The sequence below is a fragment of the Lissotriton vulgaris genome, chromosome 1_1 (genome assembly GCF_964263255.1).
Source record: "Lissotriton vulgaris chromosome 1_1, aLisVul1.2, whole genome shotgun sequence".
NCBI lineage: Eukaryota > Metazoa > Chordata > Amphibia > Caudata > Salamandridae > Lissotriton > Lissotriton vulgaris.
Genome location: NC_141685.1, coordinates 1,734,660,491 through 1,734,804,669, shown reverse-complemented (window position 1 = coordinate 1,734,804,669; position 144,179 = coordinate 1,734,660,491).

Genomic DNA, 144,179 nt, shown 5'->3' with positions numbered 1-144,179 from the left:
GATGTTATATTTCTGGTAGGTGTTGTTAACACATTTTCCAAGTCAGTGGGAAGATCTATTATATCCTCTTCTCCTTCGCTTGTATTACCTGGAAGTTTTGAGTTCTTAGATGCTTTCCGACGTTTATTCTTTCCTGGCGCCATGTCTTTAAGCTCTCCCTCTCCGCTTACTTGCTTCCAAGGGAGTAGGGACTTTCCAGGCTGTTTTCCTTCGCTTTTCCTTTCCTTTTGCTTTCAAGGTGTACTACAGCCACCTCTGGAATTACCTCTTGCAAAAGACCCTCCGCTATAAATGTTTCCCTTTTTTTTTTTTGTTATCCACTTACCTCTGTCCTGTGAGCCCGCTTTCTGCCACTCTCTATGTCTCCACCACCTTTTCCTCCTTTCCTCCGACTTTTTTCAGGTACACGAGCTTCCAGTCCTGCTCGGCTCCCGTGTACTTTGCAGGTTATAGATCCAGGGGGCACTATCCTTCCCCTAACCTGCTAGTGGCGATACCCAGCAACTTCCAGCAATCTCCGACCACCAGATGGCGCCCAAGATGCCCAGAGACTACTGACTCTCCTGTGGCGTCTCTCTTACTCCTTGCCAAACGGGGGACAGTGAGGACGACACTTGGTCAGAAGCAGCCACACCGTGTGACGTCCTGTGCAGCACCACACTTCACCGCCGACTCCAACGAAACCAGCGCAGGACAGTGAGGCAAAACCCAGGCGGCATCCACGCAACGCTGCGCCGCCGACACCGCTGCAACTGCCCCGGAAACCGGAAACCGGGAATCAACGACGGTGACGATGAAGGTGGGAGATGGGAGGGAACAGAAAGGCGAGCCTCGGCACACAGGTCAGAGAGCTTATTCAAGAGTGAATGGAGTGGAGTGGAGAGAAGTGTGGTTGAGTGGAGCAGAGTCGAGTGCACAGACCAGACTGGAGGTGACTGAAGCTTGTAGACTGGAGTAGAGTGGAGCAAAAGGGAGTGGAGCAGAGTTCAAGAAGTGGACTGTGTGGAGTGAGTGGTGTACTATGGAGTGAGTGGTGTGGAGTGGAGACGAGTGCACTAAAGAAGAGCAGAGTAGAGTGTGTAGGGAGTGGAGCGCAGTGGAGAAGAGAGGAGGTGTGTGAAGTGGTGCAGAGTGTGTGAAGTCTGTGTAAGTGAGTGCTTGGAGTGGAGTAGAACATAATGAAGTGGAGTGGAAGATGAGGTTGAAATGGAGTTGACCGGAATGAAGTGTGTTATTACAGTGTGCGATAGTGTGAAAGAGAAAACTATAATTAAAATATATATATATATATATATATATATATATATATATATATATAGAGAGAGAGAGAGAGAGAGAGAGAGAGAGAGAGAGAGAGAGAGAGAGAGAGAGAGAGAGCAAGTGTAGTTATAGTTAGGTCAGAGTTTCCATTGGAAAATTATTTTTTGTTTACTTAATAACTTAGGCACAATCCACGAATCTGCAAGAAGTTTCTTTTAAACCACACAATCTGGGTTCTTCATGGCAATATGCATTTATATAGTTATATGTATATTTATATACATATTTATTTATTTATTGCGGCTTGCAGAAGCATTGTTGCCTATGGCTTGAAGCACTTACTTAAACCACAAATCCCATGCAAGGTGGCGGTTATAAAATAAATTGAGGCCTGCCAGAGTGTACTGTGTAAGAGGCTGCCCTTTTCCTTCTGCTAAAGGAAGGCAGAACAGATTGCTATCAAGTGCTGTACTCGGAGCAAGAATAATGCTTTCATGATGGCTCTGTGAAAACTCTCAGACTCTCTCAGGGGTGATAATAACATCTGATCCCTGACAAATGCTTAGATTGCAGGTTTGTTGCCGGCACTGTGTAAAATGTAAAGTGGGACAGAGCTCTGGGAGGAAGTGGAAGCAAAAAAACGCGGACTTTCGGTGTGGTATGAGCAAATGAAACAGAGACAGAAGTCGGAACGAAACTGGAGCTGAAGTGAAAAGCAAATTCTAGTAAACTCCATCTTCCCATTTTGTAATATATGTGCCGTTATGGGAAACAACTGCAAGAGTGCATAAAGTGCGCATAAAGCTGGGAAAGCGAACTGAACATAAAAAGGAGAACTGAAAACCACCGTTTGCTGCTTTGTGAGCAGTCCCTATTTTCAATGTGAGCTATTTCAAGCATACTGGAAACGTAGTGCGTGAAAAAGCCAGCACTGATAAGGCCAGTAAGGCTCACCTTTGCAAGAACTATTGGCTTTGCCAATATGTTATAGCCATGTTGTATACCAGCTTGGTTGCTGTTCAACATGGCTAAAAGTTAGCGCATAGAAGAGAGTTACATGGAGTGGAGTGGCATAGAGTGGAATAGGATGACGTAGAGTGGCGTGGAGCGGCATAGAGTGGAGGGGATTGTTATGGAATGGCATGGAGAGGAGTGTCGTAAAGTGGAGTGTCATAGAGTGGTGTGTGTAGAGTGGAGTAGAGTGGGGGTGGAGTGAAATGGAGCAAAGTGTCGTAGAGTGGAGTGTCGTAGAGTAGAGTGCCATAGAGCAGAGTGTAATAGAGTGTAGTTTCGTAGAGTGGCCTAGAGTGGAGCAAAGTGGAGTAGAGTGTCATAGAGTGAAATGGTGTAGAGTGAAGTAGAGTGTTGTGAAGTGTCGTAGAGTGTAGGAGAGTACTGTGCCATTTAGTGGAGTGTAGCAGAGTGGAGTGTCACAGAATTGAGTGGCACAGAGCAGTGTAGACGGTGTAGAGTAGAGTAGAGTGGCAGAGAGTGGAGTGGAGTGGAGTGAATCGCATAGAGTGGAGTTGAGTAGAATAGAGGGGTGAGGAGTAGAGTAGAGTAGCATAGAGTGGGGTAGAGTGTCATGGAGTGGAGTGCTGTAGAGTGTCATGGAGTGGAGTGCCGTAGAGCGGAGTGGCACAGAGTGGAATCGAGTGAGGGGTGAAGAGTGGCATAGAGTGGAATAGAGTGTCGTAGAGTGGAGTGTACATGTGGTGCTAGAGCACTGTCATTACAGACAAAATATTTTCATTTGAAATGACCATTACAATTGCACAGATGTCCAGTTTTACTGATACAACTATATAGCACACAAACACTAATGAGTGTAAATAGCATCACCTAGTATATTGATTTGTTTTGATTGTATTTAAATATGTATTTCTAGCACACTTCAGAATTATAAAAAATATGCTTCATTTATGCTTTCCTAATCCTGATATGTTCTAAATTATTCTGAAATATTTGCACAGTTCATTTACAGACATATAACATTTTATCGGGTGCTAGAAAAAAAAATTCCCATCCCACCCCTAGATTGACTGATAACTCCTCTTACTTTGAAATATGAGAAAGAAAAGTGACTATGCAACAGGCAAGCTGGACAGTAGACCATAAGCTGCTGCACCTATCCCGTTTTCCAATAAAAACAGTGATCAATCAGTTCATGTCAGCGTGCATTCACTATAGGCACCTGCTGCCAAGGTGCAACTTTTTGGTCAAAGAAACATACTAATACAAATAGGGATGCACCCCAGGAAATATTTTCACATGGAAAAAAGTTCCATTCAAATTCCAAGATTTTCCATTTCTTTACTTCATTTCCTTTGTTTAAAAACGGAACGTTAAATGTTACAGCGACGACAGCCAACACGTTTTGTTCACATATTTGGATTTCTTCAGGGCATTCCTGGCCTTCCCAGGCCACGGAGTTTGTGCAGGCTTAAGAAAGGAATTTTGACAGTGCTCCTTGGAGTTCAGTCTGGCTCACTCTGCTGGTCTCTAACCTACAATGCCCTAAAGAAGTCAATTTCTGTGGACGAAATGCACTGGCTGTCTTCACTGTAATAAGGTGAAGAATGAAAAATCTTGTAATCTGAATGAACTTGTTTTCACGTGAAAATATTTACTGGGGTACATCTCTATTTGTATTAGCAAAGAAAAGAAACCATTTCGCTCCCTCAGAAGACACGAGGCACAGGGTCATACTGATTTGCATATGGCCATATCTGAACTGGGGTGGCAGAGTGGGCTAAAGAAATGTGATGGATTAAACCCAGATCTGTTGACTGGGTGTGAGTGTTTGATTGGTTCAGATGCTCCATCCATCACCACCCCGTTTTGTACCCTTCAGAAGACAGAGCATGACATTTGACCTCTGTATTTGAATGCACAGCAAATGTGACGAGACAAACAATATTTAAAAGCCTTTTTTTTACAGGAAGTGAGCACTAGAGGAAGAATACAGTAAACAGGGTATTCTGTACCGAAGGGACAAAGACGTGCTGGACAGCATAAAGCAAGCAAGCAAACAGAAAGCAAGGAAATGTGAGGTACAAAACACAGAACCAATGGTAAGCAATGGACGGACTGCATTCTTAGGTCAGCTTTCAGAATGTCCCCAAGAAGTCTTTAGCAAAAAGACAGCTGTGCTGTGAGGTGGGCTTTGACCTAACCATGGGAAACAGCACAGCCTTGCACACACACACACATTTCTGTGTGAGTTGTCAACAAACACCCCTACAATCTACCACCTAGCTAAAAAATACCTGCCAACTACAATTGTCACCTGCCAACACATGAAAACACTGGTGCTTCATCTGTCAGTTTACAGCCCTGCAAACAATTTGCTTGAGAATGCAGGACAACAGGACACACTGCATTGCACTGCCCTCAGAGCGAGATAACCCAGTAGGAGTACCCTCTAAGGCAATATGGGTCCTTCTCACTCGCTGTTTGTATGGACCTCTCTCCTTTTGTCTTACTATATCACCACTTTGTGTTGGAACTTGTTTACCCTGGTCGCTCTGACCATTGTTTTACAAATGCACCCCAAAGCACTTTAGAAAATTACAAATCCGGTCACGAACTCTTGGAACACTCTTACACTGGGGATGCTATGTTGATTTGAGGGCTTGTTTGCCCATTAGGGAATTTGGGTGGGGAGTAGGGCAATTCAAGGCAAGTTGGGGAGCTGATGTGGGAGGGGGGATGGGTGGGCACATAGACAACACAGCAAATGCATTATAAGAATACAGGTAAGCAGTATTTTAAAGACGGACAGTTGAAAGGCAAGACCTGGAGAGGGCAACGCGATTGGCTCTTTGCAAGATAGTCAGTGGGTATGTCCACTAGCAATGGGCCGGAAGGCCTGAATCTATTAACATGGAATGTTTAGAGTCTGGGAAATCCACGAAAGCAGAGGCACCTCCAGCGCTACCTCGACAGGCACAACACACACATCGGCTTAATACAGGAGATACAGACGGCCCTGGTGACCACCCCTACATTTGCCTCGTGCTGGGTAGTGCTTAGACACCTTTCCTCCTACTACTCCTACTCAAGTGGGACTGCCATTATTGTGCAGAAACAAGTCTCATGTGTGGTCAGGGGGGCCATTAACCCGTTGACCGTGGCACGAATTCCGCCGCAGTGCGGGTGAAATTCCTTGCATCAGAATTTTAGGAGGATGAAATAAGAACTGCCATTATGCAGCTGGGGTCGGGTAAGGCTGCTGGACCAGACGGCTGCCAGCCGAATTATATAAAACATACATAGACATTCTTCCTCCTTTTCTTAAAAAAATCTACAAGTAGACGCTACAGATGGGAACACACCCGCCTACCATAAGAGAGTCCCTCAATATATCCCTTTTAAAATAAGGCAAGCCTACCGATAATACTGACTCCTAGATGCCCCTGCCATTATTAAATTGTGATGTATGAATATTGGCTAAGCTATTTGCAAATCGCCTAAGCCTGCTGATGGATGGGATTGTGCGACCAGATCAGGCAGGTTTTGTCCCAGGAAGGGCCACCTCATATAACCTAAGCACCTTGTCCTCTATCATCCAAGATATTGATCCGGAGCTCAGGGGGGTGGCAGTATTCCTTGATGCTACTAATGCTTTTCACTTCCTGGAATGGGACTATTTGCTGTCTGTCCTGCAGCGGATGGGCTTTCTATTAAGGTTCTGTGCATGGGTACAATTATTGTACCGCAAACCCAGGGCAAAACAACATATTAATGGTGCGGTCTCTCCCCTGTTTGATATCACTAGGGGCACAAGGCAGGGATGCCCTCTGTCCCAACTCCTGTTTGCCCTCGCGGTCCAGCCCCTGGCGGCTGTGCACCGAGGTACCCTACCAGGCATGGGCTGGTGTCCCTATACGTGGACAACATCACGCCTTACATCCCAGACCCCAGGAAAATCTCCATGGAGTTCTGCAGAAATTTATCAGGTTTGGAGGGTACTCAGGTATCACAATCAAATCTGGGAAAAATCCCAGAACTTCCCACTCACTCCTAACACTCCGCCTTTTTCTTCAGATTCCCCACTCTGGAATGAGACGGAATTAAAATATTTGGGAATTGTGATTTGTCGCAGCAGAGAGGAACTGATTAGAGAGAACTATGGCAGGGCTTTGGACAGCATAACCAAGTCCATTGCAAGGTTGATCACTATGCCCCTTTTATGGCAGGGCGCATATCACTCATATAAATGATACTACCAGGACTGCGTTACATATTTATTAATATCCGTACGCCCATGGGAGCCCTTTTTTCAAGGCCTTGAAGACACAGCTGATTCGCCTTGCCTGAAGGGGTAAACCGCCTAGAATAAAGTGAGCCACCTTCACCTTGCCCTTCGCCAAGGGTGGGTTCGGAGCTCCGGACCCTGAACTTTACTACTTGTGTGCACAGGCACATTATGCGCAGTATTGGTTCTATCCGCCACCGTTCATGTCACGCTTAGCATGAGTCCCTTGCTCACTTTGCCACTGGATTCAAGCAAGCCGGGCTGAAGACGGCTGGAATGCCAGAAACCGGTCCCCCGAAGCTTGTTTCCGGTCCAGGGAAGACATGGCTTGGCAGATCGGGCTGGACTGTTCCCATGAGGCACAGGGTCAGACTGATTTGCATATAGCCATGTCTGAACTGGGGTGGCAGAGTGGGCTAAAGAAAGGTGATGGATTAAACCCAGATCTTTCGACTGGGTGTGAGTGTTTGATTGGTTCAGATGCTCCGTCCATTACCACCCCCTTTTGTACCGCTTTTGGCCACCATAAGTGAGTCTGGGTATGCTCAGACGTGAGTCCCTTGCTCACTTTGCCACTGGATTCAAGCAAGCCGGGCTGAAGACGGCTGAAATGCCAGAAACCGGTCCTCGGAAGCTTGTTTCCGGTCCAGGGAAGGCATTGCTTGGCAGTTTGGGCTGGACTGTTCCCATGAGGCACAGGGTCAGACGGATTTGCATATAGCCATGTCTGAACTGGGGTGGCAGAGTGGGCTAAAGAACGGTGATGGATTAAACCCAGATCTTTTGACTGGATGTGAGCGTTTGATTGGTTCAGGTGCTCCGTCCATTACCACCCCCTTTTGTACCGCATCACCCTCAAACGGGCAGGGAACAGTAAGGAGTAGCGCATGTCGAGTTCACACCTTCGCTTCTTCATTGCAAGAAATGTGCTCCACTGCGTCTGTACTCCTAATGCATAGTCTGGGAAGAAAAGAACTGAGGCATTGTCTACTTTGACGGTTTCGAATTTGCGCACTTCTCTTAGTACTGCATCTCGATCTTTGAAATTGAACAGCCGGATCAGGAATGGCCTTGGTCCGGCTCCTGGTGGCGGGCGGCCCGAGGGTATTCCATTGTTCCACTCTTCTGCAAAGAAAGGAGACAGCGTTTCCTTCGTGATCAAGGATTTCAGCCACTGTTCATGTACGCAACTGCGTTTCGGCCTTCTGAGCCCTCTGGTAGACCAATGAGATGAATATTGTTGCATCTGGAGCGGCCCTCTGAATCATCCATTCTACGTTCCAAGTAGCACATCCGCTCGGTCAGCGCTCATACCTTCGTAGACCTTGTCTTAAGGGTCGGGAGGCTCTCCTTCAATGCTGCTTCCACTTCGGTTACACTCCCCGTCAATTTGCGTTGATCTGCATCCAGCAGCCTAAAGCCAGAGGTCACCTTATCAATGCGGCTCACCAGAGATGCACGGGTGGGCGACAGCGAGGTACCAATTTTCTCAACTACTTTGAGCACTGCATCTAATTTGGACTCTGGAGCAGGGGGCCCGGTGGGCTCCATTCCTTCCCGCTCCCGGACGGACTGCTGGGTTGTTTCCATTGGCCGCACCGCTGTCGCGCCTGCCCCGGCTCGCTGTCTGCCCATCACGCTATCTTTGCGCCTATGCGCCTCCTCACAACACTTTCCCCCCCCCCAGTGTGATGTCTTGGTGACACAGGTGTCTCTTGATCACCACCCAGGTTTTATCAGATTGGGCCCGTTAAAAAGAGAATGCAGTCCACCTTGACCCCCGCAGCCTTCATATCTTCTGAGGAGGAGCACAGAAGTTGGGTTTCCCAGAATGCCTCACAGTATCTGCCGTGTGATCTCAATGGATTTGCTTTTGTTGCCATATGTGTGGTGCCCTCTGGCCTCCCTGGCGGCACCAACAGCGCGACTGCTGACTCTGCTCAGCTGCACTTAGATTCTTTTGCAGTCTGCACTAGGGCTTTTTTCTTCCTCCCCCGGTCAGGGGTTCTCCACTACACTTCTTTCTGCGCCATGAGAGGTATTGTTTGCGAGTGGGCCTGGGCCTAGGTTCGGCACACTTGAAAATTTGCACTTGCCAACCTCATAGCTGTTCTCTCCTCCTGTGTCCTTGGTGCCCCCTGGTCCATCGCGGCTTGTGCCAATTGCATGGAGGGGCTAAAGCACCATCTTGGACTGCCACAGCACTCACTTCCTTGCATGGAACGCAAGGTCAGTGTTCCACACACTGCTGCTGCGGTCCCGCCCACTCCCAGCTCAAAAGCGAGTGCGCCGAGCGGACGCGCGCAGTAGACCGAACTCAGCCCAGCGAGAAAATACAGACTCTCAAGCACTGACCCTGCCAGGTTTTTAAAAACATAAACGATCTTTTATTGTAACTTTTAAAACTGTATTTGCCACACCGCACTTTACTTAAGAATTTGCACTTGCCAACCTCATAACTGCTCTCTCCTCCTGTGTCCTTGGTGTCCCCCTGGTCCGTTGCGGCTTGTGCCGATTGCACAGAGGGGCTAAAGAACCATCTTGGACCGCCAAAGCACTCACTTCCTTGCGTGGAACGCAAGGTCAGCATTTCACACACTGCTGCTGCGGTCCCGCCCACTCCCTGCTCAAAAGTGAGTGCGAACCGTCTGCGCCCGTCCATGCCTGACCGCCACCAGTCGCCAGGTACCCTGCCCGTTTTTACCTAGACTCCTCTGACCACAGATGGCCGTCTTTAAATATACGAGTCAGGAGCTCCACTCCCTAAACACAGCCCCCCACCACCCACAGGGTAATCCCCCACCCCTACCATCTGACGGTCACGGAAATCAGGAATTCTACCCACTTAGTCGGCAATATATAAATGCATCCAGCAGCATTAAGTGAACGAAAAATGAGCCCACCCCCGAAACACTTAAACACCTAACCTGTCTATACTGCAATGCTCGGTCCCTTCCTAAGCAGTCACTAGAAATCTGGTCATTGTTAGACACTGAAAAAACAGACCTATTTTTTGTCACAGAGACTTGGCTCTAAGACTCATCTCTACCAGACATCGCAGTAGCCCTCCCCCTGACTATAACATATCCAGATTGGACAAGACTGGAAAAAGAGGAGGGGGCACCACAATTGTCCATTGGACAAATATCAAACTACATGTCATTGACACCCACCTAGCGGACGGGGCGAAATTTGCATCTTCACCATAGAGATGTGGAACAAGGAGTCATGGAAAGGCACCCTCCTTTACAGGTCCCCCGGAAATAAAGCAAACTTTGTTAACAAGGTCATGGAGGGAATAGCTCCCCACGTCCTGGCATCCAGTAACTTTCTTTTATTAGGGGACTTTAATTATCATGCTGAACTAACACAAGATCCCCACACCAACGACCTTATTACCTGCATCAACACACTAGGACAAAAAATGCTAGCGACTGGCCCCACACACATCGCAGGCCACTTTCTAGATCTCCTATTCACGAATTCACCGAAAGTAGAGGTTGACCACCTACTCCCTGTCCTATGGTCAGACCACTATGTTATCAGGTTTAGCATTCTTGTAAACCCAACCCAACCCCAATCACAAAAAGAAGTGAAATTGAGAAGACCCTGGAAAAAGATCAGCCTGAATTCCTTTTCTACTCATTTTTCTCCCCCCCTCATCACAGAGCTTACCCACCCTAACAAGGCAGCAATCGACCTAGAACGCGCCATTACCTCTACTTTAGATACAATTGCCCCTAGGAAGGTAACTAGATGTCCTAATAAACTTTCCCCATGGTTCACCCCAAATTTAAAAATAACCAAACTCGCTGCTATGACAGCCGAATGCAAATGGCGACAACCTAAAAACTTAACAGACAGACAAAAATACTGTAGCAAAAAAAGTCTATCTAGGTAACAGGATAAACCAGGCAGCAAACTCACACAGAGAACTATATAAAATAGTCAAAGAATTTACAAATCCCCTAGCCTGTCTGCCCCCACTCACCGAGTCCCAAGAATGGGTCAACTCCCTCTCATCCTTTTTTAATGACAAAATTAACGACATCCATAAACTTTTCCCCAAGCAACCGACACGACCTTAACCAATTTACCGTCCAAGCAGACTGCCAATGAATCTTCTCACCCCACGTCACTGTTCTTAATGAATTCCGAACATTTGCAGAGGAAGAAGTAGCCCTCACAATGAACAGAATTAAATCAGGATCTCCAGTCGATCCAGCCTCCTCTCAAATTTTATCCAAAATTGTGTGGGCTCTGCTTCCCGACCTGATGAAAATCCATAACCCCTCACCGTCTCATTCTACTCTTCCTTCTCACTGGAAAGAGGACATAATTAGACCAATTTATTAAAAAACCACTGCTGACCCAAAATAGCTTCTCAATTATCGCCCTATCTCCCTTCTGCCACTGTTTGGAAAGGTCATGGAATCCTTAATAAATAAACAACTATGCAAACATCTAGAGAACAACAAGCTGCTGGATTCATCCCAATCAGGATTCAGAGTGTTTCATAGCACTGAAACAGCCTTACTCAAGATTGTGGACAGTATTAGGCTGACCCTAGATGCAAGACAATCCACCATTCTGATCTTGCTCGACCTGTAGGCTGTCTTTGACACCATCTAACATAGCATTCTCTTAGAACGCCTGGCTGAGATTGGTGTCGAAGGCTCAGCCTTACTCTGGATCAAAAGGTACCTGACTGGACAGTGTTTAAAGGTCCAAATAGGATCATTTTCCTCATCAAACCCGGAAAACGACAAGGGTGTTCCCCAGGGATCAATACAGAGCCCTACACTTTTTAATTTATATTTATCCCCACTGGCAAAGGTAATCAGAGCACACGGCTTCGAAACCGTGTCTTACGCAGACGACACACAGCTACTAATCACCCTAGTCCCAGACCCCAGTGACACCAAACTAAGATTCCAACAATGCATGATCTTAATAAAGGACTGGATAACCAACAACTATTTGATGCTCAATGCCGGCAAAACAGAGATACTGCTCTTTGGAAATGACCATAAATATTGGACAGACAAATGCTGGCCACCGGCCTTGGGTCCCTGCCCCTCTCCTAAGACCACAGCCCGGAACTTGGGGGTTACGATTGATAACAAGCTGTCCATGACTGACCATGTTAACAAGATAGTTCACACCAGTTTTGGACTGATGCGCAGCTTTAAGGAGATTTTTTAATGGATCCCCCTTCCGTCCCATATGCCCCTAGTTCAAGGCTTAATCATAAGTTGTTTGGATTATGGCAATGTGTTGCTTGCATCCATTAACGAAAGCCTCTTGGCAAAACTCCAGGTCCGGCAAAACACCGCAGGATGGGGCTTAACCTCCCACCGCACCCCCTCTGTGCCCAGCCTCAAAACATTACACTGGCTTCCCATAAAAAAACGCATCAACTTCAAATTATGCTGTCTAGTCCATAAGACCATCAACGGTCAAGGGCCAAAATACCTCGAAAAAAAACTTACGGACTATTGCCCGACCAGAACCCTCCGATCCACCAGCAAGCCTCTCCTAACTGTTCCCATAGTCCGCACAGTTAGAAACGGCGACAGATCCTTTTCTAAAATAGTCCCAGAAACCAGGAACACTCTGCCTCTACACATCAGAACGGAAAGCAACCACCGGAAATTCCGAACAAACTTTAAAACCTGGCTTTTCTAGCTCTGCCTGGCTATCTGTTTTCTCACCTGAGCACCTGCTAGCGCTATGAGACCTACGGGTGATTTATGCGCTCTACAAAATACAAATACAAATACATACAGGCCCCCAGCAGTTCACCCCAGGTGCCGCGACCACATCGGCCCCAGTCTGCTTCTTAAAGCTCTGCTTCAGCCTCTGCTGTCTGGCCCGGGCTGCCGCCAGTGTCAAGCAATGACGAGGGAGAAATGGGGGCAGGGAAGAGGGGGGAAGCTAGGAGGGCCCAGGCGTCCATACAGTCCAAAAACAGGCAGTCAGCCCCCCCTTCCCGACAGTTCTGTTATTGCCACCCGGTGTTGCCCCAGTCTTCCTCAGTCTTGCAGGGGGCTGCATCCTCGTGGGCTTGGTACTAGACTCCTCCTCGCCTCCGCCTGCTCTCAGCTCTGACGGGTTGGCCATGCATGGCAGTACTCAGGCCCCATCAGCTTCACATGAGGTAGGAGCATCTGCACTTATTGCCTGGGTCCTCCGCCTTCACCACAGGTTGGGGATCCTCCCCTATCCATATGTCTCTCGCCTTTTGGTGCACCGGCGAGAAAAGGGGGGCTCCAAGCGTATCTGCGTGCAGGGGACAGTTTTGACCGCGTTCCTCTCGCCCCCGCTTAACTCACTTGCTCCTTATGCCTCGCTGTCGTCCAGGAGTTAGCAGATCTGAAGTGGTTGACTCAGCCGCATGCCGGAGTCAGCAGCGGAAGCCCGGGTGCCTTAGCGAGATCTCCTGGCGTTCTAAGATAGCCGCCCGTAGTCACTCCTCTCACACTCCCTACACTGGCGGTCTGTGTAGGTCAGGGCGCACCATGCCTCGTGCACGACTGCTCATTGGATGCACCTGCTTTTCCGCTATGTTGTGCACTTTCCGGGGCAATGAGTCGCCGCCCCTAGAGGCTAGATTACAGTGGATAATTGGGCCGCAATTACGGAGCCTTCTCAGAGCACCCTTTCCATATTGGCCGGCAAGCCACGCCCCACTACCAGTAAACCACCCCTTCCTATTGATAGTAGTTTGCAGTCACTTGATGACAGAGAATTACATGTAGACACACCTAGGGGATATTTTTCTTCAAACGCCTATCTTAAATTGCTTTATGAATATATTGACACTATGGATGCAAGGGATTGCTGCATTTATATGCAATTACTTGTATCTGCTGCAGAGGGTATTAAACACCATCATATCTCTTTGACTTATGGTGTTACTTATAGTCTTTTAAAGAGCCTTTTTTATGGACAAAGTCATTCCCAGTATTTTTTTTCAAATTATACTTTAGTTTTTGCACAAGTGCCCATACTTCAGCATTTAAATGGTTGCCCCAATGCTCAGGAGATAGAGATAAATTAAAGGTTCTTTAAACCCACTATGACATTAGACACTGCTTATTCTCACCAAAACAGTTTGACTTGTATTTTGACAGATGTTGAGAAGAAATTTCTAGATTTAGTTGAAGACAGCAGGAGAGATATGGAAAATAAGTCAAAACTATAAGAATACTAAGAATTAACATAAGTCGGCTAGAGAAGTAATTGAGCATATAGAGTCAGGAAATCAAGCAGCTTTGACTTTGGATTGGAAACATAAAGGGAAGTTATGCATACTTACAGATGAATCTTCAGTTGACACTAAATTCATGGGAAAGAGTTAATGTGATCACACATTTGAGGAAAGAGGAAATTGGGAGCTATTTTTGGTAGGTAAAGATCCTTTTAATCCTGTAGTTTGCTATAGTTGTGGAAAACATGAATATTTCAATGTTGCCGAATGGATGGTAGGGCGTATGTTATTTAGTGTTGTTTTCCCAAAAATATATCATGTGGAGCATTTTAATAATCCTGTGTGGGAAGCAAATTCTAGACATAAACAAGGTGCTAGTGCTGGAGAAGTAGTGGGAGACATCTTTGGCGCAATGATTTCATCTGTAGGTGTGAAGGCATGAAGATTAGAAAGTTGTCTACCATAGTGGATAAGCTGTTCAACAGTACAGCAGGAGCTTTATTGGTTGTAGATACTGAAATGGTAGCTATGAGCGCCATGGTTTTGCAAAACAGACTTGTCTTAGACATTCTCCTTGCCAAAGATGTCAAAATCTGGATGTTAAAGGCCAGAAATGCTGAACCTACATCTCTGACAAGAGCAAAGACTTGAAGGCATATATCAAGAACATAACTAATTTGAAGAAAGATTTGAAGGCGTTAGAAGCAACAGGTGCTTCGGGAGCAATTGGAATTGGATTTGGTGCAGTAGGCAAATGGTTTGGAAACATAGAAAGTAGAATATTGGGTTCTGGTCTTGAGACCCGTTGTGAATATTGCTCTTTGTATAATATCTTTCGTTGTGATCTTTAAGGTGCATAGTAGTATACAAGAAAAAAGTGGAGTGAAAAGAAAGAGAGCGGTTGTAGAGTTGGCAATGTAGATACTATGATGAAATGAAACATCTGGAAGAGAGTAGACGAAAATACATGAAACTTATGAGGTTTTGATTGGTCCATCTGATAAGGCTCTTATCTTGCCTGTGATGGCTAAAATTGCCATCAAAGAGGGGTTAGGAGCAGAATAATTTAGGCTCCACCCGTACTCGTCACAGAAGCTATATAAATGTTGTATGTGACACTTTATTCTTTGCGTGTTCTAACTTTATTAATGTAAAGTGAATCACCAAAAACGTACTCCTCAGGTGTGATCACTGTAGATTTATTCACGTGTTTTCATGTTTAGGACGTATGTCGACAGGGGAGATGTTGATGTCTGTTCTTGAAGTAAAGTGTGCAATCACGGGGAGGCTCGTTCAGCTATTTGGCACCGAAGTTGTGGAATGATCTGCCACTGGCAGTTCGTCAGGTCCAGTCGGAGTGCGTGATTAGGAAAAAAATGAAACAGTGCTTCTTTAGTGCAGGATCTATGGAGGTTTAACAGCTGCATCTAGGCCTGTGGATACCTGTACCTAGCACTGGGACACCTCATCTTAGGTAGCAATGCGCTTCAGGAAATGTACTATTAATAATAACAGGAAGATTTGTAGTTCTCATTCCATTTACATTTAAATTTCAAGATGCCCTGCATTTATTGAAAGTACATTGAATATGTAATTATAAATTCATTTATTCACACTTTGCATTTATTTTGATATTATGCATGCATACATAGTTGTGTATTTGAAGTGAACACTGAAATGATTCACTAAAGTTTGCTTAACTAGGCCATTATTCCTAACATAAAATGTATTTTTCCTTGTTCTCCCTGTTCATTTCCTCTGCAAGCGGGTTTTTGTGATTTCAAAGCTAGAGAAAGGAGTATTGTGTATTAGAGATAATGAGGCCTGAGAAGAGAAATCTTGGCAAGAACAGGACAATTTAACAAGCAGACGAAGCCTCCTATTCATCGCGTATCAGGAACGAGAGTGCCTAAGGGTAACATGGTTGTTCGAGCTCTGTGGGATGGGAAAATCAACAGATGTTGCAGATGCATACTGTGCGAGATAGAATATTTGGGGTTTCGGGTGACGTGTTCAGAGATAAGGATACTCTTGGAACTTTCTGGTTTTAATTAGTGATCACACTGTTGGACTTTGCGCCTAATTTAGATCTTGTCGGACGTGTAAGTCCGCCACAGCGGTGAAGGATATCCCCCACCAAAATATAAATTCCGTTTAATACTATGAGTTTTATATTTTGGCAAATGGGATATCCTTCACATGTTGTGATGGAGTAGCCCATGCGCCAAGATCTAAATCAGGCCCTTTACGGCTGATTCTTCTGGACACCGACAGGTGCAGACCTCTGTGCTTCCTTTGGTCCTTACAAGTGTGGAGCTTCATGCCAAACACTGATTTCCCTTTCCACAAGCCTTTTACTGGAGACTTTACTATGCTGACATCTTTGTTCCTTTATTCCCGAATCCTTTAAGATCCATATTCTAAACCATCCTCATTATAGCTTAGAGCTTGGAATAGATGACCCTTAAATCTGTTCATGTTTAGAAAGGAAGATTGGAGTTTCTTTAAGAAGTGCCAATTCCAGTTTCTTAGTATCTGTGTTGCTGTGACGGTATTCTTTGTATGCCTTATGTTACTGAGACTGAACCTATTTCAGCATTACAGCTTGCCGGGTATGATTTTGTATCTTTATAATGTGATTGATATGCACCTAATTGGATTGGTTACTAATTTGGAATAAAACTAGTAAATGTTGCCTGCAGATTCCTGGTCCTCATTGTGTGGTCAAATGGGCTACATGAAAAGTTAAATTGTAAATTTGTTGTTAACTCCATTGCCACTCAGTCAACTAAAAAGATCAATCCTATGAAGACTGGCCTTTACTTCCTATGAGTGCCATCAGCCTTGTTCAACATTAGTTGCTTCCCAGATAGGGGTTGGCTATGCAAATTTCCCCAAATTCATACATACTTAGTTGTTCCTATATTCTACTGCAGACCCCAACCTGAGGCGTCCCCTCTTTCAGTTTTCTCAGGGTTGAAGAAAAAAGTTCCCTAAATTAATTAAATTAATCAGCTGTAATGCTTCCCACTTCTTGCTCGTCGTTTATCATGGATTAGACATAAATAGCTAATTCCTGAAGAACCCTCCATCATGTAAATGGCCCTCCATTCTACAATTTCACATGCAAAAGTTAATGCAATACTTGGCTATAGTTTTCCGAGTTTGTAATTTTACACGAGTCATTAATTTATGGGTTTCCTTAATCGCGTTATACATACTATTGATGTAAGCTGAAGTTGAAGGAAAAACTATTCAAAATGCTAACCACGTAATGTTATTACTCCCACTGAATAAACCTATCCTATTTTACTCAAATCATAAGAGCAGAAGTGCCATAGCACTCCCTTTGACCCGCTTGATGGCCTCAGAGGAAGTGAAATTGAATGCTCTTTAACCCAAATGACTTCATGAAAGGTGACATCTCAAAGACTCTGATCCTGATGAAATGTCAACTGGTGGTAAAAATAACCCTAAATTAACAAAATCGGATAGAATAAGGCACTACAATCTCAATGGAGAATGAGTTGGTCACAGTGGCATGCGGTGCCACTAGTTGCTAAGTCATACCAAAACTCACCATTGGTGCTTACTGACTTCCACGAGACCAGGGCACTGCTGTGAAAACTTAAGAGGATTGTCATGTGAAATTGAGAGTCATAGAAGTACTGGGGGCAAAACGGAGAACACAATGTTTGCAAATATAGGGGCATATTACCAAGCAATAGCGATAATTATCGCTATTGCTTGGTTAGAGACAAAAATGTATTGCCGACCTGCGTGATTTTTATCGCAGATAAACCTTGGTATTACCAAGTTTTATCTCAAATGCGATAAAAATCGGCCGCAATGCATGAATATCGCTGAAAAGTCAGCGATATTCATGCATTACCGAGATAATGCTCTTAGCCATGTTATCCACCTACCATTGGATAACAAGGCTAAGAACTGCTCAGGGGCAGGTGTTAGCTTTTGGAGATATTCGCGCTTAGCGCGAATATCTCCAAAAGTTGGTAATAGGAGATAGCGATGTTAGCGACTGTTTCCAGTCGCTAACATCTTGGCACGCCCACTTTGCATGTCATTAGTGATAAATATCACTGACATGCAAAGCGGGGCCCAAGATGGTCACTATCTCCTACTAGCTGTCGCTAACTGGTGTTAGCGACAGCTAGGTAATAGGGAGATAATTTTATCTCCGCTTTCTTGGCTTTTAAAGCCAAAAAAGCGGAGATAAACCCCCTTGATAATATGCCCCATAGTTCCTGGTGACTCATGAAGGAGGACCATACAAGTAACAGTTAATGACCTGCTACTTGAATATTAATAACCGTAAATGAATTCCCTGAAGGGTGAAACAAATCTAAACTCTTAGTATCTGTCTGATACGGAAAAACGTAATAAAGAAATGAGTCCTACTCTCCCGTGCAACTAAACTATATTTAGTGTTTAGACTCTATGATCATTTCACTTAGAGATAGAAATAATTTAAGCCTGCACACACTTGTATCCTTAAAACCTAATCATGGTGATACACACCCAAAAGTGGTGATTAGGACCTGATGGTCTCATCTGAACTTCGTCGAAAATGAATGCACTGAGAAATTGTTACACTAATTAGTTAGAACGGCTCTTGTTGCTGATCTACATGACCCCTGAGTGTCTGATAGTACAGATTAAGTTAACAGTGATCTCTTTCGAGAAGGAATGCGATTTTGTGTTCTTCATAAATATGGAAGGGTTGAATTGCAGATCTGGGACACATAAAAAAAATAAAATGTATAGTGGCAAGGGAGTTACACCATAGTCTGCAAAGTTTAGAGAGAGAAATAATGATTTCTTAACATGAAGATGCTTTACACCACACACAGCACCTTGGTTTGTTTTCTGCTTTTGGCCAGGCACCCAGTGTAGTTTGGCCACTGTTGGTCTGGTGACCTGTTACAGCGCAATCTGCAGATCAGTAGTTTTATTAACTCTTGTAACTGTCTCAACAGACAAGCTGGGATCGCTAGATAGATACTATTGGTGTACTACACTCTAGGGACCAAGAAAGAGAATCTTTTTTGCACTACCTGTGTATCTCACAGATTCGGGAAAAGACATTTAATTGACTTGAGAAAGGAAAACTATAGAAGTCAATTCACCGCATGACCGAAGTGACACAGGGCACACTCTAAACCCCCGGTGACATAGTATTGGCATTTAGTCGCACTCAGTCTCAGTCATTGGTAAAGATCTTGGAAAAATGTAAGAGATTGAAACTACATAAAGTAAACAGGACTCTCAGCTCCCACCTATGCTGCTGCCTACTTAACTCCTGAGACCAGCAATTACAAAGCAATACCATGGGTACCAGTTGCGCAACTAAAGCCAAATTTGGGGGGGTCAATTCTTCCAGCAATAGACAGAGTGAAGATGCAGGGGTTCTAAGACGGGGTGAAAAACAACAACGCCTCATTACCAAGCAAATGGTCTTTTAAAGACCTGTGAAGTACTCGGGTGCGATTGTGTGTGTGCCGGGGAAGCTGTCTCTGCCTGGGCAGACACACGACGGGGGAGGGGGCTGAAGCCACTTTGAGCCCAAAGGGCGTTGCGCGCCTGATGGGTACCAAAGGCAAGGGAGGGATGTCAGCGGCTACCACCGTGATGGCTAAGTGATGGACATGGGGAGAACACGGTGCTCCCTGCTCTGGGCGCGACGTGGCTGTGAATCCAGAGAGAGAGCAGGAACTAGAAGTTCTCCTTGGTGTTTCTCTCCCTGGGTTGCTTCAGGACAGACTGCCAAAAAAATGTGGAAATAGTTTGTAGATCGTGAGCTTCCCCGGTAGCTATTAGAAGACCACGACCTTGAGATGACCTTGAGATTAAATTGCTGCTCAGATGGTGAGTGACGTTATCCATGAAGATCCTTTTTTGATTGCATGTTTGAGGCAATTTAAGAATATTCCAGCGACTGCCGATGTTCCAAGGACAGTGTGTTGAGGCATTTCATTGAGATATAATATTTAGGACTCAGATACGTGTAACCCACCACAGGCATAAACGATTTTAGCTGGAGCTGTGAAATACAGAAAATGATGTTCGTGTTTCTTCCCTTTCATATTTGTTTGTTGACATTTATGTTGCCTTGTTGAAACAAGCCGGGCGGTCTGTCCTCGTTCCTTTTGTGCGTTTGATTTCATTGAAACCAATTAGCGATCTGGCATGTCAGAGCAAAGGGAGCTCAGACAGAAGTTTGCAGTCGGGGACTCGCAGAAATAATTGGCTGAAAACTGCCTCTTGCGGGCGCCTGTCGCTTCGTGTGACCATCTTTCTCCGGGGCATTGTCAGCTCTTTGTGCTTTGCTGGAATTAGTGCAGGGAGTTCGCCCGAGAGTACTTGTTTTATTAGATGCGATCATTAGCGGGAGGGCAGATCGAGCGACCTTTAATAATAACATCAAGAAATCCAGTAGGCAGCCATGCCACAGTACAAGAGGGCTTTTTACCTTCCAGTGGCATTCTGTGCGGAGATGGCTTCCATGCTGCGGCACGTTAGCAGCCAGCTGAGCGCACATCTGCACTCTGCATTTTGCCAAGTGTGGCTAAGGGTTCAGCCCACATAAGAAGCGAAGTCCCCATGCCTGACCAGGACCTGCGCTCTGTGAGAATGCCAGGCAGGTAGCACTCTCACAGAGAAGTGGAAAATCATGTGTATTCTCACGCCCATCTTCATTTATGGCATATCACAAAAAAAACATAGCTGATAGGGGCCCAAACACTTGGCATCGGGTTATTGAGATGTTCTCTGCAGCAAGTGTAAGGTGCGAGAGGCCTGCAGGCTCCAATGATGCAGGCCTTACAGCTTTGAAACAGTATCTTACGCTGGTGGTACTCAGCTGCTAGTCACGCTTGGACCAGATCCTACTGATACCAAACTTCGATTCAGGCCGTGTATGTCTGACATACACTGCTGGGGGCAAAATAATCATTTACAGCCCATGCCAGTAAAACCGAAATCATCCTTTTCGGTAAAGCACAAACCCTGTGGTCAAGTGATTGGTGGCCTCCCAATCTAGGCACATGTCCCTTGCAATCTTGGAGTACTGATTGACAATCAACTTTCCATGTCCGATCATGTCATTCATGTGGCCAGCATCAGCTGTTGACTAATGCACAGCCTCCGTAAGATCTTTATATGGTCCCATTGTCATCTCGTATGCCACTGGTTCAAGGATTAATCATCAGCCAGCTTTATTATGCAATGTTCTTATGGCTTCTATTAATGAAGAGCACCTAACCAAAGTTCAGGTCCTTCAAAACACGGCGGCCAGACTGGTATTAAATCTACAGCCCACTCCCCCTCGGCACCCAGTTTGAGAGCTCTCCCCTGGCTCCCTATCAGGAAAAGTATAACATTCAAGATTAACTGTGTAGTCCACAAAACACTCAGTGGGCACGGCCCTTGCTGTTTTGCTAATAAACTGAAAAGGTATTACCGCTCCAGAACTCTTCGATCTGCGAATAAACACCTTCTTATTCTTCCCACGATCCGTACTCCCAGGAATGGTGGGAGATCTGTCCCTTATCTCGCCCCTACCATGTGGAATGCACTCCCTCTGCATCGCCGTATGGAGTCCGACCACAGAAATCTCCGTAAGTCTCTCAAAACCTGGCTGTTCTGAGTCCTCCTGTTCCAAGTTAGTCCCCCTCTTCTCTCCCTTCCCTGTTTTCCTGTGTTAGGCTAGCGCTTTGAGACCTTTGGGTGAAATGTGCGCTCAATAAAAATCCATACATAATATAACATAACATTTGTGGTAGAAACAAAGCCCCATAAGGAGATGGCTTGTAAGCTTAATGATTCGTCTACTTTAAGGGTTCCCTTTCTTACTCATTTCTAGGGGTGGACTCTAACCTGGTTACCATGGCCTTTGATTTGAGGCATCTTGTCACTACAGAAAGTGAAAATAAACATGGCCTAGCACCTGCTTAGGACAATAAACTGTTGGTTACCCTTCATATGTCAGTATTTCTACAGAACAAGCAGCTGAGTTCTAGATGACTGCACTCCCAAGACTAGTCACAAGATTGGAGATCTATATTGCCCACCTCAAATGATCTGCTGCCTGTAGACCACAAAAATAAGTATTGAAGCTGTTTGGATGAGAGGCAACATACGAATAGAAAGTCAAATATACATATTCAATCAGACAACATTAGTCTTGAGCCGTTATTGGTCTTTTATTTCCAGATGTTATTGGTATGCAAAGGATGAGACCAGCCAACGTGTTTCGCCCAAACATGGGCTTCTTCAGGGTGTCGACCAGATACGCTGGCGGTAGGACGCGCTCCGGACACGGCTCCTTCACATCGTCGCTGACTCTGCGACTTAAGGTCCTCTTGCTTTCTTCAAGACTTATTCTCCATCACGAGAGTGTCTCACACTTTGATCAGAAACGGCTGATTCTCCGTTCTGGACACCTTTGATACAGTACTTATCTTTACCATCAGTACTTTGCCCTGAAGAAGCCCATGTTTGGGCGAAACGCGTTGGCTGGTCTCATCATTTGCATACCAATAACATATTGGAAATAAAAGACCAATAACGGCACAAGACTAATGTCGTCTGATTGAATATGTATAAGTGACTTTCTATTCGTATGTTGCTTTCATCCAAACAGCTTCAACCCTTCATATGTCCCCAACCTACAGGGTACCTACTGATCGTAGAGGTACAGGCAGCTTTCCCGCTTGCTGTTCTTCTTTCTGAGCCCTCCTTCCCTGCGTACATACTGAGGTCCAGACCGTTTTCTGTCCTTCTGAGGTGCGGGAGTAAGACTAGTCTTCAGTGGCTCAAGGGAGCCCAGCTAGCCTCTGTCCAGATGCCGGATGCCCCTGGAATCAGCCTAAGTTTTGGCCTGGAGGTCCAGGTGATCACCCCTATAGAAGCACACCCTGCATGGTGGAATTCATTCTTCAAGCTCTTACTCAAGTTTCTCTCAAACATAGTCAGTCACTCTTCAACCACTAATCCCTAATTTGAACAATGAATATGCATTACAACTTCCAAATACACTGACACAGTCTAGCTCGCAGTCTAGTGTGGTTATTTCACACCTAAGCAATGTCTTTGCAGCAGTCACTTTACTAAACAAGACATATCATTAACCTGGCACAATATACATATGCAATACCTTCTTCTCTTCACTCACCACATTCTTACCGTAAAGAGAAGCTGTATTCCATTATGGCGCAGGTCAAAGTAAAACTGTTAAACTCCACTGGAGCTGCTGTGAGGCGGAGGAATCCATACCCACAATCTCGATTAAGTTAAAAGATAAAGTACTTTTTCTTCTCCGCTTTCTTCCCTTCATTTACAGTTTTTTAATTACTTTTATTGCATTAGTATATTTGTTTTTGTTTAAACCTAATAAAGTTCTTTTAAACTTAAAAAAAAAGATAAAGTGGACAGAAATAAACTGTGGGACATTAAGGGACACGAAAGAGTGGAATCACCTTTAATGAGTGTGGTAAAAAGTATCCACCAATACACAAATATGAGAGTTTGTTACAGCCAGAAGGGTGAACAAACGTCCCCCATTCAAATCACGTGCGGGGTGAGACAAGGTTGTATTTTGGCACCTTTTTTATTTCCTTATTATATTAATGCCACTGACTCCTTTTTAACTAATTGCACTTCTGACGCCCAAAAAAATGGTTTGCATTTAGTTTCTGTCTTACTGTATGCGGAGGATGCTGTCCTTCTGGCTCGTACTGCAAATGGCCTGCAAACACTTTTAGATGGATTTTATAGTTTTATGCAGTGGCTGAATCTTAAGGAAAATAATGACAAATCTTACATCTTAACATATGGACCAAAGACTATCCACTCAAAGACGTTTTTTGATGTAAATACACCTATAATGAAAACAATTAATTTGATCTATTTGGGTATTTTATTTAGTGCCAACCTGAGATGGGACCGTTTAATTACCCACGCAATGCTCGATGGAGGCAGTATTTTTATTTAGATTTACAAAAAATGTGGGACATATACCTCCCAAAGAACTGACCATGTTATGTAAAAGTAAATGTTTGTCTGTGGGCACATATGGTGCTGAAGTGTGAAGGCACACGCCTATAAAGGTCCTTCAGGCAGCAGAAAATACATTTCTAAACAGGCTATTAGGACTCCCCAGATCTTCAGCGAGTTTCATTACTCCCAATGAAATGGGTCTAGATTTTTTAGAAGACAGGGTGGGCTTGGCCCCCATCAAACTTGGTCCTCCGCAGACTTACATTTTACTCAGGAAATAGTGGATGATTGCTTGAAACAGACTAACATGCTGGCTATCCCATGGATCAAGTACGTAAAAATTGTTCTTCAAGATCTAGGGTTATCCAGTCTCTTTGAGAATACCAGTGTGAAATCCCCACTCACAAAGATCTTGGTAAAGGATAGATTTTATGCCCACAGAGATAAGATGAGGCTTGAAAAAGTTTAGATATGCTTACTGTTTATTCATACACTGCATTTTTTTTGTTTTTTTAACACACTTTATTGGTGACCGCATTACAGCATGTACATTAGGAAAATATTTGTTTACATACAGTCGTTTTTGTTTTTCCGGTTATCCATCAAGCAGCATACATGAGTCACGTAACAGTTATCCATTTGTTGTCGTACATGGTAAAACAGACTGAGCAAGGTCAAATTCAATACACTGCATTGGTAACCTGTAAAGGCATGGAGCCCTATTTAGCTTGGATAAAGGCACCAGCTCACAAATTCATTTTAACTAATCTCTGAGTAAACATGATACATTTTTTAGTGGCCTTTACCCTTACTGACCTTGGTTTGATTCTTTACTCTGTTGCCCCTGCGACGGTATGTCCACACAGTCCACTAAGCACTTCATTTTATTTTGCACTTTATACTCTGGTTTTAGAACCCGTTTTCTACATCTAATTTTATCAGGAAATGATCTTAAAAAACATCAATATGGTTTACTGATTCTACAATGTTTTTAGTGCCCAACAATCTGTGATGCAGTGCTACATTTTATTACTCAGACAATAAGTCAAAGGAAACAATATGCAGCATGATTTTATCTATCACAAAACGGAAGGCCAATGATGATCTACATTTTTGTAATTTTTATTTGTGATACTGACTTGTGTCATGTCTTTGTATTTGTTTTTAATATGTGCGTTTATGGTCATGTTGCTGACCAAATAAAGATTATTTGAACTTGGAACCTTGATAAATTACCTTAAAATTCTAAACATACAAAAAAACTACAACAAATATGTGATGTGAAAATTGAAAAAAGTATTTTCCCCCATTGATACAGAAGTCTATCAAAGTCTTTTAATATCCATGAGGAAGACAATAAAGTGAAAACAAATGACAGACTCCTGGTATATGAGACTGACCCCCAAGGGAAGCCACATTGAAAGTGGAAGGTGAGAGTCGTTTGAAAAATTACTATGACATATTTATGTTGCTTCGTCTGTTAAAATAACGGTTATTTCAAAGCAGTGTCCCAGACAAGGGTACCTGTGGCGACATGAAAAAAAACGTAGAGTGGGAAAAAAAGATGCATATGGAATGGTTGTGGCTTTAGCAGATCGTGGTAAGGCTGTGTTGGTCTTTTTACCAGAGAGCTGACAACATACTGGCCAAGTGTCAACAAGTAGAGCCCTGTTCAACTCTACCTCGACTAGGTGGATGTGTTTTCTCAAAATTGGGCTTTCTGGTACCTTAAATTGCCTCTCAAGGGAGCCACTCAAAATCAGATATATCATGCTGTAACAACCTTTCATCTAAAGTTCAAGATGCCAGGAGCAGAGTAACCATCAAGGTTCAAAAGTGCGGCCTCCTCATTATCATGGAGGGTTTGAGGAGCTATTGGTCAGTCTTATACACAGTGTACTCAGAAATCAGCTGGTCTTGCAGGGAGAGACAACATAGCTACAAAACAGTACAATGCAGATTTCCTTAACTTGAATCGTAAAAGAAAGTCCTGATGTTATTAATCACACATAGAAACACTAATATCAGCCTTCAACCCTTGTTAGTGAAATAAAAGATTACTCTTTACAGAAGTATTCGTGGTCGAATTGCAAAGCTCATTGGAGTAGATGAACCAATCACAATCAAAGCTGTTTATTTGGGTTCCACTATGTAGCCACTTCATGTTTCTTTGTGTATTAGAAAACAATCAACAAGAAGAAACTTAGAAGGGCCAGCATGGTTCCAGCTCTAAATTTGCAAAATGATTCCTTCCTAGGTAGAAATAGCAGAGACTGCTGGAGCTAAAAATCGAAAATAATATAAACGTAAAGTAATATTTGCCTGAGTAGGGCGGGAAATAGATCTTTTTTGTATGACACGCTAGAGGGATTAAGGACACCTCAGTGTCTATATTAATGTCTAGTGAAGAAATGTGTATTTAATGACAAGACCATAAGCTCGAATTATATGTGTTTAAATCATATTAACAAGTGCCAAAGAGCATAAGCCATGAGTTTACCATATAATGTTTTGAAAATGGAAACTCTTCAAACATCAGCCCTTATAAGAAAGTATTCTAGTCACAGACTAGCCCAAAAGGCTCTGGAAGCCATGGTGCCTCTAACTGGAATAGGCTTCAAATGATTGAGTGTCAATACCAGCAGAAGTCAACGGAAGCATGCTTGTAAATACCGCAAGTAGTTGTAAACAGTTTATAGTCTCTTGTAAATTTTGAAGAATATATATAATCTCCAGTTTTCCTGAAACTCAAACTAATTAAGCAGTACATTTTTCTCAATATGGCAGATTGGCACAAGCTCTGGTAAGTAGATTTGGGGGCAACATGTGACAAACCTAAATGTGCTTTCATTCGGAATGACTTGAGGGTTTTCCATAGGAAGCTACGTTCCAGAACTTGTCAGGTCAGGATGCATGCAATGAAGCACAATGACTATGGTCCATTTGGAAAAAAACAGCAATATAAAAGCATCATTCCATCTAAGAAACAACAGTAATGTAAAAACCAATGGTTCATAATTTCGGATATAATAGGAGACTAAAAATGTTGGTTATTCTGTTAAATAGTTGTCAAACCGGTGGTTCAAAACACCAGTAATTGCTCGAATGGGGATATCATTAAATCGAAATGAGTTCTGTATGTTGAATCCTTCTATCATTTCCAACAGGAAGGCTCCTTCATACGGATAGACCCCTGCAAACTTCCTTTGTCCAGATGTGATCCCCAATATAATTTCACGGATAAAAATATTTAAGGTGCTTAGCCTGTATGGCCTGAACTCCAACGATCACAAGAGGTAAACTGACTGGTGGATCTCCATTCTCAGAGCTCAGTTCCGTGCAATGCCTGACTCCCATTTTGTTCATGTTAACTGGAGGGATTGTGTAATTTCCCTTTATATAGAACAAATGACAGGAGCCTGTCCACCAGATATCGACTGTTATCCATGCTATGTTCCTGCTCAAAAATATGTTAAAAAATCTTATGATTAATTTACTGGAGTAGCTTGAAAGCAGGGGGTCATTTCCAAACTTCAATTTATTTTCCGTGGCAGGATCTCCACTGTGCACAATGCAGGACTCTTAGCGGGACTTGCCATTCATGGGACCGATGGACTGCTGGATTCCGCATTCGTGAACATCTCGACTGCATCTGATATCATCAACAGGATTTTTCTTTGGAAACAATGCTAGACTGTGGAGCCCCTAATTGGTTAGCATATATTATCAGTGAAATGTATAGAGACACATTGGCTGTGTTGAGGTTCGGCTCTGGTCCTGATGTGTATTCAAAACCTAAGAGATGGCGTGCAGGTGTTTGACAGGGCTATGTGCTCAATTCGATTCTTTGACTAGCGAAGAGGGATGTTTAAGGTTTCATCCAAAACTCGGGCTGAGCACATCGGCCCACTGTTGTAGGTTAAAGACATCGTTTTAATGGACAGGACACCCAAGAGTTTTTAGGGTGGTCTTAACCATCTAGAATCCGACTCAGTGAAAATAACCTCAAGCGCAACTTGGATAAGATCAAAATACTTTGTTTTGGCCATGGTACCACTAGGTATCAGGACCTTCAGAATCCGTAAGCACCTCCCAATTTTACTTTCATTAGTGAATTGAATTGGAATTTAATGTTCTCCGAAAAGAGGAGATCATTTGTTATATTAGTTAATAGTTTAGCAAAATTTAATCCGGCATTGAGGGTCTATTGTTGTCTATCTTTTAAGATAGCCTATTTAGAGACGGTACTGCCTCTGTTGACCTCCAGAACTGAAATTTGGTTCCCAGACTATAAATAAAACTTGGTAGCAATTGCAGCTCCTACCTGGGGGAAGGTATTTGTCTTGAAGAGTTTAACTCTCCTTGAAGGGCATAAGATTAAAAGTATCTTTAGCAGTGCCTTGGCTAGGTATTCAAACTAGCAATGGCATGTGTTTTGACCAGCCTCTGACTCTTTGTTAATTTTTAAAATGATGATTGAACACAACTCAACCATTTACACATAAGGCAAAAAAATTACAAGAGATTAATTATATTGTGGGGTCATTGGGCTTGAAGGAGGAATTCAAAAAGTAAAAAGTATATTGGCCACATGTCATAGCTGCAGTATACACACGCCTAAGTAGATATATGAGCTATGCAGACATTGCCCTGCTGTGGAATCGATGCCTAGTTAGTTGTTATGCCCTCGCAATTGATCATTCATCTTAATGTAATGGTTGGCCTGCTCCACAAAGCAAGGCCTATTTACCTATTTCTGTGGGTATTCTGCAGTTTCTAGAGATCACCGGCCCCTGGATGGTTATTGATAGAGACCTCAAAATCTGTAGGATGTGTTAAACTAGTGTGCAATCACTCCATCAGATTATGGTGGATTTCCCCTCTCTGTCAGCTCATGAAGAGATACATTTCTTCTTTATAGAAGCAGAAAGAATGATCCAGAAAGGAGTGTAACGGATGTTTAAATAACAATTCTACATTATTCGTGATGTGTTCTCATGCACAGCGTCCATTAGATTTGCTCAAAGTCATATGTGCAAGCAGGCTCAGAGCCACCAGGAGACTCACTATTGATAAGGGTCTGGAATGAAATTCACTGCATGTGGCACCCGCGCAAAATAATGATATTGTATACTTAGACCCCTCTAACCTTGTGGCTTAGCAGCTAGAAAAGAAGAAGTCAGTACCAATGGGATCTTTACATAGACCTAAATAACTGTGTTCATCCACTTTCTTGATCTTTGTATTTCTACTCTATCGACTTTGGGCAACTGGAATATTTTGTTTGACATACAGGTTATATTAAAGATTAGCAAAATTGGAAAACATAATATTAGCTGCTAAACATGCCGTAAAAGTTATAATGAGACAAGCCTGTCACTTAGACCCTCAGTAAGAATGGCCCTGCAAATGGGCCAATATTTCCCCTCCCGCAGAGCTACAGATACTGGGGAAATCCATCCTGTTACAAGTTGGACCCAGAAAGCCCACTAAGTAATGAGGAATTACATGGGGAATTGGAAATTCTAGGACCGATTCCTCCCTGATTCATTACAGGAAATAAGTGGCTACTTAAAAGGAAGGTAAAATTGGCCATCTGATTGGGGGAATTTGCCTTTTGTAAGTCAGTTTTAACTAATGTGGCCTTTATTGTTTCCCTCTGTGCGACTAACACCAGTCTTGATAAGATTTGTTGATGGCACACAAATGCTCATATATCTTTTACTGTGTAGCTAAGTTGCCCGCCTCAGACTTCCCTATACAACTTCCCTCTTGTGAAATGTCTTCTTGTCAGGGAGAAGTAGCACTGCTGCTACAGTATTGCTATCCTCCCTCTTGTTTGCTGTCTGCACAGTTAAGGAATGAGCTGCGCTTGGCAGGTTTGCATCCTGGAATCGTTTAAAAGTATTTAACCCTTACTCAAGGTAACAAGCTCTGGCAAAGCCAGTAGGCCTGGCACTGGCAAGTTGGTGCAGTGATTAGTTTTATTTTATAATTTATTACAAACGTGCACAAAATAGAAAACATGTCATATCATAAATGTGTCTTATGTTTGCAATAAAGATTTTTAATTAAAGAAAACGAAATGCAGCTTTTTACAAGTAGTTTAAAAAAAATACTAAGCCTTTCATTGCCTCTTGCATATTATGGGAAGAAGACAAAAATAAATCACAACCTAACCAAGGATTCAAATTCCATGCAGGAAGCTGTGGGGGGCGTAAGCAAAATGTGAATGACAATTTAACAGACAAATGCATGGAATCCACTGACCAGAAGATGTATGCGTAGCTAGATACATAGAGAGGCAGGTAGGCAGAAAGATAGATTTATTTTTTAATACAACAGTCTGGCGAGACTACAAATGCTGGTTTAAAGGCCAGTACCAACAAGCATTTACAATGCTATAGGTGTTGCAATTGCAAGTTTTTTACCTCTGGCATTATAAAAAAGAAAGAGCGCCGTGTCCCTGAAGCAGGCGCTGCGCTCAGAATTAAAGTAAAAAATATATATATACCGAGCGCGGTGTCTCTGAAGCGGGTGCCGCGCTCAAATTCAAACTTTTAAAAATAAAATGTTAACTGAGTGCGTGGTCCCTAAAGCGGGCGCCGCACTCAGCATGCACATACAACAACAAAAAAGCAGCCGCCATTGTTAATAACGAAATAGTGCTCATCCACTAAATAAAGCATGCTGTGAAACGAGCGAAGTAAAAGGTCCAGTCCTTATGAGTGGTAACAAATGGAGACATGGTGGTACCAAGGCAGGACTAATAAGCCTCATAAGGAATCTGAAGCCAGCGTTTACCAAGGACAATGACACAAGCTTGGTGAGACTACAAATGCTGTCTCAAAGGCCAGTACCAACAAGCCTTTACAATGCTATAGATGTTGCAATTGCGATTTTTAACCTCTGGCATTGTAAAAAAGAAAGAGCGCGGTGTCCCTGAAGCGGGCACTGCGCTCAGAATTAAAGTAAAAAAAATATATATATATACCGAGCACGGTGTCCCTGAAGCGGGCGCCGCGCTCAAATTCTAACTTTTAAAAATAAAATGTTAACTGAGTGCGGTGTCCCTAAAGCGGGCGCCGCACTCAGCATGCACATACAACAAAAAAAAGCAGCCGCAATTGTCAATAAATGAAATAGTGCTCACCCACTAAATAAAGCATGCCGTGAAACGAGTGAAGTGAAAGGCCCAGTCCTTATGAGCGCTAACAAATGGAGACATGGTGGTACCAAGGCGGGTCTAACAAGCCTCATAATGAATCTGAAGCCAGCGTTTACCAAGGACAATGACACAAGCCAATTACAAATATGGGAGGAGAGTGGGTGCGGCTTCCACAGCATACTCTATTACAGCATGCCTCGCAGACCAAGTAGCACATGCGCATTGCCACTAGGCTCGACCTAAAAAGTAAATTTTAATAATAGCGAGCAAAGGAATACTGTAACCTTTTGGGACTGTCCCAGAGCTGAAAGTGTCTCTTGGCGGGCATTTTGAGAAAAAAAATTATAATTATCTTTTTTTTAAAGTATTTTTATTGTACATATCCAGAAAGTACCATTCACAAAAAACAGCAAATACCTATCAACAACCAGCTCATAAAACAGTTTATACAGTACAAAAGGGCAGCTATTAAATAAATTGATCATAAAAACGTTAATACAGTATAAAGCACATTCAAAAAGCGGGAGGACATTTTTTAACCTAGAAATCTAGCTAAAAAAACTAAATCAACCTTTTTTTTTCTTCTTTCCCTTTTCCCTCCTTGGGCAGTTACTACAGTACATTAGTATAAAGATCAACTAGGTAAATCACAAATCAGTTAATCCGAAACTATACTCAAGCTTAAAACCCCCAATTAATTCTCTCTTATACTACCCTTGCTTCTCTGCTCCATTCGGCGATGTGTGCCCATATCTTCTTCCGCCAGATTCTGGCCTGCCTGCCCCTACAGGCATAGATAGCCATCTCTTGATTATAAACTCCGAGAAGCCTAGCAAGCCACATATGAAATGTCGGTGGTCGTGCATTTTTTCATCTAGCGGCTAGCATTATCCTGAATATCGCTGTCCCCCAAAAAAATACAATATTCCTGTTCGGTGTTAAGACCCAGGGAGCTATCGTACCCCAGAATCAGCAGAGTAGGGGTCAATTCTAATCTGTGACCAAATAGTTCTTCCCAGGAACCTAGCAGCCCTTCTTTTAATAGTGCCAGTTTGTCACAATCATACAGCATGTGAATCAGTGTGGCTGGTCCTAACCTACATCTAGGGCATTTATCATCTGTCCTTTTCCCCAATATATACAATTTAGACGGTGTAAAACATAGATTAAATATTGTTTTGTACAGTTGAGCTTTTAAAGTTGTAGATAAAAATATTTTGGCAGTTGGGGATAGGCTCATATAGATATCCACATCTGGGTTTTCCAGTTTCGCTGCCCAGGTTGTTTCAGTTTTCTCTAGATCGGCTGGTACATTTTCAAGTATCAGGCTATAAATGTTCCTGATTCTGCTAGATTTCCTAGATATAGCTTCCATCAATGGTATCTTGTCTTATTTAATCGTAGATCTACCTAAGGTAAGAATGCTCCTAATCTGAACAAATTTCAAATATTGACTATCCGGTATACCAAAAACCTGCTGAAGCCTAGCAAATTGAAAATTTAAAGTCTTGCTCCCCCCGCAGAAGTCCCCAATCGTTCCTACCTCGTACCTTTGCAATTTCTTCCCCATAGCATCATTAACGTGGGATGGAAATAGCAATGAACTCCACAGTAATTGTAATTGTAATTGTAACCATATTTATAGAGCGCGATTGCTGCCCGTGGGCGTCCAAGCGCTAAGCTGACCAGAATAGTGGCGGAGGGGGTGCTAAGGTGCAGAGGATTTGTCAAACAGCCAGGTTTTTAGGTGTTTGCGGAATGAGAGGAGATCTGAGTTAGACCGGAGTGAAAGGGGAAGGTCATTCCAGAGCTTAGCGGCATTCAATGAGAACAGTCTTCCCCCAGCTCTGGCTCGCTTTACCCTGGGAATGACGGCAAGGAAAGCTTCTTTTGATCGCAGGTTCCTGTTGGGGTGATAGGGGATGACAAGATTTCTATTAATCGCTGGGCTTGTGTTCCAGAAGGTGCGATGCGCCAGACATAATGCTTTGAAGGCTACTCTCTGCCTCACTGGTAGCCAGTGGAGGCTTCTCAGAGCAGGTTTAGCAGATTGAGTGCGCGGGATTTCCAGCAGGGAACGTGCTGCACAATTTTGGACAACCTGTAGTTTTCGGAGTGTGAACTCAGGCGCCCCCAAATATAGGGCATTGTTCGAGTCAAGCCGGGACTGGATTAACCCTTGGACCGCAACCTTTTTAGCTTCTAATGGCAGCAGCGGAAGGACCTTCCTCAGGGTTCTCAGTAGGCCAAAGCAGGTAGCAGATAGTTTTGTGGCCTGGGTGGAGAAGGAGAGTTTATTGTCCAGCCACACTCCCAAGCTCTTCACACTTTCCTTGGGGGTTGGGGGGGGACCCAGTGCATTGGGCCATAGGGAGGTGAATGGGACTGGAGAGGGTGGGCCTAGGAGCATGAGCTCCGTCTTATCTCCATTTAATTTGAGAGAGGAGTTGGTCATCCAACCCCTTATGTCCTCTAGGCAGTGTAGCAGATCGGCTGAGGAGTGTTTGCTGTTCTCGGTGGCCAGTGAGACCACCAGCTGGGTGTCGTCGGCGTATGACACGATTTTAATGCCATGCGGTTCGACGACACTTGCCAGCGGCCTCATGTAGACGTTAAACAGCACAGGGCTCAGGGAGGAGCCCTGTGGTACTCCGCAGCTCAGGGGTTTGCTGGTGGATGCTGTTACACCGTCGAAGATCTGAAACGACCTCCCAGACAGAAAGGATTCGAACCACCTTAGAGCGTCACCCGAAACTCCGATGTTATGGAGACGGTCCAGCAGGGTGGGATGGCTGACCGTATCGAAGGCGGCACTTAGATCAAGGAGGATCACTGCCACTGATCCTCCCTGGTCTAGGATCCTTCTGGTGTCTTCGGTGACTGCTAATAAGGCGGTTTCTGTCCCATGTTGTGGTCTAAAGCCTGTCTGGGATGTGTGTAGCAGCGAGTGGTCCTCCAGGAACTGCACCAGTTGTGCATTTATGTGCTTCTCTAGCACCTTGCTCGTCCAGGGAAGGAGCGAGATGGGACGGTAATTTGACAGGTCGTTTGGGTTTAGGCTAGGTTTCTTTAGCAACGCCCGTACCATGGCCTGCTTCCAGGCTGTAGGGACAGAGCATGCAGAAATGGACGTGTTCAGGAGATCCAAGATTACCGGTAGAATGGTTTTACTAGCCTGCATCAGGATGTCTGGAGGGGCAGGGTCACGAGGAGATCCGGATTTGACTGAACGGGCCACTTTGTTTAGAGTGTCGAGGTCAAGAGGGAGAAAGTGCTCGAGTGATGGCTGGTCTGGACGGGGAAGTGGTCTGAGGGAGGGTGGTTTGATCACTTCTGGGGGGGTGGCTATAGGTGGGAAGGTGGAATAGATTTTTGAAACTTTGTCATGGAAGAAATCTGCCAGCTCGTTACATTGCTCCTGGGATTTGATGGGGGGGGGAGCCGTAGTGACACTAGTGCATTGTTTTATGATTTGGAAGATTACCTTGGGTTGAGATTTCGCTCCCATTATTTTCTCAGAAAAGTAGGTGGCCTGGGCTGCTCTAATCCCTTCTTTATATACCTTGATGGCTTCTTTATAGGAGGTCTTTTTTTCTGGGAGGAAATCTAGGCGCCAGGCTCTCTCGCGTTGTCTGCAGGTGCGTTTGAGCTGTTTTAGCGCGTCAGAAAACCAGGGGGCAGATTTATGTGGTCTTTTCGAGGAGGATTTACGCAGCGGTAAAATTGAGTCTAATGAGCGAGTAATCCAGTCTCTATAGGTGTCATTTCCCATATTGGGATCTGGGCAGACAGTGGGGCGGGTGGAGTCCAGTTTGTGCAGCCAGGATTCCAAGGGGAGTTTTGACCAGTTCCTCCTGATGGTAACTTGGGGGGGTGCTTGGGGGGTTTTATGAGTGGCCCAGGAGAAGGGGACCAGAAAATGATCTGACCACGGAAGGGGAATGGGTTGGTCGACTGTTAGGTCCAGGCAGTTACTAAATATGGGATCTAGCAAGTTGCCTTTTCCATGGGTCGGGGCAGCCACCAGCTGGGGGAGTTGGAGGGCTTCCAAGTCTTCCAGTAGTTCCTGTGCGAGGCATATATCTACAAATCTTCGGGATTGCCATACATTTAGAGACCTGTTTCCATATTTTCCATGAGCTGCAGATTACTTTGAAACGTACCTTATTGTAATAACTCGGCTCCAATTGTCTCATTAGCAGCCCCGGAGCTTCATTCCCAATAGAGAGTTCATAAATTGTAGGTATTCTCAGGCCTTGCTCTAATTCATTATTACTATCCACTACAAACAGGGAGACCATCTGATGGAGAAGAGCCACCCCGTAATATAGGGTAATATTGAGAATTGCACGAGCGCCCCTATCTTGTGGTAAAGCCAGGTATTTTAGAGCCCTCCTGACCTTCCCGTATTGCCATATAAAGTTAGAAGAAGTTGACTCCAACGCCCTCAATATACTATCTTCCACAGCAAGTGGTATTGCACAAAACAAATACAAAATTGTCGGTAGCATGGTCATTTAAAAAAAAATCCCTCTCCCTAAAATAGACAAATGTAACCCATTAACTCTCCTTAAGTCCGTTGTTATTGATTTGATCAGTGGTTCAAAGTTGCATTCAACTTTTTCGTCCACCTTAGCGCTTACTCGGACCCCAAGATAAACCTGCTGAATCTGCTCGCCTAGGGTCATTAAAATCTATATTGTCTGTGCATATAACAATCGTTTTCTCTTCGTTCAGTGCATATCCAGAGAGGAGCCCATAACTCTCCGCAATCTTAACTATTCCCTCGATTGTCTCAGCTGGATGCGTGGTTAACACCGCAACATCATCAGCGCACGCCAATACTTTGGTCTCATACCCCATAGTTATTATTGGTTTAATCTTCCAGTCTGAAGGAGCTTAACCACTAGAGGATTAATATATAAAGCAAATAAAATTGGGGAGCAAGGGCATCCCTGCCTGGTCCCCTTTGATATAATGATATTACTAGATTCCTTCCCTATGAGTTGGTTGAAAGTACATTGCCCTGATTGCCTTTATAAACTGGAATCCAAAACCGTTCAGCTCCAATATCCCACATAAAAACTCCCAGGACACCCGGTCAAAAGTCTTTTCAGCATCGAGGAGAATATAAATAGATCACTAGTAACAACAACAGTGTTTCGGAGGTGTTTCGAAACTGATTCAATTTAATTTAATATACTAAAAAAGAGAGATAGATAGTACCAACAGAAAAGGTTCATTATATTGAAACCGGAGTTAGGAGTTAAAAAACCCACTCCAAAATGGCCGCCAGTCATATGCAGTGGATAGCAGGTTACGTGAAGGTGGAACACAAACTACAACTAATTTGAACCAATTAGACATGATTAACTTGAGTATAAATAGAACGCCCAGAGAAGGGGGGTAGACAGATCGAGAAACGAGGAGCGGAGCGAGGCGGTCGAAAATCTAGATGGAAGAAAGGGATATCGGTTAGAAGAATACGGGGGAACCCAAACCTTAGACAAAAGGAAATCCACCTTAACTGGGACAAAATCAGATATGCCATTAGTTCTTGGGGGCTGACAGAGCACTAGTACTTGTTTTCTCTTGTTTTTTTTTTAAAGAAAACCCCACTTATGTAATGATGTAACAAAGAGGTACTGCACATATAAGAGTGAGGCAGCTATATAGGAAAGTGGGGAGATTATTTGAGTTAAAAATTGATAAAACAAAATATACAAACCTGCAAATATAATTTGAAAAACTGATTAGCTCCTTTTTTCCTAAAAAAAAGGTTTCTTTTTTGCCTACAGAATTTAAAAGCGACCAGTACTATCGGGTCAAAGAATAGGGCAGAACCAAACCCATAAGATATCAGTCTGTCTTTGCGCTCCATAATATCTACCTGGATAATATGTATCAAGTATTAAAATACGAGGTAAGCGTGAGTGGAATAGATTATGAAGGAAGAGAATAACATATGGTAACAACCATTTGTGTAATCTCCCCATACTGTATTTATATTTTCACTCTAGATATATGGGGACGCTAAATTTTATGATGGTATGAACAACCACTCCTGCTAACAGAAGAAACTATACTGGCACCACTGTCTTAAAATAAAAAAGGTAATAAGAGAAATCAAAAAAAGACAGGGATGTAGCCAACATTAGGAGAAATGAAATGACACACATTATTTGCTTTTATTATATTAGACAAGCAAAACGAATTTTGGGAATATCACCCCTCCCACAAGATCAACGTGGAAGTCTATGCTTTATTTATAAGACATCATTAGTTGTTTTAAGGTTAGTACATAGGAATACAATAAATGATGAAGTATGTATGTGGAGGGTATGAGTGTGAGTAGATATAAGTATTCGCTGTGTCTTCAGACTAAAATGTAATGCATAGAAAAGAGTTTGTATTTTGAACTGATCAAGATATTACACATGTAAATGCAGAGAAGAAAATAATTATTGCCAACAGACTATAAAATTGTGCCCTTGAGATGTGTATGTTTTAAAAAAAATGAAAAAACCTAGAATGATTTTTAATGAAAGTCTCCGTAGGAAACAGTAAAGGCACAAACTGACTATGGGTAGTAAAAGCAGCCAACTTCAATGGATGTTTCTCTAGTATGGTGTAAAGTCCTTTGATGTAGAAAACAACCCTGCAATGATCTTCTCTGATATAAAGAGACAATGTTTTGAGGTCTGATAGTATGAAGAAAGTAATTTAGCTAAATGTTTTTTAATTTTTAAATATTTTTTGCATATACAGACATTATCAATTCAATTGAAGGAAGTAACCCCTTAAGAATCAGTGTCCTGAAGAAGGTGGCACCACATCCAATGGTTTAAACCACTGAAACGCGTCGACGCCCATGCCAAAAAGAATCCAAAAAAAGCCTGGGAACCAGTAGATACATGGGAATTCCTGTATCGAGTGTCCCATATAAAACATATAGGGCTATTGGATCAAATTAAAGTTTATCAAAAGCATTACATTGATTTAGTGAGAAGGGGTAACTACAGTGGTCTATGATTTTATGTCACGTTTTCTTGTTGAAATGTATATGTAGTATACATTTTTCTTGTTGATATGAAATGAAGTGTTTTAAAATAAAATCTTTTAACTCAAATTTTTTTTATGTGTACTTTCTCTGGAATATTTCCGAAATTTTAATGTCATGATAAAGAACGTTTTATACTAATAAAAAAAACATTGTAAGCGCTACATTTTAGTGTGAATATATTGGAAATAGAAGTTGACCAAACAAGAGTCCGGGAAGTAAGAATGAGAGAGTGATGTGAGAACTTATATAGCTTGTTTCCAGGGATTTCCCCTTAGGCTTAATTCGAGGAGAATCATAGCCATCTGGCCCCCGTCCCAGTTATGATGTCAAAAAGAGAAATAACCCTGCGAATATGGTCTGTTGTTCCTTTACCAGGGATAAAACCGTGTTGCCAGGGGGAATCCAGATGTTCTATAACCCTCCTTAGCCGATTTGCCAGAATCTTAGAATACATTTTTGTGTCTAAGTTAATCAAGGCAATTGGCCGATAAGAAGATGGATTATCTACTGGCTTCCATTTTTGGGAAAGATTATGATGTCCGTCTCTTTCCAGGACTCAGGGGGGGCTTCCATTATACAGTACACCAGGGTTGGATTAGGATTGAAAATCGGCCCGAGCACGCAAACAACAAATCGGCCCACATTTGCATAATCACTCCTCAAATCACTGCTATGGCGTAATCATATTAAAAAAACTTTAGGAGGGGGGTAAAAAAAAAAATGCACACGTTAGTTTACAGTGGCGAAACAAGTTATGCCACTTCTACTCAGGCCCCCTGCCCCTACTCAGTATGTGCACACATTAATGGGCCGGCCAGAGAGAGAAACGGAGTGACACCTCTAGCCCGTTGCTAAACGGAGGTAATGAGTGCCCATCTGCCTCTAAAGAGGCCACTCAGACACCTACTGGGCCGCTGGCTGTATTCGAACAATGGAGACAGCGCCCAAATGGCCACCCCAGACTGCTAAAAAAAGAGACCCACAGCAGCACTCGGACACTGGCCCCTCGGGCATTGCCCGAATGCCCGTGTTACCAATCCGAGGCTGCAGTACACCCCAAACAGGTCAAGTAGAAGAGGTGTTATAACTATTCCTAGGATCTTATAAACCCCCAATGGTATATTGTCGGGACCACCAGCTTTCCCTGGTGCCATTCCTAGCAAGTTCGCTGCTAGAGTCACCAACCGTGCTATATCATGTGCGACTTCTGCTCCACCTTTGTTAATATCATCTTGATACAGAATTTGATAATAGTTCTGAAACCCTTTGATGATATCTTCTAGATCGGTATATACTTGTCCGTTTATTTTAATAGAGGGTATTACATTCAAAGATATCTTTTACCTAGTACGAGCCAGCCTCCTACCAACTTGCTCTCCGTTTTCATAAGTGGTATTCCGATGGGATTGATATTCCTCTGCGGATCTCTGTGTTAACCAGCTATTTAGTTCCGCTTTTTAGGCGGTTATTCAGTACTGAGTTTGACGCCCCTCATGTCCCTGTGTTATTATCGAAATATGCTCCTCCTCTGCCCTGGCCAAGTCCCACATTATTTGTTGATTCTTGATCTCCCGCTGCGCCCTGGCAACAAAACTAATAGTTTTACCTCAAAGGGCGGCCTTAAAAGAATCTCACACAATCCCCCTGCTAGCACTATATCTATTTATATAAAAAAAATGTGTGCCCACTTTTTAATAAATACGATATATTCTCTAGTAATTTCCTATCAAACGTCCATTTACTCTGTGGTCTCTTAAAGCTCGCTATTTCAATTTCTCAAATCAAAGGGTTATGATCGGATATTTTCTTAAGAAGTTCCTTGATACCAGCGTGTTCTAATAGATCCTTTGTACTATAAAAATAATTAATCCTGACATATTTTCTGTGCGGACAGGAGTAATACGTGTATCCGATGTTATTTGGATTTTTATAGCCTAGATATACGCCATGCCGTGACTTTTTTTAAGGGAGTTTAACGCCCTGTAAACCCTAGGCTTTCAACCAGAATATCCCCCTTGTCTCCACTGCCCGGATCCAATATCCAGAGAGATAATAAAATCTCCACATACAATTAAAGGGCTCGGCCATGTAGCAAGTTCTACTTCCAAATATTTGAATATCTGAGGATCGTCTTGGTTTGATCCATAGATAGAGCACATCGTACCTCCCACTGCAAGTTCTACTATAGCCCACCTGTCCAAAGCATCCAGGGCCTTGCGTTTGGCCAAACCTAAAGATGTCTTTGCTAGTATAGCCACCCCTCGACAAGTCTGAGTTGTACATGCCAAAGTATTATACCCACCAACCCTCAGTAATTTGCTTTTCCCCCAGGGAATTTGGGTTCACCTTATAAATACTATGCCCATGGTATTCAGCCTCATGAATTCAGCGAGTCTTGCCCTCTTTGCCCTATCATTCAATCTCGCTACATTCCATGAGCAAATTGTTATTCTACCCATCTTGGTTTAATTTCAGATTCCCAGAGTCCTCCTCTTAGTAATATTTCACTCCTTTCTTTCTTCTCATGATCTGCTTCCTAGTCTTCTCCTATGGCTGTACTTTTGTTTTCTTATCATTTCTGGTTATGCTTTTTTTACCCCAAATTTTCATCCACCACACTTCCTTTACCCCATCTTCTCCTGTACTGAAGAGTGTGCTGCAAAGATCGAGAGCCCTGATACTCGGACCTTCCTATACTGTTTAACAACATGCTGCTTCTAAAATACCAAAATCCCCAGTTCCCCCCAGAACGGAGGATAAGTGAACCCGCTCTCCCATTTGCCCCGCTTTCTCACCCTACACCTGTTTCATAAACACACATTTTATTCATTTTACTTATATACATTTACTTATATGCATTTTCCCCCTCTTCCCCACTTTTTTCCCTTATGCATGATCACGTTCTCTTTATTAAATTGAATACCGGTCTGCATCTAGCCAGACAAACCATCCAGATATTCTTTAGCTTTAACTTCTGACAAAATTTTTATTTGCCCCGTCCCCAAATCACATTTAGATGGGCTGGATTATTTAAGAAGGCTTGCGCATTTTTGTCCTGAAATGGCTTAATAAGCTGTCGCAACCTCAACCACCGGTGACGGTGGAGTGGCAAAATCAGGTCGAACAAAATCAGAACTCTTATTCCTGGTTCTCTTTGCTTCTGGCTTAGCTTTCTCAAAAACAGCTTGGTCCAGTAGGAAATTGCCAAAATACACCAAAATGGCACATGGAAGAGCCCCTACCCTTGCTGGCTGTTTCTGTAAAAAGGGAGCCCAATTCCAATCCGTAAGTTCCGGGAGCGTATCTCGTAACAGGTCCACAACTTACGAACGAACATCAGCCCTCTCCATCCCCTCGGGGACCCCAAGCACCCGCAGGTTGTTTCTCCCTTGGTGGTTCTGAAACTCCTCCAGCTTCCACTTGACGTCAACTGGCTGTGCCTCATGCAAATTTAATAAAGTTTGGTTTGTTGCAAGGTCTGATTCAGTAGAGACTATCCTAGACTTGAGGTTGGTCAGCCGTTCCCCAAATACCCTGCAGGTCTTGGTCAATTTTCGTACCACCCCTTGCACCTTTCGCATCGCTGCATGGGCCTTACGTCCATCTTGGCGTTTTACTTTATGGTGAATTGATATGGCCTGAAAGATAGCTTCTAGCATTGGAGGAGTAGGCCCAGATGGATCAGAAACAGGTTGGCCGTTAGGCATAGGATTGGTGAGTTGATTTATAGGGGTATAATCCCAAGTAAGATCCTTGCCTCCCTGTCTCCTTTTTTCCCCCCTCAAAACTGTTTTAGTCTTATTACCATCATCCTCCTCCAGATCACTATTACTCAAACCTGTAATATTTGCTGACGAGTCCTCCGACCATTCGCCACCATCTGATACAGAAAACAAAAAGTCACTAGGCTCCTTATCTAGATCTCTGTCCATATTGCCACTATTAGCCTTAGAAGCGCCTTGAGGCTGGTTTACATATGCAGCGCTTGATGGTTGCTCTTGGGGGGTATGGTTGAGGTATCCTGTAGGTAAACCTGCTCACCCCATCCATATCAGCCTCGCCTGATTTGCCTGTATTAGGAACCTTTCCCGCCATCAGCATATTATTCTCCTCACCCCCAGTAACAGTCACAGGGAGAGGGGGATGTCCCCAGACCTACCTTTAGTATCAACCGGGCCCCAGTCTTGACCATCAGTCTCCAATGCAAGGATAATCTCTTCCTCACTCTGCTCCTCTCGCTCCTCCCGCGGCACATCCTCAGCATTTACTGCCGTCTCCGGGCAGGCCTTGCCCTGAATCATCTCCTCGTGACCCGGAGCTGGTTTCCCGGTCGGCTCCCTCAGCAGATCAACCACTGTAGGGCTGGCCAGGCGTTCTTTCAGAGCAGCCTGCCTCTCCCTCTTTTTTCCGGGTTTGGGTCGGCAGTTGTCCCCCGACACCCCTGTCTCGGCGTCTGCGCGGGTGACCCCCCTCTCCTGACACCATGGTCTCCACGCTTGAGTCGCTAGCCTCCGATAGTCCCCTCAAAGGCAGCTGGGCCATTCTCGCTTTAGCAACCCCATCTTGGGACCCATCTCAGCAGACCCAGTTTCAGCTCCAGACGCCGCTGCCAGGTAAGATCCCTTGGGGTGATTTGTAGCAACCTTTGATATTATTTTACTGAAATGCCGTAGCGCCGCCAGCTCAATCACGGTTCCCAGTAAATGTAAATAACTCCTGCAGGTCCTTGGAGAGTGATGTAACTCCGCGCTACAGATTGCTGGGTTCATCACTCCGTGCTTCTCAGTGCAGCATTTTGAGCTTCCGACTCTATGCTGATCTGTGTGCACCTACGGTCTCAAGCGACCGCCATCTTACTCTAAGAGAAAGAAAATTCTAATATACACTGAGAAGATAACTAAAAGGTGACTTTAATACAATTAAACAAACACATTTTCGAAAGTATTTAGGATATGCTTCTCCACTTGTATTTGGCAGACGTAGCCATTCTTAGCTGTATCAATTTTAATACTCAAATAGCCAATGAGGGCGTGACCACATGTCATCAAGCAGCTTTGAAAATTGCCATTTTCACAATCCCATGTGCAGGATCAGAGTGTACCTAGGGAATTCATTTTCATCTGCCAAGGAGCATGTTTATAGTCGTTGCTCAGCTTTTAAAAATGTGCAACAGTTATAGACGAAACCATTAGACAGTTAGTTTAAGCAGAGCCAAGGCTGTAGTTATAGCCCTGAATGAAAATGAAACGTCCTTTTTTAGGTCTCGGCTGGCGTAGGCTGCGCATGTGCAGTCTCGCTTGTGAGATCTTATGTCTTAGAGTAGGGAGGCTTGAACCCGCCCCTCTTCTCCATTGGCTGGCTGCCTAAACGGCGGCCAGCCATTGTAGAAGAGCTCTCTCTGATGTTGTTTTTTCACTGTAAGCCCCATCCTTTTCGGTTTGAGGGGCGTGTTTTTTTCGTTTCTTTCTCTCAGAGGGGAGAAAGAAAAACACACCCCCAGTCTGAAAAGGACAGGGTTTACAGTGAAAACACAACGTCATGCCGAATGCTTGTTTCCCCAGAGTCACTTAAAAGTGTGCCGACGCCCGTACTCGCACCTGCCTCCAAGCTCCAAAGTTTGCATACTCTCTGTCATGAGTGTCGGGACTACAGATTGTCAAAACTACAAAGATGGCCGACATACGTACGTATGACCCAGGGGCAATCACGCAAGTCAAAAAGCCAGGCCCCTGTAGTATGAGCGCTTCGAATCCCCGTTTCCTGGTTCCTGCCTCCTTGTTGGAGAACTCTGTTGCCGCACCTATTATTCGCAACCTCCACGCACCTGGTTGGCCTATTCTCAGTTCGAGTCTCCGCGTCTGAGCCCCGCCCGTAGCTGGTTCGAGTCTCCACATCGGAAACCTCGTCCGTGCCCAGTTCGAGTCTCCGCGTCGGAAGCGACGGCTTCTACCGCTCTCCAGGGCTCCGCGTTCTGCCTCTCTTCCGGGTTCTCGTGTCGGAAGCTGCAAACGTCCCAGGTGCGTGCAGAGCTTTATCGAAGAGAGTCGCATTTCAGGGGATCACGTCGAGAGCTGCCATACGTCCCTCTCCTCCTCATTAGCGGTATTGCAGCAGTAAGTCTCTATCCTCCTCACAGGGTGTCCCTGTGCCTCTCCATTCGCCAAACCTCTACCTGCTCGCACATTTACGTATTTTTTACCAGTCTTCTGTGAGGTGTCAGTTTCACCTCCCTTCCCGGTACTCCTGTGCTCACTGTAAAAAAGAAGTGAAATATGTCGTTCTACTTGAACTTGTAACAGCGCTTTACTTTATTTGTGCTTACTCCTACCGGGGTGTCGGTGATAGCACGTTGTGCTATTATCTATGTTTATTATTATGGTGTTACTCTCCTGATGTAAAGGAGTCTGGAGTTTTTGGTATCAGTTTTGTCCTCTCATGCACATTTCAAGTATCATAAATCTATAGAGCCACAGATGAAGAAAAGTTATTTTTACATCTTCTTTTCAACGTTCTTAATAGGTGAGCGAGTGACAGGGAACCAATGCACCAATTAAGCAATCTTTAAGTAGTCTCCATCCAATTAACATTTATTCCTTCATTTTCAGCTTACAAGAGGCTATTTTAAACTACACAGACCCCTTAGCGGAAGAAGGGAGTTTTAAGCTACAGGTGGTTCTCATGTAGAGAATTGAGTGTTACGAAGTAGTAAGGTGGGTTGTTTTCTAATATATGTTTCCTTTGTTCCTACAGGTTTGAGTTATTCCTTGAGGATTGTCTTCACACTGCCTTTATTGAAGCTCTCTGCTGGCTGATACCACGAAGAATCCCTTACTTCTTACCTTGTTTTGTTTCCCTTCTTCCCCTAGTTACCTCTGTTGACTGTATTTAGTCTGGCATCATATGTGATAGGGGGAAGAAGTGGATTATTCTACAGTTCCTCGACGCTCCTGCGGAAACTCAGGTGAGATCTTGATACTCTCCTCCTCCTTGAGTAGTTATATTCTGTCCTCTCGATTGCTTTGGAGTGAGTATTTTCTAACGGTGGAGGGTAGAGCGCCAAGAGGGTGGACTTTAAAAAGGGTCGCGAAAGGAATTCTTTTGGCTAGTCAAAACGAGCTTTATGCTTATACATGTACGCATCATTATTAGAATTTAACCCCCCAGGGTACTGCCCACACTCTCTGTGTCACTATGGTGCTTTTCTGCACCATAACAGAGTTTAACCAGTTGTGTACTGCAGACGCTCAGCAAATTCTCTACCTTTGCATCGCATTTTCTTTTCAAATCTTCATATTTTGGTATTGTATCCGGAAACGTGAATTGAAAGCACCTTACGAGAGTACAAAGATAGTTATGATACAAGGTTCCATAAAGTTTGGCTTCAGTCTTGATATCTCCCGTATAATTTTTTGGGCATGCTGGTGTCACTCAGTCACAGAGAGGGAGATGTGTGGTGTATATGTGAACTGCACACTCCCCATGTAAACACATTGCCGGGTCTGCCCCAGCCCCTGCTCTCTTACCTGCAACAACAGAAAGTGCCTAAAAGGGGTCACAGGGAAACTGTTTGTGCTTTCGAGTGGAGTCAGGGATTGATGCTTTCCACGTTTTGAGATGTTACAAAGCTTGTGACGTAATATTTACATTTGAAAAGAAATGTTCATGGTGATTCAGACCAAACTCCAAGGTTTACCAATATCTGAAATTGCAATGTTCGGCACCCAGTTGCCCTATAAGACTGCAGGGAAAGGGCATTCATTCTGTCAGGCATAACAGTCAATCATTATTTTCACTTTAGGGCCGCATGACCAACAATTCAAAGGATGTACAGTATAGTTTTAAGATATAGCAACTGTAATCTCAGATATGGGCCCACTCTGGAGGAATGTTGAGAGATCTTACAGGATTCGCACAATAGGACAGCTTTGAGTGGTCCAAGGGAATGAGAGCACCTGAAGCCAGCAGGGAGTTCTTGGGGAATAAAACCTTAAGCAGCATGTGAGGCCTGCGTGAGCATACTTTGGGGGATTCAGGTCACCAGCAGCTTGTGAAGAGGTTTGAGAAGATCAGTGTGCCCTGGAGGCCTCTGGGGAGATCATAGTGGATTAGTTCATGGGGTAGGTATGCCAAGAGCTCAGTGGTCAAGGTCACTGGAAGCCTGTAGCAAGGTCCAGGAGAATAAGAGCCTCTGGAAGTCAGAAAGAGGGACATGGACAGGCCTCAGCCCCAGGATACCTATGCAGAGGTCTAAAGGGATCAGAGACACAGGATGCAATGAAGCAGTCTAGGAGGGGTCAGAACCATCCAAAGCCTACAGAGGATAAGAACCTCTGGAGGACTGTGAATATCGCCAAGAAGATCAGAGCAACCAGAAGGCCAGTGGACGGGTCTCTCGTGATGAGGGACACCAGAAAGCCTGTGGACGGGTCTCTCATGATGAGGGCCACCAGAAGGCCTGAGGTGAGTATCCAAGGAGCAGAGCCATGAGAGAGATGTACAGAGGTCTAAAGGGATCAGAATCACTTAAAGCCTACAGAGAGGCCCAACAGGATAAGAACCTCTGGACTGGAGGGCTGTGAATATGCCTTAGGACATCACTGCGACTGTGGAGAGGGGTAGAAGATCAGAAGGACTAGGAGGCCTGTGTGTGTGTGGCTGCGTGTGTGTGCGTATGTGTGGCTGCGTGTGTGTATGTGGCTCTGTGTGTGTGGCTCTGTGTGTGTGTGGCTCTGTGTGTGTGTGTGTGTGGCTCTGTGTGTGTGTGTGTGTGGCTCTGTGTGTGTGGCTTTGTCTGTGGCTCTGTGTGTGTGTGGCTGTGTGTGTGTGTGGCTTTGTGTGTGTGTGTGTGTGGCTCTGTGTGTGTGTGGCTCTGTGTGTGTGTGTGTGTGTGGCTTGGTGTGTGTGTGTGTGTGGCTCTGTGTGTGTGTGGCTCTGTGTGTGTGTGGCTCTGTGTGTGTGTGGCTCCGTGTGTGTGTGTGGCTCTATGTGTGTGTGGCTTTGTCTGTGGCTCTGTGTGTGTGTGGCTGTATGTGTGTGTGGCTTTGTGTGTGTGTGTGTGTGTGTGTGTGGCTCTGTGTGTGTGTGGCTCTGTGTGTGTGTGTGTGTGTGTGTGTGGCTCGGTGTGTGTGTGGCTCTGTGTGTGTGTGGCTCTGTGTGTGTGTGGCTCTGTGTGTGTGTGGCTCCGTGTGTGTGTGTGGCTCTATGTGTGTGTTGGGCTCGGTGTGTGTGTTGGGCTCGGTTTGTGTTGGGCTCTGTGTGGGTAGCTTTTTTTGTAGGTGGGTCTGTGTGGGGGTGGCTCTGTGTGTGTGTGTAGGTGGGTCTGTGTAAGGGTGGCTCTGTGTGTGTGTGTAGGTGGCTCTGTGTGGGTGGCTCTGTGTGGGTGGCTCTGTATGTGTGTGTGGGTGGCTTTGTGTGGGGGAACATCCTTTACGACGCGGATGTTACCCCTCGCTACCATTCCGACGCGTCTCTTACAACGCAAGTCGTAACCACGACTTGCGCTGGAGGGCGCTCAAGTACAAGGAATAGTTAATTTACTATTCCAACACCTTCCCTACTATCCACGGGAACTGGTGTTGGAATAGTAAATTAAACTATTCTTAAGTCCGCACCCTACAGCGCAAGTCGTGGTAACGACTTGCGTTGTAAAACACGCGTTGTAACAGTACGCGTGGTAATAGCCCGTGTCGTACCGTCATACATCCCTTTGTGTGTGTGGCTCTGTGTGTGGGTGCAAATGCAATAGGTCTCGCATTTGCGAGAGATTAAGCTATTGGCATTGTAAATGACAATGCCATTTATTTATATGTTTTAAAAACAAAAACATAAATAAAAATAATGTCATGAGCAATGCCAATAGCTCTAACTTTAACAATGCTGAGACCATTGCATTGTAAATGCTTGTTTTACCTTTGGCCCGGCTGTTGCCAGTGACTGCAACCTTTGGATGGTTAAGTTTAGTAGACATTTCGCCTACCTCAGTTAATGACATTTTGGTCTGTTGAGGCAAATAACTACAGATGTGCAGGGTCGGTAATTCTGCCACTCGGCAATTTCTCTAATAGGCTGCATGGTAAGGGGCGGCTTCCAGAGCAGGATGGATTGCCAGGACTCAACCATTCACCAGCCACCCATCTCACAGGCTCACTTAACCACCATTCACAAAAATACAAAGCACGCCCACACACATAATTCTTGCACAGCCCATTCCTAAAATACTGTACAGCTCCTGATAACCCAACAAGCAATACAAAAAAAACGAAACTGAATATGCTTGTAAGTATGAATACATCTTCTTTGCTCTTGCTCACGAGTCATGACCTATGACTCTTCCCAGCAACAGCTCAACCCCTTTAACATTACAGTTTGGTTAATTTCCCTAACTTGCCCATCTAGCAGCACCTCCTCGATAGAATTATCACCCTTCCCTCCCCTGGAAAGCGGCATCCAGAAGTAACTACTTCTCAAAATCTTTGCTTCTCCCACACCCTCAACAACATCATACTGCTGCTTATTCAATGCTAACCTCCAACATAGACTCTTCTAGTTCATACACCTCTGCAGAGACACCGCTGGTGTTGCATTTTCCCTTCACGGAGCACAGACCCAGTGATGGTATGCAGTAATAACATTTGCTGTGTCAAGGATGATTGACCAGACTGCATTGGTGCTTTCATGTATACATTCCTTTTATCACTCATTTTATTTAAATTATATTTCCCCACAGCCACATGTAATTTATATTTAACTAGCTTACCCGTCGCGTGTTGCTTCGATCTCAGAAGAAAGGAAATTTAAGGAAACTTGCTATGATAACATTCAATTTACAGTGTCATTTTTATTGAAACTTATTCATTTTAATATGGAAAACATTTTAAAGTGTTGTTTTAATTCTGTTTATTTATTCGAGTGCTTGGTGAGTACACGAATAAATCAGAAGGTTTACCGACGCGCGAGCTGGCCACATACAGTTGTCCATGTGAGAAGCACGGATTCTCCAAACCTAGTCCACACACTTGCAGCGATTGTCCTTGTGCTTTGTTGATGGTCATTGCAAAAGCGAGTCGCACCGGAAACTGTAAACGTTCAGTATTGGAAAGATTTGAGGGCCCTGGGGGGCCGGGGGGGTAGATATTTAACACATTTTTCTTTTCTGATTTTTCCAGAAACATTCGCAGGAGGGTACTCAACAACTTCCCAAAATTTCATGCCGATCGGAGGAATGGTGTAGTAATGCATAAAGGACAAACAGACAGACATACATTCGTTTTTTATATATATAGAAGATGATCTCACACTAAACACTCAGTATCATGAAAACACCTGCTATATTCGAGCCACTAAAAATTATTAACTCAAAGTTTTATTCTAATCAGAATATGAATCAATAATGTTTTTAATAAAAACATTTACCACTGCTCATTCAAAACAACCAATAGGATTAATTTAACCTATCACTAAAATGTACTGCTAAGCTAGCATAAAATCAGATCCTTGCCCTACATTGCATTAGAATATTGAATAATGCATACCAATTACACTTTTAGATTTCCACCAAGCAAAAATTATTAGTTGATTATCTCCCAGGGAATCACTTGTCCTTTAGAGCAATATCGCCTAACCAAGATTCAGCTACCAGGCCAGGGAGGAAGAGACTTCCGCCAGAATGGTAATTAAGTATTTGGCCATGAATACTTTCCCTCTCTCTGATTGGATACTTTAAGGTTCTTGGTACAACCTTCTCGAACTTGTTGGGACTGCTGCTACCTTATGTGAGTACAGAATATGGGGCCATAAGTAGGTAGGCGTTTTGCGATCAAAATCCCCGAAATTCGCAGAATCCTGGGTGTTTGCGATCGCAAAAGCGTGTGATGTGATGTAGGTAAGTAATGTGCCATGCAAAATAGTTAATCGCAAAATTTGCGATTACCAATTTAGAGTGTAAAGGATTCTGCGAATAAAATTGTGAATTCGCAAGCTGCGTCCCAATAATTGCGAAAATCGCAAACACGCCATGTAAAAATGCGAATTCGCAATTTGCTATGTAGGTAAAAATCGCAAATTGCGATTTTACGAAATTCTCTTTTTTGCACTTCTCTAATACCACCAACTCAGACCAGGTGGTAATCAGGTGCAACTTATTTAAACTGGGCCATAATGCAACAGTGGCTTCTCACAATGGCTGGGCTTTATGTAATAGCCAGGAGGCTGTGTATCCGAGAGGCTGAAGAGAGAAGGAGACGCCAGGAGAGGATCTACAGGACACGCATCACCCTCTTCCAACTCACTGAGGAGGACATCCATGTGCACTACAGGCTGCATCCAGAAAGTATCCTGGAGCTGATAGAGGAGCTGACACCCATGCTTTAGCACCCCACATACCATTCCCACACACATACAGGTGTTGTGCTCACTGCACCTCCTAGCGTCTGGGAGTTTTCAGGGGGTAATAGCCGCAGTAGGAGAGGTGTCCCAGAGTGCACTTTCGCTCCTTTTCCACGCTTCCTCAATGCTATGATGCAGAGGATGCAGCACCACATCAAATTCCCAGAGACACAGCAGGAACTGCACCAAACAAAACAAGATTTTTACCAGATTGCTCAATTCCCCATCGTGATTGGCTGTGTAGATGGAACACATGTCGCACTGTCCCCCATCACACAATGAGTATGTTTTTAGAAACAGAAAATCCTACCATTCTTTAAACATCCAGGTAGTCTGCAATGCTAAACATGTAATCACAGATATAGTAGCGAGATTCCCAGGAAGCACTCATGATTCCTTCATTTTTCGACACTGGTTTACATCGCAGACTCACAAATGGCGAGTTTGGAGAGGGATACCTGGTAGGTAATTGTATGGCACACACAGACAGTAGTATGAAATGTCTAAACTTGAAGTATCTCACTAAACATCAACATACTTTATCCCTGCAGGAGACTGTGCATATGATGTGCGGGACTACATCCTCACACCCTACCTCAATCCATCCACAGCTGCTGAGCGGAGGTACAACTCTGCTCACAGAGCCACAAGAGCCACCATTGAAAGGACCCTTGGAATCCTCAAAAGCCGTTTCCAGTGCCTAAAACGAATTTCGTTGAGTGCACTGCATCCCCAAATGCGATGCAGTGCTCGCAACAAAATTCTTTTTATTTATTTAAATGTTTCCTTACCTGTAAAACTCCGTAATCCATACATTACTACACCCGCCACTGCCCCTCCACCTCCCCACAACACCGCCTTGCAGATACTCCCACTGCCGGCCGCGGCTGGGAGCGACACAGGAAAGGACAGAAGACCAGCCCAGGACCGCGACAAAGCCCAAGAGAATGAGCGGCCAGGAAAGGACCCAAGCAGGGACCAAAAGAGGACCCTAAGCAAACAAGGACCCCACAGCACAAAGCCCAACACAACCAAGCAGAGAGGCACACCAGCGACTCAAACGCAGAAGCAAACGGGAGGCCAAACACAGGAACTGCAAAGGCAAACCCAACAGAAGCAGAGCCCAGGCCCCAAGAGCACACCGGAACAACCCAGGCTCCAAAAACCACATGAGAGGAGCCTGGAGAAGCCAAAGGCATACCACCCGAAGAACAAGGGGCCACCCAAGGCAGAGGCCAATGAAGACCAAAGACACCCAGCAACAACAGGAGGCAAAAGGAGCTTTAGGCAAGAAGGCAAGCCCAACAAGCCAACACCCAACACCAGCCAGAACCCACCAGGGGCCCGACGAGCACCGCCCCAGAGCCAACAGCCAACAAGGCCAATGATGTTCAACTAAAACCGAGGAATGACACAACAGCCCCATCCCCCCCCACCCCCCCCCCCCCAGAAACAAGGGGGAGGGCCCAGCGAACCTGCAGAAGGCAGACATCCCAAGCACGGGGCAAGCAAAAGCACCCGGAAGGACGCAAGAAGCGCCCAAGAGCGAAAAACTGCATGCAGGCAGACACCCAGACAGGCACGCACTAGGCCCGAACCCACAGAAGGGCAGGAACCAATGGGTGGAAGGGCCACAAGCAGCCAAAGGAAGCCCAAGAACAGCAAGGCACCAGGGACAAGCAGCCAGGGTCGACCAGAACAGGCCACAGCAACAGGCAAACCCATGCGCAACCCCCAGGGCGAACCAGGGACAACAGAAGCCCGCAGGGCAGGATGGCCAAAGGCCCAGAAGACAGAGCAAAGAGGCCACAAGAAGAAGCCAACAAACCCCCGTAGAGAACCCCCAAAGTGATCCTTGGCCCAGCAAGCAGACACCATCCCAGGGAGGAACCAGAGCTGACCCGGCCAAACCACAAGGCGGGCAGCAGGCGCCACAAATGCCAAGGCCGCAGGCCAGCACATGCCAGCAAGAAACCGCCAGGTGGCAAGCACCAAGGGGACCAAACCCCCAGCCCAGACGCCAACCACCAACAAGCATCGAGCAAGCGAGAAGCCAGAAGGCCAGGGAACACACAACCCACGGAGGAAGCCCAGACGGACCCTTCCCTACCGAGGCAGAACCCCCCCAAAAAAGACAGTGACCCCGGGGAAACCAAGGCCCAAGACAGGACAGCAAAGGAAGGGGAGCCAATGTCGCAGGCAGCCGAGGATGTCGAAGGACCGCCATAAACCCAGTCGCAGGAGGCAGCGGAGTCAAAGAACCAGGCCGGAGACACCAGGACCCTGGACCGAGACAGTAAATGGACCACATGCAACCAGCCAATCACAGAGGGCCAGCACGCAGGAACAGGGGCCAGCAAAGTGAAGCCCCAGCAGGAACCAATCAACACCTGGAGAAGCCAGAGGACGACGGGAACCACCAGCACCAGAAGAAAGCAAGGAACCCATAAGGCAATGCACCAGGAAGAGACCAGCCGAACCCATCACAAAAGCACAGCGCAAGCATTGCAAGCAGGAGGCCCCGGGAACAAACACTGACCACCCCAAGAGGGCCTGGCGCACAGGGTGGAAGCAACCAGGAGCAAGGGGGAAGACAAGCCAGCCAGGGCAGCAAGCGAACCCCACGGAAAGCCCAACAGCCCAATGAACCAGGAATGCCCAGGCGAACACCCAGTCAGAAAGAAGACAAGACCAGGGACACACAGGGAGGCACAGCTCGAAGCCAGGACAGCCCGACACCAAGCAAACACCTGGACACCCACAGCACCAGGCATCCCAAGTCCGACCCCCAGCCAGGCACTACCCAGGACTGAAGCACCACAACGACTGAGACCAGACGAGAGCATGTGCTGGCAGGCCAGGAAGGCTGCAGGCCGAACAAGAAACCTGGAGAGGAAGAGGCAGAAACAACAACCAGCAGGTCTCACCAAAATGTATGTGCACCCATGCAAGGGGGCAGGGGGCTGTGCGGATCCAGGCAGCCCAGAGAGCCAGCAAACCACTGCAGAAGGAACAACTAGCACAGCAGGAGCACCACACAACACAATACACAAAGGAAAAGAGCACACACAAGAGAAGGGAGATGCAGACATATCCCCAACAGCTCACGGGACACTGGAGAAAAAATGAAAACTGCTACGCAGTACTCATCAACGGGGCGGGAAGAGCGCACCACAAGCTCACTGCCCCCCTATCAGCCATCCCAGGCATGCACCAGGAAACCAGCGTCGGTTGGAGAAGTCTGCCAAAAACGGCCTCTGAGACCACAACAAGGCCAGCTAAGACAGACCCAACCATGCATCAGGCGCGCCAAGAAGATTGGAGGAGGCCGGGAGGAGAAAGGGTGAGGAGCTGCACTCGGCATGTCGTGATCCAAACTCATTACATCCAGGACGCAGTAACTGACCGAGGCATCGAGCACCCAACACGCTAAGCCACCTGGAAGGCTCCAAAACGACAGGCAGGGGGCTCAGGAGCATAGCCCAGCAGAGCCCCAGGACCCGCCAAACAGCCGCAGTAGCGCGTCCCCCAGATCGGCCAAGCCACAGGGAGATGCGAACTGCAACCCGGAAGAGACCGGGAAGAACGTTGCCCCAGCCGCAAAAGGCCGGTCTGCAAACAACGCGACTCCTGACAAGCCCGGCAGGCCAGGAGAACGCGGAAGAGGACGGCGAGGACAGCCCAGCAGCCCTGACGAGACGTCTAGAGAAGAATCCATCAGGTAAGTCCCAAACACTTCCTATCTGTCGGAAGACAGAAAAAAAGAACATGCTGCATGCTGGGCTGGTACAGCTTATGTACTCCCAGTGGGAGGGAGTGGGTTGGGTATCCAGCATGCTCCTTTTCTTTTTTTCTGTCGTGGAGATGGTCATCTCCAATTAGTTAAGGAATGGGACGAGGAAAGGAGGGACCTGGGGGTAATAAACAATACCACAAAAAAGAATGCTCTTACCTGGTGATGGATATATTGTATTTCTTTAAAGAGAACACCTCATCACATGTCAATGTTTCCAATTATGTTTTATCTATATAGGTTATATGGATTGTAAACATGTTCTCCTATAGAATGTTTAATATCATTAACTAATATCGCATGTCATATTTAATCTGATATATATATATACATTACCTACTGTCGGTCGCCAGTAGTTAGTTATAGTTAGGACCTAGTTACCATAGGAAAATCGCAACATTCTATTCCCAATAACATTGGCGTCGATTAACGATTCTTCAAGAAATGTTCAGAACTAATTATTTGTTGTTTTCAGCTCCTATGTTGAAAAGTTTGGGGGTGATTCGTCAAGGGGGGCTGAGGAAAAGGGGTTCCCAAAACGTGTTTTCTCCTTGTTAATTTTCCATAGGAAACTTTAGACAAGGCTACAGGTCAAACGGGTGAACGGAATTATACCAAATTTGGCAAGGAGAAGGGTCTTGGTCTAGAAAGGACGCTTTAGTGTAAATCCGTTCAGTAGTTTTTGAGAAATATCGAAATTTACAGATTTCGATATTTGGGAATTCTGCCGTCTGATTGGCTGAGGCGTTACGAGCACGAGCTTGCTGCTGATTGGCTGTGAGTGGTGCGAGCGGTTGCAACTAGGAAGTGTTGGCCACCATTTTGTGATTCAGTTGAAGCGAGTAAGGGGAAAAAAGGGGAAAAAATGTGGGAAAGAGGAGGGTAGGAGCACTGTAACCTCTTTGGGGTGTTTAGGGTGTGCTATAGAAGGGGTGCGAAGCAAAGTATTCACCCCTAGTGGTGTGAAAGTGGTGGGCTACAGAAATTAAGTGAGGTATTGCGTCTGATGCTGGTAAGGTGAGGTGGGGCGGGATTCAGAGATAAAAGCGTGAGCCCAAACTGTGTGTCTTATGCTGTGAAGTCATGTGCCGTGGCCGCTGCACTAAACTTGTGGAAGTAGTGTCAGCATGTGTTTATACGTGCTAGGATGAACTACTGATCCATACTGGTGTGAAAGTCCTGGGTATGGTGTGAAGTCAATATGTGAGGTGTTGACCGCCATTTTGTGATTTTGTTGAAGCGAGTAAGGGGCAAAAAGGGCGAAAAAAGTAGGAAAGAGGAGGGTAGGAGCACTGTAACCTCTGTGGGGTGTTTAGGGTATGCTATACAGGGGGTGTGAAACGAACTACTCATACCTACCGGGGTGAAAGTGCTAGGCTACGAAATTTAAGTGAGGTATTGCCTAGAGTCTGATGCTGCTAAGGTGAGCTGGTGTGGGACTCGGGGATTAAAGGGTGAGCCCAAATTGTGTGTCTTATTCTGGGAAGTCATGTGCCATGGCCGCTGCACTACTGCTGTGGAAGTAGCGTCAGCATGTGTTTATAACTATTAGGACGAACTACTGACCCGTGCTGGTCTGAAAGTCTTGGGGTACGGAAAATATGTGAGGTAGTGTCTAGAGTCTTACGCTGCTAAGGTGGGGTGCTGCAGGACTCAGGGATGAAAGAGTGATCCCACACTGCATGTCATATGGTGTGAAGTCAATATGTGAGGTGTTGACCGCCATTTTGTGATTTTGTTGAAGCGAGTAAGGGGAAAAAAGGACAAAAAAAGTACGAAAGAGGAGGGTAGGAGCACTGTAACCCCTGTGGGGTGTTTAGGGTATGCTATACAGGGGGAGTAAAGCGAACTACTCATACCTACCGAGGTGAAAGTGCTAGGCTACGAAAATTAAGTGAGGTATTGCCTAGAGTCTGATGCTGCTAAGGTGAGCTGGTGTAGGACTCGGGGATTAAAGGGTGAGCCCAAATTGTGTGTCTTATGCTGGGAAGTCATGTGCCGTGGCCGCTGCACTACAGCTGTGGAAGTAGCGTCAGCATGTGTTTAGAACTACTAGGACGAACTACTGACCCGTGCTGGTCTGAAAGTCTTGGGGTACGGAAAATATGTGAGGTAGTGTCTAGAGTCTTATGCTGCTAAGGTGAGGTGCTGCAGGACTCGGGGATGAAAGAGTGATCCCAAACTGTGTGTCATATGGTGTGAAGTCATGTGCTCTGGCCGCTGTGCCACATCTGTCCAAGTATTGTGAACATATAGTTATACCTACTCGGAGGAACTTTTGTTTTGAACATTGTAACTTGTGTATGGTGCTTAGGGGGTGTTATATTGGGAGTGTGAAGGTAAATTTGCGTGTATGAAATGAATTTGGTATTTGGAAAGTGGAAAGCACTGACTTCTACGGGTCTGATGGTGCTGGGGGCGTAAGCTGAGGTGCTGCTGGAGTTGGGGATAAAGCTGATGAACTACTGACCCCTATTTTGAATTTATAACCTGCACGTGCCGTTAAATGTTCGATAAAATGTTGCAAAAGTATATCGTTAGGTTAAAAAAGAATTGATGAACTTTTAACTTGGTGTAACAGAATGTTCCAGAAAGTGTGGTGATAAAATAGGTGAAACTTGTGACCTGTATGTGGCACTGAATACTAACTAGCTTTTCATATAGGAAATTCTAAATTAACCAATGGAGATAAGTTTTGGAATGTCATTGAAGGAATGAAGTATTCTGACTTATTCTTCACATGTATTTATGTGTGGAGCGACAGAGAAATTGTGCCATTCCTGGTTCCATTCTTGATGAAAGCGGTACGGTACATGTACTGTGTGAGAAAGAAAGAATTGTATGCGTGTGTGACATTTGAAATCTGCATAATAACTACTAAGGTGAGTTAGAAATGAACAAGGTGTGTTATGTGTTCTGTAGTAGTGATTAAGTATTTGAGGTGATGTTTTTAATTTTGAAAGTATTTTTCATTTCAAAGTAATATAGCGTTAGTAAAGTGTGGTATTTGATATTGGTTACAAAATATGCATAAAATTTGAGCTGTTGTTAAATAAGTACTTTATATATGTTTATGAATTTTTCACAAAGAAGAAGTGTTGTTTGTCATCTTTATAGGACTGTATGGGTTTGAAAATGAGGTACAGCGTTAATTTGGATTTGTAATGTATTCAGGGAGATAAACAAAATATCCCACGTTTGCAAATTATACTTTTTGTGGAAATAGTGTGGTGGGGGGGGGGGGGGCTAGGAGATGTATGTGGTATTAAGTTAAAAGAGATAAAACGAAACCCAGAAATGTTATATGGGCAGGTTGTGGTCTCATTTTTGAAACTGAGAGGTAGATTTGAATCTAAGTCAAGGTAGGTTGTTGTACTGTGAGGCCATCTACAGTGTGTGGAGATCACATGGAGAGGAGATGGAGATAGTAAAAGCGATCATTTCCTTTTATATGTACGCATAGTTTGAATCATGTGATTCTAGGTTGAGATATAATATGAACATGGTTTCTGGTTTGCATTTGGGTACAGTTTTTTTTTTAAAGTTCAAAAACCTTTATTGTATATAAAGCACGGTACATCAGCGCAATAAAGTTGTCCAATAACAAATCAAATGAACATACAAATAATTAGCACCTTCCCGTGCACTGCATCATGCATTCTGCCAACTAAAACTAAGATAAAAAGAAAACCCCAACCCTCCCACCTTCTAAACATTACATACATTTTGCCGAAGTAAGTCCTAGAATTCAAGCTAGCAACAAAGGAATTCACTGTGATAAGGTCCTTTCAACACGTATTACAGTTACGGCATGAAATGGGTAATAGTCTGGCCCCTCTCCACGGACCTGCATCCCTCCTCCGTGGAGCCACAGTCTTGGTCCAGCCCAAATGTCCAACAGTATCATAGGCAACGTTTCTAGTAAGGCATGTGTACCCAAGGCATCATTGATGAGTGGTGGTTCGTTTATTGTCCCAAAGATGCGGTGTTAGGTAGCAGTTTGGGGGTGTCCATTGCCATCACCTCTTCCCTTTCCAACTCCTCCTCCTCGCTCGCCTGCTGCCGAAGGAGATAGGACGTTAAAGGGCCCACAATGTTTTTCGGTCGTGACTTCAGTGGTAGTAGTTCCGCATATGTATGCAACTGGTCTTGCCACGTGGTCATGGTCAGTATACAGAGTTTAAACTTGGGGGCGCGCCCCCTGCCCCACCTGCACGCCACTAATCTCTTAGCCAATAATAAACTCATTGCCAAAAACTTTTTATGCACAGTTACAGTGTTTTGTGTCAGTCCTAGTAGCGCCAGTAGTGGACATGGAGCTATAACAGTGCCTAGCATATCAGAAATACCCGCAAAGACTAGCGTCCAGTATTCAGCAACCTTGGGGCAAGTACAAGCCAGGTGGATGAAATCCGCCCCAGCCTCACCGCACCGGAGGCAGCGATCCGTATCTCGCAGGTGGAACCTATGTAATTTAGCAGGGGTGTAGTACAGTCGGTGTAAAAACTTGTAGTGTATGAGATGCAATCTGTTATTACCCGTGATTGTGTTCGTTTGTGTGCAACTGGTTTACCATTGCTCATCTGTCAGTGGTATGTCGAGATTTTTGTCCCAATCCAGACGAGCTCGCAAGGAGTCTGTCAGTGGCGCGTTTTGTACATGTATATAAAGTAGCGATATAACATGATGCGGGGCCTCCACTTGCAGCATAGTGTGTAGGGGTGTGAGGGTTTCAGGTTCATCCGGAAATGAGGGGGTAATAGCTCGGACGCTTTGCCGGAGCGGGGTGTATAAGAAGGTGTCCATTATTGTGGGTAAACGCTCCCCAAAAAACTGTTCTATGGTGCGAAACTGACCTTGTACATATAGATCTCCCCACGTACAGTACTTGAGCTCCAACAACATTTTGCGACAAATCACCTCACAGGTGACCTGTAGCCGAGGATCATTCGGCAAAGGCATCCTGGGTGAGTACAGGAAGGGGCTGCCATGCTGTTGCCGTACAGTCCACCGTGGATGGATCTCGCTCCCTGGCACCTACCTGTGTAAATATATAGTCAGACTTGACCACTGGGGCCATGTGACCATCTTCCACCGCCATATGTGCCATATATGGTGGCGGGTGGAACCAATACATGGCGAAGTTGGCCTGTGCACAAACATAATAGCGCTCGAAGTTGGGGACTTCAAATCCGCCTTGATGGTATGGCAGCATAAGCGTGCTAAGGCTAAGTCGCGCCTGCTTCCCACCCCAGATAAGTCTTGTTAATTGGGCCTTCAGTGTGTGGAAGAAGAACCTCCCAGGGTTATACAGGATATTGATAAAAAGATACAATAATTTCGGTAGCAGCACCATCTTAATGAGGGCGACGCGACCAGCCATTGAGAGTGGGAGAAGTATCCATTTAGTGATACTATCGGTGATTTTATCCATTGCCGTTCCATAATTAGCTCTCAGCAGGGTATCTCTCTGCCTAGTGATTCATATGCCCAGGTATTTCAACTCATCTAGTTCTCACACAAGGAGATAGTCTAGCTGGTGTGATTGCGTTTTTCTCATCAGCGGGAATATTGCAGACTTAGCCCAGTTAATCTGTACTCCAGCAATACCCCCAAATTTCGTGATCTCGTTTAACACTGGATTAAGATTATCCTGGGGTTTCTTAATATATAGCGTCATGTCATCAGCATAAAGTGAGATGAGCAGCTGACAGGCAGGGTGATTATGGCGTTGTCGGAGTCTCACAGCCAGAGGTTCAATAGCTATCGCAAAAAGAATGGGGGATAGTGGGCATCCCTGGCGTGTACCCCTGTGAATATTTAAATGGGGAAGACCTAGATCCATTCAATAGTACCATAGCTGTTGGTTGACAGTATAACAGCCGAAGCTGAAAGGCATTCCCATGTGCCCCAGGTTGCCCAATAAATAGTCCCACTCCATCGAGTCAAAGGCCTTTGTGGCGTCCAGGAATACTGCCACTGCCACGCAGTTTGGGTCAATGCCTTGCAATACTGCATGCAGGGTGCGTAAGTTATGTGAGGTTGCTCGATTTGGGACAAATCCAGCTTGGTCCGGTAGGACCAGGCGCTCCATAAAGAGATTAAGTCGCGTTGCCAAGACTTTGGCCAATATTTTAGTATCGCAGTTCAGCAAAGACAAGGGGCGATAGGAATCACACTGCGTGGGAGATTTTCCAGGTTTGAGCAGGGAAGTTATGAAAGCCTCTCTCATAGTACTGGGGAGGCGTCCCTTCTCCAGTGCTGCATAAAAAACTTTTTTTAATATGGGAGCCAGCAAGGGGGCAAAAGTTTTGTAAAACTCTATTGAGAGGCCGTCGGAGCCCGGGGCCTTACCAGACTTCATCGTCATGATAGCTTCCGTGATCTCGTCCAGTTCCAATTCTAAGTTAAGGAACGTTTGCTGAGTGTCTCCTAACCAGGCTAGTGCGATGTCCTCAAAGTAGGTGGTCAAGTCAAGTGGTTCCCCTCTGTGTGAGGAGTAGAGTGCGCTATAATGCTCTTGGAAGATGCGAAGTTGGTCCGGGAGATTCCTGTATGTGGTCCCCTGATTTCAGTGACGTAATTGGCAAATTTAGGGGGCTTGATCGCGTTTGCCAGTGCCATCCCCGGGCGGTCTCCCTCCCCGTAGACACGTGCTGTGTGTGGTTTTCCACAGAATTTACATTCCCTGTCTCGTATTAAGTCAGTTTGTCGTGCATGCGGGCCTTGGTGACACTGTCATTCGGACTATGGTTAAGGGTATCCTCCAGCTCGCGCAGTTCAGTTTCTAGTTTGTGGAGGTCATTTCGCAGGGACTTAAGAATCCCACCCCCCTTGGCTATGCACCAGCCCCTGACCGTAACCTTGAAGGACTCCCACACTGTCATGATGCTAGATACAGACGCCAACTTGCGTTCAAAAAAATCCTGAATGTCCTGCTCCAATTATGCCTTAAACGCAGCATCGCAGAGGTGAGAGGGGTTAAGCCGCCAGCTCAAATATGGGGAGCAATCCAGGGGAATCCGAAGTTCTATGGTGACTGGGGAGTGGTCCGAGAACGTGAGGGCCAAGTGAGTCGCCTGGGTCAACCAATGTGCCATCCCCGCTGACATAAAGACATAATCTAGACGAGCCCAGGTGGAGTGGAACGTCGAGCAGTGGGTGCCTTCCCTGAGTGTGGGGTGCGTGTATCTCCAGGCATCTATCAGGCCGTTACTATCTACTATATCGCACAGTGTCCTCTGTGTGGTCGTGTAATGGGCTGGGAAAGCTTGGGACCGGTCCATCTGTGGCCGTAGAGCAGTATTAAAATCGCCCCCCAGAATGACATATGGTATGCCTAGCGTCTGAATCTTCCCCCACAGTAAGAGTAGAGCATTAAGATTATCAATGTTGGGGCCATAGTAGTTAGCAAATAACACCTCATAAGAGTGCAGTCCCCACCATAGCAAGCAAAATCTGCTGTCCGCGTCAAAGTCCATCCCTTTAGGCGTGAAGGCCACCCCCGTTGAATCAAAATAGTAACTCCTCTGGAATAACTAGAATAGGATGAAAAAGTGCGACATGAGGTCCATCTAGACGCGAAGTGTGAGGTGCTATTGGGTGCCAAGTGCATCTCCTGTAGGAGGGCAATGGCTATCCCATGTCTGTTCAGGTACCCCAATATCTGTCTGTGTTTCCTAGGGTCATGGAGGCCGAACATTCCAAGAGGTCACCTTAATGGTTCTAAGTGCCTGCGTCTCACCTGTTGATCCTATAACAGTGTATACCATACACTACATGCTGAATAAGTACTGTTCTCCCTTCGGCATATAACAATACGTTTGTTGTAGCACAATATCCCCCCACCGAAACCGGCGCCCCCAACTTGCCGGGTATGCAATTCCCACCCATCAAATAGAACCTTATGATAAGAAACAGAAAGGCCACTCCCAACAGAGAGTGGGGATCAGGGGGTTCGCCCTTTAGGGGGAAGAACTGCTATGGGGCACACGACCCACCCATTCACCTCCTTACTTTCACCCACAAGCGCTTCTACTACGCAGCAGGGCGGACATGCGTGCGACGGAGGTGGGTAGTCAAGCAGGGTATTTTTTTGCATATTTAATCATGTTCAGTCACTCATATACATTACCAGTGTAGATCAGTTTGTCACGTCTTGAAGAGATTGCAGGCTGCTTCGCCAATGTCCCCATCTCTATTGTGTATCATTCCTGCTGTGATAGCGGAGAGTGTGATCCCAATCGTTCTCGGGCAGCTGCTTCTCAGGAGGATGCTCTCTTATGCTGTTTGAGGTATTCCTCAGCCTGCTGTGGGGTATTGAAGAAAAATTGCTTCCCATGGTGCGTGATTTTCAGTTTGGCAGGATAGAGCATAACATAGGGGATTTCCTGTGCTTGGAGTTTCCTTTTTACCCCAGCGAACTTGCGCCTCGCTTCCTGTACCGCTGGTGTGAAGTCAGGAAAGAACGCTAATGTCGTGTTTTCGTAAGGTACCTGTCGTTTTTCACGGGCTAGGCAGAGCACAGTATCTCGGTCCCGGTAGTTTAGGAAACGTGTGATGATGGGTCTTGGTGTCGCTCCAGGAGGGGGGCGAGCTGCCAGAGATCTGTGTGCTCGTTCCACTGTTAGATGCGCTGAAAAAGATTCCCTTCCGAAGAGTTCCACAATCAACTTTTTCGACAAAGTCCTCCATACGGCCCGTGTTGGTTGATTCCGCCAGGCCTAGGATGCGCACGTTATTTCTTCGGGACCGGGCTTCAAGGTCCTCATTTTTATCCGCTATTACCTTTAGAAGCTTGTCCAGTTGCATGACATGACGACTGCTACTTGCAGCATTATCCTCCTGGTCCGAAATCCTACTCTCCGCCTCCTTTATGCGGGTATCGTGCTGGCTCAATTTAGCAACCACGGTGTCCATCCGCATATTTCACGCTTCCATTTTAGAATCAATTGATGTAAGGCTCTGTTTCATCCCCAACAAGAGTGTTTTCCAGTCTTCCGATGGTGGTACGTCAGTCAGGGACTCCATGAGATCCACCGACTGGGACCTGGGGTTCTTACGGGATTCGAAGGGGATTTTAGATTGCCAGGCTTCGGTGTGCCCCATATTGCAGCAGTGATGAAGCAGTTTGGATGAACACCACGCCGTTGATGGGTAGGAAGGTGTGCCACAGGGCACCAGGCCTATGCAAGGTAGCACCCGTTGGTGCAGACCAGGGCAGCACAACGTATCTCTCACGGCACTGCGCAAAGATAGGTTCCAGCGGGAAATGACCACTTTTGATTCTACTGTGGCAGCTCAATATTGAGGTTGAGCAATAATGTCCGGTGGCGGCCAGTGCAGGTTGCGTATACCAGCGTGATATATGAAAGAGGGGGAGGAGGGTTCCACGGATCACTAGTGCAACGGTCCACAAACTATTGAGAGGTCCCACCCAGACGAAGCATTCACAGAAAACAGCCCAAGACGCTCCCCCGCAGTCAAAAGTTATCTGATGGCGACATTGAGATGGCGGGCCAGGTGAAGCAATATGGTAGTGTGTGCTAAAAATATATAGTCCTCACAAGGCGAGATATCAGCATGCCAGTAGCACTGCAGGCGGGATGAACGACTACATCCAGCGAGGCTAAGACCTTAGCTGTATGGACCCACGCAAAATGGCGGCTGTGGGCCGTCAGCGCTCCTCTCCAGCGCCTCTCCAGTCTTCGTGCCCCGCTTGCCCCACCACGAATAGCGGGCTCTCACTGCAGTGTACACACCTCCTCTGCAGGGCGATTATGCGCTATGTATCGTTGTACGGACTTGCCGTCGTTAAGCCCCAGCCGCACACATCAGCAGCTCACAGTTTCAGAGGCGCCAAATAGCGTCGGCGCTCCGCATGAGGTTCTGTTCATGCACCGCGGGGCAAATTGTGGTAGCAGCTCCGGGGCAATCCGCACGCTGTCTGCAGTCGCGCAATTCTCCACGGAGGGGGGGTTCAACTCACACCTCCGTCAACCCGCTACAGACCGCGTGACGTCTAAAGTCAGCACTGTTCCGCTCTTCCCCCTTACCGCCGCTGTCAGTCTCGATCTCTGCACGGCAGGCGACGCAGTCCGCCAGCCGGTTCCCGATCGATGCACCTCTGATCTCCTGACACCACGCTTCGGCAGGCCTTAGATCCCCAGCCTCTCGTGGTCTCAGCAGCCGGGCTTCAGGATCTCCGAGGTCCGGTGACAGGCCGCGGTCAGGAGTCTCCGCCAGTGAAACGCCCGCAGCTGTAAGCAAAGGGGCAAAAGTGTGACATCAGCCGGTTCTGCACAGTTTTGTGCTTCTGATAGCGAACAGTATAGCAGTGAAATATGCTTTAGGATGATGCTGAAGGATGATATCCTGCTCGACAGGGCAGGAGCCTCACTTGCGCGCCGCCATCTTGGTCCAGCGCCACCTAGCGCTCCCTCATCCACCCAGCCTCTTAAGAGGTCGAAAAGGCTTGCGAAAAGCATTGACAGGCAGATTTTTTTATAAAGAATAATAAAGTTTTGAGTTGCTCTTTGTGGAGCATACTTCAACACCCTTCTCTGGTGGTGTTTTAAACAAAGGTACATCTAGCAAAAGAAATGTAAAGGAACGTTTAAGTGTAAGACGTTAATTTAGAAACATAACGTTTTGTCGAGTTGTATATAGGTACACTGTTTTAAAGTGGCCGTGACTGACAGATACTGAATACCTGTACTTCTTACATTTGAGAAAGTATACCAGAGAGCTAATTTGGGGTGGTGAGAACCTTGAGTTCTATAATTCCATGCAAAGCACAGTTTTGTAATATAAAAGTAATTGGAAAGCTTTTATGTTCATATTAAAGTGGGGGTGTGAGAACTAAGTGAGCCAGGCAAAGCGTGTGATTTCGTAGTGCTAAAACAAGAGAGTGTGTAAGGTCAGAGGAGGTTCGTGCTGGAGTTGCCTGCTTGTGGTTGTTTCTAGAGGCGCAACCAGAGTGAAATTTCGGCAGAGCCTAATTCTTTCAGTAATAGGCAGAGTGGGGATGTAGGGCTGTAAAAAGGGGTGGTAAAAAACAGAGTCTTCTTTACAAAAAAATTATCTTTTAAGACCTGTGAAGCACTCGGGTTTGGCTCTGTGTGTGCGCCCTGGAAGCTGTCCAAGAGAGTCCGGGCAATGGGCGTTGCGTGCCTGGTGGTCTGTTTGGTAATTACCCCACGATGATGTTGCTCCTGCGTTACAAAAAGAGAAGGGAAATTCTGAGAGAAAATGTGTCTTTTTAAAGGATTTCTGTTCTCTTACAATGCGAGTCACCTGGCATGATGTCTGTACTTCTAAGTAGTGAGTAATGTGCTCTCACAGTCTCACTGCAGTGAAATAAAGAGAAAAAAATGGATGAGGTTTGCGAGGCCCGAAAATAGACCCCCATAAAGACCTGATTTGAGGCCCCCAAAAATAAAGTGCTGGTGCTCAGACCCCCACAGACACCCCCCTCCCCCACTTAAAGCCCGGGGTGTAGTGTCGTGTTTGGGAAGTTATAGATAAAATTGTAGGCTAATAATGGTAATTTTTTGTGTGTGCTGTTGGGTTGATAATATCATCCTAAGTACATAGATTACAATTTTTAAAAATACTATCTTAAAGTTGTGTGTGGTGGGTTGCAGAGAGAGTGCTGTGGAGTGGGGGGTGAAAAGTATAAGGTAGTGCAGTTACATATAAATTGTAAAAGTTGTATGCAAATAATGAAATAAACACTTGTTGTGTGTTCTATGGCACAACTTGTCATCATAGTGCTCCTCTGTCGTGCTCCATCACGTTGCAGCACTGGGTGTGGAAGTCGTTAGTGGACGTTTTCTAATTGTATGTTATTATTTTAATATAGTGAACAAATGTGAAAAATAATTGAACCTATGTTTTGTTTTTCAGAAAATGATTTTATTTGGATTAAAATGTGGAAATGCCAAGAAGAAGTGAAAAAAAAGAAAAGAGAAGAGAAGAAAAATATATATTTCAGCAAAATGCTAAATCTTCAATTAGAAAAAAATGTGAGTATTATAGAAATAGTTTGTTCTACTATAAGTACAACATAGTTTGTAAAAAAAAATATTAAGAAAATTTAATGAAAAAAGATCACAGAGGAAAAAGAAGAATTTTTCAAGTAAGGTGAAGCAGAGTTCAATTTCAAATATCAGGAAAAAGAAACATGATAAAGAAATAGTATCTGTTACTCGGAGACAAAAGGAGTTTCATGAAATTCTTCAGAGACTTTTTCGATCCAGAGTGATTCAGAATTTAATGAAAACGTGCTGCAAATATAAATTCAAAGAGAAGCAGCGTATTGAAAGTATAGTGGATAGTGCTTTCAATTTAAAACAGAAGTTATTCATTGTGATATTGAAGAGAAAGTATTAAACAGAAGGTCAAGTTGTTGCAATGACTAGATCCATGTCATGTGAGAAAATATATTGAGAAGTATGGGCATTCTCTGGCTTGTCTTTCAAGAAAAGTTTGTAAAAGTGTTTTTCATTAGTTGAGGATGTTAGCTGTACGTCATTCAGAAATGCGGACGTTTGTGAGGAAAGTGTACTATGTAAAAAGTCCTGCATTATTTTTAAGTGAACTGAGTACAAGTGTTTTATATGCTTCTTTATTAGTTGTTCAAAAAAATTGTGATGATATAGAAATGCGATATTTTGGTTCAGAGAAGGAGTTCATAGAAAGTGAAAGTTTTACAATTACAGATGTTGGAGGAGATGGGAAAGTGATTAGCACTGATTAGTTTGAAGAAGAAATTGGAAAGTTTAATGTAGTGTGGTCTGAAATACGAAACTATGTTTGTGTTTGTTGTCGACGTACTCATTATAAAAGTCAAAATAGGAATGTTGGTTTGTATTTGAAAAGTCAAAAGGAGAACAATGGTAAGTGGGTAGAATTTGCACTTTACATGTTGGTGGAAGGTCAATTTGAGTTAGGTAGTGATCAATGTATATGTAAATACTGTTACAACAAATTAGAAGAGAACAAAGTGCCTTTTAGAGCAGTACATAATAACTTAGAATTAGTAGCTATTCCGGAGGAACTGGGAGAATTGAATGCATATGAGTCTGTTCTAATTCAAATTGTGCATTCTATTCAAACTATAATTCGGATGGAGCCTAAAACAGGTAAACTGCCACCAACAGACTTGCAAAGAGGTTTGAAGTAAGAGCGGTGTACTTACCTTTGTAATTCAAGAAAAATATTGAAACTATTGCTGGAGTGAAAGAGGAAAATTAGGCAGTAGTCATTCTAGTAAATGTAGTAGTAACAAAAAGTCGGAAAATATGGCAAGAATTTGTGGGTGTTAATAACGTTGAAAAGGCTACCTTATATCTTATAGAGAACAATATTTATTACAAAACTGTAAAAGTGAGTGAACAGGTAATAAGTTTAGACTATGAATCTTGTTCACCGATATTCTGAAGCTGCAATCTGTACAGGTCGTTCATTATATTGTCCACCTTCTCCTGTAGGAAACAGCTGTCGAAAATAATGACCTTCCAATCTTTTCTCCCATACACACATTGGAGTTCCTTGTGCTTTTTTCATTTCAAATAACTCAATGCTGCTTCATATTACTTCTTTTGAATGCAAAGGATATATTGTGTAATGTTCATAAATATCTTCAGTCCTTGACTTGTCCACTTTCTCAATTCGACCACTTGAAATTTCAGATTATATTCTGAAGATCCTAGATTTCGACAGTGCATTTAATACATATTTCACCTTTTATTTGAAAGTGATCTGTCTTCTCTGCCGTATGCAGTGAACCACATACTTAAAACTAAAGTTCATCAATAAGTTCTTTCTGCGAAATAATTTGTGGAGAAAGTTCAAGAAACAGATGAAAATTTAGAAGGACACTTAATCAATTTGATGGCATGTCAACGTGGAACAAATGAGTATTGGTATTGTCATCATGAAGAACTCAAGTGTATGTTACGGAAACTAGGTACACCAACATGGTTTGTCACACTTAACTGTGCAGAGTATGCATGGGAAGATTTGCTTGCGTTTCTAAGAGGAGCGAATTCCAATATAAAAAATGTTGAAATAAAGACTCGTGGTGAACTGTGTTCATTGGATCCTGTAAATGTGTGCAGATATTTCAATGATAGGTTTCAAGCTACAATGTCTTTTATCTGCAATAAAAAGAATCCAGCTTTGGAGAGGTTACCAATTATTTGGGGAGAAAGAACAATCAAGCAAGAGGTGCACCTCATATACATATGCTACTATGGATCAAGGATGAACCTAAATTTGGAAATGATTCTGATGAAACAGTATTGTCTTTCCTTGAATAGTATGTGACATGTGAGATACCAAGAGAAGAAGGAGATAGAAGCTAGGGAAAGCAGTTTTACGTTTCCAAAGTCACGGTTGTTGAAAGTATTGCAGAAGAAAATACAAGTCTAAAGGAAAATAATACACCAGATGTCGGTTTAGTTTTTCCTGTCCAGTCATTTGTAAAGGAAGAGTAAATTCTTTTTTTCTTTTGTAATGCACATAATAACTCGAAAAATCTCCAAAGAATAACAACAACTTAAAAAGAACAGAAGTGTCAAAGTATATCAATAATTACAATTCAGTCATTTTAAAAATGTGGAATGCGAGCATGGACATTCAGTATGTTGCAGATAATTCAATTGCTGTTGCATGTTAGGTTATATTGTACATAACAAAATCTGAAAAAAAAGAGATGAAAGAAATGTGGGAAGAAATTGCACAAGAGAAAAGCCTTAGTAAAGAATTGTACAGCTTTGCTTTGAAAATGCTTTCCCACCGAGAAATTGGATTGTGAGAATGTTCAGACCGCTTGTGCTCTTCAAGTTTAAATTCAAAGTCACGAGGAATCATTTGGGTAAGTTTAGGTCTTGCCTGCAAACATAATGGAGTGTTGAAATCATTTTCAGAAATTGAAGAATTAGCAGTAAATGAAACAGACAGTACAGACAATCTTAAAACTAATATGTTGGACACATACTAACCAAAAAGGAGTCAAGATCTGGAATAGCTATGTCTGTATGAATTACTTCAACATTACGGCTTGAAAGGAAATGTTAAACAGAATGTAAAAGAAGGAAAATATGCAGAAATTGGATGTCATGGTTGTTTAGTAAAACATGCAAAGAGTAATCTCATAAACCACAAGAAAGTAAGTTGTGAAACTTTAGATAAGCGAGAATTTTACTATTTAGCACTTCTGCAACTGTTTAAGCCATGGTGTAGTGAAAGTGAATTACTTGGAGACTTTGACTGTTATGAAGATTGTTGTAATACATGTAAAGGTAGCGTTGCATATACAATTTTTGCTATATATTTAAAAATGTTGAATGATGAAGTTGAACAGGAAAAGACTATTACAGCTGAAATTCATAATGAAAGTTCTCAAGATAGTGAAACTAGTGGTCCATGTAGTCACGATCTTTTTGGACGACCAATACTGAAAAATGAAGCAGCCATTGCTATGCATGAAGTTGAAATTGCAATGCGGTACATCAAGTCAGAACAGTGAAACGAGGTTTTGATTCTATGATTGAGGATGTCAGAAGTTAAAGTCTGTGATAATTTCTGTGTACCGCCTTTGACCAGGTACAACCAACCCTCGGTACCAACAGTGGAATGGAGTCTTGATCCCACAATGGATGATATTAGAACTGTATCATCATCATCATCAACTTTATTTCGGCAACATATTGCCATAAAAGGTACAAAGAAGCATTACATTTAGAACAGGTAAAAATAGACGATTAAGAACATTATAAAACCAATTTATAAAACGAGGACCAGCCTCATACATACAACATTATTACTGTAATAGATTTGCATTTTAGCAGTTGTCATACATCCCCAATTAATAGGTGTCTTCTCTTGTGCCAGATTGTTCCCAGGTATTTGGCTATTGCAAAAACTATAAGCCCAGATAAGTCAGTTTTGAAGATCCTATATGCATGCAGACAATGGGAGAACCCAAGGTTTTTACACACCGGGGCAATCCATTGCCTCCTAGCCTGCGTATAAGCATTGCAAAAAAACAGTATGTGCAACTCCGTTTCCTGCTCTAGTTTACACCCTGGGCAATGGCTCGGGGAGGACTCGGACCATTTACTGGTATAAGCCCGAATCAGCAAAGTGCCGTACCTCCATTGAAGATACAATTTCCTGAGAGTGATTGGGAATATAACATCTAGAACGGGTTCAAACCTGTAGATGTCCTTAGCCATTAAAAATGATTCCATTAAGGTGCCCAAGCCTGTTATTTGTGAGTATGCAGCAAGTTTGCTTTCCTGATACAGTGTGACAAGCTGCCTCCATGTGACCCTAGAGCATGGCGACAGTGGATCGGCCATAAGGTGAGTAGTGCTAATCGCCCTAGTTCATTCTTTATATAATTTAACCAGGGAATTTTCCCGACATTTGGGAGGGTAAGGATTTCCTGCAATTCTGACCTATAATTGAGTAACTCTGGTACAGACCATAGCCTACGCCAAAATATTAGAGGCCGTAGGCCCAAATCTTCATCAAGGGGTCTCAAACCCAAATCAAGCCTCATTGACAACAAGGGGGTGCTAGGGGGAAGTGATAAAAGCTCTCTAATAAATTTGTTCTCTGTTGCTACTATGTCATGTTTACACGCGTAGCCCCAGAGTTCGCTTACATAACCGCACCCCTGGCCTGTGCTCTATAGATCTCTAACGGAGGACCAACCGGCTTGGAGGAAGATTTATTTTTGCTGACGAGCTTAATAATTCCACCTGGTATTTGGGCCAGCTTTAGTTGAGATTTCTCCTGGTGGTGCCCCCAAGACATCTTTTCGTTTAGGGTGATCCACAGGTACTCAAAGGTTCGGACCATTTCTAGCCTGTTAGCACCAATATACGGATTAGGGCGAGTTTTAGATGGTGGATTGAAAACCATATATTAGGATTTCAATGCGTTGATTTCAAGGCCATGATCTAGACAAAATGCCTCGAAACCATCGAGGACTCGCTGTATCCCCATTGGCGACTTGGACAGCAGCAGGGTGTCGTCTGCGAACATAATCACCGGCACCCTGCTGCCTGCAAGTTTGGGGGCATCACTATTTTCAACCCCATTCAGATGGGCAATGACCCCGTTGACGTAGAGGCAGAACAGGGTCGGTGCTAGCACACAACCCTGTCTAACCCCCCTGTCAACGGGGAATCTGTTGGATAGAGTTCCCTCCCTGCCACATCTGATCTGAGCGTAGTTATCAGTGTGTAATCTGATAACTATATTTAGGAGATGTTGCGGGACCCCCAGGTTAGAAAGCACGGACCAGAGTTTCCTACGGGGTACAAGATCAAAGGCCGCTCGTAGGTCAACGAATACAGTATAGAGGCTGCCACCCTCCAACTGTACCGTTTTCCAGAATAAGAGGGTGAGACGGAAAACTTGATCTATAGTGGATACTTTATTCCTGAACCCGGCTTGGTAGGGGCTCAGGACAGAGTGGTCTAGCATCCATTCTAGTAGGCGATCCAAGATCAGCCTCGCAAAAATCGTTTGTGGGATGTCGATTAAGCTGATGGGCCTATAGTTGGCTGGGAGCAGAGGAGAACCCTTCTTGAAGATAGGGACAATCTCCGCCCCCAGCCAAGTAGTAGGCACCGACATCCCTCTTAGATTTGCGTTAAATACCAACTGTAGGTAAGGAGCCCACACCATAGGTTCGTGTTTAAATAAATCACCAGGGAGATTATCCAACCCTGGGGATTTTTCTGCGGAGAGTCTAGAAATAGCTGCCCCAACCTCTACCATGGTAAATTTATCCGACTCCACAAATGGCATGAGGGTGGAGCCTGCCACTAGGTCTGCTTGGTCCCCGGACTGATCTATGTTGGCCTGGACATACAAGGATCGAAAATGGGCCTCCCACACACTGGGTGCAATGTTAGCCTCAACTGTTGGAGTGGGATCAGCAGAGCCGTTTTTGACAATCTGCCAGAATTTCCGGGCGTCTCTGGATTTGAGAGCACCCATCGTGTTCCATCCAATTGTCATTGTCCCATTCGATCTTGGCGTTATGGATAAGATGTTTGTACTCCTTCCTCTTAGCCCTAATCAGTACAATGTTATCATGTTGCTTCATGGCCTCTAGTAGGTCAGCTTTGGCCTTCCTGCAGGCAGCGTTATACCACGAAGCACGCGTCCCCTTCCCTTTCTTTATACTCTGTACTGGGTTCAACACCTCTGCTAAGGTACCACACAGCTCCAGGTGAATGTCCCCCAATTCTCTATAGCTCTCTATAGACGGGAGTTGCTGGATAAGATTTTCAACTTTCTGTAAAACTGGGACAGTCTTCGCGTACAACCTCTGAATATCTTCAGGGTTTCCTATAATTTTGGGCCATCTAACGCTACACCGGTTGCTAGATAGGATCAAACTCGGCTCCATAAAATCATCGCCCCCCTGGGTGGAAAGAGTGACACCCGGCACCGCAAATTTTAAAATCAGCGCATTGTGGTCACTTTCATCTCAGGGGATTGCATTGAAGTTCACAACTCTGACCCAATCGCACGTTTCCACAAATATATAGTCCAGGCGAGAATTGTGTCCCGGTTTATTGAAGGTCGGTTTAGGAGGGATATCTCCGCTTGTCCGGCCATTACAGGCCCTTAAAGAATTTGCTAGGGTCAAGCACATACTTTGAGTGGCTAAGGGTGTCCAGGACTTTACTGGGGGGCCTACCAGGGGAGGGATTCCCCATTGGTCATCCTCCTCCGTAGTTGCGCCTTCCAGAAATGATGGGAGGGGCTCGAATTGACAATTGAAGTCTCCCCCAACCACGTACGGGGTGCCTTGCGGGATGGAACTCAGAAACAGTGCTAATTCCTCAATTGTGCTAGAGACATTTGCTATACTCACTGGTCTTGAATAAACATTGACCAATGCCAGTTTTACGGCATTTGGCCACTCCAAAAGTACACATTGGACGTCTACAGAGTTGGTTTCGAGGGACCTTGCATTACACCCCAAGCGGGAGCCCAACCAGATGAGTAGTCCGCCAGATGAGCGTCCCTTCCCCCCCCATTTCGCCAAGATTGAAAATGTGGCAAACCCCGCATGCCAATGGTCTTCCCTAGCCCATGTCTCCTGGAAAAGGCAACCATCTTGTGCATCTATGAATGACCCCCAGTCCGGGGAGTCAAATTTATTAGCCAGTCCAGCCAAATTCCAGGAAACAATGGAGATAGGGCCCATATCGCTCAGATCTTTATTAGTGCAATTGTTTGGCCCATTTACAACTGGATCAGATAAATCCTGAATGACCTGCAGACGATTCCGGTTACAAGGGATAGTACTTCTGTCGTTGGGACTGGGGGAATATTTCTCACATGCCCCGGGTAAAGTAAGTGGTCCGTTATCAACATCTCGGCCCCCTTAATTACTCGGATCGCAGGTAGTAAGCGCCCTTATCCCTCGAGTGCAGCTAGACCCAGCTAGGCTAGTGCACCACGGCTAATTAGCCCCACCCCTGGTGCCATGTCAGTCGACCATGTCCAGGCAACTGAATCCGTTGGGGTGGAAAAATTGACTATAAGGGCCCTGATGATGGGGCGTGATCCAGTCACCTCTCCCACGGGCCCTTGGTGGCGGCCTTGACCAGTCACCCCTGCGAGGTCTTCTGGGTGTTACCCATGACCAGCCCTCATCCATCTCATCCCCAAACCGCTCAAATTTGTCAAGATAGAAGGAAGACAGTGGCAGAGTTTGTATTGGTGTCTGGTGAAGCCAGAGGCCAGTTACAGATATGGGCTACCGTCCTCGGGTCCCTAAAGTTTAGCAGGACACAATCACCAGTGATATTTTTCCTTGTCGAACCCACCCATGGTACTCGTCTGACTAACATAATTTCACTGTTGACCCCAAGGGGGAGAGGTCTATATTTATTTAGCCAACTAAGGACCTTATTTTTCAGAGATGTAAAAGTTTCATTAGCAGAAGTTGAAAGCTCAGGAACTCTGCTTAGGATAACCACAAACGGGGCTGCCTCAGGGGGAAGGTGAATAGCTCGCTTATTACTATGGGTTTTGCCCTCTGGGACAATTTGCCCCTCTGACACCATGGTCCTAGTTGTGCCAAGATATAGATTACTAGGAGGGATAAGAGGAGGGGGGTTGGGAAGATGGAGGTGGAATACTCGGGGTAGGGGGGCTATAGGAAGAACTGGTCCCACTGGGATATCAGCCACATGATTATTATTAGCCGACTTCCCCTGTTGGTGATTAACTACCTTAAGGTAATCTGCGGTAGCCCCTGTTACTTCTTCTATTCATGTAAGCCTAGCCTCCATTTGCCAGAGTCTATCTTCAAGCAAGTGAATTAAAGACTCACGCAAACTGCCCAAGTTGTTATACTCAGCTAAGTCTACACCCATCCCTCGTAGACCATCAGCTGATGTTAAGCTAACTGAGAGTACTGGGTGATTATGAACCTGTGTGTTAGCTTGGATATTGGTATCTGAAGGTATGGGCTCGCCTTCATTCCTCCCCTTCTTATTATCTGTAGGGTTATGATGTTTAGGGACCTTCGACTTTTTACCCCCGATGTATGCGGCCCGCGCTTCCTTTTAGGGATTGCTCCTTCTCTATGCCCTTGGTGAGATTGATTATGTAACCCAACATTCTCATTTACAGATGGTATAACTACAGTGCTTGATGATGGGACTAACTCCGAGATAACGGAAATGTTCAAAGGGGAATCCCTCGGTTGGGCCGCAGTACTTTCTTGAATCGATAGAGTAATAATTAATACATTAGCCTCCACTGGAAGTTCCTGTCTAGCGGGGGTTAGCGCTTTGGCTATATGGCCTAGGGAGGACCGCTTAGCGTTCTCAATTCCCTGGGAAAGTCCGTGCTCCAGGGTGTCAATTTCGTGTGTCAAGAGAGAATTAGCTCTAATGATAAAATTGTCCATAGCGCCAACTGTGTGTGCAGCAGAGTTTGCCGCTTTGCTCCTGGTTTCTCGTCCCGCCATTTTATAATCATGTGGTCACAATCCTTGTTCAGAATCAGAGTCAAATCTTACCCCTGTGGAGTTGCTGGATCGATATCCTGGTGTAACAGCCAAGAGGGGGGGGCCCGGTCCGGTCTCAGTCGGTCTCTAACGGGCTACTACGGGCCCGCCCTTGGCCCGGGCTTCGCCCGGCGCCCACCCGCGAGCGTCCCGTGATGCGCGGAAGAGGGTGTGGTTAAATCGGGCTGCTGGGGGCAGGAAGAGACACCAGATGCGCTGTGTTGGTCGAACGTGGTGAACACTGGGTCTCGCAGTCCCGGCCCATGCAAGTCACGTTAATTGGTCCAAAGTCGGCAAATCCTCCAAGTAATCTGGCTCCGTAGTAGTCCGTGCAGGCGAAAGGATTAAAACCCCCGAAGTGCTCTGTCCTCAACAAACGGCTACGAGCTGTATCTAAGAGTGGAGATGAAGGTACTTCATTTGACGAGGTGCAACCAACCCTAGGTCCCAACAGTGGAACAGTGCCTTGATTCCACAATGGACGATGTCCGATATTACTTGCTGCTTGTTTTTCACAGAATTCCCTGTGTTGAGGTGCATCAACACAGGGATTATTGGCCTTGGTTGACTGCAGTCTCTGGACTACACCGCAGTACAGCAGGTCTGAACAGTGAAACAGGGTCTTGATTCTATGATTGAGGAAGTCGGAAGTTAAAGTTTGTGATGATTTCTGTGTACCCCCTCTGATGAGGTGCATAAAACTCTACTGACCAACAGTGGAACAGTGTCTTGATCCCACAATGGATGATGTTAGAACTGCATCTGAGAGTGGAGATGAAGGTACTCCCTTTGACCAGGTGCAACCAACTCTAGGTCCCAACATTGGAATGGTGTCTTGATCACACAATGGATGATGTCCGATATATTGTGCAGGTAAATTTTCACAGAGGTCCTTCTGTTGAGGTGCATCAGACTTTGTGCTTCCGTAGTTAACTGCTGCTCATGATTAATGGCCTTGGTTGACTGCAGTTGGTGGACTACACCACGGTACAGCAGGTCCGAACAGTGAAACAGGTCTTGATTCTATGATTGAGGATGTCAGAAGTTATAGTTTGTGATGATTTCTGGTACCCCCCACTCCCCCGCTTAGGTGCATCAAACTCTAGGTTCCAACAGTGGAACGGTGTCTTGATCCCACAATGGAGGATGTTAGAACTTCATCTGAGAGTGGAGATGAAGGTACTCCCTTCAACGAGGTGCAAGTAACTCTAGGTTCCAACAGTGGAACGGTGTGTTGATTCCACAATGGAAGATGTCTGATATTAGTTGCTGCTTGGTTTTGATAGAACTCCCTCCGTTGAGGTGCATCAGACTCTGTGCTTGTGTAGTTAACTGCTGCACATGATTATTGTGCTTGGTTGACACTAGTCGGTGCAGTACACCGTGGTGCAGCAGGTTCGAACAGTGAAACGGGGTCTTGATTCTATGATTGAGGATGTCACAAGTTCAAGTTTGTTATTATTTCTGTGTACACCCTTTGATCTGCTGCAACCAAGTCCATGCTTTCGAATTGAACGGTACATGGCTGTCAGGCGTTAATGAATAGTGAGTCTAGCCTACAATGAAGACAGAAGTGTTCACAATTCAGATCGAGTGCTGATTGTTTATTTATAGAATCCAGTTGTCAAGTATCTACAACGTATATTGGAATATACATATTATCTTTTTAGTATACTTTCTTGAAGACATGTTTTTAAATGACTTATAGGTTTTGTACAATGACCACATTTAATTTGCAAGTGCAAAGGCACATTGAATAGTGTTCACTGTAGACAGCAGAAATGGTATTTGAATTGTTTTGTTTTATTTATTGCTGATTTTTCTGCAATTTATGTTGTTGTCTTTTGTGAAGAGGAAGTGAGAGAAAGTATTCATGAATGTCTGTGTGAGTACTGTCTACAATTAACACTGCAGACAGTAGTGTTCACAATTCAGATCGAGTTGGTCTTGTAGATGACGCATTTCTGTAGGAAAAGACATTGCTCCAGTGCGCTCTGTCTACACCATGCATACGTATTATCACAGGCTCCAGACACCCTTTTTGGTGCTTTGCGTATGACAAACTGTGTAGCTGAATTCCACCTGACGTAGCTGTGGGCCCTTGCTGACTGCTCCCTCTGGCCTACACTGTAGAAATCAGTGTTCACAATTTAGATTGAGTTGCTATTGCAGATGATGTTGTGTTGATGGCAACAGATATTATTCCTAGTACGGCCCGCCCGTCTACAGCACACATATTCGCTGGTTGTTGACATGCTGAATGATTTTGATGTGGCTATCTGAGTGCACTGGAACTGATAGACCCTTTATGATACACTCTTTTTGTGTATTATTTCAGATCTATTAATTGTGTTTCAGTATACCATAAGTGTTTCTTTTACAATAGAATATTTTTCTGTATTATTTCACATCTACTGTCCCTACCTTACTGGAGCACAAACTATTGATTCTTTTATTATTGAATGTCTGTGTGTGATCCAATGATTACTGTTGTAGTTGATGATAGCAGCAACTATTCCCTGAGGCTGATTTACACTGACTCCACACACATCCACCACAGACGTCTCTGGATATGTGACCCTGCTAATAAAAAGGTGTTGAGCGCACGTGCCCATACGCACTTCCACTATCTATCTGTGTGTTTATTATCCATGAATGATACCGCCCCTGGGCCGTATTACATTACATTGTGCTGTGGGCAGTGTAACTATGTTACCTCTGGGAGTGGGGAAAAGTTTGGTTATGTAACTTTCAGGTGTATGGCTATCACAGGTGGAAGGCTACTTTACAGACAATGAATATTGAAGATGATGGTTGAATGTTGTGTGTAGTGCAAGATATGTGTACATAGCAAAAAGTTTCAAAAAGTTCTCTAAGCAGAAGAGGTGTGTCTCATGAAATGCTGTAGAGAGAATGACTAAAATGGGTTGTGTCCTTCAACTGCTACAATGGGAAATGTTATGAAGTAATAAAAAGCTTTTTTTAAGGTCACATGGCAATAGCGCACTCAGAGCGGAAGGAGATCGCACCCGATGCAATTTTGAAACAATAAATTTACTATAGTATGTTTATTACAGTTAGAAATATATAAATGTTTGAAGTATTTTAGATTATCACTTGCTGTTATACACACTTTAAAGTTATTTACATATACTTTTGAGACATAAAAAAATGAGGGAATGGCTTACCCAGCGCAAAACCATACATCTATGATGTAAGACCGGGCCTGGCAGTGTACACTCATCGCATGCACAACATGCAGTGGCGCAATCCCATACATACTTGACGTAATGCGCGGCTTGGTACTGCATGTCTGTCACATACAAAACTAGTAGGTGGCTCGACCTTGTCCGTATATGTTGTTACGCGGGATGCTCTGTCACGAACGCGTTGCATTCCAAATGCGTATTATTTTAATATGGTGGATAGGATTTGCGTGCTGATGGAGCTTGGTAGACTACCAGTACGGGACTTTAGTTTTCTCTAAAAAAAAGAAAAAGTGATATACATATTTTTGGGGGAATATATAAAATATTACATCATTTTTAAGGTAAAAAAAAGGATAATAGAGTTGCAAAATATTAAAAAACTATTCAAAAAAAGATAGGTTTTATAAATATTAAAATATGACATTAACATTTAAAAAACCTTTGAATTTCACTGAAACAACCATAGGTTTTACAGACGTTATAGTTAGGAATTAGAATTTTTAAAAAACATTAGAAATTCACTAAAAAACCATAGGTTTCAGGGACGTTATAGTTAGTTGGACATTTCACTCATACAAAACCATAGAAATTCCCCTGTTATAGTTAGTTGAGCTAACTATAAGTCGCGCCCCCGCAATGTACTGCTGAGGACATCACATATTACATCATTCATGACATGGTCAGTGACATCACTGATGAAATCACTGATGACATCTCAAATGACATCACTGATGACATCATCCTCATGAAAATCTGATGGTGGAAGAGGTGTGGTGCCGCGGCTAGGGTGACTGACTCCGGAATCTGGGGATCACGGTTCGATCCTTAGCACTGGCGGCAGATTAACCCAGCACCATGTGACTCTGGGCAAAAGCTTGCTTAATCTTCCCGACGGCCCCCAGCGCCTAGAGACCCTTGCGGGTGATTGTGCGCTTTACAAATGTGGATTTATTATTATTATTATTATTATTATTATTATTATTATTATTATTACCTTCTCACACTCTAATATAACCTTTGATACACCCACTGTAAAATACAGACTACCATTTTCGAAACCATCGACACACCAATACCAGTTACTACATATGCACTCACTGATTCCTAGATTTACACACACATCCACCCATTCACAAATACATACAGTCAATCATCAATACAACAATATCATATGCATTCATATACCTATACAGACACTCACACACCACCACTCATCCATGCAGTTACTCACGCACTTAGTCAGTCATGCAAAGAATCAATCACACTCCCATTTCCTCACCTATACAGTTATACACACACCACCTCACTTATTCAAACATATACTAACACATACTTACTCTCTTATACAATCCCTGATACAAGTACACAGTCATCCATACAGCCACTCTCACAAGCACTGACTGTCATGTATGATCACTTATATACTCCAACTCTCACATACACTGCCTTTTACATATGTAGTTACTTGGACATGTACCACTGAGACATCTAATGTCTCACCAACACACCCATACACATACTCACCCACCCATACAGCTGTTTCCACTTGCACTCTTGAATCCATACACCCAGTGAATCAACCACTCACACATCTATGCACAGAGTCACACACCTCCCGCCCACCCACACACCCACTCAGTCTCCCATACAAATACTCAGGCAACCAATCAATAACCCATGTAGACACTCATTTAGCTATTGACCAACACATAAAGCAGCTTACACAACAACAGACATACTGATACACACATTCAGTCAGTTTAGTTACTAACCCATGCATTCAGTAAGACACATTTAATCATTCACTTATGTGCAGTCAGTCACGCACATACTAAATCCTCCATCCAGATACTTATACACCTTGGCATATATATAAAACATATTTAAACTTTAGAGAAACACACAGTCACTGGATGATGTCATCAGTGATGTCATTTGAGATGTCATTAGTGATGTCTTCAGTGACGTTACTGACCATGTCATGAATGATGTAATATGTGATGTCATCATCAGTGCATTGCGGGGGTGCGAGTTTTAGTTAGCTCAACTAACTATAACAGGGGAATTTCTATTGTTTTGTATGAGTGAACTGTCCAACTAACTTGGTTGGTTGGTTGAGGTTGGTTGGTTGAAAGCTTTATTTCGATATGCAATTATATCTTGAAAGCATTACATACATGTAAAAACTGCAGACCGAGAATACAAATGTCTAAAAAGTTAAGAACAAGTAAAAATGCCATTTGTGCATGCAATAAATTAACTAAAACTGGATTAAATTGAGATAGACTGTCTATTTTTGCGAATCAACCATGACCATTTTAAAACTTTGGAGACACCACAAACTATGGGGGGGGGGGTATCAGTTAGCAAAATACGTAGCGCCACCAAATGTTGGCGTGTCCCCAAGCGTCTAAATAGGGGTTTAAGCCAGCACCTCCTTGGCCGAATGTAGTCAGGGCACTCGAAGAGGATATGAGCCACCGTCTCGGGCCTTGTAGAGCAAAGGGCACAAAAGGGTGATGACTGCGCTGGCAATTTCCATCGAGATAGAAGGTCCCCTGTCGGAAGAGTACCTACTCTAAACTTAATGTAAAGAGCCCTATCAACTGGCATGGTGATCAAGTCCAGATAGGGTTCATAGGCCTCCACGTCCTTAATTCTTAGAAATGCTGTGGTCGAGTTGCAGTGGCGTGGATTACCGATAAATTGAGAGGATACCCAGTCCCAATACAGTTTTTTCAGGATAGCCTTGGGTGGAGCAGATTTTGTAACCCAAGAGTCTCCCAAACCCAGCTCCCCCAAAAGGTTTTTGATATCCCTCAGCCACTTGATCTTGTGCCAGCCCCCCATTTCCATCACCTCAGACAGCCCATCAGCATATGATTTTAACCCTGGAACCCTCCACAAACGAGCCCATAAAAGCAGCGGCCGGAGACGAGCCTGGTCCTTAATGACTTGCAGCCCACATCCAAGCATACCGGGACTGTGGGGGTGCTAAAGGGGAGAGCAAGTAGGTCTTTCAAAAATTTGCTCTCCGACTTGGATAGGGACTCCAAGTTGCAATAGCCCAATAGCTCCGCCCCGTAGAGTGCTGAAGTGACTCCTCTTGCTTTGTCAATATCAATTGCGGGTGCCACAAACTGTTTGGATGAAGCGCGATACTCCCTTAACAGCGCACCCCCTACCCTTTTATGGCTGAGGACCATCTTGTTGATATGTGACGTCCAGCTCATAGTGTCACACAGGCGTATTCCCAAGTAATCAAACTCGGAAACTTTCTCAAGAGGGACAGAGTTCAAGACTGGAGGGCGTCCTGGTTTCCGGGGTGGATGCATAATCAAGTATTTTGTTTTGTCCACGTTAATCACCAATCCCCTTGCCAAACAGAAATCCTGGAATCGGGTCAAAAGCTTCTGAAGACCCTGGGGAGTCTTGGCGATGAGAAGGGTGTCGTCTGCAAACTACAGTGTAGGGATCCGTACGCCCCTCAGGGTGGGTGCGTCCGCTGGTTCTTGAAGCAGGTGCTCTACCACACCATTTACATACAAGGAAAATAGGGTGGGAGCTAGCACACAACCCTGTTGGACGCCCCTACAAACCGGGATCCTATCAGTCGTTTCCCCATTCTGTCCCCACCGCACCTGGGCATAGTTATCAGTATGGAGTTTAATCAGGAGCGACAGGATATAGGGGGGCAGCCCAAGACCCTGCCAGACCCTCCAGAGTTCCTCCCTGGGGACCAGGTCGAAGGCAGTCTTCAGGTCAATGAAGGCCAAGTAAAGACTGCCCTTTCCCAGTTCCACCACCTTCCAATGCAGAAGCATTAGTCTAAAAACTTGTTCAATAGTACCCGTCCCTGAACGGAATCCTGCCTGGAAATCGGATAGGATATGGTTTTCCTCCGCCCAATGGAGGGTCCTCCCTAAAATCGCCTTCCCCGACACTTTTTCTGTCGAGTCAGTCAGGCTTATCGGCCTGTAATTCCCTGGGTTGTCCCGACATCCCTTGCTGAATATGGAGACAACCTCCGCCCCCTCCAAGATTCTGGTACAGGTCCACCCTCCATGATGGCATTCAGAAGGGCGGAAATCAAAATGCCCCATTCAGTCGGATAGGCTCGGAGTAAATCCCCTGGAAGTCCGTCAGGGCCGGCTGCTTTCAGGGGTGCCACAGACTTGATTACATTAGCTACCTCCCGGACGGTGAAAGATTCAAGGACACTATCTCTTGCCAAGATGGGGGGTGAAACTGGCTCATTTAGGGGCCCTTCTACCGGAGAGTATAAGGCCCCGAAATGATTGAACCAGGACTGGGACGGGATGGTACAGGTCCTCAGTGTGTCATCGGGTCGGTTCCTAGAACCCACCAGGTTCCAGAAACCCCTAGCATCCTTCCCTTGCCTGGCAGCCAAAAGATCCGCCCAGAACTTTTCCTCCCATTCTTTTTTAGCTATTTGTAAACTCTGGGAGTAGAGCTTCCTGGCCTCCCTAATCCTAGTTTGGGATTTTGACTTTACTGCCTCCACCAACATTTTCTTCGTTACTCCCAACTAACTATAACGTGCAAGAAACCTATGTTTTTTATACATATATATATATATATATATATATATATATATATATATATATATATATATATATATATATATATATATATATATATATATATATATATATATATATATATATATATATATATATATATATATATATATATATATATATATATATATATCCAGCACAGAGTTTTGGCGAGAAGCTCTGATGGCCCCTTGCAGCGGCGCGCCTGGACGGGATCGCTAAACCCCACAACTTCCACCACACACGTTCACCTTCAAAAGAACGATGCCCAGGCCAGCAATTCAGTTCAAACTGGATTTTTAATCACAGCCCTACTCGACGCGTTTCGGGAACAACTTCCCTTGCTCACGAGTACAAGTGTCTGTTTACATCCAGCATTTAAAGAAATCACGTGATCGTGGTTAACATAAATATAGTCAACAGACTACCTATTCATTATTTGTCTGGAGCTACGAAAACAGATTCATACTACTAAGTCAGCAATATGTGGCATACTGTGGCAAACCAGAATTCATAAATTTCTTAAGAATGGTTTCTTGAAGGCATTCAAACTGATACCAACGTTTTTACCATAAAATGTATTGTCATTTAGTTTTGCAAATGATGTAATTTGTATTAACTTGAAATCACACTAACTCAACTGATTAGACCTGAAGAAAGGTCACGTGTATACAGAAGAATTGTGAGTTCGATACCAGGAACAAATGTTTTGTTGAAAATGTGATGGCATTTATTTATTTTTACAAATGATGTAATTTGTATCAGTTTGAATGCCTTCAAGAAACTATTCTTAAGAAATTTATGAATATATATATATATATATCCAAGCTCAAACCATTTCCTTCGAGAAATGTCAAAACGCACTCCGGAGGTAAAGCAGCAATAAAAAATCTTGCTGCCATGGGTCCTTCTCGAGGCTAGATTATTTGTTTGTGCCGGGTGCCTGCCTGAGTCGCGTCAGGGATGCCGCAATACTCCCCAGAGGCCTCTCGGATCACTCCCCTGTCCTGGCCACCGTGACCCTCCCCTCTAAACGACAACCTTTTCGCTGGCGTATGTCCGCCTGGCCGCTGCAGCGGCCGGAGTACGTGAACCATTTACGCGAAGCGATTGATCACTTCTGGCGCGAGAACTTGGTGGGGGATGTCGATGCACTAGTTGTGTGGGAGGCGCTGAAGCCTACGCTCCGGGGCATTGATATAGCTTGGTGTGTGGCTGCTCGGCGGAAACATCGGGAAGCCATTGTGACTGCCGCGGCCCGCGTAGAGGAGCTGGAGCAGCGTGGTCGGCTCGGGGTGATGAGGGCGTCGTGAGACAGCTCCTGCAGGCCCAACAGATGTATGCTTCGGTCCTGTACGAGGAGGCCCGACAGGCGTGGCTCGCCACGCGCAGCAGGGTGTACCAGTGGGGCGACAAGTCCTGCACCATGTTGCATAGGCTTTGCCAAGCGACTTTCCAGCCCCTAGAGCTGCCTGGTCTCACGGCGGATGACGGCTCGGTCATGACCGACCCGGGTCTGCTGGCGGCTAGCTTTGCCCGCTACTACGAGGCGCAATACGCTCCTCGGGACCCCTTGATGGAGGGCGAGATTGCCTCATACCTGGACGACCTGCTCCCGCAGGCAGTCCCCGATGAGACTAGAACCGCCTTGGAGACCCCGCTTACGTCTGAGGAACTCGGGGAGGCCCTTGGCCAATTGAACACTGGGAAGGCGCCCGGCCCGAGCGGTTATCCTAGCGAATTTTATAAAAAGTTCCACGTCCAGTTGGGACCCCACTTTCGCAGAGCCCTAGAGGCGTCGCGGGCTAGGGGCAAGCTGCCACCAGACTGGCGTCATGCCGAGATAGTGGTATTTTTGAAGCCGGGCAGGGCGCCGGACCGGCACGACTCTTACAGGCCGATCTCCCTTCTCAACATCGAGGCCAAGATTTTGGCGAAGGCCCTGGCGAACCGCCTTTTGCCCTACATTGCCGACCTGGTCCACCCTGACCAGGCCGGGTTCATGCCGCGCAGGGCCACCCGGCACAATATCCGGCGGGCGCAGGCGGCGGTTGACGCCATGGGTGCTAGGGATGAACAGGCTGCACTCCTTCTTGCGGACATGGACCGAGCCTTTGATTCGGTGAGTTGGGCATATTTGTTCACTTTGCTGGCCCGCCTCAATCTAGGGCCTGTCTTCCTGTCGTATATTCGTCTCCTCTACACTAATGTCACGGCGTCGGTCCGCGTGGCCGGCGCGGTCTCTGAGCGCTTTCACATCGGACGTGGTACTCGACAGGGTTGCCCGCTGTCCCCCCTACCTGTTCGCCCTGGCCATGGAGCCCCTGGCGTCGCGGATACGAACTGATGCCCAATTACGTGGCTTTGTCTTGAACGATGACCTGGCGGATAGGATTGCACTGTATGCAGACGACGTCCTTCTGTTCCTCACTGATCTGCGGCGCTCGGGTCCCCGGGTTTTGGAGATCATGCGGGGGTTTGGCGAGGTCTCGGGGCTTCACCTTAATCTGAATAAATCGACCCTGTGGATTTTGGGTGGCGGAGTGGTTGCCGACCCATGGGCCGCCGACTTGCGTGTGGCGACGGACGGCCTGAAGTATCTGGGCGTCTTCCTTTCGAACTCGCGGGCTGTGGCCTGGACACGCAGTGTCTTGCCGGTGTGGGAACGGGTCCAGACAGATGTTAAAACTTGGTCCAGAATGCCACTCACGATCTTTGGGAGGTCGGCCATCTTTAAGATGGTGGCACTGGCGAGGCTGTTGTACCAACTCCAAAACTTCCCGCACCCTATTGGCATGGAGTGGTTCCGCCAGGTGAACTCTGTGCTGGGCCGCTTCCTGTGGGATGGCGGTGCAGCCAGGGTGGCCTTGAGGACGTGCTTTTTGTCCACATACTGTGGTGGTTTGGCCACATCCGACCTCCTCTCCTACTACCAAGCGTCACACCTGCTTGTCCTCAATGACTGGTGGTATGGTGATAGGAGTGACCCGGCCTATGCCCTGAAGAGACTTCTCATGGGAGATCGCACGCTTCACACTATTCTTTATTCGGCTCGCGTACGCCGTGGATTGCCGTCGGTCACTAAAGTGGTATTTGCGGTGTGGCGGCAGTCCCTGCGCCGCATGGGTTGGTGGGGCAAATTAACAGCTGAAACGCCGCTGTGGCACAATGGCCTGCTTCCGGAACTGGCGGCCCTGGCTGGGTTTGAGGGTTGGGAGGCTATTGGAATTACACAACTGGGCCAGGTCATGTCAGGCACCACCCTCAAGTCCTTCGAGGAACTCCGCGCGGAGTTCCAGATGCCTCAGTCCCAGTTCTTCCGCTACCTCCAGCTGCGGCATGCCCTCGCCCCGAGCATTGCCGGCCTCGACTCCCTGCCGGAGTTCAGCCCGCTTGAGGCAAAAGTGTTTATGGGAGACTTGGGAGACAATAAGGTCTCTAGGATCTATCAGTCGCTTGTTATCCACTGCTCCTCCACTCTCCGCTCCCTTCGGGAGGCGTGGGAGGTGGACGTGGGCGCCCTAGATGAGGACGATTGGAGGGAGGCGCTGGAGTCCCCGCGCGGCACCGCTGTTGCGGTTCGGCTCCGCCTGATACAATTCAAATACTTGCACCGTGCCTATTATACACGTGAACGTCTATGGAAGGCAGGCTTGATTGCGTCACCGGAATGCCTGCGCTGTGGGGAGGTGCCTGGCTCCCTGATACATACGGTGTGGTCGTGTGGTCGCCTGGCTGGATTCTGGAGGGGTGTGTGGAGCTGCCTGACTGAGGTCCTGGGTTGGGATCTTCCTCGTACCCACCGGCTGGGCCTGCTGCATATCATGGAAGGGGTTGGGGGCAACATGTATAAGCGTCATCTGTTGCTTCTGGGTCTGGTGGTGGCCAAGTGTGACCTGGCTCTGGCATGGAAGTCTGTGAGGGCCCCCCCCCCCCTGTCTGCATGGAAGGCTGGGCTAGACTATTTCATGGGCCTTGAAAAACCGGTCTTTGAGGCGCGGGGCTGCCCGCGCGAACATTTCAAGATCTGGAAGCGGTGGGCCGACTACCGTGGCCTGTCCTTGGAACCCCCGGCGGAGCAGGAGGAGGACATTTGACCGCAGTGACACTTCTGGCCTCAAGTGGCAAAGCCCTGGTTGCGCTATACCTGCTTATTCTTTGTACATTTCCTTTGTGTTGCTTTCTGTACACGTGTGGTGGGGGGGGATGTTGGGTACGGGGGGGGTGTAGTTGGGGTTTAGAGTAGGCTTCTAGGGCATTTTTAAAGATGAGCTTCATTGGCATCTGCTTCATTCATTACTGTCTCTCTGTCATCATTACATTGATACAGTTGTGGTGATCTTGGTGTGTGAAGATACCACATTCTTGATACTCTTATGCTCAATAAAATTTGTTGTGAAAAAAAAAAATCTTGCTGCTTTACCCCCGGAGTGCGTTTTGACATTTCTCGAAGGAAATGGTTTGAGCTTGGATAATTGACGCGAGTATCGGCGCGGAATCGCACCCGCTGGTGAGTGCCTTGGGCTTGCCGGTGCAACTGGGAGCTCTTATATATATATATATACATATATATATATATATATATATATATATATATATATATATATATATATATATATATATATATATATATATATATATATATATATATATATATATATATCACTGAAAAAACCATAGGTTATAAACCATATATAGTTAGGGAATAGCATTTTCAAAACCTTATTTTACTCGCATAAAACCATTGAAATTCCATATATAGTTAGATGCGCTAACTATATATCGCGCACCCGCAATCCACTGCTGATGATGTCACATATTACATCATTCATGACATGGTCAGTGACATCACTGATGACATCACTGATGACATCATCCAGTGAATGTACGCTTCTGTAGAGTTTAAATATGTCTTACATATTGAAGAATGAGTGGATGTATAAGTGTCTGGATGAAGGATTTAGTAGGTGCATGACTGACTGTATGAGAGAGTGATTAAATGTGTCTCACTGAGAGCATGGGTTAGTGACTAAACTGTCCTAATTTGTGCATCATTATGTCTGTTGTTCTGTAAACTGCTGCATGTGTTGATCAGTAGCTATATGAGTAACTATATGGATTATTGATTGGTTGCCCAAGTATTTGTATGGGAGACTGAGTATGTGTGTGATTGGCTAGGAGGTGTGTGACTCTGTGCATAGATGTGTGAACAGCTGATTCACTAGATGTATGGGTTCAAAACTGCATGTGGAAACAGCTGTATGGGTGGTTGACTGTGTGCATGAGTGTATTGGTGAGTGATTGGATATCTCAATGCTACATGTCAAAGTAAGTACATATGTAAAACACAGTACATGCGAGAGTTGATATATATAAATTACTGTGTTTAAGAGCCAGTGAATGTGTGAGTGGCTGCATGGATCATTGAAAACTTGTATCAGTGATTGTATAAGAGAGTAAATATGTGTTAGAATATGTTTCAATAAGTAAGGTGTGTATAACTGTATAGTTGAGGAATTGGAGGTGTGATTGATTCTTTGCATGACTGTCTAGGTGTATGAGTAACTCCATGGATGAGTGACAATCTGTGAGTGTCTGTTTTCACTGAGTGTATCTAAGGATATATCAGAGTCTGTAGAGGTTCATCGTATTAACACATAAATGATGTCATCTGTGATGTTGTCAGTGATGTCATTTGAGTTGTCATCAGTGATGTCATCACTGATGTCATTTGAGATGTCATCAGTGATGTCATTTGAGTTGTTATCAGTGATGTCATCAGTGATGTCACTGACCATGTCATGAATGATGTAATATGTGACATCATCAGCAGTGGATTGCGGGTGCGCGATATATAGTTAACGCATCTAACTATATATGGAATTTCAATGGTTTTATGCGAGTAAAATAAGGTTTTGAAAATGCTATTCCCTAACTATATATGGTTTATAACCTATGGTTTTTTCAGTGAATTTTTAAGGTTTTGTAAATGCTAATTCCTAACTATATATTCTCTATAACCTATGGTTTTTTCATTGAATTTCAATGGTTTTTTGAAAGCTAATATCTGTAGCTGTAAAATGTATTCTTTTTTAAATCTTAAAATATATTTTACATGTTTTTAATACATTTTTAAAAAAAATATTTTTTTGTTCCGCTCCCAGTCCGCGAACCGGTAAACGTTCTTTTAGCGTAACTGTTACGTTAGAATGACGTTTTGCGTTGTCGCGTAATACGTCATCGGACGCGCCAAGTTAGCGGACCCGGAAGCGGACCGGAAAGCGGCGCAAAGCGCGAAACGTAAACACAGCAGGTCATGTGACTCGGTAATAACACTTTTCATTGGTTCATTTCACTTTTGGTTTCCTAATGATGTAATACTAGGTCATGTGATCTAAAATTAACACTTTTCATTGGTTTAGAACTTTGGCTTTTCCCAAATGATGAAAACCCCTCCTTCTTTCCTCACTCTGACTTTCATCTTGGTGAGAGAAAGACCTTTTTACATTCCAGAGAAATGGCTTCAGTTGTTGCTTCTGGTAGTGTTCCCCCACCACCACCTCCACCTCCTCATGGAAAGAAAGGACCACCTACTCAACCAATCTTTCAAGAAGAGGAAGATCAGGAAGAGGAGGAAGAGCCTGAATATTTGCCAGAGGAGCCCAGGAGGTACAACAGGAAGGAAAATTTCATCTGGCAATTTTTTAAATTTCCACCAGGGCAAAAGAAAGTGAACGCCTGATATGTCTTTTGCCGTATCTGTGATGATCGCCTTTCAAGGGGGACGGACAAAAAATATAGTTATGGGAATTTTACTATGCACAGGCACATGAGTAGGTGGCACCCAAATAATTATAGTGCTGCTCAGCTTCGGGATGAACAACAGAATTCCCCAGCAATAGCCAGAAGATCGGTCGTGCCAGAAGTTTCGGGACCAGAAGCAAGGGAGTTGATCCCGAATATTCAAATGGACATGGGGGAAGTGAAACAAGTTTGTGTGAGGTGCAATCAAATATTATGCTACCGCGAAAGTAGCATAACTCTTATAATAAGAGCAATCAAAAATCATGTATGTCCAATACACTCCCAAAAATAAATTCTTCTTTTTTTTGTTGCTCCTGTTGAGCCCTCTTCGATGAATCATTTTTGTTTCCCCCCTCCCCCCAAAAAATAAAAAAAAATACAAAATGTTCAGAAAAAAACAAAAAAATATAAAAAATGTTCAGAAAACTAATAAAAAAAATTTAAAACAACAAAAACAAAAAAAAGTTATTTTCAGAACTACCTCCCCATTATAAAAAAAAATTGGTAGAATTCTTTGAACTCTGCCAAGCTCTATTTCTTTTAGTTCGCTCCCAGTTCGCACTCCGGTACGCGAACTAGGAGCGAACCAAAAAAATTTTTTTAAAAAAAGAACAGTAAGTATAAGGAAAGGAAACAGACAGTTATGTTACAAAAAAGACAGCTATAGGGAGTAAAGAAAAGATACTGTTACCCGCAATTCACTTCTGATCATGTCATATATTACATAATTTTTGACATGGTCAGTGACATCATCAGCAGTGGATTGCGAGTAACAGTATCTTTTGTTTACTTCCTATAGCTGTCTTTCTTGTAACATAAATGTCTTTTCCTATCCTTATACTTACTGTTCTTGTTTTAAAAATTTTTGGAGATCATTCAGAAACAGTAACATTAATAGAGACAGAATTAGTGAATAATAATGAAGAAGTATGAGAAGAGAGGGAGTGAGAAAAATACTGGAAGGAGTAGAATAATTAAGTAATAGAGAAAAGAATGAGAGAAGTAGCAAACACAGGAAAGTAAAGATTAAAGAAATGAAGCAGTAGAACTAATAGATGTTAAATGTGATAGATTAAATGATTGATTGAGGGTGACGATAAGGTGTGTCCTCTCTAAAAGTTTGTTTAAGGTGAACCGTACTCAGGGTTGCATATCAAATTTATGCTTGTTGAAGAATACAGAGGAGATAATAGATGTGAAGACCTACCATTGTAGTAAAACATGCCCACTTATTACATCATTCATAACATAGTCAGTGACATCATCAGCAGTGGAATGCGGGTTAAAAAAGTAGAAAACATTTACCTTATAATTCTTGTTAACTTTTAAAGAAAATTTTTCATACATTCAATCTGTAAAAGAGAGAACAAACATTTCCAAAAATATTAAAACATGTATTTAAAAATTAGAAAAAAGAAGGGAAAAGGTTCAAGAAGAAACAGTTTTTAAACAACTTTGACACTTACAGAAGCCTCTACTTCTCTACGACCCGTACACAATCCTAAAGATATTTATTTTAAACAAACAGTATCTTCATGCTGATGAAATGAGGCCTATTTTGAAACATGATGCTTCTTTTGCATTGCTTATGTCTCACAATAGTGATGCAATAGCAGCGCAAAAGAGATGTAAAGCCATCATAAAATTGTGTCTAACATTTTAAATGATTGTTTCAGGATGCAAATAAGATGTGTGCTTTCAAGAGCTTTCTTTGAGGTGAGGCCTATTTCTTTTTTTTTTTAAAAAACAGTACCCAGAAGTACAGCACTGTAAGCATTAAAATTGACACTTACAGAAGACTCAGTTTCTCCATATCTACCTCACATTTCTAAATGTATATCATAAGTACAAAAAGCAGAACATTAATTATACATGTTAAATGGTTTATTTTTGCTGTTCTCAGAATGTATCAAATTTCACTTAAATCAGTGACTTGAAGGTATTCATCATGTAACAGCGGGGGAAAAAAAACACAATCAAAATGATTGTGTTTAAAAAACCCATACAACCTAAGAAATCTGAATTCAAAACTCCTTAAAATTAACTTACTTTCAATAACGTCGAAGGATCTCCTATGAACAGCGTCCACTCTGTTGTGCTATAAATATTTTCAGCCCGCCACTTTCTGAAAGAAAACCTCCATCATTTCGAAAAATATGTTACATACAAGAAAAGACTTCTCACATTCTATCACATGTTTCCACTAGGCCAAATCATGTTGCAGCGATTCGCAACTCTTGTAATTCTTCCAATCAAATCCCGTCATTTTCTATTTTCGCATCTTTCAAAAAGAAAACATTTGAGATTATTTTCACAATCCTGGACTACTAATATCTTACTCTTCTTTGTCACTCATGTTCTCCTTTTCCTATGACACTGATACTGCTTACTATGAAGCAGACTTACTTGCATCAGGTTTATATAGTTGGATTTTTAAATTGACATTATAATTAAAAGTTTTGGACCAATAATCTAGACAGCATTGCAGACTTACATTCCCTCTACTTGATGAACAATTTCCAATTCCTCACAGGAAATCCCAAAATTCTTTCTTTAAAATTTTGGTTTTAAAAACACCAGGTAAGAATTTTTAAGGTCAAACGGCAATTTGTTTTTGAAAGTTACAACGGAATCATTGCAGAATGACCAGCCGTTTCGAGACTTTAAATAAGCTGTATAATGTCCTGATGTTGTTGAAGGACCATCGTGATAGATAATTGCTACAGTTACAAAAGTCCTCCCTGATATTGACAGCTGAGAAGCCACAAAATTTTTTATTAAAGTTGACAATTTTGATCCATCAGGCCTACATTGTTGGATCATTAAAATGACATACTGGCCATATCTACGTATAAATAATGTTGACATCATATCACATTTACATTGGCTACACTCCATGTTGTGATCCGCTGCATTTACTAGCTTATTAAAGGACACTGATTTACTGTCTGGCAAAGTTAAATATATAAATCTTTCTGAGTCAACACTAGTAGTACTTGATACCATACAGTTCTCGCAGTCATGCTGCCATTGATAAGAAAGCCCAAACAGGTGATCTACATCTACACCCTCATCTTGCAATACATCAAGCATATACATTAAAAACTCCTGACAATCTTGCTGATTATTTTCAGAGAAGTCTGTTTGACCTGAACATTCATCTAACAGATAACGAACTTCAGACACACTTTCTACTTTTGTTCGATCAGTGCTACATTTCTCGAAAACAGAATTCAACAAACAGCATAAAATTTGTTCTGAATTCAACAGAATCTGTTCTTTTAAACTCTCTAGTGAAAAGAGAACATTAACCACTACATTTGCATAGCAGTTGACACCAGAACTGTTTTCAAATTGAAAACCGACAACATCTTCAACAGAATCCACTTTATTTCTGCTAACAATTTTTGGTTCATTGACTTTTGGTCTTTTTGCTACAACCTCCCTACTATTACTGATATTTCTACGTTTCCGGCCTACCACACGTTTCTCAAACAAAGGATATTGAGGCAAATGTGGCGCATACTCTCTTCTTAACCTATTGTATTCCTTAACACAATCTAGATCCGCACAAATGTTTGTGACATCACAGTCAATCAAGTACAATCCCGATAAAGTTCTAACTCGTGACAATGCCACATATGCCATACCCTCCTTGAACACAGAACTGCCAATATTCACCAATGCACTGTCTACACTTAAACCTTGCGATTTATGGATTGTCACCGCATATGCCAAGCAAACAGGAAACTGTTTACGGCGAACATATAAGTCTTTAACAAGCAAAAACCTAGCAGAACAACGACCAATTAGCTGTACTTCCTCAATGCCATCAAATTTAATTTTTAAAAATTCTATTCCATCTCTATTTCTGTATTTCTCAAAATCAACAACATTACCCATTGATCCATTTACCAGACCTCTTTCAACATGTAAATTCCTTCTCAAAATGATTCGGCAATTTAAGCACACATTCAGAGTCTTTTCAAAACCCGCAGTTTTAGATATAGTCTTCTCTAATGAATCCAATTTTGATTTAAAATTCTCTGACAAAATAATTGTTGATCCCATATGCTCTATTTTGTCGATAGCTTCAAGTTTCACAATCTCTTGCTTTTCTAAATTCAACATTTTGTTGTTGAAGATGGCACATTCTGCAAGAGTTGGCATCAAACATATCCCGGATTTCTTCTCAGTAATTTTCTGAAAAATATTCTCAGGCACAATCTCTTGTTTGGGATATAAATTTGACAGTAATCGTGCATTTAAAGCTTCTTTCCCATGTTCGGTCACTTTTCCAATTCTAATATCTTGTAGAATATTCTTGTAATCTTCATCCTTTGCCTGACGCATATTTTCATGCAGTTCAGCATAATTGAAGTTTAACCATATATTGACGTTGCCAATGCTCCCTAGGCACTTCCTGGTATCTTCATGCGTGAGTATTTTGAACACAGGTTGACCTTTTACTGGTGTCAGCTGCAGAAGATCTCCGAAAACAATGATGTGTTTGCCACCAAATAACACATCATATTCAGTTTTAAGTACTTCTTGCATTCTCAAATGCACAAAGGCAAGCATGACATTGGAAACCATGCTTACTTCGTCAATGATAAGTAGTTTCATTTTCCTCAAGACTCTTGAAACTTCACAGCAAGCATCCCCAGATAACTTGTGGTATTGTAATTTGTTGTCATGCTCCACTGGCAGCATCAGTAGACGATGCAAAGTAATACCTTTAATGTTATGTGCTGCCAGTCCAGTAGGAGCGGTGACAACACAAGACAGCGATGACTCAGTCCTTTCCTGCAAATAACAAGAAATTGCTTTAATGAGGAAACTTTTTCCAGTTCCCGCTTCTCCACTCACGTACAGTCGGACAGGCTTCAACGATGTACATGAGCACTCTTTCTTCTCATGACTTAATCCGTGCTCAATTTGCTTGGTAACTTCATCATATATTTTCCTCTGCTCAACGTTGAGTTGTTTTTCCAAGTCTTCTAAGTTAACTGAATCCTCCTGAGCATGTGCCATGGCTCTTTCCACTTCATTCATAGCAGTGGCAGCTTCATTTTCGATAATAGGTCCTCCAAGTGGATCTTGACTCAATGAAACAGAACTCTGACTGTCCTGAGAACTGTCTCTGGCAATCTCGGCTGCAATCGTTGCTTCCTGCTCAATTTCCAAAGTTAGCATTTCTTGATATTTGGGAAAAGCAGGACATTCTATGGTCTCCTTAGCAGCAGTGAAAGAGTCTTCGTAACAGAGGAAATCTCCAAGCAGTTCCTCTTCTGCACGCCAAGGCTTGAAAAGTTGCAAAAGTGCTAAATAGAAAAACTCCTTTTTTTCTGGAGATTCACCACTCAATTTTCGATGGTTTACTAATTGGCATTTTCTTTGCTTGACCAGGCATCCCTCACTTCCAATTACAGCATGCACTCCTTTCTCAATATCTTCTTTGATGTTCCTCTTGAATATATAATTTTGGAGAACCTCATATAGACAAACATTCTCAAGGTGACTGCTTCGATTTGGATAATATGTATCCAACATGTTGGTCTTCAAAATGTCGGTACTGTTTGGTTCCTTTTCTGCCAAATACTCAATTTCCCGGACAGGTTTTAGAACTCGATTTCGCGTTGCAGCAAGACCAAGACTCGCCCAAACGATACTCCTGGATTTGGCATAGAGACTTGCTGAAGACAATCGATCAGAACATTCGTAAGCTCCGATTTCTCGATGCGACAACATCTTCAGACTGAAACTGAACAACTTCTTGCTGAGGCTCTTTTCATGGGAAATGTCCTCCCACATATCCTTCAGTTCTGTCTTTTCTTTTTTGGTGATGTAAGATGTCACATACCGAGCCACAGCCATACAGTTGTCAGCCACAAACTGTATATCCATGTTAGCATTCCACATGGACAAAATCACTGGGTTGTAGTCATTGATGTACTTGGACTCTTCGTTCCTTTTCAAATTGTATGTATTCTTGGGTGATTTCCTCGTCACATTATGTCGCAGCGAAGACATCAAACTGTTCACTCTACCTTTAGAAATCACCGGTCGTGGAAAGTTGAAACGACATTTGGTGTAGAACTTGTCCTTGTTTCTGAATTTACGACGACAGTACTTTCCACAACGATGGCTTTGGAAACGTAGAACTTGTTCTCTTAGGCTTTTCTTCTCCGTTGCGTTTGGAACAGCACACGTAGAATACTGTTCTATGAAATTCATCACTAAGTCATCCGGATCTGTTCCAAATTTAGGTGCATCCTTGATCCACAACAACATATGTATATGAGGAGCACCTCTTGCTTGGTACTCCTTTCTCCAGAAGAAATCCAACACCTCTCCAAGAGGTGGATTCTTCTTATTTGTGATGAAAGACATCATAGCTTCAAATCTATGATTGAAGTACCTGCATACATTCACTGGATCCAAAGAACACAGTTCTCCAGGTGTCTTGAATTCAATGTTTTCAATATTTCCATTTGCCTCTCGTAGAAATTCAAGTAAGTCTTCCCAGCCATACTCGGCACAGCTCAGAGTGAGGAACCATGTCGGAGTTCCTAAGTTCCTCAGCATACATTTTAAATCACCATGACGACGGTACCAGTACTCATTAGTACCACGCTGACACGCCATGAGATTAATTAAGTGAGAATCCAAAATACTGTCTTGGACATTGATTTTATGCATAAAATCACTTGCCGAGATGTTTCGCATCTGTATACCACTTTTTAAAATGTGGTTCACTGCATATGACAGTCAAGACAGATCGCTTTCAAACAGGAGATGAAACAAATAGGGAATGCATTGACGAAACCTAGGATCTTCTGCATACAATCGTGAAGTCCGGTATTCAGACGCAGGAATTTGATGAGGTCGCTCATCATATCTTCCGCCTTGACCTGTGGGAAATAGCTGTGGGAAACACCGAGCTTCCAAACTTTCCTCCCAAACACTAATGGGACTCCCTTTGACTTGTTTCATTTGAAACAACTCAATAGCATTCCCCATGACTTCCTTGGAATGCAAAGGATGAACACTATAATGTTCATATATTTCTTCACTATTAGACACCTCTACTCTCTCAATTTGGCCAGCACACAAAACGCTATCCTCTTCATCACTTACTTCCTCTTCTGCAACATATACATTCTTATAGTACTTATTATTTTTCTTCAAATACAAAGTTGCATTTTTCACTTTCCTAACATCCACTAAATCTTGCCATATTTTCTTATTCTTTGTCGGAACCCCATTAACCAAGATAACCAGAGGTTCCTCTTCCACTTTCTCAACTCCAATTGTGTTAATGTTTTTGTTCAAATCTAGAGGCAAATAAACAACTCTTCCCTTTAATCCTCTCTGTAAATCTGTTGGAGGCAACTTCCCTGTCTTTGGCTCCATTCTTACAATAGCCTGAAAGGGATGGATACTTTGAATCAAAATAGATTCATAAGTATTTAAATCCTTCAATTCTGAAGGAATCTCAACCAATTCCAGATTATTATGAACTGCCATAGCAGGCATCTGGTTTTGATTTAATTTATTACAACAATAAGTACACACACGTTGGTCCACTCCCAAATCAAAACAATTTTCTACCATCAAGTATGTGGCAAAATCCTTCCATTCACTATTATTTTCCCTTTCAGTTTTTGCATATAAATCCACTAACTTAGTCTGATTCTTATAATAAGTGCGTCGACAACATACACAAGTGAAATTAGGCCTCTCACTTGATTTCATCTGAAACGTGGCAATTTCCTTCTGAAAATTATCTGAACTAGAAACCTGTATATTATCTTCAACATAACCCTCTACTTCTGGGTCAATTTGAACATTCTCATCTCTACTACCAAAGTAACAAAACTCAATTTCTTCACAAATATTCTTCACATCTATTTCAGAACCATGCAAAAGAGCAGCACATAATTGTTTAAGCATAATTGCTGGACTCTTAGCATAATACAACATTCTCACTAATTTTCTCACTTTATTATGATGCACTGCTAGCATCCTGAAATGATGAAAAACACTCTGGCATACTCTCCTGGAAAGACAAGCCAGTGAATGACCACGCAAACCTGTCATTTGTCTCACTCTGCAAGGATCTAAATCTTGCAACAACTTTATTTTCTGCTTCAAACTTTTCTTATTAAATGTCCGTATAAAATCACAAAGCAAATTGATGGAAACCTGTCGCACACTGCAAATAGAACTACACTTCCAAATGGACACAGGACCCTTAGGACGTCTTCCTAAAACCTCATCACTTAGCGCCTCTTCTGTCTCTGTTGTCACAAGTTGTTCTTTTTCAACTGGACAACCATCCTTCACTTCATAAGCTCGACCACTGGTGTCAACTGCAAACACCAAATCATTATCCTGAAAATAACTCTCCTCATTAAAAAATGCCTCACAACTTGAACTATGCATCCATTCTCCGGAAAAAACTTCACAAAAGTTAGTACGATTTACTACTCTCTTCCATCTACTTTTTGTTTTGAAATCAGAAATTACCTTGCTTAGTTTCCTAATTCTATTGATTACCAAAATAAACAACTTTCGCTTAATTTCAAAAGCATGATCAATAATTTTCTCTACATTTTTCTTCTTCTTATAAAATGCCGCTTTCTGTTGGCCTTTTTTTAAATATTTTTCAATAAATTAACTATTATCCTGTTACGGAACATTCGATTTCGAATGTCCCTAAACTGTTGTTTCCTTCTACTATCATGCACAGAGTTATCTCTTCCTCTACCAGTAACATTTTTGATGGGTCTTTCCTTTCCATTTAAATTGCTTTTCTTTTTCTGGACTGAAACATTTTTTGTTGAAATACTTTTTTTACTAAAAATATTTCTTGAGAATGATTTTGTGCTCTTACCCGGAGCTTTCTTGGTGTTTTGATAAGTATTTGGGGAAGAGGACTGCTGCAATAAAACATCATCCTGCTGTCTTTGACGTTTTCTAGCCTTTCTAATACGATTTTTCGTTGGCATTTTTCAAATTATAAAAAAGATCTGCAGTTGAATCTGTGGAAAAATATAATAAAAAATGTTATTAACCACTATTACCAAACAGTAAATGAATAAAACTTAATGCCCTACTTATTATTTAACATAGCAAATATTTTGCACCAGCACTGCATCACAAAAATGACACTCAATGGTACAAAACAGGCATAGAACAATCATAAATCACTCCCTAATATTTTAAATGATTAATTCAGGATGACGATAAGATGTGGCCTATCTAAAGGTTTGTTTAGGCCCAGATCTTTGGACTGGGGTGAATGTGTGTCATTGATCCACATTCGGTCCATCACCTGTTTTGTTTATTTGAGGTGAGGCCAACACATGGTTGCAGATAAGATTTTCACTGAAGAAAACAAAGGAGAAAATACATGTGAAGGCCTACCAATGAAGTAAGTCATTATTTGAAAACCATTACATTTCTGGATATGTACTGCTAGTGCTTCATAGGTTGTTTTGGGTCATATTTATAAGGCATTTGAGTGTCTATTATGCTATTTTACGTTCTTCATGGTGCAAATTTCTTGTAAATACGCTCCCACCTGCGGTTGGCAAATTTAGATTTTGATTATGGGAGTTACATAGGCATGTTAATAATTTCCCAAAAATGGTGTATGACCCCAAACAACCTATGAAGCTCTAGTAGTACATATTCAGAAATGTAATTGATTTCAAAATTCGTTATTAAACACAGCATATAAATCAATTGTATACCTGCATTCATGAAGAAATGACTGAAAATGTCCTTGAGACACATGAAAGTGTTTTCTGGAATGCCCTAGCACCATTTTTGGGACATTATTAACATGGCTATGTAACTCCCATAATCAAAATCTAAATTTGCCAAGCGCAAGTGGGAGCGTATTTACAAGACACTTGCCCCATGAGGAACGCTTTCCATTTAAAAAGGAAAACATAACATCAAAGACACTAAAATGCCTTATAAATATGACCCCAAACAACCTATGAAGCTCTAACAGTACATATCCAGAAATGTAATTGATTTCAAAAATCGTTTTTAAACACAGCATATAAATCAATTGTATACCTGTATTCAAGAGGAAATAACTGAAAATGTCCTTGAGACACATGAAAGCGTTTTCTTGAATGCCCTAGCACCATTGTTTGGACATTATTAACATGGCTATATAACTCCCACAATCAAAATCTAAATTTGCCAAGCGCAAGTGGGAGCGTATTTACAAGACACTTGCAAACACAACAAGTGATGGACAGAATGTGGATCAATGTCACACACTCACCCCAGTCCAAGGATCTGGCCCTAAATCCATCGTTATTTTCCACTCCACACCACCCTGGGTCACATTCGGTCCATCACCTGTTTTGTTTACAAGACACTTGCCCCATGAGGAACACTTTCCATTTAAAAAGGGAAAAATACCATCAAAGACACTCAAATGCCTTATAAATATGACCCCAAACAACCTATGAAGCTCTAGTAGTACATATTCAGAAATGTAATTGATTTCAAAATTCGTTTTTAAACACAGCATATAAATCAATTGTATACCTGTATTCAAGAGGAAAGGACTGAAAATGTCCTAGAGACACAGGAAAGCGTTTTCTTGAATGCCCTACCACCATTGTTTGGACATTATTAACATGGCTATGTAACTCCCATAATCAAAATCTAAATTTGCAAAGCACAAGTGGGAGCGTATTTACAAGACACTTGCCCCATGAGGAACACTTTCCATTTAAAAAGGAAAACATAACATCAAAGACACTCAAATGCCTTATAAATATGGCCCAAAACAACCTATGAAGCTCTAGCAGTACATATCCAGAAATGTAATTGATTTCTAAAATCGTTTTTAAAAACAACATATCTGTTTCAGCTTACATAAGAGACCATGGAATGGGCTCCATGTACCACAATAACTTGTGTTACTGCATGCCAGAATGCTACACCGAATATGCAATTACAATTTCTCAAAGAAACTAATTCTATTTGTATATCACTAGAGACAAAACCACATTTTAAAAACACAGCTTTCTTCATCATTTTCTCCTTAAATCATACTATTCTCTATCTAAATTAAATACATCTTTTCTCACCTTAGCAAATATTTTTTGAGTTTTGAAAACAATCTCAGAAATACACCAAATTATCTTCAGCAGAAGAAAAAGGATGCACTCCAGAGGCTGCAGCTATTGAAAGCACAGAAATACAGATATTCATTTCACATATCTCTCATATTAGCCAATCATAACTCTTCCCTCACTTTTTTCAAATCAAAACCCTTCCCCCCTCTGCCCTCTCTGCCTTTTTTCCATAGCAACCACCTCCTGGAAGACTTCTCATGTTTGCAAATTCACACAACAATGTTTCAATTGAACTCTGAACTCTCAGTGCACCTGCGTATCCAGTGCAATCTTTCATTAAATGTTTCTTCCTTGACCATTCAAATTACATCTTTCAAAGAACACATCCATGCACCCTAACTTTCTGTTTTCAGAAATGGAAATGCACCAATCACTGCTAATGATTCATTAGCATTGGAAAACCACAGTTTTTTTTCTTTACAAACTCCTACTGTTTCAACTGCCCTTTCATTACCACACTTCATCTGACTGCAGAACAACCTTCTCCCACCATGTTTAAGGTCTGGATTGTTGGACATAGTTACATCCACTGGGCTCAAAGGTATGCTGAGAACAGAAATTTACCTAACCTCAATTTACAGGATGTGGAAATTAAGTGGTTGGGCCAAAGAGGATTAAAATGTCACCAATTGATACCATTGGTGAAAACCTTTATGCATTTGCCAAAACCTGACCTGTTAATAGTGCACTGTGGAGGTAATGATTTGGGCACTTTGACAGGGGTAGGTCTGGAAATGCTTTTAAAGGACACCTTTGAGCAATTAATGGCACTTTTTCCTCAAACTGCCTTGGTATATTCCAATATATGCCAAAGACAGAAATGGAGGTGGTCCAACCAATTTTCTCCACAAATTGAGAAAGCGAGGAAGCATGTAAACAAATCTGTTTCAGCTTTCATGAGAGACCATGGAATGGGCTCTCTGTACAACAATAACTTGCGTTACTACATGCAAGATATCTACAGAGGAGATGGAGTTCACTTCTCAGATGAGGGCAACAGAATTTTCATTCTGAATTTAAGACTGTGCATTGGTACCTACTTATAAGTACCTAAATGTACCATAAACCCAAAAGCTCTTCTCAGAGCTACCCTTCATCTGATCACACACTTTTATTATTTTTTTTCTAACTTTTTTCTGTAATTTTCAACAAACTACGCTCAAAGAGCGCTATCCGGTACGCGAACTGGAAGCTAACCGCGCAAAATTTCAAAAAAAAAGTTTTTTCTTCGCACATATAGTCCTCCTCAGCCACCCTCAGAAAACGTAGGGGGGCAAAATACTTGTACCATGCCCCCTTCTACCCATTCAGAACATTATTTACCCTCCATTTTATACCTTGATTCGACCGAAACACAAAATGGTGGACTCCCGTTACGCTCCTAGTTCGCGGACCGGACCGCTTTCCGGGAAGCGGTCCAAAAAAAAGGTGGGAAAGTAATTTACAGAAAAACGACTAGAGACACTCTCACCAAATATAGATTAGCTCATACTACATAACAATCCCTTTCATTCTCACAAATTTGATTGAAATTTCATTTAGCCATTTAGCCTGTAGACCTCTCCAAGTACCGTGAGGTAAATTACTTCACAAAACACATCTGAAGTGTTGGAATTGACAACCAATGAAAATGTTACTTTCATTTTCTACTTTTATTACCTGACATTTGATTGGTTATATACCTGAATATATATAAAGGAAGAGAAGAAAACACAGCCATTTTGACTACTACTTCTTGTTGTACATCACATTTCAATAGCTTCCAAAAACTTCAACTTCTTTGTGAAGGTAAGTTATAATTTTTAAAAATGAAATATATTGTGCACTATAACTTAATATAGTAGACTTTTTCTGCTAGATATACACTATCCCTCTGTAGTAGTAATGTATTTAGATAGACTTCTCTGTTATAGTTATGAATGGAGTTAGGCTTGTCTTGGTTAAATCACATACACTTTTTATAGTCCTATTTCCACTCTGATACTATACACTGCCAAAAGATAAATTCACTGATAAAAACTGCCTATCTAAAATTAATCCCAACAGTGCCCTATCTCTACTAATATATATTTTTTTAATCCAAATTTCAGGCAAAATGGAAGGCGAAAACCAAGTTTCTTTTGAAATGGACCTGCAAGAGAGCAGCCAAGAATTGATTGAACAAATTGACATGGAATTTATGGATGAAAGCTTGGATAATGAACTGCTGCAATGTGTCCAAGCAGTAGATGCCCTCCTTGAAAATGAGGACATTTTACAACCTCACAGATTGCAAACAATATTTCAAGAAAATAATGACATTTCAGACACTGAAATGTTAGAAAGTTTAATAAATTATGAAAAACAATCAAAATAAAAAAAACTTTAAAAATAAAGAAAACAAAAAAAAACAACAAAAACAACAAACAATTAACATACAGTCTTTGAAAAGTGTATCATTCTATTATCCTTATAGTACGCTGCCCAGAACGCTTTCCGGTTCGCGTACTAGGCGCTCATCGCGCTCATCTTACTTTGAACGTTAATTTCTCAAAATCCACTGAAGCACATATATTGAGACCTAGCAAAGGCACATCGGGCTAACTGTCCCTACAATTTTGCCAAGTTTCGTGTAAATCCATTCAGCCGTTCGAGCTAAAAGTGAGTCCAACCGCCCTATGGAAATTAACATGGGAAAAACGTGTTTTGGGACCCCCCTTTTATCTCAGCCCCCCCTTGCCGAACACCCCCCAAATTTTCAGGGGCTGCTCAGAAACAAAATGTGCCATTTTCCAGAAAATTTCAGCCGATTCCGTGCACAAACGCCAAAGTTATTAGACATAGAATTTTCAGAAATCCCATAGGGAAAAAATCCTAACTATATATACCTACTGGCGACCGCCAGTAGGTAATATATATATATATATATATATATATATATATATATATATATATATATATATATATATATATATATATATATATATATATATATATATATATATATATATATATATATACACAGATATATATAGACATATATATTTAATTTATTAAACATAAATTAAACAGAAAATCTTTGTTTCTCTTTTCTTAAGAGCCCTTGTTTTTCTTTGAAATCACAACACAATAAGTTTAATGCTTGTTAATGTTTGTATGAGGCAGTTAGTCAATAATAAACTTGGTCTCAAATAATCTTTCTTTTCCATAAGAGCTTTGCAAATAATTGTTGACATTTTGTACTCTCCTCAGGGCAAAGTTAAGTGGACTTTATGCACCAATGCCAGGACTCTATATCCTTTTGTTTGTATGTGCTTACTTCTATGCTTTCAGAGTTTCACCCATTTGCTAATTTATCATTGTGTGCTTTTTATTTTAGCTTTTCATTCATTTTTCAGGGCCTGTAAACAAAATTTGGAGAGTGTGTTTTGTGCACATGTCCCTTTGGGCCAGATGTAGGTAATTCATATTTACCGACTCTTAAATACCGAATTTTACCGATTCGGTATTTAAGAGTCTGTAAATATGAAGGGGGGAGATGTAGGTAATTCCAAATTGAGAATTACCGAATCGGTAGGATTCGGTATTTACAGATTCGGTAAATACCGAATCGGTATTGCCCATTGATTCCTACGGGCCATGAAGCCCATAGGAATCAATGGGCAATTACGATTCGGATTTACCGAATCGGTAAATACCGAATCCTGCAAGGGTGCAGGGGGTGTCACTTTGACACCCTCTAGCACCCCAATTCCGGACTTGTGTGCCATGTGGCACACAGACATGCCCTAAGGGCATGTCTGTGTGTCACATTGCACAGGTGTGCATGCACACATGTGCATGCACACCAGGATTCGGTATTTTACCACCCAATTGGATTGGGTGGTAAAATACCAAATCTGAAAGGCCTTTGGGACTCAGAAGAGTCCCACCTACATCTGGGTGTTACCGAATCAGTAAAATTACCGATTCGGTATTTTACAGAATCGGTAAATTTACCGATTCGGTAAATGTACCGAATCTGTAAAATGATGCCCCTACATCCCAATCACCAAATACCGGTCGGTAACGGCTGAATTCGGCCGTTACCGACCGGTATTTGGGCTCCTACATCTGGCCCCTAGTCTGCAGTGGACATGCTGTCCTGTGAACGCGTTGCATTCGCATTCTCTTGTTGGTGACATTTCAAATTGTAATAAGTTCTCTTATTGCAGTTAAAGGGATCCCTTCTCTAGTTGCATTGGTCTTCCCCTCGACTGAGATGGGTTAGTGTTTAGCCCTCGGTGGCCCACACTGCTTCAATTAATACAACACCATTGCCATTATCTTTATCTATAGACCTTTTAAGGTTTTAGTTATGTTCCCGCTCATACATTTTTTGATATCTTTTTTTACATGATTTTGAGCTCCTCACTCATGCCTACAAAGCCCTACACAACGATGGACCAGAATACCTGAACCACCACCTCACATTCCATGTACCCACCAGACTACTCCATCGCCAGGATCCACAAGACCAGAACCGGCGGAAGATCATTCTCCTACCTCGCCGCTAAGACATGGAACACCTTGCCCCTGCACCTCAGGCAATCAGCGTCACTGACTCAATTCAGGAACAAATTCAAGACTTGGATCTTTGAATGATCCTCCACCCAGTCCGACCAGCAGCCCCCAACCCCCAGTGCCGTAAGACCCTCACAGATGAGTAGTCACGCTTTACAAGCCCTGATTGATTGATTGATTGATAATTTATTTATATTTTTTCACTAAGTTATAAATAAAATACTTATACACAAAATATTCGGGTAAAGAGTACAGATACACAACAGCCATGTACTTTGGCACCTTAAATTGTAATATAGCCAAGTAAAGTGGCTATGATTAACATACTATTTTATTGTAAATTTGTGAAAACAAAGACAATTATTCCAATTGATGTTAATTAATGTTCCACTTACTGCTGCAGGAAGAATGACTGCTTCTTGAGACTGTGTCTGTGCTATTTCAAGTACCTAAAATGCAAATAAAATAAAAATAAGCAAATGCCTTTTAAATGCCGCCATGTCAACTGTTCATTATCGTTAATTGCTTTGAATGCATAGTATCCCTAAATGGGGTAATTCTGGACCTACTAGGAACAATCCGTAATCAATTAATGTATATGCTGCTTTATTTTTAAAGTATATCTTCATTTAATACCCCCATACAGGACCATCCTCTAGCAAAAATGTCACATGAGCACAAGAGTGATAGGCAATGACTCATGCCGTTCCCTTATACACTTTCTGGTATTTGTTTATTGATACTGAGTATACATAAATATTAAAAATACAATATCTCTTTATAAGTTCCTGACTGCTACTCATGCAAAATTACACTAGATCTCTCAGGCATTTCAGAGCTGCCTTGCCTTAACGACACACCGTAAACAGAATGGTGTTAAACCATTAGAAGTGTGGGTTATCTTCTTTGTTGCAAAATTGCCTTAATGCCAACATAACAGGATTCGATCTTTGTTCATTAGGTAGCTGCTTTTGTTTATTTTTATTTTGGAAGCCCAGCCGCCTAGTTTGCTTTACAGTAACTAATAAAGTCATAAATATCATTGTATTTTCGATTTATTTATATCGGCTGGATTACTTTCTCTTTTTTTATCTAACGCAAGTGCACAGCTTAATTTCAAGTATAAGGGTTAGGAATTCTGCTCTTTCATGTAGAATCTCACGCACTGTGCAATTAGTGTAAATGATTCTTCCTGAATATGTTGCTGTAATTTTAGAGAAGTGTACACATTTTTAAGCTTTGAGCCTACTAGTGAGCTATAAAACTACAGCATACATTGTGAATAGTGAGGTTTTGCTCAATGTGGTTGCAGTGTGATCTATTTTAAGTGAGTCACTTATGTTGCCAATGAAGATGGAGTCTGATTTGTAATTGTTTCTCCCAAGATACTGGTATTTTTCAACAATTGCACAACTCTACAACGTTATCCTTTCATTTTGGCCATGTTTCACACTTGGACAACAAGAATAATGACCAATTAGTCAGTCCATAGCCTTCACTATATTCCTAAACCATGTTTGCTCTTAGTGGACTCTTCTTCCTATACATCTTTGCTACAAACCCAGCATCTCTATGAATAAATGTAATCATGGATTTACACAAAAGATTATTAAAATCATCTCATTCTGTGTTGTCCACATTTTCTTGGATACTCGATTTGACATTGAGCCTCTCAACATGACTACTAATTTCAGGATGGTAGAGCAAGGAGGTTCAGGGCTAAATTATACACTTGTAACTGTTTGCACCAACCTTTTCCAGGCTATATAGATTGCATTGGTAATACTACAATCTAAAACCAACATTTGTTCTGAATGGCAAGCAAAATAACAGCTTCACCAGAAGACCAGTGAAAAACAACATTTTACCAGCTTAGTCCAATATTGGTGTAAATTGTAAGGACACCATGTACTAAACCAGTGTAATAAAAATAATGCAGAACTGTTGGTGCAAAAAAGGCACTGGTGTGATTTATATAATCCACCTCCTGTGTTCAACACCATGCTTGAACAAAACAAAATGTATCTCTTTTGAGATTAATTGTACTCCACTGTTAATAAGAATAACTCTGGGGTGTCCATCGATCAGAAATATCCCATTCGAAAAACGTCTAACTTTCTGTGATCCTTATCCCTGGCCTCTTCAAGTAATGACCCATACATGCCAAAATATACTTCAGCATTATTCTCAACATATTCAATGTTCCCACTATTGCAACTGTGGTATTTCCTTTAGTGGAATAGGTAAGGACTCCCGTTCAGTACATCACTGCTGGTTTGAAACTAGACATAAATCCTGTCCACTTCCTCTTCTCATCTAATATGGGCTAGCAGTAATCCAGACTCCGCACAGACTCTCTTCTGGAAGACCTTTGTGGTACTCAAAAGTATTGGTTTATGTTGCTCTTCATAATGTCATTGGTGGTACATAGTACTTTGTTGAAACAATGCCAATGCATTTCTCCCCGTTGACACATCCATAAAGATCATTCTCACCCAATGTACGTAGATAAAGGAAGGGTTCCCCCACCATTGTCCATATTTGTATAACTTTAAACTTGTGAAAGTATTAGTGAGTGACTTCTGACAATGCAATGTTGGTGTAAATAGGTGAATCAATTAACATGACGTAATTTACTTTTTTGTATTTATTTTGGATTTTATTTAGCACTGTGCATTATCTTTTGGTGACTTCAGGTTGCTGAAGGTAAGAAAATACTGGCACTACTGTGTCAGAAAGGGAAGTTAGCATCTCATTGTACAAATTGAAGAACTATGACCAATATTCTTCTGCATGGCCCACGTGCCATGTTGAGATCAGTAGAAGTAGAATATTGGTCTGTCGACTTCAGGAGTTTCCTGAAATTCATTTGTTTGAGAGTAAGGCCATTCAATTGTTCCGGACCTTGCATGCCCAGAGATCCCTCACTATATTTCACACTCTTGAAGGTTTGTTGAGCGATTCACAGGATATAGCTCTGGTGGAGACGTGACATGTCAGTTTCTTGCTGGCATGCAAAAACTTTACTCCAGTACGTGTTGTAATTATTCCTACTTTCCATCTGAAGCCAATGGGATGTTTACACAGAATATCATGCCAGAAATATTGCGGGACAAGATACATCGAGGACAAAAATACCATGAATGTAAGTTTCGATAGGTCAGTAAAGTTTTACCATATATACTCCACTTATATGTACCTTGACGAAATATATATCTTCAAGGTACATAGATGTGGAGTTAAGAATAGTAAATCAGTACTTAGCTGTTTGTACTTACCTTCTCGATATTTTGGTCCTCAATATTTTTGACACAATATTCTGTCAACACTAAATTTTTGGTTCAGATATTCTGTCAGTGATCTTCCAGTGGAGAGCTTTACAGGCTAGTTTCATGTGATCACATTATGGAGGTCAGGGAACATCATGGCTGCCTGGTATTACAGTATTTGGCAATTAATGTTTGGAGAGACCAGAGTAGGTAATGTAACAGTAATCCAGGCATGTGAGCACAAAAGACTTCCTCAGCTTGATTCTGCAGTCTGAGTAGAGGAATGGGAGCATTTTCTGAAGAATGGAGAGCTTAATGTTCACACCCAATGGCACAGTGTTGACCTCTCAAGTTCATTTCTTTTGGTGAGAAAAAGGGGGACTTTCCTGGGCTTGTGAATAAGGGAAACAGTAGTGTGTCGAGTTCATAATCTTTGATCACTATAATTTCAGTCTTGGCCCTGTTGGGATGAGAATGTCCAGGGTGTGATAAACGGTGGTCTTCCACTGCTATAAGTGCTCAACTGTTTATGAGACTGCTATGTTGATTGTTTATTTCAAAACTGGCATCTCTCTTTTCAAGCATGTACCTTGTGTCTGATGTTTAACTCTATAGTTCTGAGCTCTTGCTCCCCACACAACCTTCCAGAGAAGCTTGTGATTGCTTGCCATTGCAACCCTGAGAGCCTAATACATTAAGGGTGCTCTTGGCCCAGTCTGTAAAGCCACAGTAGGTTTGACCCCAGGACACTATTGAAAAAAGACCGCAACCGCCATGGTTGGGACACATTAGCCCTCACCTGTGGCCTCTGGAGCAGGATTTGACAGGCAACATTCATCTACAGGAAGATGTCCATCATTTGGTAGTGCATGTGATTTATACATAAGAAAATGTCATTAGATTCTCTATACCGTTGTCCAATAATAAGTGGATTTGTGCCATTGGCATACATTTAGACGTTTGTCTGCTTCAGTTCAAGAAGGTCTGTATAGAGCATAGGTAGGTGGTGTGAAGAAAACACAAAAGGGATAATCTATTTGGAACACCACACAACAAGTAAAGGCTTTCGAGTAGTGTATTAGGATCAGGTGTTGTAAGTTGATTGATAAGAAGGGTATTTTGAAGGGTCAAGGTAATTGGACATTTTTTAATATCAACAATGTGACTACACTGAGGGCCAACTGAGAACTAACTGTTTAGGGTGAGATGGATAGTTCCAGGAATTTAGAAAGATTCAACATGGGTTTCTTTTTCATAACATTGTTTTTTTGTTTTTTCAATTTATTGCCACGAAAGAACAACATGTAATAAATAACACTACCAGTCATAACAAATATCACACAATAAGGCCATGAAACATCAGAAAATAGCCCCATCCCCCAACAATATTGTTTACAAGTAGCACATATAACCCCGTTTACCTCTCAAAAATATAACCTTAGATACCTTTGGCACACTTTCTGCTAGGCAGTCTCAAGAAAAAACAAATATTACATTCTAGAAATCCAATGCATGCTATATCATAATACATGTTCCAGTTGACTCATACCTTTCAAAACGTTTTAGCACAGCCATGGCTGTTGTAAACCTCTCTCCGATGACGTGCACTGGTCCATAGTGGAGTTCCTGTATTCACCGTGAGACAAAGATTACTAACCCAGAGATGTACCAGATACCTCCTGGGGGCCATCTATCCAATATTTCAGAACAACGTCTGGTACATCTTTAGAGCCTATTCTCCCCACATAGGTTATCTAACTCCCCACCTATCAGACCATGCGGCGGTGTGGATGGATCTAAATATAGTAGAAAAAGAACAATCAAGAGTGTGGACATTTGATCGCACACTTCTTCTAGATGAATCAGAAACTTGTTATCTTTCTCAGGAGACTGAGTTTTTTCCTAAATACAAACACAGGCTTGGCAGAGAGTCCGGTGGTGTGGTATGTCCTGAAGTCCTATCTGAGAGGGTTAGTAACAAGTAGGATCTCTCACAAGAATAGGCAATATAGGGAGGGAATTGCACATATCGAATGTGAAATGAAGGAGGTTGAAAGGATGATCAATAATGAGGTTGACCAAGTAACATGCCAGGCACATGTCACAAAATTAAGAACTTTGAAAGATAATTTAGAAGATATTATTCAGACCAGGATCTCAAAACGATGGGAAGCTAGTAAGCTTACCCATTTTGAATACGATGAGGGGGCTGGTAAACTTCTAGCTTGGAAGGCCAAAACGGACAGGGTACGAAATTTAATAAAACAAATCGATAATGAGTATACTAATGCACCGGCAGTCAGCGATGAAGAGATCGGAGGAGCCTTTTTCTCCTTTTTTCAAGATCTGTACAATGAAGAAAATGAGCTTAATAGCAATAGTGCACAAGAATGGCTGAATCAGGTCAACCTAACTACCTTAAGTGCCTCCCAACGAGAAAACCTAGACCTAGAGCTATCTCAACAGGAGGTCAGGAAGACCATTTCTGCTTGTAAGGCGGGTAAGGCCGTGGGGCCAGACGGCCTTCCTGTAGAATTATATAGATTCTTGGGAGAGACGATAATACCGATAATCACAATCCTTTTTCAATAAAATAGTGCTCGTAGGAGTTAGGCCCCCTACCACCTGGAGAAAAGCCACCATAACATTGATTTTAAATCCTGGAAAGCCCCCAGTCAATTGTGGGTCATATAGACCTATTTCACTTTTAAACACTGACTATAAGGTTTTTTACTAGAATTCTGACCGACAGACTGGGTGTGGTGGTGGGTGATTTGCTGCATGCAGATCAAAAGGGTTTTTTGAGAAGGAGGAACTTTTTCAATCTTACTCATGAATTCATAGGTGCCATTGATTTCGCCTACACCTTTTCACTTCCTTTGGCAGCAATGACACTAGATGCCACCAAGGCATTTGATCGGGTCAACTTGATCTACCTAGCCGCGGTGCTGGAGAAGTTCAATTTTTGGCCAAAATGTTGTAGAGTCATCAATCTTATATATATATATTTTTTTTAAACTCTTTATTCGTGACTGCATCAATTATCACACTTTACAGTTATACACTTTATCATCATGCAGTTTTTTCTCGTTTTCTCCCATTAACTTTCGGCCGATTGACATGTGATCTTGCCCAGTTCTTCATGAATATTTACAAAAAGGGGTGGTGAGGGACAGAGTCTCTGAATTAAACAGAATACTCTCACCCAGTCAAGAGATCAGGGCTAGATCCAACACCGTTTTTTAGCTCACTGCACCATCCCAGTTTCAGAACCTGGCTGTATGCAAATTAGTCTGTTCCTGTCCCAGTGCATGATGGGAACAGGGCAAACCAAACTACAAAAGCCAATTCTTACACTGGGAAGTAAACAAGCTACCGGGGACCGGTTTCTGGCATTTCAGCCGTCTTCGGCCCGGCTTGCTTGAATCCTGATGGTGCAATGAGCAAGGGACTCACATCTGAGTATACCCTTCCACGCTTAGGGTGGACAAAAATATTTACAAAAAGGGGTGGTGAGGGACAGAGTCTCTGAATTAAACAGAATACTCTCACCCAGTCAAGAGATCAGGGCTAGATCCAACACCGTTTTTTAGCTCACTGCACCATCCCAGTTTCAGAACCTGGCTGTATGCAAATTAGTCTGTTCCTGTCCCAGTGCATGATGGGAACAGGGCAAACCAAACTACAAAAGCCAATTCTTACACTGGGAAGTAAACAAGCTACCGGGGACCGGTTTCTGGCATTTCAGCCGTCTTCGGCCCGGCTTGCTTGAATCCTGATGGTGCAATGAGCAAGGGACTCACATCTGAGTATACCCTTCCACGCTTAGGGTGGACAAAAATATTTACAAAAAGGGGTGGTGAGGGACAGAGTCTCTGAATTAAACAGAATACTCTCACCCAGTCAAGAGATCAGGGCTAGATCCAACACCGTTTTTTAGCTCACTGCACCATCCCAGAAACCGGTCCCCGGTAGCTTGTCTCCTTTCTGGTAAAGAATTGGCTTGGTAGTTTAGTCTGCCCTGTTCCCATGATGCACTGGGCCAGGGACAGACTGATTTGCATATAGCCAGGTTCTGAGCTGGGATGGGGCAGTGAGATAAATAACGGTGATGGATCAAGCCCTGATCTTTGGACTGGGTAAGAGTGGTCTGCTCAATTCAGACACTCTGTTCATCACCACCCCCTTTTGTAAATCAGTTCTTCATGAAGTCAGATAAATATAAATACCACTTATTACATCAGCGGTCGTGCTGCGTTAGTATCATATAGTCGCCTCGTAACCTGTCTCCGTCCCACCCAACTCCCGCCCCACCCCATAAGTCTCCTGGCTTCTCCATTGGTTAGGCACTGTGACCATCGGCATAGAGGCCCAGGGGGTCAGTCCTATCCAGGAAGTTGTATTCACGCGGTGCTGACTAACCTGTGTACTTGGTGGACATATCTTCCCTTTGTATTCCCCTTATTCTCCTCCCTATAGTTCCAGTTATGGGGTATCCGCCTGTGAGGGCGTCAGGTCTATGCCCTCTATCTCCAACAGCATCCGCTCCCAGTCCTGCGCAATTGGGTGTTTCCGGAGCCCCTTCTCCTCCTCTCTATGCAGGACTACACCCTCCGTCCTGCCCCACTTCAGCAAATCAGACCGCCACATCTCCACAACTGGGGGTCTGGCTGATTTCCACCTCATAGTTATGACTCTAACTGCCAACAATAGTCCCAGGTCTAAGAGCTTCAGCTGGGCCTTATGGTTCTTGGGTCTTTTCCTGTGCCCTATCAGACAAGGCAGTGCCCCCTCCGGTATCTGCATGGCTATGACAGTGTTTAGTATGTGGCGGACTCTCCCCCAGTAGGTGTGTAAGCGTGGGCATGTCCACATCATTGGAGGAGACTGGCCTCATCCATCAGACATCGGGGGCAACTATAAGAAGAAGCAGGGAACATCCTATGGAGCCTCTGGGGGGTAAGATATGCCCTATGCAGCACCATAGCCTGTATGAATTTGAACTTGACATTTCTGGACACTCTTCTGTGGTGTTCGAGGACAATTTTCCAGGCCCCGTCTGTCATAGCCTCTCCTGTGTCTAGAGTCCAGGTGTCTCTGAGTGTGGTAAGAGGCAGAGCAGCATGTTCCCTAATCCCTGTGAAGAGCCATTGTACTAAGTGTCCCCCAGTCCCCATATAATGAAGGAGGTGTACTAGTTCATGTTGCTCAGGTTTACTATGCTGTGAGGCCCATGTGCGCCGTACATAGTGTGTCACTGTGGCATGTAGGAAGTACAATCGAGGTGGGGCCCCCGTTGACTGTACGAAGGAGGCGTGGTCCAGCAATGTGTCGTCCCCAAACAGGTCGCCCACTCTGTCAACTCCCGCCTCTATCGAAGGTTGTAACCTGCGTTGCGTCAGACGTCCCTGCGGTGTTGGGAGCCCTAACAGGGGGATGTTATCTGCATAAGGTGTGGTTCCTGCCGTGTACATCAATGCCTTACACCAACACAGTAGAGCAGTATGTAAACGGGGGTGGCAGTCTCGCGGGATCTTGGCGCCGGGCAATAGAAGGGAGTGCAACTCTACACGTGCTAATCGGTCCTGTGTGATGTCAATTTCGTGTAGGTTCTTACCTGCCACCCAGCGTGACATCCATTGCAATTGACTTGCGTAGTAATAACCCCGCAGGTCTGGTACTCCAAGGCGTCCCTGTCTGGTGCTCAGTTGTAGTTTCCTGAGACTTATGCGCCGTCGCCCAGAGCCCCATATGAGGGTAATCAGGATCGTGTTTAATGTAGCAAATATGTTGTTGTGGGAGGAGAACCGACAGGTTTACGAAATAATACAGTATACGGGGGAGCATGACCATTTTAGAAACTGCTATCCTACCCATGACGTATAGTGACAAGGACGTCCAAAAGTTTAGGCTACTACGGAGGATGTTAATGGCCCTCCGAACATTACCTTCAATCTGGTCTTCCAGTCGTCTATAAACGTTAATGCCCAGGTACTTGAATGAGGTCGGCGCTATCTGTATCTGGCAGTCACCAAATTGTATGTGGGAGGGTCGTTGCCCTTCGCGGAAATAGAAACCCAGCAATTTCGGCGGGTTAATAGCCAGGCCAGACACGTCCTCAAAACGGTCAAAAATGGTTGCTAAAGTCGAGTGGTTCCCATCCAAATCTTGGAAGTACAATAAGATATCATCGGCATAGATTGATATCAGATTATGCGTTCCCCCAATGGAGATGCCCACCCTGCCCATGCGGGTTCGGAGGGCTATCGCTAGGGGTTCAAGTTTCAGAACAAACAACAGGGGCGATAGCGTGCAACCCTGCCGGGTGCCTCTGTGGATGTCATAACTATCCGAGATATGCCTACCAGTGCGTGCTCTGGCCGTCGGGCTCGTATACAATAGACGAACCCATTTGATTAGGGAGTTGGGGAAGCCGAAACGCCGTAGGACCTCGAACATAAACTTCCATGTCAGGGAGTCGAATGCCTGCCGAAGGTCCAAGGCGATACAGCCGGCCTGAGGAAGGTCTATTGGCGTGGCAGACATTAGGGCTTAGAGCCTACTCGTGTTCTTGGAAGTTCTCCTCCCTGGGAGGAAGCCGCATTGATCCGGGTGTATTAGGGTATGGAGGTGGGCCTGTATTCGCAGGACGATAGCTTTACTAAGTATTTTATACTCTGTGGGGAGCATTGAGAGGGGTCTATAATTAGTCAAGTCAAGGGTGTCCCTACCAGGTTTTGGTATGGATATAACTGAGGCTTGCATTGTCGAGACAGGCAGGTGACCGACCTCATAAGATGTCTTATAAATATTATCCAAGATGGGTACTAGAATTGCAGAATAAGTCTGGTAAAATGCTACAGGTGGCCGTCCATGCCGGGAGTTTTACCTCGATTGAGGGAGCGGATGGCTATTCTGATTTCCTACTGTGTAATGGGTCCGTCCATCTCGGTCTGCTCATCCAGGGTCAGGGATGGGAATGGTAGGTCCCTCAGAAAGTCTACCATTTCGTCTCCGTCATTCGCGGGGGAGGGGCATACAGCATTTCCAGGTGATCCCTAAATGCAGCGTTAATATCCGACTGTGTGGACATCACCCTTCCCGCCCCATCTCTAATTTGTGTAATCACTGGGACTTCGGGACTGTCTCGTACCAGGCGAGCCAGCAGAGCCCCTGACCTGTCTGATTCTGCCTGCTGGCGTCTCAAGTAGTCCTTGTGATCAATAATTCTTAATGTTTCCAGGAGTTCCGCATGCTCTATGTTGCATAGTTGCAAGTCCCCACTGCGCCTAGGGTCTGCTCCCGCCGCCGTCTCTAGATCCTTCAGGCGGTCTTCAACCTCGCAGAGTTTCCTGTGAATTTCCTGCCTGGCGCCCACTAACTGACCAATGGCAGCCCCCCTTATCACAGCCTACATGGCATCCCACACCGTCAGGTTCGAGGTCGCAGAGTCCCAGTTCTCCCGGAAGTAGTTGTCTAATGTATCCGATAGGGATGCGCGGAAGGGACCGTCCTCTAGTAGTAATGGGTTAAGTCTCCAGGTAGGTACCTGTGCCGGCACCCTCCCCCACTGCAGATCGAGTGTCAGTGGTCTGTGGTCAGAGAAGGTTTTAGCTAGGTATTCTGAGGACGCACATTTAGACAGCAGAGAGCTGGTACACAAGAATCTGTCTGGGCGAGTATGTAAGGCATGTACCGGAGAATAATAAGAGTATTCCTTATGTGTCGGGTACAGGGTGCGCCATACGTCTGTCAGTTCCCATCCCTGGAGCCGGGTTTTAAAAGATTTCGTCATTCTGTGTACACCAGTCGTCTGGAGGGGGGGGATGCGATCTATCCAATTCAACATCCAGAACCAAGTTCCAGTCCCCACCCAAGATCCAGGAGATGTCCATCCAGTCAGCTAAAGCCCGGCCTGCTTTTGCAAGAAACATATCTTGGGCGAAGTTCGGGGCATAGATGCTGCCCAGAACCAGTAGTGTACCGTCCAGTGTGCCTTTCACCAGTATATATCTCCCTTGGTCGTCTACCTTCCTCTCTATTTCCACAAAGGGAGTACTTACTGTGTCGCACCCATATGGTAGCCCCCCTGGAAAAGGCTGAGTATGATGTAGAAAATATAGTTCCCCTCCATTTCCTTCGTAGCGTGTGTGCCTCTGATAGTGTTAAGTGGGACTCCTGTAGGAACACTATTTGAGCCTGATGACGGAGTAAAAAAGTATGTATTCTATGTCTTTTTTGTATTGCTCCAAATCCCCGTACATTCAAGTTAGCCAGCCTATATTTCCCCTTCGTGTCAGCCATACTCGGATTCAAACGCCACATTAGACAGTGCCTTGTACTGTAGTGCACGTATTACCGGTGATAGCCAGGAGACATATTTCTTCCCACCCCAAACTTTAACTCTATAGGCGCAGCCTACGAACATTGCTGTGCCGAACAAGAAAATGCAAAACATAGCAAACCGATCATTGGTGCATACTCTTTTGGGGGGGTTGACTAAGCATGTACCAAGTCCATGTATTCATACATTTCTGCGCTGCCGGCTCAACGGTGCCGCCAGGGAAGTCTTTATGTAAGTATCTATTTCTTGTAGCTTCTGGGAGGGTCACCCTCTAACACCAGGCCACAGCTTCCTTCGGGAATGCAAATTGTGAGATCTACGCATTGCAACTTTCATGTAATAGGCATACCACACGTAAACCTAGCCCCAGCATCCAGATATTGTAACAGAATCATCTCTTTCCTCCCAAGGCCCTCGCCCCCCCCTCACTCAGCATATCAACCACTAGGCAACAGATAAAGGATATCAGTAGATCATAGGGCTGCAGGCCCCATCATGTTGGACAGGTACTCCTGTCCAATGTCCAAAAGTTCATCTGCTGCTCTCTGTGTCACAGTCGGGAATAAGACCATGCTGCGTTCCGAGTCCGAGGGCAATGTACTGTCGTCGGTGTCCGTGTTAATTATCTCTCGCTCCTCTCGGAAGGAGCCCACCATTGCAACGGCGCCCATCTGGTCCTCTTTCTGCTGGGTTTTAGAGGGCTTGTGTCGTCTCGGCCACGCGGTCTGCGTGGTGGAAGCTCTACCTGTGCGTTCCGAGTCGTTCTTGGAGCTGTTAGACGATGGTCTTTGAGTCGGTCCTGGATTCTCCTCGATGTCCATTACCTCCAACCATTCCTCCACATCAGTAGGGCTCTCGAAAAAGTGGGTCTTATTGTCATGTATTACCTTAAGGCGGGCCGGGAACAGTAAGGTATGACGGAGGTTGGCTTTCTGGAGTCTCTTTTTGATCTCAAAGTAAGAGGACCGTTGTTTTTGCACCAGGTTAGTGTAGTCCGGATATAGCGAGATGCGTAGATTTTCGTATTCAATGAGAGATTTCTCCCGGGCCTTTTGAAGCAGCATGTCTCTATCCCGGTAGTTAAGGATCTTAACAATCAGCGGTCGTGGCGGTTGTCCCGGTCTCGGCCGTCCGGTGGGGATTCGGTGTGCTCTCTCCACACAGAAGAGCGGCGACAGGCCTTCCGTGGTCACGTAGTCTCGGAACCATTGTTCCATGAATTCCGTTGCGTGGGTCCCCTCACTCCGTTCCGGAAGCCCAATGACGTGGATGTTATTGCGTCAATTGCGGCCTTCCGCATCCTCCACGTGCTCCATTAGCGACCTCACTTGTTGTTGCAGTTGTTGGATGGAGGTGGTATGGTCAGCCACCGTCAGGGTGAGGTCCGTCAGCGTCGCACCTTGGTCTTTAACCTTGTCCTCTAGTTTGCAGTGGTCGGCTTTTAATAGAGAGAGATTAGTAGTAAGGACTCCCATTTGTGCTTCCATTGCGACTCTGGAGTCCCTAATTTCTTGTAGTATCAGGTCTAGTTTGTCCGCGTGGTGGTCCCCAGCAAGGGGCTGGCTAGTTGGTGTCAGCGTGGACCCCTCTGATCCGGTCTCTGGGGCGTGTCCCGCCGTCAATGGGCCGTCTTTACCGTCCAGCGTTTTCGTCCCTTTCCGGAACATGGCTGCCGCATCCAGGTGTGATCAGTGTCCAGAAGTGGGGTATGTTTCAGGGCACCTCCTAATGGTAGTGTCCTCCCTTGCTAGGCACAGCCCTATCTTCGTGTCTTAGAACGTTGTCGGCGGAGATTTGCCGCGTCATATAGGGTCCACCCGGGTCTCTCCTTGGCGGGCAGTTGTTGGTACCTGCAGGCCTCCGTCCAAGGTAACAGGGAGGGGGCCACCCACAGTAGAGCAGGCTCCACAACAGTCTTTCTTTCCACCCCTTGAAGGCACACAGCAGGGGTCCAGGAGGCCGTCACACGGTACAGGGTGGCTGTAATGACCTCATAGCCTCCTAGGGCCCCACCACGCGGTCTTCTATCTTTGGTCCCAATGGCCGGCAGTGGCTTCGTTCCCTGGCCGCGATAGGAGGGAGAAAGGAGGGGGGGGAAAGGAGCAGTTATGTCCCCTGTGCAGCACCCCTGCGCCCCCTACCTCCCGGTGTCCATCCAGGCAGTTGCTCAGGGCCCCCGAGTTGGTGCACTCCCGTCTCGGCAATCCGTCGCGTACGTGGTGGCGTACTCCCGGATCAGCCAAGGTCTCCGTTGGGGGTGTGATAGGCCTCGTCGTTGTCCGTTATAGCCGCTATGCAGGGCAGGGCCCCGAGCGGTCAATCGGGTGCAGTCCCGGTACTTTCCGGCGGCTGGTGCCCTGCAGTCCGGGCGTGCCCTCCACTTGAGGTCCCGACTTCTCGCAAGGAGGCAGGCCTCAGGCTCCCCGATCTCAGCCGCTCGATAATCTCGGCCTCCAGGATCGTCAGAGTTTTACCGAGTCTGCGAGGGGCCCAGCGCAGTTGGGGCCGCTCCTCTGAAGTGTCACTCAGTCCCCCAGAAACCTCTTACAGGATCATCTCTTCCCGGCGGCACCGGAGCTCTAGCAGACTACGTCCACCATCATGGCCTGCTAGCCACGCCCCCCGCAATCTTATATATAATGACCCTTCAGCTAGGCTTTTGGTCAACGGAAATGTGACCAAACCATATAAGATTAAAAGAGGAACCAGACAGGGCTGCCCCTCTCCCCTATCCTATTTAATATGTACATAGAGCCGTTTGCTACACGTCTCAGGGAGGACACGAGTATCACACTATTTAAATGTAGAGCATGGGAGAGGAAAGTAGCCTTGTATGCTGATGATGTGCTAATTCTTTCATCAGATCTGGAGGTGTCTTATCTCCATGTCATTCGCCTAGCACAGGATTTTGGTCTAGTCTCAGGAGACGAGGTCAATGCAGGATAAACCGAGATAATGACATGGAATTTGCCAGGGTGTCAATATCAAATTAAGAACAAGATGAAATATCTGGGAGTAAAGATTGTCCAGAATATAGACAAGATCTCTGGGACCAATTTGTGAATGTTTCAAGAGAATGTCAGAAATTCTTTAAATCCTGGGCCCATCTTCCTCTGACTATTTTGGGGAGAATTAATTTAATCAAGATGGTAATCCTCCCAAAAGTCACTCGTACATGGGCCAGAATCAAACAATGCATGGGTTTAGGCAACTTTTCAAGTCTTGCTCCACTGTGGGATTCTCCGGGGGCCTCGGGTTGTTGGAAGGATAAATTGGCAGCCCCTCTAAAAACAGCTGGGTTCCTGGTGTGGAGAAACTTGGCTGTTGAGGGTTCACTTTTACCTTGGGCACTACTAAATGACAAATTGAAGGAGGACATGTCTAGGTTTAAATATTTACAACTAAATAGCTGGTGCCAGAGTCTTAAGAAACCTATAGGTATAGGGAATGCTCTTGAAGAGCAACTGGTACAGAAAACGGCAGGGAAGAGAGAAGTATCTTTCATTTACTGGTCTATTGAGGAGACTATTGATAGGGATTTTAGATTTGTGTAGATTGTCTACACCAGACATAGATGGGTAGATCTGTGGCAAACTTCTTTTAACACCTTATTTACAGTTGTAAAGCCAGCCTGCTTTAGGAGAAACCAATGTTTTTCTATACACAGGGCTTACTTTCCCCCGGCTACACTCTCTAAAATCGCTAAGGGTTCCCCTGCCAGTTGCAAAAAATGCGGTATGATGAAGGCCTCTGTTAAACACATGTTCTGGGACTGTACAGTCATCCGATAATTCTGGGCGAGAGAAGGCAACACCTTAACAGATATTTTGGGCCTCCCAGCACCCGTTTCTCTCGGTCTCGTCATTTTTGGATTATCAAGTGAAATCACAGGCCTGGACAGTGGTTTTCTGTTTTATTCTATGCTGCTAGACGAGAAATATGTTAGAGATGGGTTGAGGTCACACCCCCTACATACTCAGACTGGTTGTCCTACTTGTATAAAACCTCTCGGACAGACCTGGCCAGACTGAAAAGTAGTCAAAAGTAAGCTATACGGGATTGCTTGATTAATTGGTCTCCTGGTTAAGCATTAGTTAGTTATCTCTCTTTAATGAATTTCAAATTGCATTTTGAGTGTATGTTCTTTCTGATCTTTGACTTTCTTGTTCCCTTGGGCAGAGCTTTCCATTTGGATCCTCTTTTTCACTCTGACTCCTTGCGTGATCTTGGAGAGATCCGTACCCAATATTCTGTTTACTTTGCTAACCCTTCCACCAGTCCTGGCAATCTCTCAGCTGTGCCAGAGACAAGCCCAGTCGTTTCACAGACATTCTGACAAATAATGTCTACATCTAGTAGTTGAGATACGTGTTTGTTACAGGGATAAATCCAGATTGCCCCTGAAAGTGGAAGCAAATCTAATAATGCATGAGGGTGCTCCACGAATTTGCCTTCCACAGTCTGCCCTATTTTATACTTCCTGTTAATTTATATATAGTTATTGATTATCACTTTTGGAAACCCATAAACATATTCCTTGCTTTATTGCTTCTGATCTGAAAAATTTACTTGTGATCATATGCCCTGAAAGTAGTGGTGTGGGGTGTGCTGAGGCACAACCCAAAATGGCATACTGCAGTTCCGGAGGCGAATTAGCAACAAAGATGCCTTTACATTTTATTTTTACCTTGTCACATTTGTTGTACATTCAAAAACAGAGATTAAATATCAGGATACATTTTCTTACAAATTGCTGCTTATTCCTTTAACTTGCAAACTGGAATTCACTTTTCTATCTCTGAGTGCGATGTAAAATGTAAATGTAACCCATCCTGGCTTTCCCTGTGAGGCATCCACTCCTGGGCACCTCCAAGGTGGAGGTCAGGCATCCTTTAGCGTTGTGGGGGCCGTTGCATAATGACTAAGAAGGAGGTGCTTTCCTCCATAGCAGGACTAGAGGAGGATAAAAGGCTGATATATGGAGAAATATCTAGGCTACTGGCATCTTGAAGTTTTTCATACCAGTTATCCTCATTATAGTATGGATTTAACCATCCCTTTCATCATAATTGTTTTGTTTGAGTCAATGCCTGAAAAATTGTGTAAAGTTTGGGCTCTACTGTGCGTTAAGGGCAAAGTATCCGAATCAGAGCGCATACCTGTCAGCTTCTTGCTGCTTGCTGGTCAGGGGTGGGTGCGGTCTCGGTCGAGGCAGATTCTGTTTGGTGTCAGATAGCACAATAGGCTGTTAATCCTCATTTGACTGATTGAGCAGTGTTCCGCATATTCCTCACATTGTTCTATTCTGATTTTTTCAGCTGAAGGTTATTAGATTCTGTATATATCCCAATGATTGATATCAGGTTAATACATTGTTGTTAGAAACGGGGGTCTCTAGTTGGCTAAGGTAGGTACCTTTGTCCAAATAGAGACCCTTGCTTCTAGTCTGGGTAAGGCAGTGGTTCCCAAACTTTTCCGACCTGTGGCTCCCTTGACATAATTAGCCATTGCTGTGGCTCCCATCATGTCAATTTCTTTTTAAGTGGGGTGATGTAACCCTGACCACAGGCGCTGGAATGTACAGTGATTAAGAAGGAGATGTAATAGGGGCGTGGCCAGCAGCATGGCCGGATAGACGTGCCTTACTGCAGCTTCGGCCGAGCTGCGACAATATCCGACTTTTCACTTGCCCCTGGAGCCAGAAACGAAACCGGAGGACAGACGGATCACGCTGGCAGCGGGAAGGAGAGCTGCAGTGGCGGTGGTGCTCGAACTCGCCAAGGAACACAAGATTGCGAACTGACCCGGCAACTCCCTGGGAAAACAAGATGGCGATTGCGATACCAGACGGGCTGCGGCGATCCTAGGAGCCCGCTCACAGCCCCGCAGAGGCGGTTCCAGCCTGCGGAGACGCCAAGACCCACCCGCCGGTCAGGAGGTACTGTGCGGCAACGGCTGGGGCAACGCAGGAAAGTTCGGGACATAGCCGGTGTCCGCCCGCCTTTACTAAGATGGCGGCCGGCGGAGCTGTAGTATCCTAGCCGGTGGAGAACAGTGAAGAGAGGCCGCCCTCTGCGGTCTTCCCCGCATTACTGTGGGACCGGGGGTCGGCAGGAGGAAGTGCAGCGCTGTGTGGAGGCAGTGAAAAGCTGAGCCCGAGTAACACGGGCAGCCGGGACGTCCAAATGTGGCGGCGGAAGGCCGGGGACGCCCAGTGAAACTGATGCCATCGGACCCGGCCCGAACTAGTGTAACACTGGGGTCTGGAAAGCAGAGGAACAGCCCACCGGTGGTGCAGACACCTGAGGTGGTAATTACTGGAACGCTTTTACCACACTTTGGCAGGGCATCGCCTCACCTGCTGTATAGAGCGCCGGCCCCCCTCTACACAAGGGGGTGACTGAGGAGGCGAGAGCCACAACCAGGAGGGTGGCGAGGAGCCCCTCGGAGGAGCACAGGGGAAAACACTACCCAGAGCCTCTGCACCCGACTACAGAACACGCTTGCCTGCCCCACCACCACTGTGAACGGTGAGCCTCCAATACAAGGGACAAGCAGCCATGGGGAAAAGGGACCCGGTGCCCAGATCTACAAAGCAGGGCCCTATGGACAACTTTGCGGCACCGCGACAAGTGGCGGAACAGCAGTCCATGCCGCCAGGACCAAGGACGGATATGGCCATGCTAATGGAGGCCATCCAGGCGTCTAGGACGGACATACAGGCATCGCGAACTGCCCTAGAGGTGAAAATTGGAGAGATGGGCTCCGAAGTAACGCTGCTGCAGCAAGATTTTCGAAACCTAGCAGAAAGAGTGACGGCGACGGAGACTAGAATAACCGACAATGAGGAATCGATCTCGTCACTGAAGAAAGACATGGCGGAACTACAAGCCTCACACCGGCAGCTGCTCTGGAAGGTAGACGATGCGGAAAATAGATCAAGACGCAACAACCTTCGCTTTGTGGGTTTTAGGGAAGGAATTGAGGGGAAGAACATGTCCGCCTTCCTCCTCACCTGGCTGAAAACTACTTTCCCAGCGGCGCAGTTCTCCTCGTGCTTCATCATCGAGAGGGCTCACAGGGCCCTTCTGGCCAAACCACCGGAGGGAGCAAGACCGAGACCGGTTATAGCACGCTTCTTAAACTTCACAGACAGAGACTTGATATTACGAGAAGCCAGGAAAATGGGGGAGATCCGCCTGGAGAATTCCACCATTATGATTTTCCCGGACTACAGCCAGGAAGTATCAAAGCAGCGCTGCTCGTTCGACTCCGTGAAGGCAAAACTGAGGTCCTTGAACATAACGTACATGCTCCTTTTTCCAGCTAAACTCAAGGTGATATATAAGGACAAATCCATCTTCTTCACACACCCCGAGGATGCTTGGCTGTGGCTTGAGGAACCCCCTATCTTAAATAGTAGAGAGGCGGCGGGTCGAGCAGTACTAGACAGGTCAATAAGGGAAAGGCCGCGCTGGAAGTTGCCGAAACCACAGCGGCGGAAAACTCGGAGAGTGAAACAGAAAACCCCGACGACACCATACCGAACCCGAGGCACGGAGGACAGGAGAGGAGGCAGATCGGCCTCCCCTGGCACCGATTCAGTGGCAGGCTCTAGGTTCAGCTGCCTGCGCAATGGAATCCGCTCAGAGGGTGAAGAAGTGGAGGACTCAGAGGGCCACACGTCCGGAGGAGAGGAGGAGGACGCAACGGGCGACTCGATTCACCCACTGGTCAATGAAATCCAGCAGTTGGAACAGGACTCCTCGGGGCAGGGGCCGACCATGGAAACACAGGACTCACACTCTTGAACATTGGTGTACGGGGCTCGGGGAGATTGCAGCTCGGCAACAAGGAGCACGCAAGTTGACACACCCCCTACTGTTAATTGAGTTTTTAATACTGGTTGTTGGTTAATGGTGGGAGGGATGTGTGGGAGGGCGACAGGCCTTCTCCCGCGGATAGTTTGGTCCCAGGTTGGGATGCGACTGTAAGGGGAGGGAGGTGGGGAGGGGGTTGCGGGGGGGATTGGTGTCTACATTCCCTCAAGTTGGGGTTCAGGAGGGATGCGGGGGGCAGGGGGGGTTTGTTGAGAAACAGCAGCGACACGCCATGCCACGATTCGAGCCATCCCTACTCCGGGGACCTAAGTGGGAAGGAGAGTGTGACACACAATGGCAGGTACACTAGAGAACACACATGTTGGTGACGCAGGGGTCACTGTACTGACATGGAATGTTAATGGCATGGGGTCAAAGATTAAGAGGAGCCTAGTTAACGCATACCTCAAGAGATTGGCACCTGATATCATCCTACTCCAGGAAAAACACCTTAGAAGAACCCAATGCGCATTTATAGCGAGAGGACAGCACATCCTCCTGGCACATGCAGGGTACACAACGGACTCCAGGGGGGTTGCAATTCTCATAAAAAAGACAGCGCCATTCGCGGTCGCTCGCACCTGGCTGGACCCACAGGGAACCTATGCGGGAGTTCAGGGGGTATGGAAGAGACGCAGGTACACGATCCTATCAGTGTATGCCCCACCTAAGCTACAGACACGCACACTTCAGGCCATTACTGCCATACTACAAGACACGGCCGACACGGTGCAGATAGTGGGGGGTGATTTTATCGATGTTATGTGCGCCTCGCAGGATCGGTCGGGGGCACAACATACAAAAGGACTCCCTTCGGCCCTATCGCGGCAAATGAACACCATCGGCCTCACCGATGTCTGGAGATGGCTCCACCCTTCCCAGGAGGCCTACTCCTTTTACTCGGGGGCTCACAGGGTCTTCTCTAGGTTAGATTATATTTTCGTGTCCAGGCAGGATGTCTCAGCAAGGGATTTCGCAGAATACAAGGCAAGGGGAATTTCAGATCACTACCCGCTGTATGTACAGTTGGGACGAGACAGGGTAGAGAGCAAGGCGGATTGGCGACTGGCGGCCTGGGACATCCAAACGCCAGAAATACTGTGGGGTGTACGAGCGGATATACGGGTATACATGGCCGAAAACGAGGGTTCGGTTGCCTCTGAGGTTACCCTTTGGGAGGCAATGAAACCGGTCCTGAGAGATCGCATACAAAGTAGGGTGGGTGAGGTAAGGCGGAAACGGCAGGACAAGATAGAGGGTGCAGAAGTGGCGATCTTAACCCTAGAGGCGGAATGTCACCAGAAGAAGGGAGAGGCACCCCAGAGAAAACTATTAGACGCACAGAGACACTACAGGGAATTAGTCACTGACGAGGCATGCACCCAGGCACTTGCAACACTCCACAGATTATATGATGTAGGCGACAAATCCGGCAAACTCTTGGCATGGTTGAGTAGGAAGGAAAGGGCGGCACGGTGGGTGGACCAGATCACGTTAGTTGGTGATAGACGTGCGAACACAGATGAGGCCATTGCGGACGCCTTTGCGTCCTATTATGAGAACTTCTTCAGGGCCAGGGACTTGGGCGACAGGGAGGATGCCTTACACTACATGGGAGATATGGAGGTGCCGACTCTGTCCCCTGAGGCCAGCAAGACCTTAGAGGCTGAGTTGACACTGGAGGAAATATCGGAAGCCATAGCATCGCTGAAACCGGGGAAAACACCGGGGCCCAATGGCTTCCCGGCGGAATTCTTCAAACGTACGGCGGATTTGTTGCAACGACATATAAAAGCACTATTCACAGCAGCACACCAGAAAGGGAGCCTACCGCCTGATCTGGCCTTGGCAACTATCGTCCCGATTCACAAGGAGGGAAAGCCCAGGGACGAATGTGACTCTTACTGCCCAATTTCCCTCCTCAATATTGAAACAAAGATTTTGGCCACTGTCCTGGCTAAACGTCTGCGGCAGGTCATTACGGATCTGGTACACATGGACCAGTCCGGTTTCCTTCCAGATAGGGCGACCAAATTAAATCTCCGCCGCACGCACAATTGGTTACAGGAGGTTCGGCGGAGAAGCGAACCCCACTGGTTCCTCTCCCTCGACTCGGAGAAGGCCTTTGACGCTGTTCATTGGCCCTTCCTGATGGGGACCCTCCAGCAGTTTGGGCTTGGCCCCGAGTTTTTGAAATGGGTACAGCTACTGTACTCGGACCCGAGGGCACGAGTGCGGGTTAACGGGAGACTGTCCCGCGAATTTGCAATCGGCAGGGGAACGCGCCAGGGCTGCCCATTGTCCCCCCTTCTTTTTACATTTACAATAGAAATATTAGCGATACGGATTAGGCAGAATCAGGCGATCAGGGGCTTCACATGGGGAGACTCAGACGCAACGCAGGAGAAAATATCCTTGTATGCCGATGACGTGCTGTTGTTCATTACCGACCCAGACAAGACAATCCCAGAACTGTTCAAAGACCTAGGCGATTTCGGGGCAAGAGCGGGTCACACTATAAATTGGCACAAATCAGTCCTATATGATCCACAAGGCAAGGAACGGAGGGAGTGCCTGCCAGGGCTACTTATCCACACAACGGAAGGCTTTCAATACCTAGGTGTTTATATAACACTGGATAGGGAACGCTCCTTTGACAAAAACGTTGCCCGAGTGATGGTAGGAGCGACGGCAGAGATAGATAGATGGAGACAGCTCCCACTCACCCTGTTGGGATGCGCAGCACTCTATAAGATGGTCCTGCTGCCGAAGTTTCTCTACGCACTACAAAACGAATACTACCCGCTCCCAACCGGGACTTTGACTAAAATCCATGCAGACCTGAGGGCATTCATATGGTTAGGAAAACAACCGAGAGTGGCCCTACCTACACTTCAGCGCCACCAGTATAGTGGAGGGATTTCGCTCCCCAACTTGGAGGCGTTATTTGGGCAGAACACCTTGCCCCGATTAACGAGTGGCTACATGCGGCGGCCGATCACCCTACCTACGCACTAGAAAGGTCCAAGTGGTCGAACAGGAACATTCTGCACTACCTCTATGGTGGGACGGTGGGTAAACAGTTCCTGCCGGCCACGAAGATTACGCTGACGGCATGGCATAAGGCGACTAAACAAATGGGATGGGACAAGAGACCCACCCGACAGACACCACTATGGTGCTGCACGTGGCTGAGAGAACTTAATAAATTGAGAGGCTTCAGGCGGTGGGATGATATTGGTATCTCAACGGTGGGCGACGTGATAGCAAGGGGGGAATTGAAACCCTTTCAGGCACTAAGGGAAGAATTTGGTTTGCACAACACCCAGTACTACAAGTATGCACAGCTGAGGCACGCATGGAGAGCACAAAACATCGCACTTACAGACCTTCCGTAATACGCTCCACTAGAGGGTAGACTACTACTACTACTACTACTACTGGGCGGGGCGGTGTCACTCACATATAAAACCTTGACCAACAATATACTAGGAGACCTGCAGGTCCTACGGGACAAATGGGAAGTAGACGTGGGAGTCATGGAGGATTTGGATTGGGAGATGGTACTTATGCACCCACGCGAGGTGGCGATTAGGTCGAGGCTCCGACTCATTCAATTCAAGGTGCTCCACAGAGCCTACTTTGACAGGGTAAGACTATGTAAAATGGGGAAGATAACTGACACAGCGTGCCTTAGGTGCAACCAGCAGAACGGCGATTTTTTCCACACGCTTTGGGGCTGCGAGGTCATTCAGGCATATTGGGAGGAAATATTCCTAGAACTGGAGGAGGTACTGGGGGTAGATATACCACGTGACCCTAGATTGGCGCTGCTGGGCATGACGACAGAAGTGGACCTGACTCGCCCTCTGCTTATCTTTCTGGTGTTGGCTTTAGTTGTAGCGAAAAGAGATATTGCACGGTACTGGGGGGCACCCAAAAGACCAGATTTGGAGGCATGGAGGAGGGGACTAGATATGTACATGGCGGCTGAGAGAGTGACCTACAAAGCCAGGGGCTGCCCAAAAAAGTTACGGAGGGTATGGGCAAAATGGAGACCATACCATGGACTGGAATGAGGCTTCATGGGGTGGAGATGGGAGGGAGGGGGAGCTCCGACCTCAGCAGACAGCACGAAGGAGAGCTCTGATAGCCGGACAAGACCTTTAAGGCGCAGATCATATATGCGAGGTGGGTGGATGTTGCACTGAGGGGGAGGAATGTGTCAGGGAGGGGAAGGGGATCGGGGTGGGTAGGCACGCGGCTGTTTCGGGGGATTTGATTGATTTTTTTATATTGTTTTTATGTTCCAAGATACAGAGCTAAGTGTTCTCATGATGTGTGTGGTATGCGAACGAATATGTTATTTAAACACAAAAAGTTGATAAAAGTTGCATAACTGACGGCCAGGGCGGAATGTTGACACCCGACCGTATGCTAATTTATACATCTGTGATACTTCTGATGCAACAATAAAAATAATAAAATAAAAAAAAAAGAAGGAGATGTAATAAATGTGAAAATCTTATGTCACCTAACTACTTTTGGTATGGTGACTTACTGGTGTTGTGGGCAAACACATATCGTTGACATGAATTGTAAAGTAAACTAATGTGTAATCAAAGGAAGAAAAGATAAGTGAAATGGAAAAAAATCATCCCAGTCGCTTCTGCAGTGTTGATCTCAGTTCAAGTATTCTGGGATAACTACGTGACATCAGCGGAGTCTTGCAGCTTTCTTCAGTAAACCTTTCAGTACCCAAGTCAAGGTTAGAAGACCTACTCACTCTTTTCTTTACTGCTGAGGTCTCTGTGCAGCTCAAGACTTTGTTACTACAAGCACTCTTTAGCTTTTTTTATAGCAAGATGGCAATCTTTATACGTTTAGACAGCACAGTTCTGTCCAACCAAGGAAATGTGGTGTCCAGATTTGCAAGATTATGCATTTTAACCTGTGGTTTCTGTTTCATTACCACCAGCATGGAATCTATAACAATGCTACTGGGTAAAACCTGACATTTCTTTTTGGGGCATTACACAACATTCCTGCAGATGTTGTCGATACAGGTTTCAAAAGCATTGTGGTGCCACCTGATGCCAAGGAGTACCCCATTTTCCTATCATGCCGCATATTTTAGCTCATTTTGTTTAAACACTGAAAGCACTGAAATTGTAAACCCACTGTGACTACTACCATGATCAATAGCCCTGATCAAGAAAACAGCCTTTTTTATTTTACCATTTTTAAAGTGTGCACTTTGTTATTTTCATGGAAAGGCTCTATCTTGGAAGTAGATATGTCGCTCTGAATCTGTACTTGTGCTATGTACGAAATCAGTCCTTTTTAACTATTGAAGTACCAATAATTAAAACATTGCTAATGTTATCAATTATGATTATTATTCACTGGTGGCTCTTCCTGTGAATGCCACAAAACATCTTGCCTGCTCCAGCACAGCTGGGGAAATTCATATGTTCTCCTACCTATCCTGTGCTCGTTCACGATGAATGAAATGAAATTGAATTTCTATTGCGCGCTTCTTCTGAGGCCTCTTGGCGCTTAGGACCGTACAGACAGAGAGCACAATGAAATTAAAAGGTGGCACTGAAGAGATGACTTTTAAGGAGTTTACGGAAAGTCTGTAGGTTAGGTTCCCTACGAAGAACAGGAGGGAGAGAATTCCAGAGATTGGAAGCATTCAAGGAAAAGGAGCGTCCACCCCATCTGGATCTTCGAACTTTACTTGTAGTAGCAAGGAAGGCAGAGCTGGAGCGGTGACTCCTAGAAGGTTGATGAGGAGTGACAAGAGAGTGGATAATGGCTGGTCCGGTTTTCCAAATTGCTCTGTGTGCCAAGCACATGGCCTTGAAGTGTATCCTGGACTGGAAGCCAGTGAAGTTTATTCAAGGCAGATCTCGCTGATTGCCCCCGAGGAATCTGGAGAAGAAGGCGTGCCGCACAGTTCTGGATCAACTGCAGTTTTTGGAGGGTAGCCTGAGAGGCGCCCAATAATCCAGGCGGGACAAGATAAGGGCTCGCACCAAAATCCTATGTGCCTGGAAGGGAAGTAGAGGAAGAATTTTCCTCAACATCCTCATCAGGCCAAAGCATGTGGCAGAGAGTTTGGTGGCTTGAAGTTTAAAGCTGAGGGAGCTGTCAAGCCACATACCTAAGCTCTTAATCTGGTGTTTTAGGGCGGGCATAGTACCTAGACAGGACGGCCAGAAAATCCACGTAGAAGGTGAAGGAGATTTGCCCAGGAACATCAGTTCAGTCTTATCCTCATTTAGTTTGAGGTGAGACAGTTCCATCCATTCGGCTACCGCCTCTAGGCAGGTGCCCAGAGCGCAAGATGAACCCTCCGGGTGGTTTAAGGCCACCACCAGTTGGGTATCATCTGCGTAGATAATGATTTTTATGCCAAATGGAAGTACTATCTCAGCCAGAGGCGCCATATAGGAATTGTATCCTTGTATGCTGATGATGTGCTAATGCTTTCATCAGATCTGGAGGTGTCTTATCTCCATGTCATTCGCCTAGCACAGGATTTTGGTCTAGTCTCTGGAGACGAGGTCAATGCAGGAAAAAACGATATAATGACATGGAATTCGCCAGGGTGTCGATATCAAATTAAGAACAAGATGAGATATCTGGGAGTAAAGATTGTCCAGAATATAGACAAGATCTCTGGGACCAATTTGTGAATGTTTCAAGAGAATGTCAGAAACTCTTTAAATCCTGGGCCCATCTTCCTCTGACTATTTTGGGGAGAATTAATTTAATCAAGATGGTAATCCTCCCAAAAGTCACTTTTCTTTTCAACACCATCCCTTTATATTTTGAGAAACAGGCAATTGCTAAACTTCAGCAATCTATTAATTCATTTGCATGGGCTTATAAAGCCATGAGGATATCCTGGAAAAAATAAGGTGTAGGAGGGAAAAAGGGTGCATGTCATTACCAGATTTGCAGTACTTTGACTGGGCATTCCAGTTGACACATTCAAGAATGTTGTTGAAATGTCCAGATTCATCAGAGAGTGGGGTAATGATTTTGGCTATGTTGGATCAGGTGGGGCTACCTAAGGAGGGCTTTCTTTTTAAATATGGAGACCAGTAATTTTTCAAGAAAATAAGGCTGATGGTCTTAATGAGTATGGCTCGTACATGGGCCAGAATCAAACAATGCATGGGGTTAGGCAACTTTTCAAGTCTTGCTCCACTGTGGGATTCTCCGGGGGCCCCGGGTTGTTGGAAGGATAAATTGGCAGCCCCTCTAATAACAGCTGGGTTCCTGGTGTGGAGAAACTTGGTTGTTGAGGGTTCACTTTTACCTTGGGCACTCCTAAATGACAAATTGAAGGAGGACATGTCTAGGTTTAAATATTTACAACTAAATAGCTGGTGCCAGAGTCTTAAGAAACCTATAGGTATAGGGAATGCTCTAGAAGAGCAACTGGTACAGAAAACGGCAGGGAAGAGAGAAGTATCTTTCATTTACTGGTCTATTGAGGAGACTATTGATAGGGATTTTAGATTTGTGGGGATTGTCTACACCAGACATAGATGGGTAGATCTGTGGCACACTTCTTTTAACACCTTATTTACAGTTGTAAAGCCAGCCTGGTTTAGGAGAAACCACTGTTTTTCTATACACAGGGCTTACTTTCCCCCGGCTACACTCTCTAAAATCGCCAAGGGTCCCCCTGCCAGTTGCAAAAAATGCGGTATGATGAAGGCCTCTGTTATAGACATGTTCTGGGACTGTACAGTCATCCAATAATTCTGGGCGAGAGTAGGCAACACCTTAACAGATATTTTGGACCTCCCAGCACCCGTTTCTCCCGGTCTCGTCATTTTTGGATTATCAAGTGAAATCACAGGCCTGAACAGTGGTTTTCTGTTTTATTCTATGCTGCTAGACGAGAAATATGTTAGAGATGGGTTGAGGTCACACCCCCTACATACTCAGACTGGTTGTCCTACTTGTATAAAACCTCTCGGCCAGACCTGGCCAGACTGAAAAGTAGTCAAAAGTAAGCTATACGGGATTGCTTGATTAATTGGTCTCCTGGTTAAGCATTAATTAGTTATCTCTCTTTAATGAGCTCTGTTAAATTTTCTTTGATCCTATGATCATGCCTCATGGGAAGCTCTCAGAATGTGCTAGGCCACGCCTTTCTGGTGCCCAGGCTCGATTTTGGGTGAGCCTTAAGCAACAGTCATCGGTTACGAGTAATCAGTAGAGAGTGCGACCACCCTCTCCATGACAACGAGAGGTCAGCAACATGAAGGGGGTTTGTCTGCTACTGGTAGGCGGGTATTAGATCTGGGTGTATCCCTCGAGGGCCTAGGTCTCAAAATTGAGTAACAGTGGCGACTTCCTAACCTTCTAGTTGTCTGGGGTTGGAGGCAAATGAGGCTTAAAAAAAAATATATATATATATATATATATATATATATATATATATATATATATATATATATATATATATATATATATATATATATATATATATATATGGGGGAGGAGCCTAGCGACGAATGAAGATGGCCGCATAAGCTCTCGGCTCCGTCGACCTCCTCCTGCTGCTTGAATATCCTGCTACAAATCCTGCTTTTTCGCCTCGCCCCCGTGTGGGTGACCAGTTGCTGATACTGGTGGTGTGGTCCTGGGAAACTTACGACCCGGATTGCCGGAGTTACATCGAGTGGAAGTTCTTGGCCTAACGCTGACCGAGAGCCGGGACCTCGAGTACTGGCCCTGCCGGGTTGCAGTGTAACAACGGCGGCCGGGGGACCCAGGCACGGTCCGGTCGATAGAAGTGGAGAGCAACCTGCCCTTGGACTGGTGGCGAGCCTGCGGTTCTACCCGCATTGAGGAGGTGTAATGATCCTGTGAGTGGCTGAGTGACCGGGGGTCCCCTTCTCGGCGTTCCCTTCCCGCCGGGGTGGGGCCCCCGTCCGAGAGGCCCTATCGCTGCTGGACTGTGTGCCTCCTGCCCCCGCCTGCCCTCATCGCGCTTCGGTCCCTGGGAGAATCGGGTGACCCGAAGGGCGCATTGATGTCTGGAGTCGATCAGTTTGCGGCGGTGCGGGGTGAAGAAGAGCCATCATTGCGAACCGTGATGGCCGCCATTCAGGGTCTGTGCTCCTACATGGTTGCTCTTTCACATAAGTCGATCGCGGTTGCCACCGAAACTGCCCGATCGCATAATGACTCTGATCTGTCTGGTCCCCCTAAGCGAGCCGTTTCCCCGACTTTGATCCCGGAATCTACGACTCGAGGCCCATCTAGTGTCGAAGCATGGATAGCAATGTCTGTACCGCAGTGTGCGGCTGAATCCGCCGCCATGGTGTATCGCCCGCCCACGTTGAAGAGTCCGCCTGTGGTCGTGTTCACGAGCTCGTCCCCCAATGACTTTATTGAAACTGTGACCCGACGGAAACAGTGAACATCTATCGATCGTGTGAGTTGTGCAGTGTGGTGGAGTATGGGACGATCGGGATCTGGTCGTACCGTGGAGAGTGTCATGGCGGCTGAGGATTGTTGTGGACTGTGGATATCCGTTGGACTCGCCGCACAGATTCGCGGACTGGCTGGTCTTTTGATTTATCCTGTGAATAGGCGGATGCGGTGTGCGGAACTCATGGTGAACACTCGTAGAGGTCAAGGGTGAGACTGGTGCTTGACTCGTATGCTAGGGGTTTGTGAGAGACCCGGGATCCGCCATTTTCTTGCATCGGGGGCGGGGCGGTGTAGGACGTCTTTCCTGGGTTCTACCGCATCTACTTTGCTTTGTTGCTTATTGTCTAATGACCAGGACATTACATCGCAGGAGGGGGGCATTGTGACCGGGAATGTGTGATTCTCCTCCTCCCTTAATTTAACTTTTCTTTTCTTTCTTTTTCTGTGTTTCCTTCCTTTATAAATCTCCTTTCTACTATATTTCGGGTTTTTGGTCGCTGGGCGATAGGCACACTGCTAGGGGGGTAGGCCGTAGCCATCTGCAGGGGTGCAGGGTGGGGGCTAGGGGGTGGGGTATTTTTGTTTTTCCGTTCTCTGTTTCCATGGCCTTTTTCTCTTTTTTAGTTTGACTGGACTTTCCTTTTTCCTCTCTCCCTTGGATGGAGGCCAGTATATCAGGTTACTGTTTGGACTTTTTGGGCGGTACTGGGAATGTGGTAGCTCAGCCTCTCCTGTCATTGGATTCATCGGGTGGGGCATTAGTCGGGAGTCTTCAGAAATGTATGCTTGCTTATATTGTTCGCTTAAAAATGTGGGTTTCTCTGTATTTGGACATGTTTCCCTGCCCACCCGGTGACTGTATCTACTTTAGATCCCGTAGCTGGCTCCCTTCCGTTTTCTTTTCTCTCTCCTCTTTTTGTTAACATATGGGACTGTATTACGTATTTACTGTGTATATCCTGCTTTAATTTAAAAAAAAAAATTGACCTCTCTTATCCTGAGCAGCTCTCCTGGGTGTGCCGAAACAGTTTGATGCTCTAATTTTGCTGCCATGCCTCCGGGATGTTTGGCTGAATAGCTGTGTGCACCCTTTTCCTAAATAAAGGTCTTCCAAAAATTTTAAAAAATATATATATATATATATTAAAAAAAATAACATCACTCTAGGTATCAGCTCTACAGACCCTGCTTTTTGCTACATGTGGGCATTTGTGTTTAGTATCTGTAACAGATAATGTGGGTAAGGAACTTGCTGAGCTTCAGTCTTACCGTGTGGTGTCCCCAAGTGCTTTACCCCACATTCCCTTTTTTAGGTTTCGCCCTGGGCGTTGCAACTGCGTAGCAGTTGCTCCGCCCAGGGCGAAACCTCTTGATCCTACATATCGACTTTGGTTCCGACTCTGTCTCCCATTGGCTAGCTCCATAAATGGAGGCTAGCCATTGGGAGACAGAGGCTGTCAATCACGCTTTCTCGAGAAAACGCGATTCGGGGGCGTTTCTCGGTGTTTTTTTAAGTCCCGCCCCTTTGTCCTGGGCCGCGCTGTGATTGGCTGCCGGCCCGGGACCTGACTTGTTTTATCTGGCACCTCTTGTGACTTTTATATACTTTTTTAAAAAAATGATTATGCATTTTGGCGTAACAACTATGAGGATAAAGATTGTAGGGGGCCGACAGGTAAATTCGGCTCTGGGGTGTTTAGCTCTAGTGTTACGTGCTTTTCTCTTTTGTGGCATGGCCGAATTCAACCTTCAGCCGGGAGCGCGGTGGGGTCCCGGGTCACAATCCTTCAATTCCGTTCGTGCCAACCCCTTGATGACCATGAAAATGATACTGAAAGGAGATTGCGGTTCACAAAGGGGTCTGTGGGTGCTTGCATAATTGTTCCTGAAGCCACATGAGGTCTCGGAGATAACTGCCCGGGATATGGGTCGTCACAACGAGGCGCGTGCAGGCTTAGAGCAAACAGCCCCAGGCAGCCCTTTCTCGTTTTCCAAAACAATACATCACGCTTGCTAGCTTGTGCCTGTCTCGTGCGTGAAAACGCAAGAACATCTGGGGATGGGCTGTGTTAGCTCATAGGTTTAAGCACATTTGATTTATTTTATTTCGTAAAAAGAAAAAAAAATAAGGTTACAGGCCCAAAATTGTTCTAGAAGCCCGCCTCCCGGACTTACGGACCCCGGAATCACGAATGCCAAAGCTGCCTAGTCCTAATGATACACATTTCTTTCACCCTATTTATTTGCCATTTCATTGTCGTATTCTTTATTGTGAGTTTTTTTTATCATCCTTGCCTTCTCTTTTTATCACTATTTTTCTAGCGATCTCTAGTTCACCTCCCACCCCCCTTTAACTTTTCCCTCAATTGCACTGGGTTTAAACTCAGATAATGAAAAACAAATGTGTAACCACCGAGTGCCAGTGGCTGACATCTGCACCCACCCGTACAAATTAAGCACTGGCTAATGCTGCAGACACGCTCGCTGCCTTCATCGCAGGCGGGCATACTTACTTGGAAGAGGTAATCACTGGACGACACTCCTAAAAACGATTGCAAAGTAACGCGCTAACGAGAAGAATTGCCTTGTGATTGTTGCTCTCTACCACTCGTCGCCCCGTACATATGCAAATATCGCTCATTCCCCGATGCTCGTGGGACGAGCTCGGCCTCTGATCTCCAACCGTTGACCTGTCATTCGCGCCTTAGCAGCAGTTCCTGAGGTGAGAGGCTGTGAAATATCAAGGGAGACACTTCAACGCTGGCCGCAAAAGCTGCAGGTGTGTTGAAAGAAAAGGCAAAACAGAAGCAAGGAGGTGGTAAAGGCAGGTTTTTCTAAAGATGAATGGGCTTCATATAGGCAGAGGGTACTTGTTTAGGCACTTCCGTTTAAAACCGGCTCGTCCCGTGAGCAAATGTCAAGCACTTTTATAAATGTATGTTTAAATCAAAAGTCACTCCTTTTAGCAGGTAAACGCTGGTGTCGAAACGGTACAGTGGGCGTACCCCCACCAGACCGCCGGGGATGCCTGGTCTCACCCTGGAGATACCCATTAAGGGACCATCTCTCAAGGAAGCCAGGAAGGGTTTCCCAGCGGTCGAAGCGCCTTGGGACCCTCCGGGTAAGTAGTGCGCTATATAAATGCCTATACATACATACATACATACATACCAAGGGCCCTATAAGGCTGAGCCGAGCACCTGTTTTGTTTTTGCGTGTGAGGTGTCTAACAGTCGAAACATGAATATGAACTTTAGACATAACCCGTCGGGATAGGAGCGAGGCAAATCTTGTTCCCGGTTTCCAACTTGTTCTGTTTAAAATTCTTGCATTAACTCGGGGAAATTCCGAGTTACTATGGTACAGCTTTAGACACCTGGGATAAAAAAAACAGGTGCTCAGCCCACTCCCAAAAATGTGAGAGCATGTACGCCTGCTTGCATGATGATTCCCCAGGGCTGTAATCTATCAATAGTGCAGCAGGTGCAGTGGCACCGGGACACAAGGTTGTGAGGTGCCGTTGTCATCAATATTATGGATATTAGTGCCAAACTGCAGCCAAAGGGGCCCGTTTTCTAGGGTGACCACCTTCCTTACTCCAGGTCATTACGGACATTTTCCACTCCTGAAGTTTGTATGATACCCTAATGCATTCAGGGTGATAACGTTGTGTTTCCTGCATATAACGAATTAAATGGCAAGCCTGAAAGAAAATATTTGTAGGTAAAACGTTCAGTACTAGAGATAGTATCCACAATAACCTAGAGAGGGTGTATCACCTTGCCATCCTACTTGCTTTCATTAGCTCAGTAACAGACATCTCAATTTTCCCATATCCGTGCGTGATTAGCTTATCCCAACCAGGCTGTTGCTTTGCATTCTGGAGTTTGTAGTCCTGATTCCAGAAAGGGCTAAAAAAAAATCCTGCAAGTCCCAGAATGCAAAGCAGGAACTCGGACTGGGTGCAGTAGTTTCACATGTACCAGGGGAATTTGAGAGCCCTGCATACCGGTACACATCACCCACACCTTTCCAACCAAACCCAATTAAGTTTTGTATACATTTCAGACACTTCTCGTACCTTCTAACGCCATTCCACATTTAGAGGCATCTTCTCATGATGCAGGAGAAGCACTCCTAGTCTGGACATCATATCTGACCCCAAAACAAATCCCATATGGAGCATACCACCATTGCCCTCAAACGAACAGGTTCCATGCTTAAATGTTGCATGCTGCTATTTGTAATCCAGCTCAACTCATGATAAAATCAGCACTACAAATCTCAGAATTCATAGAAAAATTGAGGACTGACTGAGCTAAGCACATTTGGAACTGGGACACTCGAGAGCTGTGTGCACAGCATCTTTGCTACGCCACTGTATCATCACATATTGCAATTCTTAAGACCGCTTCTTGAAAGCACACTGACACTGCACAGTGAGCAGTGCAATGAGTTCATTTGCATTTGCTGAATGGTCTAAAATAAATGTACATATATCGTAAACCAGACGGAAGATAAAAAGGGCGGGATGGGGGTGAGGGTGAGGATGGAGACTGAGATTTCCACATAGCACAATAAAGCGCTCATGTCCGCTTAGGCTGTCTCTGTTTTAAGAGGCTTTTTTAGAAATTACAGTGGGTATTTTCCAGTGTTTTCTTAAAATTGTGAAAATAAGCTCTTATTGATTTTTATCCAAACAAATAGTACATAGGCCATGTTTTCAAGTGTATACCGAAAAGCTGTATTGGATTGCCATCTTATCATACCACTCTTGGATGTATACAGTCTCGTCAGGGCTCGAGTCGGGGTACCACGCGGGTGGATGGCGTCCCCCGACTTATTTTACCGGGCGTACGCCGTCCCCCCTGCCAAACAGCTCGACTTCATTCTTTGGCCTCTCTGTGAAGAGGAGCTCGCTACCTTTAATGACGTCACTTCCGGTGATGGCGTCCCCGCACTTCTTTTTTTACGACTTGTATTCTGTTTCTACATTCAGTAATTAAAAAGCCTTGCTTGTGGGGGGCGGAGGGGAGGCTATTAAGACACTAATTAAATGTTCGCTGTTTTGCGCTTTACTTTCTGTCCGGGCTGCCCCGGTTTGGCGGTATTGTTCGCGTTTTTCATACGTTCCCTTGTACAGCTTCCCTTTGCTGGGCCTGAGGTGTAGTTAGCTGTCTGAGGGGCTCCAGCGCAGCCCATCTCTGTATGAACAGTCCTATTGTACCGCGCTTCATGGGGGCGTTATTAAATCCCAAGCCTGTCTTGTGAGAACACTTTTCTCCGGGGCCTCATTAGTTTGAAAACATGTATACAATTACTTCCAGCCAGTCGGATAATGTATCGCCGTCCTACCGCTTGCACCTCCCAACATTGATAAATTCTCTTTTAAATACATTTGTAGTGCTTCTAACTTAAGGTACACATGCACCATTGCCTTATACACTCAAAACTTCGAAAAGGGGGCTTTGTGGTGTAGGCAAATTTCTGGTATTGCCTGGTTCACCCTCATCTAGCCGAACATATCGAATAGCATTACACATGGGGTACTGTCCATGGCAAACTCATGGCTTCTCGAATAAGTAACATGGCGGTGCTGTGTGTGCAGCAGCAGGTGCCCTGTGAGTTCCATGGGGTCGCATGCAGAAGGCTGTATTTCAACCTCTGCTTTCATGGAGCATACCAGTGCATTCTGGGGGCCCTAATCTTTGTTTTCTCCAGGTATCGCCCATTTGCGAGAGATTAAGCTATTGGCATTCTAAATGACAATGCTATTAATTTATCTGTTTTCAAAACCAACACATAAATAAAAAAAAATGTCATTTACAATGCCAATAGCTCTAACTTTTACAAAGGCGAAACCGTTGCATTGTAAATGCTTGTTATTATTATTGTTATATATGTGTAGTGCATGTCCATACTGGGTTTTCGTCTGAATTTCAAATTGCATTTTGAGTGTCTGTTCTTTCTGATCCTTGACTTTCTTGTTCCCTTGGGCAGAGCTTTCCATTTGGATCCTCTTTTTCACTCTGACTCCTTGCGTGATCTTGGAGAGATCCGTACCCAATATTCTGTTTACTTTGCTAACCCTTCCACCAGTCCTGGCAATCTCTCAGCTGTGCCAGAGACAAGCCCAGTCGTTTCACAGACATTCTGACAAATAATGTCTACATCTAGTAGTTGAGATACGTGTTTGTTACAGGGATAAATCCAGATTGCCCCTGAAAGTGGAAGCAAATCTAATAATGCATGGGGGTGCTCCACGAATTTGCCTTCCACAGTCTGCCCTATTTTATACTTCCTGTTAATTTATATATAGTTATTGATTATCACTTTTGGCAACCCATAAACATATTCCTTGCTTTATTGCTTCTGATCTGAAAAATTTACTTGTGATCATATGCCCTGAAAGTAGTGGTGTAGGGTGTGCTGAGGCACAACCCAAAATGGCATACTGCAGTTCCGGAGGTGAATTAGCAACAAAGATGCCTTTACATTTTATTTTTACCTTGTCACATTTGTTGTACATTCAAAAACAGAGGTTAAATATCAGGATACATTTTCTTACAAATTGCTGCTTATTCCTTTAACATGCAAACTGGTGTTCACTTTTCTATCTCTGAGTGCGATGTAAGATCATTTTGTAAAATGACGTATGTCACAGATAAGGCTGCAGGATGTACATTTTTTATAACAAACAATAAAACTGAAATACCTATAAATTAACTGTATACATATTTAAAAATATATCAGCAGTCAAGAAAGCACAAATAAAGTGTTTTTTTCTGTAATTCTGAAGTGTGATGGAAACAAACATTTTAATAGGCGCATTTCCTATAAGAAGCCAAAAGGGCGTCCATAAGGATCTAAATGCCAGTAGAGGTTCAGTTGGGACTTGACCTGGTTGAAGTACCTCAGTTAAAACATTAGTTTTGACCTCCATAGTGGGTAGCTGTAGGTCTAAGACTTCTGCCACCCTCCGCATAATGACTAAGAAGGAGGTGCTTTACTCCGTAGCAGGACTAGAGGAGGATAAAAGGCTGATATATGGAGAGGTATCTAGGCTACTGGCATCTTGAAGTTCTTCATACCAGTTATCCTCATTATAGTATGGATTTAACCATCCCCTTCATCGTAATTGTTTTGTTTGAGTCAATGCCTGAAGGATTGTGTAAAGTTTGGGCCCTATTGTGCGTTAAGGGCAAAGTGTCCGAATCAGAGGGAATACCTTTCAGATTCTTGCTGCTTGCTGGTCAGGGGTGGGTGCGGTCTCGGTCGAGGCAGATTCTGTTTGGTGTCAGAGAGCACAATAGGCTGTAAATCCTCATTTGACTGATTGAGCAGTGTACCGCATATTCCTCACATTGTTCTATTCTGATTTGTTCAGCTGAAGGTTATTAGATTCTGTATATATCCCAATGATTGATATCAGGTTAATACATTGTTGTTACAAACGGGGGTCTCTAGTTGGCTAAGGTAGGTACCTTTGTCCAAATAGAGACCCTTGCTTCTAGTCTGAGTAAGGCAGTGGTTCCCAAACTTTTCCGACCTGTGGCTCCCTTGACATAATTGGCCATTGCTGTGGCTCCCATCATGTCAATTTCTTTTTAAGTGGGGTGATGTAAGCCTGACCACAGGCGCTGGAATGTACAGTGATTAAGAAGGAGATGTAATAAATGTGAAAATCTTATGTCACCTAACTACATTTGGTATGGAGACTTACTGGTGTTGTGGGCAAACACATATCGTTGATGTGAATTGTAAAGTAAACTAATGTGTAATCAGAGGAAGAAAAGGTAAGTGAAATGGAAAAAAATCATCCATGTCGCTACTGGAGTGTTGATCTCAAGGCAAGTATTCTGGGATAGTTACGTGACATCAGCGGAGTCTTGCAGCTTTCTTCAGTAAACCTTTCAGTGCCCGAGTCAAGGTTAGAAGACCTACTCACTCTTTCCTTTACTGCCGAGGTCTCTGTGCAGCTCAAGACTTTGTCACTACAAGTACTCTTTAGCTTTTTTTATAGCAAGATGACAATCTTTATACGTTTAGACAGCACAGTTCTGTCCAACCAAGGAAACGTGGTGTCCAGATTTGCAAGATTATTTATTTTAACCTGTGGTTTCTGTTTCATTACCACCAGCATGGAATCTATAACAATGCTACTGGGTAAAACCTGACATTTCTTTTTGGGGCATTACACAACATTCCTGCAGATGTTGTCGATACAGGTTTCAAAAGCATTGTGGTGCCACCTGATGCCACGGAGTACCCCATTTTCCTATCATGCCGCATATTTTTAGCTCATTTTGTTTAAACACTGAAAGCACTGACATTGTAAACCCACTGTGACTACTACCATGATCAGTAGCCCTGATCAAGAAAACAGCCTTTTTTATTTTACCATTTTTAAAGTGTGCACTTTGTTATTTTCATGGAAAGGCTCTATCTTGGAAGTAGATACATCGCTCTGAATCTGTTCTTGTGCTATGTACGAAATCAGTCCTTTTTAACTATTGAAGTACCCATAATTAAAACATTGCTAATGGTATCAATTATGATTATTATTCACGGGTGGCTCTTCCTGTGAATGCCACAAAACATCTTGCCTGCTCCAGCACAGCTGGGGAAATTCATATGTTCTCCTACCTATCCTGTGCTCGTTCACGATGAATGAAATGAAATGAAATTGAATTTCTATTGCGCGCTTCCTTTGAGGCCTCGTGGCGCTTAGGACCGGACAGACAGAGAGCACAAGGAAATTAAAAGGTGGCACTGAAGAGATGAGTTTTAAGAAGTTTACGGAAAGTCTGTAGGTTAGGTTCCCTACAAAGAACATGAGGGAGAGAATTCCAGAGATTGGAAGTATTCAAGGAAAAGGAGCGTCCACCCCATCTGGATCTTTGAACTTTCCTTGTAGTAGCAAGGAAGGCAGAGCTGGAGCGGAGACTCCTAGAAGGTTGATAAGGAGTGTCCAGAGAGTGGATAATGGCAGATCCGGTTTTACAAATTGCTCTGTGTGCCAAGCACATGGCCTTGAAGCGTATCCTGGACTGGAAGCCAGTGAAATTTATTCAAGGCAGATCTCGCTGACTGCCCCCGAGGAATCTGGAGAAGAAGGGGCGCCGCACAGTTCTGGATCACCTGCAGTTTTTGGAGGGTAGCCTGAGTGGCGCCCAAATATAGGGCGTTCCCATAATTCAGGCGGGACAAGATAAGGGCTTGCACCAAAATCCTACGCGCCTGGGAGGGAAGTAGAGTAAGAATTTTCCTCAACATCCTCATCAGGCCAAAGCATGTGGCAGAGATTTTGGTGGCTTGAAGATTAAAGCTGAAGAGCTGTCAAGCCACATACCTAAGCTCTTAGGGGCTGATTAGGATGGAGGATTTTCCCCATCCTCCGGGCCGGCGGAAGCCACCGCCGGCCTGGAGGATGCGGAAAATCCTCTGCGGACCCACCAAGACCCACCGCCACATTAGGATGGCTGGTGGGTCCTGGTTTCCGCGGCAGAAAAGCACTAATATGGTGACGGTGTCTCTCAGACACCGTCAGCCAAATTAGGATGTGCTCGGAAACATGCTTTTCCGCGGCGGCTTTTCCGCCGTGGAAAGGCATGTGTAACTTCACTGCAGGGGCCCGTTGCAGGCCCCCTAGGTGAAGGGTGGGTGGGGGATGCACATGGGGGGTACCTA